At 43.5% G+C, this 144,179-nt stretch overlaps 1 protein-coding gene and 1 pseudogene across 2 annotated transcripts; both read right to left on the bottom strand.

Moving 5' to 3' along the window:
* Positions 1–45,217: 45,217 nt before the first annotated feature.
* Positions 45,218–50,088, bottom strand: LOC309564335 (annotated as a pseudogene). The gene is made up of 2 exons: positions 50,055–50,088; positions 45,218–45,911 (listed from the first exon to the last, which is right to left on the bottom strand). The product of its transcript is annotated as an uncharacterized misc_RNA (transcript).
* Positions 50,089–67,112: 17,024 nt separating this feature from the next.
* LOC309562481 (uncharacterized protein) lies at positions 67,113–142,806 on the bottom strand. The gene is made up of 9 exons (XM_082266711.1): positions 142,690–142,806; positions 90,014–91,823; positions 89,855–89,916; positions 84,362–84,514; positions 83,185–83,246; positions 77,896–77,997; positions 74,128–74,289; positions 69,496–69,585; positions 67,113–67,579 (listed from the first exon to the last, which is right to left on the bottom strand). The coding sequence occupies exons 2-9, from the start codon at positions 91,615–91,617 to the stop codon at positions 67,367–67,369; spliced, it is 2,448 nt and encodes an 815-aa protein (XP_082122837.1). The 5' UTR covers positions 91,618–91,823; positions 142,690–142,806; the 3' UTR covers positions 67,113–67,366.
* Positions 142,807–144,179: the final 1,373 nt, after the last annotated feature.

Raw genomic sequence — 144,179 nt, 5'->3', positions numbered from 1 at the left:
CACCATCCTCTGGACTCTCCCCTGGAGCCAGTTCTCTATCCAGGTACTCACCCTATGATCCATACCTACATACCTTAGTTTGTACAGTAAGCGTTTGTGGGGAACTGTGTCAAATGATTGGTCTGGCAAAAATGATTTTTCATGAAACCATGCTGATTACTACTAATAATACCGATTTCATTACTAAAGTCTTGTATGTAGTCCCTTCACATCCTCTCCAAAATCTTGCAGACTACTGATGTTAGGCTGACTGGCCTATAGTTACACAGAATATATCTCGGTTCCTAAACCTAAGCTCTGACTTACCTGTATAGCAAAAACTAAACTTCATCACATAAATTTCAAGACATCCATTTAACATATTTTCTCTCCAGAAAGTGTGTTCATTTGTGAAACCTTGAAATTCAGTCCAGGAATGCTCTAGGTGGTTTGCAAAAGCTCATGCTTCTGATGACGGTTCGCAGCATTTAAAAGAACAACCTTTTCTATATTTTCATCACAAAATGTATTCATTTAAAACTTTACATTTAGAGGAATTCAAACCTTTAGAGGAAGGGTTGGATAATAACCACTCATGACTCATGCTTCTCATGGTTAACACACAGGGTGCCAGTAGTGTAGGGGTATCATGCAAGATACCCATTTTTGCGACCCGGGTTCGAATCCCGGCTGGTGCAAAGATGTGATTTTAAGCATTAGTTGCTCGAATTTAAAAACTTGAAGAACTTTTTAAAATTACAGAACTTGAAGAACCTTTCAAAATATATCCTACAAAGCGTTAATTGTGTTTGCTTATAATGTCCATTTCCAGTTCCTAAACCTTAGCTCTGAATTACCTCTATACCAAAAAATACACTTCATCACATAAACTGCAAGATATCCATTTAACATATTTTCTCTCCTGAAAGTGTGTTTGTTTGTGAAACCTTGAAATTCAGCATAACAATGCACTAGGTGGTTTGCAAAAGCCCATGCTTCTGATCACAGTTCGCAGCATTCAAAAGAGCAACTTTTTTGTTTTCATCACAAAATGTATTCAATTAAAACTTTACATTTAGTGGAATGCAACCTTATAGAAAAAGGTCTGGATATTCACCCATCATGACTTGAGCTTCCATATATTTTTTATCACAATATGTATTCAATTAAAACTTTACATTAAGGGGAAAGAAACCCTGTAGAGCAAGCACTGCATAATGACCACTCATGGCTCGAGCTTCTCTTTGTGAGCGTCCAGGTGCCAGTAGTGTAGGGGTATCATGCAAGATTCCCATTCTTGCGACCCGGGTTCGAGTCCCGGCTGGTGCAAAGATGCTCTTTTAAACATTAGTTGCTCAAATTCCAGAACTTAAAGAACCTTTCAAAAGGAATCCTACAAAGCGTTATTTGAGTTTGATTATAATGTCCATTTCCAGTTACATAGTTTGTGAGGTTGAAAAAAGACATCAGTCCATCCAGTTTAACCTATGATGTGTGTGTGTGTGTGTGTTTGCTCTTAACTGTACATTGTATACCACTGTATGTTGTGGTCTTTAAGGTGCCCATCTAATAGTTTTTTGAAACTATCGATGCTCCCTGCTAATACGACTGCTTGTGGAAGAGAATTCCACATCCTTACTGGTCTGACAGTGAAGAACCCCTTACGTATTTTAAGGGTAAACCGTTTTTCCTCTAGTTTTAGTGAGTGGCCACGTGTCTTATTGTATTCCCTTTCTCTGAAAAGTTTGTTCCTTATGTTAGGGTCATCACCAGTACAGTATTTTTACATTCATATCATATTCCCCCCCAAGCATCTCTTCTCCAGAGAGAATAAGTTCAGTGCTTGTAGTCTTTCCTCATAACTGATGTCCTCCTTTCTCCTAATTATTTTTGTTTCCCTTCTCTGGACTCTCTCCAGTTCCAGCACATCCATTCTGAAGACGGGTGCCCAGAACTGAACAACATACTCCAGATGTGGCCGGACCAGAGTCGTGTAGAGTGGGAGAATAATTCCTTTATTTCTGGAGTGAATCCCCTTTTTTATACATGCCAGTTTTTTGTTGACTTTGCTTGCAGCAGCTTGGCATTCCATGCCACTGTCAAGCCTGTTGTCCACTAGTACCCCGAGGTCCTTTTCCATCTTAGATTCACCCAGAGGTTTCCCCCTAGTGAGTAGCTTGCTTTCGTGTTTCTGATGCCCAAGTGCATTACTTTACATTTTTCAACATTAAACCTCATCTGCCATGTAGTTGCCAACCCCATTATTTTGTTCAGGTCTGCTTGTCAGGTTTCCACATCCTGCATAGAATATATTGGCATACTTAGTTTAGTATCATCCGCAAATACAGTGATTGTGCAAGATATCCCCTCCTCTAGATCATTTATGAATAAATTAAACAGGATTGGTCCCAGGAAAGAACCTTGGGGGACCCCACCTTCCACACCCACCCAATCTGAGTACTCCCCCTTTATCACCATCCTCTGGACTCTCCCCTGGAGCCAGTTCTCTATCCAGGTACTCACCTTATGATCCATACCTACATAACTTAGTTTGTACAGTAAGCGTTTGTGGGGAACTGTGTCAAATGATTGGTCTGGCAAAAATGATTTTTCATGAAACCATGCTGATTACTACTAATAATACCGATTTCATTACTAAAGTCTTGTATGTAGTCCCTTCACATCCTCTCCAAAATCTTGCAGACTACTGATGTTAGGCTGACTGGCCTATAGTTACACAGAATATATCTCGGTTCCTAAACCTAAGCTCTGACTTACCTGTATAGCAAAAACTAAACTTCATCACATAAATTTCAAGACATCCATTTAACATATTTTCTCTCCAGAAAGTGTGTTCATTTGTGAAACCTTGAAATTCAGTCCAGGAATGCTCTAGGTGGTTTGCAAAAGCTCATGCTTCTGATGACGGTTCGCAGCATTCAAAAGAACAACCTTTTCTATATTTTCATCACAAAATGTATTCATTTAAAACTTTACATTCAGGGGAATGCAAACCTTTAGAGGAAGGGTTGGATAATAACCACTCATGACTCATGCTTCTCATGGTTAACACACAGAGTGCCAGTAGTGTAGGGGTATCATGCAAGATTCCCATTCTTGCGACCAGGGTTCGAAACCCGGCTGGTGCAAAGTTTTGATTTTAAGCATTAGTTGCTCGAATTTAAAAACTTGAAGAACTTTTTAAAATTACAGAACTTTAAGAACCTTTCAAAATATATACTACAAAGCGTTTTTTGTGTTTGCTTATAATGTCCATTTCCAGTTCCTAAACCTTAGCTCTGAATTACCTCTATACCAAAAAATACACTTCATCACATAAACTGCAAGATATCCATTTAACATATTTTCTCTCCTGAAAGTGTGTTTGTTTGTGAAACCTTGAAATTCAGCATAACAATGCACTAGGTGGTTTGCAAAAGCCCATGCTTCTGATCACAGTTAGCAGCATTCAAAAGAGCAAATTTTTTGTTTTCATCACAAAATGTATTCAATTAAAACTTTACATTTAGTGGAATGCAACCTTATAGAAAAAGGTCTGGATATTCACCCATCATGACTTGAGCTTCCATATATTTTTTATCACAATATGTATTCAATTAAAACTTTACATTAAGGGGAAAGAAACCCTGTAGAGCAAGCACTGGATAATGACCACTCATGGCTCGAGCTTCTCTTTGTGAGCATCCAGGTGCCAGTAGTGTAGGGGTATCATGCAAGATTCCCATTCTTGCGACCCGGGTTCGAGTCCCGGCTGGTGCAAAGATGCTCTTTTAAACATTAGTTGCTCAAATTCTAGAACTTAAAGAACCTTTCAAAAGGAATCCTACAAAGCGTTATTTGAGTTTGATTATAATGTCCATTTCCAGTTACATAGTTTGTGAGGTTGAAAAAAGACATCAGTCCATCCAGTTTAACCTATGATGTGTGTGTGTGTGTTTGCTCTTAACCGTACATTGTATACCCCTGTATGTTGTGGTCTTTAAGGTGCCCATCTAATAGTTTTTTGAAACTATCGATGCTCCCTGCTAATACGACTGCTTGTGGAAGAGAATTCCACATCCTTACTGGTCTGACAGTGAAGAACCCCTTACGTATTTTAAGGGTAAACCGTTTTTCCTCTAGTTTTAGTGAGTGGCCATGTGTCTTATTGTATTCCTTTTCTCTGAAAAGTTTGTTCCTTATGTTAGGGTCATCACCAGTACAGTATTTTTACATTCATATCATATTCCCCCTCAAGCATCTCTTCTCCAGAGAGAATAAGTTCAGTGCTTGTAGTCTTTCCTCATAGCTGATGTCCTCCTTTCTCCTAATTATTTTTGTTTCCCTTCTCTGGACTCTCTCCAGTTCCAGCACATCCATTCTGAAGACGGGTGCCCAGAACTGAACAACATACTCCAGATGTGGCCGGACCAGAGTCGTGTAGAGTGGGAGAATAATTCCTTTATTTCTGGAGTGAATCCCCTTTTTTATACATGCCAGTTTTTTGTTGACTTTGCTTGCAGCAGCTTGGCATTCCATGCCACTGTCAAGCCTGTTGTCCACTAGTACCCCGAGGTCCTTTTCCATCTTAGATTCACCCAGAGGTTTCCCCCTAGTGAGTAGCTTGCTTTCGTGTTTCTGATGCCCAAGTGCATTACTTTACATTTTTCAACATTAAACCTCATCTGCCATGTAGTTGCCAACCCCATTATTTTGTTCAGGTCTGCTTGTAAGGTTTCCACATCCTGCATAGAAGATATTGGCATACTTAGTTTAGTATCATCCGCAAATACAGTGATTGTGCAAGATATCCCCTCCTCTAGATCATTTATGAATAAATTAAACAGGATTGGTCCCAGGAAAGAACCTTGGGGGACCCCACCTTCCACACCCACCCAATCTGAGTACTCCCCCTTTATCACCATCCTCTGGACTCTCCCCTGGAGCCAGTTCTCTATCCAGGTACTCACCCTATGATCCATACCTACATACCTTAGTTTGTACAGTAAGCGTTTGTGGGGAACTGTGTCAAATGATTGGTCTGGCAAAAATGATTTTTCATGAAACCATGCTGATTACTACTAATAATACCGATTTCATTACTAAAGTCTTGTATGTAGTCCCTTCACATCCTCTCCAAAATCTTGCAGACTACTGATGTTAGGCTGACTGGCCTATAGTTACACAGAATATATCTCGGTTCCTAAACCTAAGCTCTGACTTACCTGTATAGCAAAAACTAAACTTCATCACATAAATTTCAAGACATCCATTTAACATATTTTCTCTCCAGAAAGTGTGTTCATTTGTGAAACCTTGAAATTCAGTCCAGGAATGCTCTAGGTGGTTTGCAAAAGCTCATGCTTCTGATGACGGTTCGCAGCATTTAAAAGAACAACCTTTTCTATATTTTCATCACAAAATGTATTCATTTAAAACTTTACATTTAGAGGAATTCAAACCTTTAGAGGAAGGGTTGGATAATAACCACTCATGACTCATGCTTCTCATGGTTAACACACAGGGTGCCAGTAGTGTAGGGGTATCATGCAAGATACCCATTTTTGCGACCCGGGTTCGAATCCCGGCTGGTGCAAAGATGTGATTTTAAGCATTAGTTGCTCGAATTTAAAAACTTGAAGAACTTTTTAAAATTACAGAACTTGAAGAACCTTTCAAAATATATCCTACAAAGCGTTAATTGTGTTTGCTTATAATGTCCATTTCCAGTTCCTAAACCTTAGCTCTGAATTACCTCTATACCAAAAAATACACTTCATCACATAAACTGCAAGATATCCATTTAACATATTTTCTCTCCTGAAAGTGTGTTTGTTTGTGAAACCTTGAAATTCAGCATAACAATGCACTAGGTGGTTTGCAAAAGCCCATGCTTCTGATCACAGTTCGCAGCATTCAAAAGAGCAACTTTTTTGTTTTCATCACAAAATGTATTCAATTAAAACTTTACATTTAGTGGAATGCAACCTTATAGAAAAAGGTCTGGATATTCACCCATCATGACTTGAGCTTCCATATATTTTTTATCACAATATGTATTCAATTAAAACTTTACATTAAGGGGAAAGAAACCCTGTAGAGCAAGCACTGCATAATGACCACTCATGGCTCGAGCTTCTCTTTGTGAGCGTCCAGGTGCCAGTAGTGTAGGGGTATCATGCAAGATTCCCATTCTTGCGACCCGGGTTCGAGTCCCGGCTGGTGCAAAGATGCTCTTTTAAACATTAGTTGCTCAAATTCCAGAACTTAAAGAACCTTTCAAAAGGAATCCTACAAAGCGTTATTTGAGTTTGATTATAATGTCCATTTCCAGTTACATAGTTTGTGAGGTTGAAAAAAGACATCAGTCCATCCAGTTTAACCTATGATGTGTGTGTGTGTGTGTGTTTGCTCTTAACTGTACATTGTATACCACTGTATGTTGTGGTCTTTAAGGTGCCCATCTAATAGTTTTTTGAAACTATCGATGCTCCCTGCTAATACGACTGCTTGTGGAAGAGAATTCCACATCCTTACTGGTCTGACAGTGAAGAACCCCTTACGTATTTTAAGGGTAAACCGTTTTTCCTCTAGTTTTAGTGAGTGGCCACGTGTCTTATTGTATTCCCTTTCTCTGAAAAGTTTGTTCCTTATGTTAGGGTCATCACCAGTACAGTATTTTTACATTCATATCATATTCCCCCCCAAGCATCTCTTCTCCAGAGAGAATAAGTTCAGTGCTTGTAGTCTTTCCTCATAACTGATGTCCTCCTTTCTCCTAATTATTTTTGTTTCCCTTCTCTGGACTCTCTCCAGTTCCAGCACATCCATTCTGAAGACGGGTGCCCAGAACTGAACAACATACTCCAGATGTGGCCGGACCAGAGTCGTGTAGAGTGGGAGAATAATTCCTTTATTTCTGGAGTGAATCCCCTTTTTTATACATGCCAGTTTTTTGTTGACTTTGCTTGCAGCAGCTTGGCATTCCATGCCACTGTCAAGCCTGTTGTCCACTAGTACCCCGAGGTCCTTTTCCATCTTAGATTCACCCAGAGGTTTCCCCCTAGTGAGTAGCTTGCTTTCGTGTTTCTGATGCCCAAGTGCATTACTTTACATTTTTCAACATTAAACCTCATCTGCCATGTAGTTGCCAACCCCATTATTTTGTTCAGGTCTGCTTGTCAGGTTTCCACATCCTGCATAGAATATATTGGCATACTTAGTTTAGTATCATCCGCAAATACAGTGATTGTGCAAGATATCCCCTCCTCTAGATCATTTATGAATAAATTAAACAGGATTGGTCCCAGGAAAGAACCTTGGGGGACCCCACCTTCCACACCCACCCAATCTGAGTACTCCCCCTTTATCACCATCCTCTGGACTCTCCCCTGGAGCCAGTTCTCTATCCAGGTACTCACCCTATGATCCATACCTACATACCTTAGTTTGTACAGTAAGCGTTTGTGGGGAACTGTGTCAAATGATTGGTCTGGCAAAAATGATTTTTCATGAAACCATGCTGATTACTACTAATAATACCGATTTCATTACTAAAGTCTTGTATGTAGTCCCTTCACATCCTCTCCAAAATCTTGCAGACTACTGATGTTAGGCTGACTGGCCTATAGTTACACAGAATATATCTCGGTTCCTAAACCTAAGCTCTGACTTACCTGTATAGCAAAAACTAAACTTCATCACATAAATTTCAAGACATCCATTTAACATATTTTCTCTCCAGAAAGTGTGTTCATTTGTGAAACCTTGAAATTCAGTCCAGGAATGCTCTAGGTGGTTTGCAAAAGCTCATGCTTCTGATGACGGTTCGCAGCATTTAAAAGAACAACCTTTTCTATATTTTCATCACAAAATGTATTCATTTAAAACTTTACATTTAGAGGAATTCAAACCTTTAGAGGAAGGGTTGGATAATAACCACTCATGACTCATGCTTCTCATGGTTAACACACAGGGTGCCAGTAGTGTAGGGGTATCATGCAAGATACCCATTTTTGCGACCCGGGTTCGAATCCCGGCTGGTGCAAAGATGTGATTTTAAGCATTAGTTGCTCGAATTTAAAAACTTGAAGAACTTTTTAAAATTACAGAACTTGAAGAACCTTTCAAAATATATCCTACAAAGCGTTAATTGTGTTTGCTTATAATGTCCATTTCCAGTTCCTAAACCTTAGCTCTGAATTACCTCTATACCAAAAAATACACTTCATCACATAAACTGCAAGATATCCATTTAACATATTTTCTCTCCTGAAAGTGTGTTTGTTTGTGAAACCTTGAAATTCAGCATAACAATGCACTAGGTGGTTTGCAAAAGCCCATGCTTCTGATCACAGTTCGCAGCATTCAAAAGAGCAACTTTTTTGTTTTCATCACAAAATGTATTCAATTAAAACTTTACATTTAGTGGAATGCAACCTTATAGAAAAAGGTCTGGATATTCACCCATCATGACTTGAGCTTCCATATATTTTTTATCACAATATGTATTCAATTAAAACTTTACATTAAGGGGAAAGAAACCCTGTAGAGCAAGCACTGCATAATGACCACTCATGGCTCGAGCTTCTCTTTGTGAGCGTCCAGGTGCCAGTAGTGTAGGGGTATCATGCAAGATTCCCATTCTTGCGACCCGGGTTCGAGTCCCGGCTGGTGCAAAGATGCTCTTTTAAACATTAGTTGCTCAAATTCCAGAACTTAAAGAACCTTTCAAAAGGAATCCTACAAAGCGTTATTTGAGTTTGATTATAATGTCCATTTCCAGTTACATAGTTTGTGAGGTTGAAAAAAGACATCAGTCCATCCAGTTTAACCTATGATGTGTGTGTGTGTGTGTGTTTGCTCTTAACTGTACATTGTATACCACTGTATGTTGTGGTCTTTAAGGTGCCCATCTAATAGTTTTTTGAAACTATCGATGCTCCCTGCTAATACGACTGCTTGTGGAAGAGAATTCCACATCCTTACTGGTCTGACAGTGAAGAACCCCTTACGTATTTTAAGGGTAAACCGTTTTTCCTCTAGTTTTAGTGAGTGGCCACGTGTCTTATTGTATTCCCTTTCTCTGAAAAGTTTGTTCCTTATGTTAGGGTCATCACCAGTACAGTATTTTTACATTCATATCATATTCCCCCCCAAGCATCTCTTCTCCAGAGAGAATAAGTTCAGTGCTTGTAGTCTTTCCTCATAACTGATGTCCTCCTTTCTCCTAATTATTTTTGTTTCCCTTCTCTGGACTCTCTCCAGTTCCAGCACATCCATTCTGAAGACGGGTGCCCAGAACTGAACAACATACTCCAGATGTGGCCGGACCAGAGTCGTGTAGAGTGGGAGAATAATTCCTTTATTTCTGGAGTGAATCCCCTTTTTTATACATGCCAGTTTTTTGTTGACTTTGCTTGCAGCAGCTTGGCATTCCATGCCACTGTCAAGCCTGTTGTCCACTAGTACCCCGAGGTCCTTTTCCATCTTAGATTCACCCAGAGGTTTCCCCCTAGTGAGTAGCTTGCTTTCGTGTTTCTGATGCCCAAGTGCATTACTTTACATTTTTCAACATTAAACCTCATCTGCCATGTAGTTGCCAACCCCATTATTTTGTTCAGGTCTGCTTGTCAGGTTTCCACATCCTGCATAGAATATATTGGCATACTTAGTTTAGTATCATCCGCAAATACAGTGATTGTGCAAGATATCCCCTCCTCTAGATCATTTATGAATAAATTAAACAGGATTGGTCCCAGGAAAGAACCTTGGGGGACCCCACCTTCCACACCCACCCAATCTGAGTACTCCCCCTTTATCACCATCCTCTGGACTCTCCCCTGGAGCCAGTTCTCTATCCAGGTACTCACCTTATGATCCATACCTACATAACTTAGTTTGTACAGTAAGCGTTTGTGGGGAACTGTGTCAAATGATTGGTCTGGCAAAAATGATTTTTCATGAAACCATGCTGATTACTACTAATAATACCGATTTCATTACTAAAGTCTTGTATGTAGTCCCTTCACATCCTCTCCAAAATCTTGCAGACTACTGATGTTAGGCTGACTGGCCTATAGTTACACAGAATATATCTCGGTTCCTAAACCTAAGCTCTGACTTACCTGTATAGCAAAAACTAAACTTCATCACATAAATTTCAAGACATCCATTTAACATATTTTCTCTCCAGAAAGTGTGTTCATTTGTGAAACCTTGAAATTCAGTCCAGGAATGCTCTAGGTGGTTTGCAAAAGCTCATGCTTCTGATGACGGTTCGCAGCATTCAAAAGAACAACCTTTTCTATATTTTCATCACAAAATGTATTCATTTAAAACTTTACATTCAGGGGAATGCAAACCTTTAGAGGAAGGGTTGGATAATAACCACTCATGACTCATGCTTCTCATGGTTAACACACAGAGTGCCAGTAGTGTAGGGGTATCATGCAAGATTCCCATTCTTGCGACCAGGGTTCGAATCCCGGCTGGTGCAAAGTTTTGATTTTAAGCATTAGTTGCTCGAATTTAAAAACTTGAAGAACTTTTTAAAATTACAGAACTTTAAGAACCTTTCAAAATATATACTACAAAGCGTTTTTTGTGTTTGCTTATAATGTCCATTTCCAGTTCCTAAACCTTAGCTCTGAATTACCTCTATACCAAAAAATACACTTCATCACATAAACTGCAAGATATCCATTTAACATATTTTCTCTCCTGAAAGTGTGTTTGTTTGTGAAACCTTGAAATTCAGCATAACAATGCACTAGGTGGTTTGCAAAAGCCCATGCTTCTGATCACAGTTAGCAGCATTCAAAAGAGCAAATTTTTTGTTTTCATCACAAAATGTATTCAATTAAAACTTTACATTTAGTGGAATGCAACCTTATAGAAAAAGGTCTGGATATTCACCCATCATGACTTGAGCTTCCATATATTTTTTATCACAATATGTATTCAATTAAAACTTTACATTAAGGGGAAAGAAACCCTGTAGAGCAAGCACTGGATAATGACCACTCATGGCTCGAGCTTCTCTTTGTGAGCATCCAGGTGCCAGTAGTGTAGGGGTATCATGCAAGATTCCCATTCTTGCGACCCGGGTTCGAGTCCCGGCTGGTGCAAAGATGCTCTTTTAAACATTAGTTGCTCAAATTCTAGAACTTAAAGAACCTTTCAAAAGGAATCCTACAAAGCGTTATTTGAGTTTGATTATAATGTCCATTTCCAGTTACATAGTTTGTGAGGTTGAAAAAAGACATCAGTCCATCCAGTTTAACCTATGATGTGTGTGTGTGTGTTTGCTCTTAACCGTACATTGTATACCCCTGTATGTTGTGGTCTTTAAGGTGCCCATCTAATAGTTTTTTGAAACTATCGATGCTCCCTGCTAATACGACTGCTTGTGGAAGAGAATTCCACATCCTTACTGGTCTGACAGTGAAGAACCCCTTACGTATTTTAAGGGTAAACCGTTTTTCCTCTAGTTTTAGTGAGTGGCCATGTGTCTTATTGTATTCCTTTTCTCTGAAAAGTTTGTTCCTTATGTTAGGGTCATCACCAGTACAGTATTTTTACATTCATATCATATTCCCCCTCAAGCATCTCTTCTCCAGAGAGAATAAGTTCAGTGCTTGTAGTCTTTCCTCATAGCTGATGTCCTCCTTTCTCCTAATTATTTTTGTTTCCCTTCTCTGGACTCTCTCCAGTTCCAGCACATCCATTCTGAAGACGGGTGCCCAGAACTGAACAACATACTCCAGATGTGGCCGGACCAGAGTCGTGTAGAGTGGGAGAATAATTCCTTTATTTCTGGAGTGAATCCCCTTTTTTATACATGCCAGTTTTTTGTTGACTTTGCTTGCAGCAGCTTGGCATTCCATGCCACTGTCAAGCCTGTTGTCCACTAGTACCCCGAGGTCCTTTTCCATCTTAGATTCACCCAGAGGTTTCCCCCTAGTGAGTAGCTTGCTTTCGTGTTTCTGATGCCCAAGTGCATTACTTTACATTTTTCAACATTAAACCTCATCTGCCATGTAGTTGCCAACCCCATTATTTTGTTCAGGTCTGCTTGTAAGGTTTCCACATCCTGCATAGAAGATATTGGCATACTTAGTTTAGTATCATCCGCAAATACAGTGATTGTGCAAGATATCCCCTCCTCTAGATCATTTATGAATAAATTAAACAGGATTGGTCCCAGGAAAGAACCTTGGGGGACCCCACCTTCCACACCCACCCAATCTGAGTACTCCCCCTTTATCACCATCCTCTGGACTCTCCCCTGGAGCCAGTTCTCTATCCAGGTACTCACCCTATGATCCATACCTACATACCTTAGTTTGTACAGTAAGCGTTTGTGGGGAACTGTGTCAAATGATTGGTCTGGCAAAAATGATTTTTCATGAAACCATGCTGATTACTACTAATAATACCGATTTCATTACTAAAGTCTTGTATGTAGTCCCTTCACATCCTCTCCAAAATCTTGCAGACTACTGATGTTAGGCTGACTGGCCTATAGTTACACAGAATATATCTCGGTTCCTAAACCTAAGCTCTGACTTACCTGTATAGCAAAAACTAAACTTCATCACATAAATTTCAAGACATCCATTTAACATATTTTCTCTCCAGAAAGTGTGTTCATTTGTGAAACCTTGAAATTCAGTCCAGGAATGCTCTAGGTGGTTTGCAAAAGCTCATGCTTCTGATGACGGTTCGCAGCATTCAAAAGAACAACCTTTTCTATATTTTCATCACAAAATGTATTCATTTAAAACTTTACATTTAGGGGAATGCAAACCTTTAGAGGAAGGGTTGGATAATAACCACTCATGACACGTGCTTCTCATGGTTAACACATAGGGTGCCAGTAGTGTAGGGGTATCATGCAAGATACCCATTCTTGCGACCCGGGTTCGAATCCTGGCTGGTGCAAAGATGTGATTTTAAGCATTAGTTGCTCGAATTTAAAAACTTGAAGAACTTTTTAAAATTACAGAACTTTAAGAACCTTTCAAAATATATCCTACAAAGCGTTTTTTGTGTTTGCTTATAATGTCCATTTCCAGTTCCTAAACCTTAGCTCTGAATTACCTCTATACCAAAAAATACACTTCATCACATAAACTGCAAGATATCCATTTACTATATTTTCTCTCCTGAAAGTGTGTTTGTTTGTGAAACCTTGAAATTCAGCAAAACAATGCACTAGGTGGTTTGCAAAAGCCAATGCTTCTGATCACAGTTCGCAGCATTCAAAAGAGCAATTTTTTTGTTTTCATCACAAAATGTATTCAATTAAAACTTTACATTTAGTGGAATGCAACCTTATAGAAAAAGGTCTGGATATTCACCCATCATGACTTGAGCTTCCATATATTTTTTATCACAATATGTATTCAATTAAAACTTTACATTAAGGGGAAAGAAACCCTGTAGAGCAAGCACTGGATAATGACCACTCATGGCTCGAGCTTCTCTTTTTGTGAGCATCCAGGCGCCAGTAGTGTAGGGGTATCATGCAAGATTCCCATTCTTGCGACCCGTGTTCGAGTCCCGGCTGGTGCAAAGATGCTCTTTTAAACATTAGTTGCTCAAATTCCAGAACTTAAAGAACCTTTCAAAAGGAATCCTACAAAGCGTTACTTGAGTTTGATTATAATGTCCATTTCCAGTTACATAGTTTGTGAGGTTGAAAAAAGACATCAGTCCATCCAGTTCAACCTATGATGTGTGTGTGTGTGTGTGTGTTTGCTGTTAACCGTACATTGTATACCCATGTATGTTGTGGTCTTTAAGATGCCCATCTAATAGTTTTTTGAAACTATCGATGCTCCCTGCTAATACGACTGCTTGTGGAAGAGAATTCCACATCCTTACTGGTCTGACAGTGAAGAACCCCTTACGTATTTTAAGGGTAAACCGTTTTTCCTCTAGTTTTAGTGAGTGGCCACGTGTCTTATTGTATTCCCTTTCTCTGAAAAGTTTGTTCCTTATGTTAGGGTCATCACCAGTACAGTATTTTTACATTCATATCATATTCCCCCTCAAGCATCTCTTCTCCAGAGAGAATAAGTTCAGTGCTTGCAGCCTTTCCTCATAACTGATGTCCTCCTTTCTCCTAATTATTTTTGTTTCCCTTCTCTGGACTCTCTCCAGTTCCAGCACATCCATTCTGAAGACGGGTGCCCAGAACTGAACAACATACTCCAGATGTGGCCGGACCAGAGTCGTGTAGAGTGGGAGAATAATTCCTTTATTTCTGGAGTGAATCCCCTTTTTTATACATGCCAGTTTTTTGTTGACTTTGCTTGCAGCAGCTTGGCATTCCATGCCACTGTCAAGCCTGTTGTCCACTAGTACCCCGAGGTACTTTTCCATCTTAGATTCACCCAGAGGTTTCCCCCTAGTGAGTAGCTTGCTTTCGTGTTTCTGATGCCCAAGTGCATTACTTTACATTTTTCAACATTAAACCTCATCTGCCATGTAGTTGCCAACCCCATTATTTTGTTCAGGTCTGCTTGTAAGGTTTCCACATCCTGCATAGAAGATATTGGCATACTTAGTTTAGTATCATCCGCAAATACAGTGATTGTGCAAGATATCCCCTCCTCTAGATCATTTATGAATAAATTAAACAGGATTGGTCCCAGGAAAGAACCTTGGGTAACCCCACCTTCCACACCCACCCAATCTGAGTACTCCCCCTTTATCACCATCCTCTGGACTCTCCCCTGGAGCCAGTTCTCTATCCAGGTACTCACCCTATGATCCATACCTACATACCTTAGTTTGTACAGTAAGCGTTTGTGGGGAACTGTGTCAAATGATTGGTCTGGCAAAAATGATTTTTCATGAAGCCATGCTGATTACTACTAATAATACCGATTTCATTACTAAAGTCTTGTATGTAGTCCCTTCACATCCCCTCCAAAATCTTGCAGACTACTGATGTTAGGCTGACTGGCCTATAGTTACACAGAATATATCTCGGTTCCAAAACCTAAGCTCTGACTTACCTGTATAGCAAAAACTAAACTTCATCACATAAATTTCAAGACATCCATTTAACATATTTTCTCTCCAGAAAGTGTGTTCATTTGTGAAACCTTGAAATTCAGTCCAGGAATGCTCTAGGTGGTTTGCAAAAGCTCATGCTTCTGATGACGGTTCGCAGCATTCAAAAGAACAACCTTTTCTATATTTTCATCACAAAATGTATTCATTTAAAACTTTACATTTAGGGGAATGCAAACCTTTAGAGGAAGGGTTGGATAATAACCTCTCATGACTCGTGCTTCTCATGGTAAACACACAGGGTGCCAGTAGTGTAGGGGTATCATGCAAGATTCCCATTCTTGTGACCCGGGTTCGAATCCCGGCTGGTGCAAAGATGTGATTTTAAGCATTAGTTGCTCGAATTTAAAAACTTGAAGAACTTTTTAAAATTACAGAACTTGAAGAACCTTTCAAAATATATCCTACAAAGCGTTATTTGTGTTTGCTTATAATGTCCATTTCCAGTTCCTAAACCTTAGCTCTGAATTACCTCTATACCAAAAAATACACTTCATCACATAAACTGCAAGATATCCATTTAACATATTTTCTCTCCTGAAAGTGTGTTTGTTTGTGATACCTTGAAATTCAGCATAACAATGCACTAGGTGGTTTGCAAAAGCCCATGCTTCTGATCACAGTTCGCAGCATTCAAAAGAGCAAATTTTTTGTTTTCATCACAAAATGTATTCAATTAAAACTTTACATTTAGTGGAATGCAACCTTATAGAAAAAGGTCTGGATATTCACCCATCATGACTTGAGCTTCCATATATTTTTTATCACAATATGTATTCAATTAAAACTTTACATTAAGGGGAAAGAAACCCTGTAGAGCAAGCACTGGATAATGACAACTCATGGCTCGAGCTTCTCTTTGTGAGCATCCAGGTGCCAGTAGTGTAGGGGTATCATGCAAGATTCCCATTCTTGCGACCCGGATTCGAGTCCCGGCTGGTGCAAAGATGCTCTTTTAAACATTAGTTGCTCAAATTCCAGAACTTAAAGAACCTTTCAAAAGGAATCCTACAAAGCGTTATTTGAGTTTGATTATAATGTCCATTTCCAGTTACATAGTTTGTGAGGTTGAAAAAAGACATCAGTCCATCCAGTTTAACCTATGATGTGTGTGTGTGTGTTTGCTCTTAACCGTACATTGTATACCCCTGTATGTTGTGGTCTTTAAGGTGCCCATCTAATAGTTTTTTGAAACTATCGATGCTCCCTGCTAATACGACTGCTTGTGGAAGAGAATTCCACATCCTTACTGGTCTGACAGTGAAGAACCCCTTACGTATTTTAAGGGTAAACCGTTTTTCCTCTAGTTTTAGTGAGTGGCCACGTGTCTTATTGTATTCCCTTTCTCTGAAAAGTTTGTTCCTTATGTTAGGGTCATCACCAGTACAGTATTTTTACATTCATATCATATTCCCCCTCAAGCATCTCTTCTCCAGAGAGAATAAGTTCAGTGCTTGTAGTCTTTCCTCATAACTGATGTCCTCCTTTCTCCTAATTATTTTTGTTTCCCTTCTCTGGACTCTCTCCAGTTCCAGCACATCCATTCTGAAGACGGGTGCCCAGAACTGAACAACATACTCCAGATGTGGCCGGACCAGAGTCGTGTAGAGTGGGAGAATAATTCCTTTATTTCTGGAGTGAATCCCCTTTTTTATACATGCCAGTTTTTTGTTGACTTTGCTTGCAGCAGCTTGGCATTCCATGCCACTGTCAAGCCTGTTGTCCACTAGTACCCCGAGGTCCTTTTCCATCTTAGATTCACCCAGAGGTTTCCCCCTAGTGAGTAGCTTGCTTTCGTGTTTCTGATGCCCAAGTGCATTACTTTACATTTTTCAACATTAAACCTCATCTGCCATGTAGTTGCCAACCCCATTATTTTGTTCAGGTCTGCTTGTAAGGTTTCCACATCCTGCATAGAAGATATTGGCATACTTAGTTTAGTATCATCCGCAAATACAGTGATTGTGCAAGATATCCCCTCCTCTAGATCATTTATGAATAAATTAAACAGGATTGGTCCCAGGAAAGAACCTTGGGTAACCCCACCTTCCACACCCACCCAATCTGAGTACTCCCCCTTTATCACCATCCTCTGGACTCTCCCCTGGAGCCAGTTCTCTATCCAGGTACTCACCCTATGATCCATACCTACATACCTTAGTTTGTACAGTAAGCGTTTGTGGGGAACTGTGTCAAATGATTGGTCTGGCAAAAATGATTTTTCATGAAGCCATGCTGATTACTACTAATAATACCGATTTCATTACTAAAGTCTTGTATGTAGTCCCTTCACATCCCCTCCAAAATCTTGCAGACTACTGATGTTAGGCTGACTGGCCTATAGTTACACAGAATATATCTCGGTTCCAAAACCTAAGCTCTGACTTACCTGTATAGCAAAAACTAAACTTCATCACATAAATTTCAAGACATCCATTTAACATTTTTTCTCTCCAGAAAGTGTGTTCATTTGTGAAACCTTGAAATTCAGTCCAGGAATGCTCTAGGTGGTTTGCAAAAGCTCATGCTTCTGATGACGGTTCGCAGCATTCAAAAGAACAACCTTTTCTATATTTTCATCACAAAATGTATTCATTTAAAACTTTACATTTAGGGGAATTCAAACCTTTAGAGGAAGGGTTGGATAATAACCACTCATGACTCATGCTTCTCATGGTTAACACACAGGGTGCCAGTAGTGTAGGGGTATCTTGCAAGATTCCCATTCTTGCGACCCGGGTTCGAATCCCGGCTGGTGCAAAGATGTGATTTTAAGCATTAGTTGCTCGAATTTAAAAACTTGAAGAACTTTTTAAAATTACAGAACTTGAAGAACCTTTCAAAATATATCCTACAAAGCGTTATTTGTGTTTGCTTATAATGTCCATTTCCAGTTCCTAAACCTTAGCTCTGAATTACCTCTATACCAAAAAATACACTTCATCACATAAACTGCAAGATATCCATTTAACATATTTTCTCTCCTGAAAGTGTGTTTGTTTGTGAAACCTTGAAATTCAGCATAACAATGCACTAGGTGGTTTGCAAAAGCCCATGCTTCTGATCACAGTTCGCAGCATTCAAAAGAGCAACTTTTTTGTTTTCATCACAAAATGTATTCAATTAAAACTTTACATTTAGTGGAATGCAACCTTATAGAAAAAGGTCTGGATATTCACCCATCATGACTTGAGCTTCCATATATTTTTATCACAATATGTATTCAATTAAAACTTTACATTAAGGGGAAAGAAACCCTGTAGAGCAAGCACTGGATAATGACCACTCATGGCTCGAGCTTCTCTTTGTGAGCGTCCAGGTGCCAGTAGTGTAGGGGTATCATGCAAGATTCCCATTCTTGCGACCCGGGTTCGAGTCCCGGCTGGTGCAAAGATGCTCTTTTAAACATTAGTTGCTCAAATTCCAGAACTTAAAGAACCTTTCAAAAGGAATCCTACAAAGCGTTATTTGAGTTTGATTATAATGTCCATTTCCAGTTACATAGTTTGTGAGGTTGAAAAAAGACATCAGTCCATCCAGTTTAACCTATGATGTGTGTGTGTGTGTGTGTGTGTTTGCTCTTAACCGTACATTGTATACCCCTGTATGTTGTGGTCTTTAAGGTGCCCATCTAATAGTTTTTTGAAACTATCGATGCTCCCTGCTAATACGACTGCTTGTGGAAGAGAATTCCACATCCTTACTGGTCTGACAGTGAAGAACCCCTTACGTATTTTAAGGGTAAACCGTTTTTCCTCTAGTTTTAGTGAGTGGCCACGTGTCTTATTGTCTTCCCTTTCTCTGAAAAGTTTGTTCCTTATGTTAGGGTCATCACCAGTACAGTATTTTTACATTCATATCATATTCCCCCTCAAGCATCTCTTCTCCAGAGAGAATAAGTTCAGTGCTTGTAGTCTTTCCTCATAACTGATGTCCTCCTTTCTCCTAATTATTTTTGTTTCCCTTCTCTGGACCCTCTCCAGTTCCAGCACATCCATTCTGAAGACGGGTGCCCAGAACTGAACAACATACTCCAGATGTGGCCGGACCAGAGTCGTGTAGAGTGGGAGAATAATTCCTTTATTTCTGGAGTGAATCCCCTTTTTTATACATGCCAGTTTTTTGTTGACTTTGCTTGCAGCAGCTTGCCATTCCATGCCACTGTCAAGCCTGTTGTCCACTAGTCCCCCGAGGTCCTTTTCCATCTTAGATTCACCCAGAGGTTTCCCCCTAGTGAGTAGCTTGCTTTCGTGTTTCTGATGCCCAAGTGCATTACTTTACATTTTTCAACATTAAACCTCGTCTGCCATGTAGTTGCCAACCCCATTATTTTGTTCAGGTCTGCTTGTAAGGTTTCCACATCCTGCATAGAAGATATTGGCATACTTAGTTTAGTATCATCCGCAAATACAGTGATTGTGCAAGATATCCCCTCCTCTAGATCATTTATGAATAAATTAAACAGGATTGGTCCCAGGAAAGAACCTTGGGGGACCCCACCTTCCACACCCACCCAATCTGAGTACTCCCCCTTCATCACCATCCTCTGGACTCTCCCCTGGAGCCAGTTCTCTATCCAGGTACTCACCCTATGATCCATACCTACATACCTTAGTTTGTACAGTAAGCGTTTGTGGGGAACTGTGTCAAATGATTGGTCTGGCAAAAATGATTTTTCATGAAACCATGCTGATTACTACTAATAATACCGATTTCATTACTAAAGTCTTGTATGTAGTCCCTTCACATTCTCTCCAAAATCTTGCAGACTACTGATGTTAGGCTGACTGGCCTATAGTTACACAGAATATATCTCGGTTCCTTAACCTAAGCTCTGACTTACCTGTATAGCAAAAACTAAACTTCATCACATAAATTTCAAGACATCCATTTAACATATTTTCTCTCCAGAAAGTGTGTTCATTTGTGAAACCTTGAAATTCAGTCCAGGAATGCTCTAGGTGGTTTGCAAAAGCTCATCCTTCTGATGACAGTTCGCAGCATTCAAAAGAACAACCTTTTCTATATTTTCATCACAAAATGTATTCATTTAAAACTTTACATTTAGGGGAATTCAAACCTTTAGAGGAAGGGTTTGGATAATAACCACTCATGACTCATGCTTCTCATGGTTAACACACAGAGTGCCAGTAGTGTAGGGGTATCATGCAAGATTCCCATTCTTGCGACCCGGGTTCGAATCCCGGCTGGTGCAAAGATGTGATTTTAAGCATTAGTTGCTCGAATTTAAAAACTTGAAGAACTTTTTAAAATTACAGAACTTGAAGAACCTTTCAAAATATATCCTACAAAGCGTTATTTGTGTTTGCTTATAATGTCCATTTCCAGTTCCTAAACCTTAGCTCTGAATTACCTCTACACCAAAAAATACACTTCATCACATAAACTGCAAGATATCCATTTAACATATTTTCTCTCCTGAAAGTGTGTTTGTTTGTGAAACCTTGAAATTCAGCATAACAATGCACTAGGTGGTTTGCAAAAGCCCATGCTTCTGATCACAGTTCGCAGCATTCAAAAGAGCAACTTTTTTGTTTTCATCACAAAATGTATTCAATTAAAACTTTACATTTAGTGGAATGCAACCTTATAGAAAAAGGTCTGGATATTCACCCATCATGACTTAAGCTTCCATATATTTTTTATCACAATATGTATTCAATTAAAACTTTACATTAAGGGGAAAGAAACCCTGTAGAGCAAGCACTGGATAATGACCACTCATGGCTCGAGCTTCTCTTTTTGTGAGCATCCAGGTGCCAGTAGTGTAGGGGTATCATGCAAGATTCCCATTCTTGCGACCCGGGTTCGAGTCCCGGCTGGTGCAAAGATGCTCTTTTAAACATTAGTTGCTCAAATTCCAGAATTTAAAGAACCTTTCAAAAGGAATCCTACAAAGCGTTATTTGAGTTTGATTATAATGTCCATTTCCAGTTACATAGTTTGTGAGGTTGAAAAAAGACATTAGTCCATCCAGTTGAACCTATGATGTGTGTGTGTGTTTGCTCTTAACCGTACATTGTATACCCCTGTATGTTGTGGTCTTTAAGGTGCCCATCTAATAGTTTTTTGAAACTATCGATGCTCCCTGCTAATACGACTGCTTGTGGAAGAGAATTCCACATCCTTACTGGTCTGACAGTGAAGAACCCCTTACGTATTTTAAGGGTAAACCGTTTTTCCTCTAGTTTTAGTGAGTGGCCACGTGTCTTATTGTATTCCCTTTCTCTAAAAAGTTTGTTCCTTATGTTAGGGTCATCACCAGTACAGTATTTTTACATTCATATCATATTCCCCCTCAAGCATTTCTTCTCCAGAGAGAATAAGTTCAGTGCTTGTAGTCTTTCCTCATAACTGATGTCCTCCTTTCTCCTAATTATTTTTGTTTCCCTTCTCTGGACTCTCTCCAGTTCCAGCACATCCATTCTGAAGACGGGTGCCCAGAACTGAACAACATACTCCAGATGTGGCCGGACCAGAGTCGTGTAGAGTGGGAGAATAATTCCTTTATTTCTGGAGTGAATCCCCTTTTTTATACATGCCAGTTTTTTGTTGACTTTGCTTGCAGCAGCTTGGCATTCCATGCCACTGTCAAGCCTGTTGTCCACTAGTACCCCGAGGTCCTTTTCCATCTTAGATTCACCCAGAGGTTTCCCCCTAGTGAGTAGCTTGCTTTCGTGTTTCTGATGCCCAAGTGCATTACTTTACATTTTTCAACATTAAACCTCATCTGCCATGTAGTTGCCAACCCCATTATTTTGTTCAGGTCTGCTTGTAAGGTTTCCACATCCTGCATAGAAGATATTGGCATACTTAGTTTAGTATCATCCGCAAATACAGTGATTGTGCAAGATATCCCCTCCTCTAGATCATTTATGAATAAATTAAACAGGATTGGTCCCAGGAAAGAACCTTGGGGGACCCCACCTTCCACACCCACCCAATCTGAGTACTCCCCCTTTATCACCATCCTCTGGACTCTCCCCTGGAGCCAGTTCTCTATCCAGGTACTCACCCTATGATCCATACCTACATACCTTAGTTTGTACAGTAAGCGTTTGTGGGGAACTGTGTCAAATGATTGGTCTGGCAAAAATGATTTTTCATGAAGCCATGCTGATTACTACTAATAATACCGATTTCATTACTAAAGTCTTGTATGTAGTCCCTTCACATCCCCTCCAAAATCTTGCAGTCTACTGATGTTAGGCTGACTGGCCTATAGTTACACAGAACATATCTCGGTTCCTAAACCTAAGCTCTGACTTACCTGTATAGCAAAAACTAAACTTCATCACATAAATTTCAAGACATCCATTTAACATATTTTCTCTCCAGAAAGTGTGTTCATTTGTGAAACCTTGAAATTCAGTCCAGGAATGCTCTAGGTGGTTTGCAAAAGATCATGCTTCTGATGACGGTTCGCAGCATTCAAAAGAACAACCTTTTCTATATTTTCATCACAAAATGTATTCATTTAAAACTTTACATTTAGGGGAATTCAAACCTTTAGAGGAAGGGTTGGATAATAACCACTCATGACTCATGTTTCTCATGGTTAACACACAGGGTGCCAGTAGTGTAGGGGTATCATGCAAGATTCCCATTCTTGCGACCTGGGTTCGAATCCCGGCTGGTGCAAAGATGTGATTTTAAGCATTAGTTGCTCGAATTTAAAAACTTGAAGAACTTTTTAAAATTACAGAACTTGAAGAACCTTTCAAAATATATCCTACAAAGCGTTATTTGTGTTTGCTTATAATGTCCATTTCCAGTTCCTAAACCTTAGCTCTGAATTACCTCTATACCAAAAAATACACTTCATCACATAAACTGCAAGATATCCATTTAACATATTTTCTCTCCTGAAAGTGTGTTTGTTTGTGAAACCTTGAAATTCAGCATAACAATGCACTAGGTGGTTTGCAAAAGCCCATGCTTCTGATCACAGTTCGCAGCATTCAAAAGAGCAAATTTTTTGTTTTCATCACAAAATGTATTCAATTAAAACTTTACATTTAGTGGAATGCAACCTTATAGAAAAAGGTCTGGATATTCACCCATCATGACTTGAGCTCCCATATATTTTTTATCACAATATGTATTCAATTAAAACTTTACATTAAGGGGAAAGAAACCCTGTAGAGCAAGCACTGGATAATGACCACTCATGGCTCGAGCTTCTCTTTGTGAGCGTCCAGGTGCCAGTAGTGTGGGGGTATCATGCAAGATTCCCATTCTTGCGACCCGGGTTCGAGTCCCGGCTGGTGCAAAGATGCTCTTTTAAAAATTAGTTGCTCAAATTCCAGAACTTAAATAACCTTTCAAAAGGAATCCTACAAAGCGTTATTTGAGTTTGATTATAATGTCCATTTCCAGTTACATAGTTTGTGAGGTTGAAAAAAGACATCAGTCCATCCAGTTTAACCTATGATGTGTGTGTGTTTGCTCTTAACCGTACATTGTATACCCCTGTATGTTGTGGTCTTTAAGGTGCCCATCTAATAGTTTTTTGAAACTATCGATGCTCCCTGCTAATACGACTGCTTGTGGAAGAGAATTCCACATCCTTACTGGTCTGACAGTGAAGAGCCCCTTACGTATTTTAAGGGTAAACCGTTTTTCCTCTAGTTTTAGTGAGTGGCCACGTGTCTTATTGTATTCCCTTTCTCTGAAAAGTTTGTTCCTTATGTTAGGGTCATCACCAGTACAGTATTTTTACATTCATATCATATTCCCCCTCAAGCATTTCTTCTCCAGAGAGAATAAGTTCAGTGCTTGTAGTCTTTCCTCATAACTGATGTCCTCCTTTCTCCTAATTATTTTTGTTTCCCTTCTCTGGACTCTCTCCAGTTCCAGCACATCCATTCTGAAGACGGGTGCCCAGAACTGAACAACTTACTCCAGATGTGGCCGGACCAGAGTCGTGTAGAGTGGGAGAATAATTCCTTTATTTCTGGAGTGAATCCCCTTTTTTATACATGCCAGTTTTTTGTTGACTTTGCTTGCAGCAGCTTGGCATTCCATGCCACTGTCAACCCTGTTGTCCACTAGTACCCCGAGGTCCTTTTCCATCTTAGATTCACCCAGAGGTTTCCCCCTAGTGAGTAGCTTGCTTTCGTGTTTCTGATGCCCAAGTGCATTACTTTACATTTTTCAACATTAAACCTCATCTGCCATGTAGTTGCCAACCCCATTATTTTGTTCAGGTCTGCTTGTAAGGTTTCCACATCCTGCATAGAAGATATTGGCATACTTAGTTTAGTATCATCCGCAAATACAGTGATTGTGCAAGATATCCCCTCCTCTAGATCATTTATGAATAAATTAAACAGGATTGGTCCCAGGAAAGAACCTTGGGGGACCCCACCTTCCACACCCACCCAATCTGAGTACTCCCCCTTTATCACCATCCTCGGGACTCTCCCCTGGAGCCAGTTCTCTATCCAGGTACTCACCCTCTGATCCATACCTACATACCTTAGTTTGTACAGTAAGCGTTTGTGGGGAACTGTGTCAAATGATTGGTCTGGCAAAAATGATTTTTCATGAAACCATGCTGATTACTACTAATAATACTGATTTCATTACTAAAGTCTTGTATGTAGTCCCTTCACATCCTCTCCAAAATCTTGCAGACTACTGATGTTAGGCTGACTGGCCTATAGTTACACAGAATATATCTCGGTTCCTAAACCTAAGCTCTGACTTACCTGTATAGCAAAAACTAAACTTCATCACATAAATTTCAAGACATCCATTTAACATATTTTCTCTCCAGAAAGTGTGTTCATTTGTGAAACCTTGAAATTCAGTCCAGGAATGCTCTAGGTGGTTTGCAAAAGCTCATGCTTCTGATGACGGTTCGCAGCATTCAAAAGAACAACCTTTTCTATATTTTCATCACAAAATGTATTCATTTAAAACTTTACATTTAGGGGAATGCAAACCTTTAGGGGAAGGGTTGAATAATAACCACTCATGACTCATGCTTCTCATGGTTAACACACGGGGTGCCAGTAGTGTAGGGGTATCATGCAAGATTCCCATTCTTGCGACCCGGGTTCGAATCCCGGCTGGTGCAAAGATGTGATTTTAAGCATTAGTTGCTCGAATTTAAAAACTTGAAGAACTTTTTAAAATTACAGAACTTTAAGAACCTTTCAAAATATATCCTACAAAGCGTTTTTTGTGTTTGCTTATAATGTCCATTTCCAGTTCCTAAACCTTAGCTCTGATTTACCTCTATACCAAAAAATACACTTCATCACATAAACTGCAAGATATCCATTTAACATATTTTCTCTCCTGAAAGTGTGTTTGTTTGTGAAACCTTGAAATTCAGCATAACAATGCACTAGGTGGTTTGCAAAAGCCCATGCTTCTGATCACAGTTCGCAGCATTCAAAAGAGCAACTTTTTTGTTTTCATCACAAAATGTATTCCATTAAAACTTTACATTTAGTGGAATGCAACCTTATAGAAAAAGGTCTGGATATTCACCCATCATGACTTGAGCTTCCATATATTTTTTATCACAATATGTATTCAATTAAAACTTTACATTAAGGGGAAAGAAACCCTGTAGAGCAAGCACTGCATAATGACCACTCATGGCTCGAGCTTCTCTTTGTGAGCATCCAGGTGCCAGTAGTGTAGGGGTATCATGCAAGATTCCCATTCTTGCGACCCGGGTTCGAGTCCCGGCTGGTGCAAAGATGCTCTTTTAAACATTAGTTGCTCAAATTCCAGAACTTAAAGAACCTTTCAAAAGGAATCCTACAAAGCGTTATTTGAGTTTGATTATAATGTCCATTTCCAGTTACATAGTTTGTGAGGTTGAAAAAAGATATCAGTCCATCCAGTTTAACCTATGATGTGTGTGTGTGTTTGCTCTTAACCGTACATTGTATACCCCTGTATGTTGTGGTCTTTAAGGTGCCCATCTAATAGTTTTTTGAAACTATCGATGCTCCCTGCTAATACGACTGCTTGTGGAAGAGAATTCCACATCCTTACTGGTCTGACAGTGAAGAACCCCTTACGTATTTTAAGGGTAAACCGTTTTTCCTCTAGTTTTAGTAAGTGGCCACGTGTCTTATTGTATTCCCTTTCTCTGAAAAGTTTGTTCCTTATGTTAGGGTCATCACCAGTACAGTATTTTTACATTCATATCATATTCCCCCTCAAGCATCTCTTCTCCAGAGAGAATAAGTTCAGTGCTTGTAGTCTTTCCTCATAACTGATGTCCTCCTTTCTCCTAATTATTTTTGTTTCCCTTCTCTGGACTCTCTCCAGTTCCAGCACATCCATTCTGAAGACGGGTGCCCAGAACTGAACAACATACTCCAGATGTGGCCGGACCAGAGTCGTGTAGAGTGGGAGAATAATTCCTTTATTTCTGGAGTGAATCCCCTTTTTTATACATGCCAGTTTTTTGTTGACTTTGCTTGCAGCAGCTTGGCATTCCATGCCACTGTCAACCCTGTTGTCCACTAGTACCCCGAGGTCCTTTTCCATCTTAGATTCACCCAGAGGTTTCCCCCTAGTGAGTAGCTTGCTTTCGTGTTTCTGATTAGAGATGTATAGAACTGTTCGCCGGCGAACAGTTCCCGGCGAACTTAGCATGTTCGCGTTCGCCGCTGCCGGCGAACATATGCGATGTTCGGTCCGCCCCCCATAAGACATCATTGAGGCAAACTTTGACCCTGAACTTTACAGTCAGCAGACACATTTCCAGCCAATCAGCATACCTCCCTCCCACACCCTCCCACCTCCTATAAATAAGCAAGGGCAGCATCCATCTTAGATCATTCTGAAGCAGTGTGTGTAGTGAGAGTAGGGAGAGAGCTGCTGCTGCTGCTGCTGCTGCTGCTGCTGTTAAGCTAGGGACAGTTAGTCAGTGTTCCTGGTCTTGCAGTGTTCTTGGTCCACTACTGCTGTAATATCAGCACCCCAAAAAGCCCTTCTAAGGGCTGGTATTTGTGGTTTTTTTTTTATATATATATATATATATATATATATATATATATATATATATATATATATATATACCTAGCGTCCCCAAAAGCCCTTTTAAGGGCTGGTAATTGAGTTGTTTCTTCATATATATATATATCTATATCTATCTAGTGTCCCCAAAAGCCCTTTTAAGGGCTGGTAATTGAGGATTTTTTTTATTTATATATATACATATATATATATATATATATAGTGTCCCCAAAAGCCCTTTTAAGGGCTGGTAAGGTAATAGAGTTTTTTCTTTATATATATATCTATATATATCTATTGTACACTGCAGTTGCCTGCCCGCTGTGTGTGAGAGGCCACAGACCTACCACAGACTGTACTGTGTGCACACCACACTCATTTCGGGTGGCACAGGCACAGTACCTGGCATTTTAAAAAATATTTTTTTTTTCCTCTGTCATAATTGCAGTGAGTGCTGTGTCAGGTCCACAGAGTGCACTGTACCCACTGCAGTGCACTGCCCACTACTGATATATATATGGTGGCACAGCATCTTGTTGCAATAAATTGAAAAAAAAAATATTTTTTATTATTGCAGTTGCCTGGGCTGCCAGTTACTGTCAGGTCCACAGAGTGTACTGTGCCCACTGCAGTGCCACTGTGTGCCCACCCACCACTGATATATAAGGTGGCACAGCAGCTTGCAAAGTAAAAAAAAATATATATATTTTTTAATTGCAGTTGCCTGGGTGCCAGTGACTGCTGTCAGGTCCACAGAGAGTGTACTGTGCCAGTGCCCACCCACCACTGATATATAAGGTGGCACAGCAGCTTGCAAAGTAAAAAAATATATATATATTTTTTAATTGCAGTTGCCTGGGTGCCAGTGACTGCTGTCAGGTCCACAGAGAGTGTACTGTGCCACTGCCCACCCACCACTGATATATAAGGTGGCACAGCAGCTTGCAAAGTAAAATAAAATATATTTTTTTAAAATTGCAGTTGCCTGGGTGCCAGTGACTGCTGTCAGGTCCACAGAGAGTGTACTGTGCCACTGCCCACCCACCACTGATAAATAAGGTGGCACAGCAGCTTGCAAAGTAAAATAAAATATATATTTTTTAAAATTGCAGTTGCCTGGGTGCCAGTGACTGCTGTCAGGTCCACAGAGAGTGTACTGTGCCACTGCCCACCCACCACTGATATATAAGGTGGCACAGCAGCTTGCAAAGTAAAATAAAATATATATTTTTTAAAATTGCAGTTGCCTGGGTGCCAGTGACTGCTGTCAGGTCCACAGAGAGTGTACTGTGCCACTGCCCACCCACCACTGATATATAAGGTGGCACAGCAGCTTGCAAAGTAAAATAAAATATATATTTTTTAAAATTGCAGTTGCCTGGGTGCCAGTGACTGCTGTCAGGTCCACAGAGAGTGTACTGTGCCACTGCCCACCCACCACTGATATATAAGGTGGCACAGCAGCTTGCAAAGTAAAATAAAATATATATTTTTTAAAATTGCAGTTGCCTGGGTGCCAGTGACTGCTGTCAGGTCCACAGAGAGTGTACTGTGCCACTGCCCACCCACCACTGATATATAAGGTGGCACAGCAGCTTGCCAAGTAAAAAAAATATATATATTTTTTAATTGCAGTTGCCTGAGTGCCAGTGACTGTCAGGTCCACAGAGTGTACTGTACCCACTGCCCAACACTCCTATAGGGTGGCACAGCACCTTGCACTCATAGTACACAACACATTAAAAAAGAAAATGACAGGCAGAGGCAGGCCACCCCGCAAGGGCCGTCGTGGTCGTGGTGCTGTGATTTCCTTAGGCCCTAGAATAATGCCCAGTGTTCAGAGGCCACCACAGACCCTGAACTCAAAAAATTCTGAGGCCATAGTTGACTGGCTTACACAAGACACCCAATCGTCTACAGCTTCCGCTCGGAACCCTAATGCACCATCCTCCTCCAGCTCAGCTTCGGGCACCTCTCAATTTACCACTCGCCAGCCCGCCGGCACCACCACCAACACTAGCACCACAGCCGCTTCACTTGATCCGTCAGAGGAGTTATTTTCACATCAGTTTGAAGAAATAAGTGATGCGCAACTATTAGTGCCAGAGGATGTAGATAACGGGGATATGTCTCAGTCAGGCAGCATTATACACATGGACGTACATTGTGATGATGATGATGTTGTACCTGCTGCTGCTGCCTTTGCTGAGTTGTCAAGTGAAGCGGCTGATGATGACGATGTGTCTGTGGATGTCACCTGGGTGCCTGCTCGAAGAGCAGAAGAAGAGGGGGAAAGTTCAGATGGGGAGACAGAGAGGAGGAGGAGACGAGTTGGAAGCAGGGGGAGGAGGTCACCGCAAGGAGCTAGTGGCGCAGTCAGACAGCATGTAGATTCGGCACCCGGGGTCAGCCAGACAGCACGCCAATCAACGCAAGCTGTTGCCACCACCAGAATGCCGTCCTTGCAAAGCTCAGCAGTGTGGCATTTTTTTTGTGTGTCTGCCTCTGATATCAGCGATGCCATTTGTAACCTGTGCCAAAAGAAACTGAGTCGTGGGAAGTCCAACACCCACCTAGGTACAACTGCTTTGCGAAGGCACATGATCTCACATCACAAACGCCTATGGGATCAACACATGAGTAAAAGCAGCACACAAACTGAAAGCCACCATCCTCCTCCTGGTCCAGCATCTTCAGCCACGTCAACCACTGCTGTCCTCCATGCCCCCTATCAACAACCCGCCCCTCCGCTTCTCACCTTCAGCAGTTCCTGCTCGTCACCTGCCCACAGTCAGGTGTCTGTCAAGGAAATGTTTGAGCGTAAAAAGCCAATCTCGCAGAGTCACCCCCTTGCCCGGCGTCTGACAGCTGGCTTGTCGGAACTCTTAGCCCGCCAGCTTTTACCATACAAGCTGGTGGAGTCTGAGGCCTTCAAAAAATTTGTCGCTATTGGGACACCGCAGTGGAAGGTACCCGGCCGAAATTATTTTTCACAAAAGGCAATCCCCAACCTGTACTCTATTGTGGAAAAGGAAATCATGTCACGTCTGGCACACAGTGTTGGGGCAAGGGTCCATCTGACCACTGATAGCTGGTCTGCAAAGCACGGTCAGGGCAGGTATATAACGTACACTGCGCATTGGGTAAACCTTCTGGCGGCTGCCAAGCATGGAATGCGTGGCTCTGCTGCAGAGGAGTTGGTGACACCGCCACGACTTGCAGGCAGGCCTGCTGCCACCTCCTCTACTCCTCCTACTCCATCCTCTTTGCTAACCTCCTCGGCTGAGTCCTCTTCTGCTGTTGCGTCTTGCTCCACACCAACTGCACCCCCCCAGCTCCCCAGGGGCTATTCCACATGCCGGATACGACAGTGTCACGCTGTCTTGGGGTTGACTTGCCTGAAAGCAGAGAGTCACACCGGACCAGCACTACTGTCCGCCCTGAATGCACAGATGGATCAGTGGCTGACCCCGCACCAACTGGAGATCGGCAAAGTGGTGTGTGACAACGGGAGCAATTTGTTGGCGGCATTGAATTTGGGCAAGTTGACACATGTGCCGTGCATGGCACATGTGTTGAATCTGATTGTGCAACGTTTTGTGCAGAAGTACCCAGGCTTACAGGACGTCCTCAAGCAGGCCAGGAAGGTGTGTGGCCATTTCAGGCGTTCCTACACGGCCATGGCGCACTTTGCAGATATTCAGCGGCGAAACAACATGCCAGTGAGGCGCTTGATTTGCGACAGCCCGACACGTTGGAATTCAACACTGCTAATGTTCGACCGCCTGCTCCAACAAGAAAAAGCGGTCAACGAGTATTTGTATGACCGGGGTGCTAGGACAGCCTCTGCGGAGCTGGGTATTTTTTTGCCACGCTACTGGACGCTCATGCGCAATGCCTGTAGGCTCATGCGTCCTTTTGAGGAGGTGACAAACCTAGTGAGTCGCACTGAAGGCACCATCAGCGACATCATCCCATATGTTTTTTTCCTGGAGCGTGCCCTGCGAAGAGTGCTGGATCAGGCCGTAGATGAGCGTGAAGAGGAAGAGGAAGAGTTGTGGTCACCATCACCACCACCAGAAACAGCCTTACCATCGATTGCTGGACCTGCGGCAACACTGGAAGAGGAGTGTGAGGAAGAGGAGTCAGAGGAGGAATGTGGCTTTGAGGAGGAGGAACACCAACCACAGTAGGCATCCCAGGGTGCTCGTTGTCACCTATCTGGTACCCGTGGTGTTGTACGTGGCTGGGGGGAAGAACACACCTTCAATGACATCAGTGAGGACGAGGAATTGGACATGAGTAGCTCGGCATCCAACCTTGTGCAAATGGGGTCTTTCATGCTGTCATGCCTGTTGAGAGACCCTCGTATAAAAAGGCTGAAGGAGAACGACCTGTACTGGGTGGCCACGCTACTAGACCCCCGGTATAAGCAGAAAGTCTGTGATATGTTACCCAATTACCGGCAGTCGCAAAGGATGCAGCAGCTACAAAATAAGTTAAAAACTATGCTTTACACAGCGTATAAGGGTGATGTCACAGCACAACGGGAATCCAACACGGGAAGAGGTGAAAGTAATCCTCCTCCTACCACCACAACCACGCCGGCAAGGACAGGACGCTTTACAGACGTCTTGTTGATGGAGGACATGCGGAGCTTTTTTAGTCCTATGCATCGCCACAGCCCTTCGGGGTCCACCCTCAGAGAACGACTCGACCGACAGGTAGCAGACTACTTTGCCTTAACTGCAGATATCGACACTCTGAGGAGCGATGAACCCCTTGACTACTGGGTGTGCAGGCTTGACCTGTGGCCTGAGCTATCCCAATTTGCCATTGAACTTCTGGCCTGCCCCGCTTCAAGTGTGCTGTCAGAAAGGACCTTCAGCGCAGCAGGAGGTATTGTCACTGAGAAGAGAAGTCGCCTAGGTCAAAAAAGTCTTGATTACCTCACGTTTATTAAGATGAATGAGGCATGGATCCCGAAGGGACTGACAGTGGGGGATGCATTTGACTAAAAAAGGCCTGGTGATGACTGAGATGCCTTGGCCTAAAAATGGTCCACACGCTGCTGTATATAATCATTCTCTGCATGCCGGATGACTTACGTGACGTCTCCGCCACCAACTACGGTTCAAGCCGCAATGTTTTAGTGCACTTTCTGCCTTAAAACCTCAATTTTTCAGGCCGCTGCTACAGCAGCGGCTGCAACAATACCTAATTTTTCATGCATGTGTACATGCCTAATTTTTCTGGCCTCTGGTGCTACACTGTGGCTGCAAAAAAACAAAAAACAAAAAAAAAAGCACATACATGTGTCAATTCCCCTTCGTGATCGTTACCTTGTCGTGGTGAAGGGGCTTGCGTATCACAATGAAGCGATCACCTCTAGGATTGTGTTGGCACACCCCAGATGATAAGGTCGTTGCTTCATTGTGTACAGACCAAAAGCGATCCGCAGGATAATTTTTCATAAAAAAAAACATTCATTTTCTTTCATTCTTTCTGCGGAGCTGGGTATTTTTTGGCCGCGTTACTGAATGCTCATGAACAATGGCTGTAGGCTCATGCGTCCTTTTGCGGAGATGACAACCCTGGTGGTCAGTCGAACCCAAGGCAACATCATCGACCTCATCCCATATGCGTTTTTTCTGGAGCGTGCCCTGCGAAGAGTACTGGATCAGGCTGTAGATGAGCATGAAGAAGAAGAGTTGTGGTCCTCATCACCACCAGAAGCAGCCTTGTCGTTGTCAATTGCTGGACCTGTGGCAACGCAGAGAGAGGAGTCTGAAGAAGAGAAGTCAGAGGAGGAAGGTGGCTTTGAGGAGGTGGAATACCAGCCACAGCAGGCGTCCCAGGGGGGCTTGTTCTCACCTTTCGGGGACCCTTGGTGTTGTATGTGGCTGGGTGGAGGAAGAGACCTTCAATGATGTCAGTGAGGACAAGGAACGGGACATGGCTAGCTTGGTATCCAACCTTGTGCAAATTGGGAGTTTGCGGTTGTGCAAATGGACTGACTGACTGTTAAACGGGGAGTTTGGTCTGTCAGAGTTTGGTCTGTCACTGTGAAGCGGGCGACGGCGTAACCCTTACACTACTTGACCGATAAAACATCATACCTGATCGTATTCACACACTGGATGTTTTAGTGCTGGTTTACACTGCCGCTACCACTAAAGTAGCGTCGCTTCCAGTGCGACTTTGGCGCGACTTAGCGCGACTTTGGCGCGACCTCATCGCGAGGCGACTTTTTATTTGGCCAATCACAATATCATGTTTTGTGACCGTCACCTAATTTCCTTTTCCTGTTTTTTGTTTTACATATTTCCCCATGTGTGCAGTGTTGTCTGTGTCATAGCTCAACTGATAGGCATGTTTGCCTTGGCATATCATATTTCAGCTTGCCAGAAAGAAAAAAAGACAGCTGGAAAGACACTGCATTAGTTTTCTACTAAAAATCATAAGAAAAAATCATAAGAGAAAAAGCCAGCCGCAGAGAAGCCGTATTCCTGAAAATATAAGAAAAATGCTGTTTTTAGGGGTTCTGGACATGCTACAGAGCTGAAACTTGACAGGTACACTTTTTAGACCCCCCAGACACTAAATACAAAAAATGACATGCCTGCCTAAAAAAATGCCCGATAAATGCCTGCAAGAGAAAAACCCAGCCGCAGAGAAGCCGTATTACTGAAAATATAATAAAAATGCTGTTTTTTAGGGGTTCTGGACATGCTACAGAGCTGAAACTTGACAGGTACACTTTTTAGACCCCCCAGACACTAAATACAAAAAATGACATGCCTGCCTAAAAAAATGCCCGATAAATGCCTGCAAGAGAAAAAGCCAGCCGCAGAGAAGCCGTATTACTGAAAATATAATAAAAATGCTGTTTTTTAGGGGTTCTGGACATGCTACAGAGCTTAAACTTGACAGGTACACTTTTTAGACCCCCCAGACACTAAATACAAAAAATGACATGCCTGCCTAAAAAAATGCCCGATAAATGCCTGCAAGAGAAAAAGCCAGGCGCAGAGAAGCCGTATTCCTGAAAATATAATAAAAATGCTGTTTTTTAGGGGTTCTGGACATGCTACAGAGCTGAAACTTGACAGGTACACTTTTTAGACCCCCCAGACACTAAATACAAAAAATGACATGCCTGCCTAAAAAAATGCCCGCTAAATGCCTGCAAGAGAAAAAGCCAGCCGCAGAGAAGCCGTATTCCTGAAAATATAATAAAAATGCTGTTTTTTAGGGGTTCTGGACATGCTACAGAGCTGAAACTTGACAGGTACACTTTTTAGACCCCCCAGACACTAAATACAAAAAATGACATGCCTGCCTAAAAAAATGCCCGCTAAATGCCTGCAAGAGAAAAAGCCAGCCGCAGAGAAGCCGTATTACTGAAAATATAATAAAAATGCTGTTTTTTAGGGGTTCTGGACATGCTACAGAGCTGAAACTTGACAGGTACACTTTTTAGACCCCCCAGACACTAAATACAAAAAATGACATGCCTGCCTAAAAAAATGCCCGCTAAATGCCTGCAAGAGAAAAAGCCAGCCGCAGAGAAGCCGTATTCCTGAAAATATAATAAAAATGCTGTTTTTTAGGGGTTCTGGACATGCTACAGAGCTGAAACTTGACAGGTACACTTTTTAGACCCCCCAGACACTAAATACAAAATATGACATGCCTGCCTAAAAAAATGCCCGCTAAATGCCTGCAAGAGAAAAAGCCAGCCGCAGAGAAGCCGTATTACTGAAAATATAATAAAAATGCTGTTTTTTAGGGGTTCTGGACATGCTACAGAGCTGAAACTTGACAGGTACACTTTTTAGACCCCCCAGACACTAAATACAAAAAATGACATGCCTGCCTAAAAAAATGCCCGCTAAATGCCTGCAAGAGAAAAAGCCAGCCGCAGAGAAGCCGTATTACTGAAAATATAATAAAAATGCTGTTTTTTAGGGGTTCTGGACATGCTACAGAGCTGAAACTTGACAGGTACACCTTTTAGACCCCCCAGACACTAAATACAAAAAATGACATGCCTGCCTAAAAAAATGCCCGCTAAATGCCTGCAAGAGAAAAAGCCAGCCGCAGAGAAGCCATATTCCTGAAAATATAAGAAAAATGCTGTTTTTTAGGGGTTCTGGACATGCTACAGAGCTGAAAATTGACAGGTACACTTTTTAGACCCCCCAGACACTAAATACAAAAAATGACATGCCTGCCTAAAAAAATGCCCGATAAATGCCTGCAAGAGAAAAAGCCAGCCGCAGAGAAGCCATATTCCTGAAAATATAAGACAAATGCTCTTTTTTAGGGGTTCTGGACATGCTACAGAGCTGAAACTTCACAGGTACACTTTTTAGACCCCCCAGATGCTAAATCCAAAGAAATTTTTATTTTTATTTTTTTTTAATTTTTCCAATAATTGGCTCTCTATCAAAAAATTATAATTTTTAAGAACTTTTTTTTGCGTGATCCCTCTCCGGCATGCCACAGTCCAGGTGTTAGTCCCCTTGAAACAACTTTTCCATCACTATTGTGGCCAGAAAGAGTCCCTGTGTGTTTTAAAATTCGCCTGCCTATTGAAGTCTATGGCGGTTCGCCCGGTTCGCCGGTTCGCGAACATTTGCCGATGTTCGCGTTCGCCGTTCGCGAACGGCGAATTTTAGGTTCGCGACATCACTATTTCTGATGCCCAAGTGCATTACTTTACATTTTTCAACATTAAACCTAATCTGCCATGTAGTTGCCAACCCCATCATTTTGTTCAGGTCTGCTTGTAAGGTTTCCACATCCTGCATAGAAGATATTGGCATACTTAGTTTAGTATCATCCGCAAATACAGTGATTGTGCAAGATATCCCCTCCTCTAGATCATTTATGAATAAATTAAACAGGATTGGTCCCAGGAAAGAACCTTGGGGGACCCCACCTTCCACACCCACCCAATCTGAGTACTCCCCCTTTATCACCATCCTCTGGACTCTCCCCTGGAGCCAGTTCTCTATCCAGGTACTCACCCTATGATCCATACCTACATACCTTAGTTTGTACAGTAAGCGTTTGTGGGGAACTGTGTCAAATGATTGGTCTGGCAAAAATGATTTTTCATGAAACCATGCTGATTACTAGTACTAATAATACCGATTTCATTACTAAAGTCTTGTATGTAGTCCCTTCACATCCTCTCCAAAATCTTGCAGACTACTGATGTTAGGCTGACTGGCCTATAGTTACACAGAATATATCTCGGTTCCTAAACCTAAGCTCTGACTTACCTGTATAGCAAAAACTAAACTTCATCACATAAATTTCAAGACATCCATTTAACATATTTTCTCTCCAGAAAGTGTGTTCATTTGTGAAACCTTGAAATTCAGTCCAGGAATGCTCTAGGTGGTTTGCAAAAGCTCATGCTTCTGATGACGGTTCGCAGCATTCAAAAGAACAACCTTTTCTATATTTTCATCACAAAATGTATTCATTTAAAACTTTACATTTAGGGGAATGCAAACCTTTAGAGGAAGGGTTGGATAATAACCACTCATGACACGTGCTTTTCATGGTTAACACATAGGGTGCCAGTAGTGTAGGGGTATCATGCAAGATACCCATTCTTGCGACCCGGGTTCGAATCCCGGCTGGTGCAAAAATGTGATTTTAAGCATTAGTTGCTCGAATTTAAAAACTTGAAGAACTTTTTAAAATTACAGAACTTTAAGAACCTTTCAAAATATATCCTACAAAGCGTTTTTTGTGTTTGCTTATAATGTCCATTTCCAGTTCCTAAACCTTAGCTCTGAATTACCTCTATACCAAAAAATACACTTCATCACATAAACTGCAAGATATCCATTTACTATATTTTCTCTCCTGAAAGTGTGTTTGTTTGTGAAACCTTGAAATTCAGCATAACAATGCACTAGGTGGTTTGCAAAAGCCAATGCTTCTGATCACAGTTCGCAGCATTCAAAAGAGCAAATTTTTTGTTTTCATCACAAAATGTATTCAATTAAAACTTTACATTTAGTGGAATGCAACCTTATAGAAAAAGGTCTGGATATTCACCCATCATGACTTGAGCTTCCATATATTTTTTATCACAATATGTATTCAATTAAAACTTTACATTAAGGGGAAAGAAACCCTATAGAGCAAGCACTGGATAATGACCACTCATGGCTCGAGCTTCTCTTTCTGTGAGCATCCAGGTGCCAGTAGTGTAGGGGTATCATGCAAGATTCCCATTCTTGCGACCCGGGTTCGAGTCCCGGCTGGTGCAAAGATGCTCTTTTAAACATTAGTTGCTCAAATTCCAGAACTTAAAGAACCTTTCAAAAGGAATCCTACAAAGCGTTATTTGAGTTTGATTATAATGTCCATTTCCAGTTACATAGTTTGTGAGGTTGAAAAAAGACATCAGTCCATCCAGTTCAACCTATGATGTGTGTGTGTGTGTGTGTGTTTGCTGTTAACCGTACATTGTATACCCCTGTATGTTGTGGTCTTTAAGATGCCCATCTAATAGTTTTTTGAAACTATCGATGCTCCCTGCTAATACGACTGCTTGTGGAAGAGAATTCCACATCCTTACTGGTCTGACAGTGAAGAACCCCTTACGTATTTTAAGGGTAAACCGTTTTTCCTCTAGTTTTAGTGAGTGGCCACGTGTCTTATTGTATTCCCTTTCTCTGAAAAGTTTGTTCCTTATGTTAGGGTCATCACCAGTACAGTATTTTTACATTCATATCATATTCCCCCTCAAGCATCTCTTCTCCAGAGAGAATAAGTTCAGTGCTTGTAGCCTTTCCTCATAACTGATGTCCTCCTTTCTCCTAATTATTTTTGTTTCCCTTCTCTGGACTCTCTCCAGTTCCAGCACATCCATTCTGAAGACGGGTGCCCAGAACTGAACAACATACTCCAGATGTGGCCGGACCAGAGTCGTGTAGAGTGGGAGAATAATTCCTTTATTTCTGGAGTGAATCCCCTTTTTTATACATGCCAGTTTTTTGTTGATTTTGCTTGCAGCAGCTTGGCATTCCATGCTTCTGTCAAGCCTGTTGTCCACTAGTACCCCGAGGTCCTTTTCCATCTTAGATTCACCCAGAGGTTTCCCCCTAGTGAGTAGCTTGCTTTCGTGTTTCTGATGCCCAAGTGCATTACTATTATTCAGTCCAGGAATGCTCTAGGTGGTTTGCAAAAGCTCATGCTTCTGATGACGGTTCGCAGTATTCAAAAGAACAACCTTTTCTATATTTTCATCACAAAATGTATTCATTTAAAACTTTACATTTAGGGGAATGCAAACCTTTAGAGGAAGGGTTGGATAATAACCACTCATGACTCGTGCTTCTCATGGTTAACACACAGGGTGCCAGTAGTGTAGGGGTATCATGCAAGATTCCCATTCTTGCGACCCGGGTTCGAATCCCGGCTGGTGCAAAGATGTGATTTTAAGCATTAATTGCTCGAATTTAAAAACTTGAAGAACTTTTTAAAATTACAGAACTTGAAGAACCTTTCAAAAGATATCCTACAAAGCGTTATTTGTGTTTGCTTATAATGTCCATTTCCAGTTCCTAAACCTTAGCTCTGAATTACCTCTATACCAAAAAATACACTTCATCACATAAACTGCAAGATATCCATTTAACATATTTTCTCTCCTGAAAGTGTGTTTGTTTGTGAAACCTTGAAATTCAGCATAACAATGCACTAGGTGGTTTGCAAAAGCCCATGCTTCTGATCACAGTTCGCAGCATTCAAAAGAGCAACTTTTTTGTTTTCATCACAAAATGTATTCAATTAAAACTTTACATTTAGTGGAATGAAACCTTATAGAAAAAGGTCTGGATATTCACCCATCATGACTTGAGCTTCCATATATTTTTTATCACAATATGTATTCAATTAAAACTTTACATTAAGGGGAAAGAAACCCTGTAGAGCAAGCACTGCATAATGATCACTCATGGCTCGAGCTTCTCTTTGTGAGCATCTCTTTGTGAGCATCCAGGTGCCAGTAGTGTAGGGGTATCATGCAAGATTCCCATTCTTGCGACCCGGGTTCGAGTCCCGGCTGGTGCAAAGATGCTCTTTTAAACATTAGTTGCTCAAATTCCAGAACTTAAAGAACCTTTCAAAAGGAATCCTACAAAGCGTTATTTGAGTTTGATTATAATGTCCATTTCCAGTTACATAGTTTGTGAGGTTGAAAAAAGACATCGGTCCATCCAGTTCAACCTATGATGTGTGTGTGTGTGTGTGTGTTTGCTGTTAACCGTACATTGTATACCCCTGTATGTTGTGGTCTTTAAGGTGCCCATCTAATGGTTTTTTGAAACTATCGATGCTCCCTGCTAATACGACTGCTTGTGGAAGAGAATTCCACATCCTTACTGGTCTGACAGTGAAGAACCCCTTACGTATTTTAAGGGTAAACCGTTTTTCCTCTAGTTTTAGTGAGTGGCCACGTGTCTTATTGTATTCCCTTTCTCTGAAAAGTTTGTTCCTTATGTTAGGGTCATCACCAGTACAGTATTTTTACATTCATATCATATTCCCCCTCAAGCATCTCTTCTCCAGAGAGAATAAGTTCAGTGCTTGTAGTCTTTCCTCATAACTGATGTCCTCCTTTCTCCTAATTATTTTTGTTTCCCTTCTCTGGACTCTCTCCAGTTCCAGCACATCCATTCTGAAGACGGGTGCCCAGAACTGAACATCATACTCCAGATGTGGCCGGACCAGAGTCGTGTAGAGTGGGAGAATAATTCCTTTATTTCTGGAGTGAATCCCCTTTTTTTATACATGCCAGTTTTTTGTTGACTTTGCTTGCAGCAGCTTGGCATTCCATGCCACTGTCAAGCCTGTTGTCCACTAGTACCCCGAGGTCCTTTTCCATCTTAGATTCACCCAGAGGTTTCCCCCTAGTGAGTAGCTTGCTTTCGTGTTTCTGATGCCCAAGTGCATTACTTTACATTTTTCAACATTAAACCTCATCTGCCATGTAGTTGCCAACCCCATTATTTTGTTCAGGTCTGCTTGTAAGGTTTCCACATCCTGCATAGAAGATATTGGCATACTTAGTTTAGTATCATCCGCAAATACAGTGATTGTGCAAGATATCCCCTCCTCTAGATCATTTATGAATAAATTAAACAGGATTGGTCCCAGGAAAGAACCTTGGGGGACCCCACCTTCCACACCCACCCAATCTGAGTTCTCCCCTGGAGCCAGTTCTCTATCCAGGTACTCACCCTATGATCCATACCTACATACCTTAGTTTGTACAGTAAGCGTTTGTGGGGAACTGTGTCAAATGATTGGTCTGGCAAAAATGATTTTTCATGAAACCATGCTGATTACTACTAATAATACTGATTTCATTACTAAAGTCTTGTATGTAGTCCCTTCACATCCTCTCCAAAATCTTGCAGACTACTGATGTTAGGCTGACTGGCCTATAGTTACACAGAATATATCTCGGTTCCTAAACCTAAGCTCTGACTTACCTGTATAGCAAAAACTAAACTTCATCACATAAATTTCAAGACATCCATTTAACATATTTTCTCTCCAGAAAGTGTGTTCATTTGTGAAACCTTGAAATTCAGTCCAGGAATGCTCTAGGTGGTTTGCAAAAGCTCATGCTTCTGATGACGGTTCGCAGCATTCAAAAGAACAACCTTTTCTATATTTTCATCACAAAATGTATTCATTTAAAACTTTACATTTAGGGGAATGCAAACCTTTAGAGGAAGGGTTGGATAATAACCACTCATGACAGGTGCTTCTCATGGTTAACACATAGGGTGCCAGTAGTGTAGGGGTATCATGCAAGATACCCATTCTTGCGACCCGGGATCGAATCCCGGCTGGTGCAAAGATGTGATTTTAAGCATTAGTTGCTCGAATTTAAAAACTTGAAGAACTTTTTAAAATTACAGAACTTTAAGAACCTTTCAAAATATATCCTACAAAGCGTTTTTTGTGTTTGCTTATAATGTCCATTTCCAGTTCCTAAACCTTAGCTCTGAATTACCTCTATACCAAAAAATACACTTCATCACATAAACTGCAAGATATCCATTTACTATATTTTCTCTCCTGAAAGTGTGTTTGTTTGTGAAACCTTGAAATTCAGCAAAACAATGCACTAGGTGGTTTGCAAAAGCCCATGCTTCTGATCACAGTTCGCAGCATTCAAAAGAGCAAATTTTTTGTTTTCATCACAAAATGTATTCAATTAAAACTTTACATTTAGTGGAATGCAACCTTATAGAAAAAGGTCTGGATATTCACCCATCATGACTTGAGCTTCCATATATTTTTTATCACAATATGTATTCAATTAAAACTTTACATTAAGGGGAAAGAAACCCTGTAGAGCAAGCACTGGATAATGACCACTCATGGCTCGAGCTTCTCTTTTTGTGAGCATCCAGGTGCCAGTAGTGTAGGGCTATCATGCAAGATTCCCATTCTTGCGACCCGGGTTCGAGTCCCGGCTGGTGCAAAGATGCTCTTTTAAACATTAGTTGCTCAAATTCCAGAACTTAAAGAACCTTTCAAAAGGAATCCTACAAAGCGTTATTTGAGTTTGATTATAATGTCCATTTCCAGTTACATAGTTTGTGAGGTTGAAAAAAGACATCAGTCCATCCAGTTCAACCTATGATGTGTGTGTGTGTGTGTGTGTGTGTGTGTGTGTGTGTGTTTGCTGTTAACCGTACATTGTATACCCCTGTATGTTGTGGTCTTTAAGATGCCCATCTAATAGTTTTTTGAAACTATCGATGCTCCCTGCTGATACGACTGCTTGTGGAAGAGAATTCAACATCCTTACTGCTCGGACAGTGAAGAACCCCTTACGTATTTTAAGGGTAAACCGTTTTTCCTCTAGTTTTAGTGAGTTGCCACGTGTCTTATTGTATTCCCTTTCTCTGAAAAGTTTGTTCATTATGTTAGGATCATCACTAGTACAGTATTTTTACATTCATATCATATTCCCCCTCAAGCATCTCTTCTCCAGAGAGAATAGGTTCAGTGCTTGTAGTCTTTCCTCATAGCTAATGTCCTCCATTCCCCTAATTATTTTTGTTGCCCTTCTCTGGACTCTCTCCAGTTCCAGCACATCCTTTCTGAGGACCGGTGCCCAGAACTGAACAGCATACTCCAGATGTGGCCGGACCAGAGTCTTGTAAAGTGGGAGAATAATTCCTTTATTTCTGGAGTGAATCCCCTTTTTTTATACATGCCAGTTTTTTGTTGACTTTGCTTGCAGTGGCTTCTAGCATTGGTATACAAACCTCGTAATTTTGTCCGGTTGCATACTACATCCTCGTTTGATGTTGCAATTTTTCCCCATACCCACCTTGGATTTAGGAAATCTGAACACCCTACCACTAATGTCCCCATTTTTGCCCAATGAACCTTGCTCCCGCTGGCTAATTCTACATCTGTACTCTCCCCCTCATCACCTAGTTTAAAGGCCCTCTAACTCATTGGCCATCTTCTCACCCAGTACGTTTGCACCCTCCCCATTTAGGTGCAATCCGTTCCTACTAAAGAGACTTTGACATGTACCATTACAGCTGGGTCTTCCCCAGCCCCACCCAGTAATCTGTCCACCCGATCCATGATGTGCCGAACCCGAGCACCCGGTAAACAGCAGGCAGTTCGACACATACGGTCTTTGTGACAGATTGCCCTTTCTGTCTTTCTAATAATTGAGTCCCCTACCACCAGAACCTGTCTTTCCTTTCCCTTTCTCCCAGCCTCACTGGAGGAGTTCTTCCCCTGGCAGCTAGGGGCGTCGCTCTGCTCCAGCAATTCTTGTCCCCGACTGGTTTTCCCAACACCACGCAATGGGCGTATTTATTGGGGTGCTCCAGCCCAGGACCGGCCTCCTTGCCTTGTTCTACTCCTCCTAACTGTCACCCATCTACTCTGCTCTAATGCCTGCACCCCTGTATCTCCGCCCTCCTCTGTGCAGGCCCCTGCCTGCACCTGACGGGTACGGACCCAGCTCTCCTTCAGTATGGACATTATTTTCAGTGCTGCCAGTTGCTTCCCTAGATTCAGGACCTGAGCTTCCAGGGATGCAGCGTGCTTACATTTTGTGCAGCTGTATTTGCCCTCGATCGCCTGATAGAGGAACGTATACATGCCACAAGATGTACACCGAATCGCATCTCCACACCTGCCGGGCATTGTACCCACTAATCTAATCTGATGGGGATTCAGTAGTTTAAGTCTGTCCTGTGTGGCTGTTTTCTAGCTTCCTAACTCTACTTTCTCACCCTCTGGTTCACCGTGACACTCACTGACACTCGCAGGCACACACAGACACACAGGCACTCACAGACACTCAGACACAGTAGTAATGGCGGCGATCTGCAATTTTTTGCGGGATTTTGACATTGCGGCGGATAGATCAGACCCCTAACTGACATTTTTGACACTTTTGGTGGGACCAGTGACATTACTACAGTAATCAGTGCTAAAAATATGCACTGTTACTGTAATAATGACAATGGCAGGGAAGGGGTTAACAATGTTGGTGATCAAGGGGTTAAATTTGTGCCTCAAGCTTACTGACGTGTGTGGGGGGAGGGGGTTCTGTGACAGAGACAGAGATTGCAGGTTCAGCTATGCTGAATCCTGTGATCTGTCCCTGTCTGTCACAGAGAAGATCCACCCGCTTGTGTAAACACATTTTGTTTACACAAGCGGGCGGATCTTCTCACTCTTTCCCCAACGATCGGGGAAGAGAGATGGTGATCACTGCCTCTCCTCCTCCGGCCCGACTCCCGCTGTGTCTAAACCGCCGAGCAGCCGAGACAGCTAGGAATCCAGCGACGTAGGTCTACGTCGCTGGACCCAGGGCTGCCACTGTGCCGCAGCAGCAGCACGGTGAGCAGTCATAAAGTGGTTAAAGCATTAACAAATTGCCTTTAATTCAAGTGGAACCAGCGAGAGTGGGCATAGTCTAACGAGCAGGGTCCTCTGATTCCTACTGTATTAAAGTGTATTGTATTTGTACTGTCTACCCTCAAGTTGTAAAGCGCTGCGTAAACTGTCGGCGCTATATAAATACTATATAATTATAATAATAATAATAGTTCTGGAGGACTTGAACCTGGCTGGAGACTTTTGGCCCTGTCTTCAAAAGAACTAATTTTAGGGCTGGCGCATTAAGTCAAAGCGATGAGAGCTTTATGGTTGTGCCACTCGAGGGTGTATGAAGCCTCCACACAAGCCCTTTGGAACATTCTCCATAATAGGAGGTTGTTATTTGGCAAAACACTGGACTAAGCGAGTGACAGACGAAATGTAAAGATTGTGGCCACGGTCTAATAAGAGAAAGCAGCTGTCTTTTTGCTCAGGTCGGTCGATCTATGGGTTCAGGAGGCCAAATCTTGAAGGCCAGGCTGAAATTTACCAGATCACAGTGAAGTGAAGTGAAAACTTCCTTTTTACTTGGAATCAAATTGAGAACAGACTGCTAGACATCTTTCCAGTGGGAGCCAGGATAGCATCCTTTTTGGAGGGTTTGGGCGACAAACATCAAAGACAGTTAGGTGGGAGCACAATCACCAAATACTTTCATTCATGATCAACAGATCTCAAGAAGAAAGATTTACTGCAAGATTATGTATAAGAATTACAGTGTATATACCTTTCTTGGGGACCAGGAAGAGGTTGCTTAGGAAACCTGGCGTGCAAGGGTGAATTGCTGAGATTGTGTCCTTGGAGGCTAAGGATTGTATTTCCTTTGTCACCACCAGGTATTGATTGTGTATGGAGAACACAATGCAGTTGGGGAATTGCGTTTGAACAGGGTGTTGCACAAAATCTATAGAGTAACCAAGGACTGTGTGGAGGGTCCAAGTATCTGCAGTGATCCTGCGCCAGGCAGAGACAAAATGACAGAGTCTGCCCCCCCACCATTGATAAAGAAGACAGGTGGTATGGAATGGAACTTACCATAAGGCTGTCGGCCATAGGAAGAACCTCTGGGTCCACGAGATTGCCAAGGTCTGCCCCTAACTGGGAAGAAAGGTGAGGGGGACTTGGACTCAGGCACTGGAAACCTGGAGTGGATGGAGCCTTGAGAAGATCAGTATGAACCCCGGCCAGGCAGGCGGCCCTGATATCTGCCTGCCCCACCACAAACTCTCTGTGAGAACACTTGTTTCATGCTGGCTTGTGCCTTATCAAGTGCCGTAAAGGTACCTACATATGTGCCCAACTCTTTTACAAAGTTATCTCGAAACAGGAGGCTTTTTACCAGCTTAGGCTCTATTTTCTAAAAATTGTCTTGCGTCTTCCGGTCGCTAATGCAATGTTGGCGTTGCCCTGCAAACATACTAAATGCAGTATCAACCCCCTGATTGCTATCAAATCTGCAGGTGTACCTCCTGCCAATGCTGTTTCGACAATGTCGAATATCTTTGCACTCTGTCCAAGGACATCTAGGATTTTATCCTGGCAGTTCCGCAAGGAAAAATCCAGGCCTTTCTTGGTCTTCCAACCTGATTTACCCAAAAATTGGGCAATTTTTTGATCCACATCAGGGGTATCACAAGCCATATCAGGAATTGTTGGGCGTGGGCATTCTGCCCGGAGCTTGTTCCGTGCCACCTTATCAAGTGGTTTCCGAATACGAGCGGCGATGTATTTTGCCACGTGATCTAGGGGGTACCACTCTGAGGATCTCGGATGTTGCAAGGTATCTGAAGCAAAGAGCGGTTCGTCCTGAGGGTCAAGAAGGGTGAAGCCATCTACTCCATCTTTGTGGTCATTGCCGATGACTGAGGGTAGGGGGGAGGGGGAGAAAAAACTGTGGAAACAAAATGCAGTAAAAATACTGGAAATAAATACAGTACTTAGAAATTGCCCAAATTAAGACAGAGATATGAAAATTGTACTTTTTTTGTTTAATATATTTTTATTGAAAATATAACAGTATGAACAAAGGAATTAGTACAAGGTGCATTAAAGCTCATAGAGCCTTACAAACATTGGAGCTAAGCGAAAACGTACCAGAAATTAGTACAAAAAACTTTGACAGCACCTTATAACATTGTCAAGGGCAAAGAATAGGAGAAAGAGAAGGGGGGGGGGAGCAAGAAAAGAGAAAAGGACATAGGTCGGAGCGGGGGGGGGGGATGGGGGGGAGGGGGAGAGAGAGAGGGGGGGACCCAGCTGAAGATACTTGAAGCAACCAACAGATATCACTTTACACTTAAAATAAATTACATGGTTAGAAAATGAAATAGGCAAAGAAGGCTTAGTTAAAGGTCATATGGATTATGTGGTGGGCATTGCCATCAAGGAGATGTAATCTGGTGATTGAGTGAAGCCCAACCAGCCAGACCAAGTGTCATTGGAGGCAGTGAGTGAGTCAGGTCTTCCATAAGGTATGTAAGTTCCATGCTTAACAACCATTTGCGGATGGTGGGGGGTTCAGATTGGGCCCATAAACGAGGAATGAGAGACTTGGCAGCATTCAGAAGGTGAGGGGTGATGGAGCGTTTATACAGGTGGTAGGGGACATCCAGGCAGTGAAAGAGAATTACCCATGGGTTCAGAGGAATCGGGTATCCTTGTATCTTACCAATCCAATGAATTACTTCCGACCAAAACTTTTGAATTTTTGGGCAAAACCACCATAATTGGGCATGGGGGCCCCTGTTCCCACAGCCTCTCCAGCATTTATCAGAGACGTTGGGAAAAATGCGGTGTAGAGTCACTGGAGCTAGGTGCCAACGTGTAAGCAGCTTATAGTTCATTTCTGCTGAGTTGGATGAAGTGGCAGATGTGTGGGTCATCTGGAGTATCCTAGATCGTAGCTCTTCTGATAGACCGTCCTGCAAGTCCCGCTCCCAGGCAGAAAGAAAGTGCGGGGTATCCGTGGCATGTACTTCCTGAGGAGCTTTATAAAAAGAGGAGAGGGGCCTGCTAGGGGGGATGACAATTGTACTTAGCTGAGGAGTAAAATGAATTAAGGAAAGTGTATGAGTGCGTTTGATATATATACACAAAAATCGTCACCGTGTGAATCTCAAAAGAAAAACCACTAAGTAGAAATAATGTATAAATGTGTTGGAACCAATAAAATAATGATTACATAAATAATGTGCAACAAAAATGCAATATATAAGTGAAAACACTCTCCAAACAGGTGTAAGGATGAATGGGTGATAAATAAACAGTCCCAATAAAGTCCATAAACTGTGCAAATTAATCTTCTTGGTGTTAAAGTGCAAATGGAGAAAGGTGCAGGTTTCACATACTCATATCCCCCACGGCACCACGTGATGTGGATAAGGTAAAGGTACCCTTACCAACTGAAAAATTGGCATGCACTATAAAGATGACACAGACCAGTATGGTACAGCAAAATTCTTCCCACGGCCCAATCTTTCACCTCGTGTAAAAGTGTATTTGAGACTCTTACCAGATGTAAGAATATCACAGATCAGGTTGGGGAATTTGCAACGGTTTCCACACTCTCTGCTGTCCAAGCAAACGCTCTTTAAATAATCCTACTATGGCTCCTTTACAATAAAGATGTAAACTTCCTCCTTGGGTCACTTCCGGTGTGTGTCCGCAGTGATGCTCCCCATATGAGAAAGTAAAGGCAGGCAATAGTGCATTATCTCAATGGTAGGATTTTACCAGTGGACGCCTTCTTAGGGGAAACGCGTCGTCATTACTTGCGGTCCGCGCTGCAGAGCGGCCACAAACATCTGATCTATTCATTCGCCCTTCATTTTCAGCCCACATGTAAGTGCTTTACTTTTAATAAAAACCTACCATTGAGATAATGCACTATTGCCTGCCTTTACTTTCTCATATGGGGAGCATCCCTGCGGACTCACACCGGTGTAGCCACCATTATTTGCCAGCACTGCTTTAACCTTCTTGGGCATGGAGTTCACCAGAGCCACTGGAGTCCTTTTCCACTCAATGATGACATCACGGAGCTGGTGGATGTTAGAGACCTTGCGCTCCTCCACCTTCCATGTGAAAATGCCCCATAGTTGCTCAATGGGGTTTAGGTCTGGAGACATGCTTGGCCAGTCCATTACCTTTACCCTCAGCTTCTTTAACAAGGCAGTGGTCGTCTTGGTGGTGTGTTGGAATCGTTATCGTTTTGGAATAATGCCCTGCGGCACAGTCTCCAAAGGGAGGGGATCATGCTCTGCTTCACTATGTCACAGTACATGTTGGCATTCATGGTTCCCTCAATGAACTGTAGCTTCCCAGTGTTGGCAGCACTCATGCAGCCCCAGACCATGACACTCCCACCACCATGCTTGACTGTAGGCAAGACACACTTGTCTTTGTACTCCTCACCTGGTTGCCGCCACACACGCTTGACACGATCTGAACCAAATACGTTTATCTTGGTCTCATCAGACCACAGGACATGGTTCCAGTAATCTATGTCCTTAGTCTGCTTGTCTTCAGCAAACTGTTGGCGGCCTTTCTTGTGCTTCATCTTTAGAAGAGGCTTCCTTCTGGGATGACAGCCATGCAGAGCAATTTGATGCAGTGTGCGATGTATGGTCTGAGCACTGTCAGGCTGACACCCCCCCCCCCCCCCCTTCAACCTCTGCAGAAATGCTGGCAGCACTCATATGTCTATTTCTCAAAGACAACCTCTGGATATGGTGCTTAGCATGTGCACTCAACTCCTTTGGTCGACCATGGCGAGGCCTGTTCTGAGTGGAACCTGTCCTGTTAAACTGCTGTATGGGCTTGACCACTATGCTGCAGCTCAGTTTCAGGGTCTTGGCAATCTTCTTCTAGACTAGGCCATTTTTATGTAGAGCAACAATTCTTATTTTCAGATCCTCAGAGAGTTCTTTGGCATGAGGTGCCATGTTCCAGTGACCAGTATGAGAGAGTGAGAGCGTCAAATTTAACACACCTGCTCCCCATTCACAGCTGAGACCTTGTAGCACTAACGAGTCAAATGACACCGGGGAGGGAAAATTGCTAATTGGGCCCAATTTGGACATTTTCACTTAGGGGTGTAATCACATTTGTTTCCGGCTCTTTAGACATTAATGGCTGTGTGTTGAGTTATTTTGAGGGGACAGCAAATTTACACTGTTATACAAGCTGTACACTCACTACTTTACATTGTAGCAAAGTGTCATTTCTTCAGTGTTGTCACATGAAAAGATATAATAAAATATTTTCAAAAATGTGAGGGGTGTACTCACTTTTGTGAGATACTGTATATACTGGAAGCTATATGCTGCAGCTATAATGCTATACTAGTAATGGTGGTGATCAGCGACTAATAGTAGGACAATGATAGTGTGGCGGGGAATCTGATGCTAGCTAACGCTGGCTGGGAAGAGCACTAATTAAAACTGACATCAATAGTGACACTAATACAATGATCAGTGCCAATACTGTACTTTGTCACTGTACTAATGACACTGGCTGGAAAGGGGTTAACATCTTGGGGTGATTAAAGGGTTAACTGTGCCTAACAATGTGTAATGTGTGTAACGTGCTGCTTTGCAGGGAGAAGAAAAATTCTCTGTGCTGGGAACGCAGAGTTCCATGTTAATGGAAAAAAAAAAAAAAGATAAAGGAATGTCCACACACAGAATGTATTTTCTGCACTTTATTAGAACTTTGTAGGATTTTCGTGACATCGGACATCACATTGGCACATCAGAATGCTTCGGCATGGAACGTCATACACAGGAGCAGAAATTCCGTAGTTGTCATTTAGGAGCAGAACATCAACTCACAATTTTGTAAGCCATCTTCTCTTATCACCTCCTCTCCTTGGGAGCACCACGGAGTTGGGAGCACTTCCAGTTCAGAACTTTAAAGCGTATCTCCACAGCCAAATTGGAATAACGCCTACTTTATATTTGTTACCCATTCATTTAGCAAAAAATAAAATAAAAATTGTAGCTTACCTTTTCTTAGATGTTCTATTTTGGACCCCTCCATCGAGGAAAAGCAGTCAGTTGTTTGAACATGTTTTAGTGGGACTCAGTACATATATTCATTGCACGTGGTGCAGGGTTCATCCTAAAGTCGGGGGCCTGCCTTAAGGTTGATTTCACCTGAACACCGCCTATGCCTTTTCCCTTTACGTTGATGAGCGCACGCATGGGAAAGGTACCCCATGCGCAGGGTGTGTGACACCAGTTACATAGTTACATAGTTAGTGAGGTTAAAAAAAGACATCCGTCCATCCAGTTCAACCTATGATGTGTGTGTGTGTTTGCTGTTAACCGTACATTGTATACCCCTCTATGTTGTGGTCTTTAAGGTGCCCATCTAACAGTTTTTTGAAACTATCAATGCTCCCTGCTGATACGACTGCTTGTGGAAGAGAATTTCACATCCTTACTGCTCTTACAGTGAAGAACCCCCTACGTATTTTAAGGTTAAACTGCCTTTCCTCTAGTTTTAGTGAGTGGCCAAGTGTCTTATTGTTCCTTATGCTAGGGTCGCCAGTAAGGTATTTGAACATTGATATCATATCCCTCCTCAATCGTCTCTTCTCCAGAGAGAATAAGTCCAGTGCTTGTAGTCTTTCCTCATAGCCGATGCCCTACATTCCCCTAATTATTTTTGTTGCTCTTCTCTGGACTCTCTCCAGTTCCAGCACATCCTTCCTGATGACCGGTGCCCAGAACTGGACAGCATACTCCAGATGTGGCCGGACCAGAGTCTTGTAGAGAGGGAGAATAATCTCTTTATTTCTGGAGTGAATCCCCTTTTTTATACATCCCAGTATTCTGTTGGCTTTGCTTGCAGCAGCTTGGCATTGCATGCCACTGCCAAGCCTGTTGTCTACCAGTACCCCCAGGTCCTATTCCATCCAAGACCAGAGGTTTTCCCCCTAGTGAGTAGCTTGCTTTCTGGTTTCTGGCACCCAAGTGCATTACTTTACATTTTTCAACATTAAACCTCATCTCCCATGTAGTTGCCCACCCTGTTATTTTGTTCAGGTCCACTTGTAAGGTTTCCACATCCTGCATAGAAGATATTGGCATGCTTAGTTTAGTATCATCCGCAAATACTGAGATTGTGCTAGATATCCCTCCTCTAGATCATTTATGAATAAATTAAACAGGATTGGTTCAAGGATAGAACCCTGGGGGACCCCACTTTCCACACCCGCCCAATCCGAGTACTCCCCATTAATCACCACCCTCTGGACTCTCCCCTGGAGCCAGTTCTCTATTCAGGTACTCACCTTATGGTCCATACCTACCTTCCTCAGTTTGAACAGTAAGCGTTTGTGGGGAACGGTGTCAAAGGCCTTTGCAAAGTCCAGATACACCACATCCACAGGCTTACCTTTATCTAGGTGGCAGCTCACTTCATCATAGAAGGTTAATAGATTGGTTTGGCAAGAACGATTTTTCATGAATCTATGCTGATTACTACCAATAATACCATTTTCATTACTAAAGTCTTGTATGTGGTCCCTTAACATCCCCTCCAAAATCTTGCAGACTATTGATGTTAGGCTGACCGGCCTATAGTTACCCGGGATATATCTCTGCCCTTTTTTAAATATTGGTACCACGTTGGCTTTTTTCCAATCAGCTGGCACCATACCCGTCCGTAAACTATCCTTAAAGATCAAGAATAATGGTCTGGCAATCACCTGGCTGAGCTCTTTAAGAACTCTCGGGTGCAATCTATCCGGTCCCGGTAATTTATTTATGTTGAGTTTCTTTAGTTTAGTTCTAAGTCTATCTACTGTTAGCCATGGCGGTACTTCCTGAGGTGTATTATTTAGTTTAGCCTTACAAGCTGGGTTAGTGTAGCCCCCCGATTCTTTTGTGAAGACTGAAGAGAAGAAATTATTTAACACTTCCGCCTTTTCTCTGTCCTCAGTGGCCATATTTCCTTTGTCATCTTTTATGGGGCCAATGTGTTCTGGCCTTGCTTTCTTACTGTTTATATACTTAAAGAATTTTTTGGGGTTCTTTTTACTCTCTTCTGCTATATATCTCTCGTGTTCTATTTTAGCCGCCTTGATTTCGTCTTTACATTTCTTATTACACTCTTTGTAATGCTTGAATGCTGACAATGACCCCTCAGCCTTGTATTTTTGAAGGCCTTTTCTTTAGTATTAATATGCATTTTTATGTTGGAGTTTAGCCACCCAGGGTTTAGTTTTGCTCTTTTAAATTTATTTCCCTTTGGAATGCACTGGCCAATCCCTTTGTTTAGTATGCCCTTGAAGCACTCCCATTTTTTCTCTGTGTTCTTTGTTCCAAGGGTTCTATCCCATTTGATATTTTCAAGCAGTGAGCGCAGTTTTGGGAAATTGGCTCTTTTGAAATTCAGTGTTCTTATATTACCCTTGTGTTTCCTATTACTATGATTAATACTGAAACTAATTGACCTATGGTCACTGTTTCCTAAGTTGCCCCGTATTTCTATATCCGTAAGCAGGTCTGTATTGTTGGTAATCAGTAGTTCAAGTACCGAATTGTTTATTGTCGGTGCATTCACCATCTGACCCATGAAATTGTCCTGCAAAACATTTAGGAACTGCCGAGCCTTGGCTGAATGCGCCGTTCCTTCTGCCCAGTCTATATCTGGATAATTAAAGTCCCCCATTATAATGACATTTCCCATCCTTGCTGCTAATCATATCTGTAAAAGGAGGTCCTCCTCTCCCTCCTCCCTCTGGTTGGGGGGGCCTATAGCATACGCCCAATATTACCTTCCCCACAGTGCCTTCCCTTTGAAGTTCTACCCATAGGGATTCTACCTCGTCCATAGCTCCATTATTTATATCATCCTTCATATTTACCTGTATACTGTTCTTAATATACAGACATACCCCTCCCCTTTTTTACCTTCTCTATTTCTGCGATAAAGGGAGTACCCCTGAATGGTCGCCATCCAGTCATGAGAGCTGTCAAACCAAGTCTTTGTTATCCCCACAAAATCTAAGTCCTCCTCAAACATCAGTAGCTCCAGCTCTCCCATCTTGTTGGCCAGGCTTCTGGCATTGGTATATAAACCTCTTAATTTTGACCGGTTGTATATATCCTCATTTGATGTTTTTAGGCTGCTCTTGAGATTTTTCCCCATACCCACCCTGGGTTTAGGAGCTCTGAACACTCTACCGCTAATGTCCCCATTTGTGCCCTCTGAATCTTGCTTTCCACTGGATAATTCTACATCTGTACCCTCCCCCCATCACCTAGTTTAAATGCCCCTCTAACTTTTCGGCCATCTTCTCACCCAGTATGGCTGCACCCTCCCCATTTAGGTGCAATCCGTCCCTACCAAAGAGCCGGTGGATGACTGAGAAGTCGGCCCAGTTCTCCAGGAACCCAAAACCTTCCTTCCTACACCGACTCCTCAGCCACTTGTTAACTTCCCTAATCTCCTGCTGCCTCTCTGGTGTGGCTCGAGGTATAGGTAGTATTTCTGAAAATACTACCTTGGAGGTCCTACTCCTCAACTTAGCGCCTAAGTCCCTGAAATCGTTTAGGACTCTCCATCTCCCTCTGCCTATGTCATTGGTACCCACGTGTACCAAGACAGCTGGGTCTTCCCCAGCCCCACCCAGTAATCTGTCCACCCGATCCGCGATGTGCCGAACCGGAGCGCACGGTAAACAACAGACTGTTCGGCGCTCACGGTCTTTGTGGCAGATTGCACTGTCTGTCCTTCTACTGATTGAGTCTCCTACCACCAGCACCTGTCTTTCCTTTCCCTTTCTCCCGGTCTCACTGCCTCACTGGAGGAGTTCTTCCCCTGGCAGCTAGGGGCGTCACTCTGCTCCAGTAATGCTGGTCCCTGACTGGTTTCCCCAACATCACGCAAAGGGGCGTATTTATTGGGGTGCTTCAGCCCAGGATCGGCCTGCTTGCCTTGTTCCCTTCTACCCCTCCTAACTGTCACCCCTCTACTTTGCTCTGATGCCTCCAATACTCCGCCCACCTCTGTGCAGGCCCCTGCCTGCGCCTGACGGGTACGATCCCGTCTCTCCTTCGGTATGGACATTCATCTCAGTGTTGCCAGCTGCTTCCCTAGATTCAGGACCTGAGCTTCCAGGGAAGCAACGTGCTTACATTTTGCGCATTTGTATTTGCCCTCGATCGCATGATCGAGGAACGCATACATATTACAAGATGTACACCGAGTCGCATCTCCACACCTGCCGGGCATTGTACCTACTAATCTAATCTAGCTCAAGAACCTGGGGGACTTAGAGTCACATAAGCTGTAACAAGAACCACCCTCCCCACAGCCCCCCACAGCCCCTAGATGTTCGATAGAAATAGCCATGTTAACACAGTCTGTTCTAAGAAGTCTCCACTCTGCTACCCAATTGGATTGTCCATTTGGTTACTTTGATTTCTTCCCACCATAAACTTCTGGATTATACAGTATGTTCTCCTAGAACCCTGAGCCCTACTCCAAAGAAGCCATTATTTCCATACATTGCACTGATAAGAGAAAACAACCCTGAACAGCTGTATGCTGGTTGGAATAAATTGCTCTATAATATTAGGCTGTATCTATACTATACACCAGTGGTACTGGATGTACAGTTGCCCATGTGGTGTAAAGAAATAACCCCCCCTTATTTTTGAGATACTGAGATCAGTAGTGGAATGAAACGTGAACATTTTTTATTCTGAGAAGGCTCTACTTTGCCATTTGTCTTGTAGAAATCAGTTTCTCACAAACCCCACCCCTTTTGCTTGCCATACACCAGTAGTGTTTTGCATTGTATGAGCTTTGTTCCTTGTTTATTGACTTGACTTACTAATAAAAATCTTTTGTAAACAAAAAGAAGTTCAAACTTTCATACAAACATTAGTAAGATAATTTGCACAAAACTTCTTAGTACATTCGATACCCTAACCAGTGGCGGATCCAAGGGGGGGGGGCATCGGGTCAATTGCCCCCCCCGAAAAAATATTACTTACTCTGTCTCCAGTCTACCAGCCCAGACACAGTACCGCCCGCAGCCGAGTTCACAACTTCCGTTCCTTTCTCCCCAGCAGGCAAGCAGCGCGGCAGAGCTGAAAGCTTCTCTTGTAGTCCCGCCGCCGCGCCGCTGGCCTATACAGCAGCCGCTGCCCGTAGTGAGTGTACTGGTTGCTATGCCAATCGCCGATTGGCATCTAGCAACCAGTGACGTCACCGGTCCTAAGGAGTGGAGGAGGAGGAGAACGAAGCCCCAGCATCCACAGCGGAGCCTCCATCCTCGCGCGCATAGAGTGCTGGCTCCACCCACCTCCTCCCTCCAGGCTCCAAGCAGGCAGCTTCTCCAACTAAGCCAGGCAGCCAGCACCTACCGAGGAGAGGAATCTGCCAGTGAGTGACAGTGACGGTGTGACTGAGGACTGGATTAACAGTAAGACAAACCACTCCCATATTAGTACTTTTAGTGGTACATCTCATCGCTTACCTGACGTTCAGTAAGAAAGAGCAGATGAAGCTAAACTCCTAGCCTTTTCTTGAGGTTATCCCCACCCCCCTCAAAATCCCATGTGCAGCCACACTCAGACTGGGAGAGGGAGTAGCATCACTGAGCCAATCAGGGCTCTCCTGCACAGTGCAGTCAAGATTCTGACAGGAGGAGAGAATAGAGTGGTAACCTAATAAGTGCTCTGCTCCTATTATCATCCAACTGAAGGCTGGGGTAAGAAACTGGACAAAGCTGCATGCCCTAACTACACAAAGTAAGGCCATCAACCTGGTAATTTTGTCCAGTAGAAGTGCCTGGACCAGAAAGAAATTCTTTAATGGTATTACACATTTCTTGTATTCACATGCGTTTCCTCTGGGAAATTTCTAACCTGTATTTGGATAACAGTGACAGAGAGGGTCAAGTACAAAAGTAAGTACAATTTAATGTATGTATTAAAGAAAAAAAAAAGTGCCATGCCCTTTGCCAATTGCCATTAATGTTAAAGCTGAGTTCAACCCATTTATTATGAGATGCACTGACTGAATCCCCTTTAAAAATGCTTTTACCAATGCAAACTATTTTTTATTTTTTTTTGTAAGGAAATACTATTTTTCTTCCGCACTTCCGGGTCCTGCTGCCCATAGGCGATTACGTCACTCGGCGATTCGCAAGGGCTCCTGGGATAGCGGCATCATGTATCCCAGCAGCCCTTGCGAATCGCCTAGTAACGAAATCTCGCGTTATTTCCAGACCGGCACCAGCTGTTCTCAGGGATGTATTGCTTTCAGTCCCCGCTCCGCCCCGCCTCCTCTAAGTGAGCTCTATGGGATGTAATGCTTTCAGTCCGCGCTCACTTAGAGGAGGCAGGGCGGAGCGCGGACTGAATGCAATACATCCCTGAGAACAGCTGGTGCCGGTCTGGAAATAACGCAAGATTTCGTTACGAGCAGAGAGGGAGCTGTCATCCGTCTGCTCAGCGGGGACCCAGCTGAGCAGAACGGACCTCTTTGGACGGTGCGCCGTGTGAAAGGACCCTCACTCTAAAGAATAAAATGGAGATTGTTGCAATTTTTTTGTCACATCGTATTTTTTGGGAAAAAATACACTTAAAAAAAAAAGAAAACTGTAAAGTTAGCCCATTTTTTTTTCTCTAATGTGAAAGATAATATAACGCGGAGTAAATAGATACCCAACATGTCATGCTTCAAAACTGAGCACGCCACGGAATGGCAACAACCAACTTTGGTACTTAAAAATCCCCATAGGCTTCGTTTTAAAAATTTCTACAGGTTAGCAGTTTAGAGTTACAGAGGGGGTCTAGGGCTTCAATTGTTGCTCTTGCTCTAACGATCGCGGCGATACCCCACATGTGTGGTTGCATATGCGGACGCGACTTGTGTATGCGTTCGCTTCTACACGCGCGCCTCAGAGAGACGAGATGCTTAAATCTTTTTTTTTCTTTTTTATTTATTTTTTTTTTTTAACACTGTCCCTTTTAAAAATATTTTTTTTTGATCACTTTATTACAAGGAATGTAAACATCCCTTGTAATAGAAATAAGCAGGGCAGGTCCTCCTCGATGTGAGATCTGGGGTCAAAAAGACCTCACACCTTACATTAAGTGCCGGTTCACATTTCTGCGATCACACAGATCGCATGTAATTCGGAACGCACTGTTATTAATACCCTAGTATTAATAAAGTTATATGTGGTTAAACGTATCCTTGTCTGTTTGTAATGTAATATTCTAATCTGGAATGATAAACGTGTCACTGTTTTAACCACTTTACCACCGGAGGATTTTGCTGTCTTCCGTCCAGGCCACTTTTTGCGATTCGGCGCTGTGCGACTTTAACTGACAATTGCGCGGTCGTGCGACGCCGTACCCAAACGAAATTTACGTCCTTTTTTCCCCACAAACAGAGCTTTCTTTTGGTGGTATTTGATCACCAGTGCGATTTTTACTTTTTGCGCTATAAACAAAAAAAGAGCGTTTATTTTGAAAAAATAACAATATTTTTCACATTTTTTTATATGAAATTCCCCCCCAAAAAAATGTAAAAATCTAATTTTTTTTTAAATTTTTGGCCAATTTGTTTTCTGCTACCTATGTTTAGTAAAAAAAATCGCAATAAGCGTATTTTGATTGGTTTGCACAAAAGTTATTGCGTTTACTAACTAAGGGAAAGATTTCTGTCATTTTTGGTGTTTTTTTTTTAACGCGTAATGGCGTTGATCTGCGATTTTTTTTGCGGGACTGCGACATTGCGGCGGACAGATCGGACCCTTGACTGACATTTTTGACACTTTTGGGGGTACCAGTGACATTTCTACAGTAATCAGTGCTATATATATGCACTGTTACTGTAAAAATGACACTGGCAGGGAAGGGGTTAATTTTATTGGAGAGGGAGGGGTTAATGTATGCCTGGTGCTTACTGACGTGTGGGGGGGGGGGAGGTGACTGTGTGACAGAAGGACAGATCGGATGTCCAGCTATGCTGAACACTCCGATCTGTCACTCCCTGTCACTATGGAGATCCGCCCGCTGTGTTTACACACAGCGGGCGGATCTCCAGACTCGATCCCCGACGATCGGGGCAGAGCAGCGGCAATCGCCGCTGCTCCTCCGCTGGCCCGACTCCCGCTGTGAATGAACACAGCGGGAGCGAGCCTCCAGCGGCGCGCGAGCGCCGCCCACAAGGGGCGGAGTCGCTGGACGGAATCGCGGCACTTTGCCGCAGTAGCCTCCATGTGAGCGGAGGTAAAGTGGTTAAACAAGGTTAGGACCGCATAATACGTTAAAAACAGTTCTGTAAGCAACACCTTTTCTTCTGGCAGTGCCCCTCCCGAAACTAGACTCTGGATCCGCCCCTGACCCTAACAAATGTCGTTCAAAGGTACTTCAAAATGTATTTTTCTTTTAACATTCCATTTTGGAACAAACTGACTTTACTGAACGAAAATCTTATACACTGTTAGAAATTTGTTCATTCAAGAAAAAATTCCCATCTTGACCTTTTTAATTTTTCTTTTCACTATGGTTAAAACAAACATAAATTTGATCCCACTAATAATAGGAAAATTGAATGAATCATTCTTAAAATGAACATTTTCAAACAAAATTCTACTAGTATACAGTATGGCCAGCTTTAAAACCAATCCACCCCTCTTTTCCACTACTGCAAGAAACCGCACAAGAGTACTCAGAGTACATAGGAATGGTTGTTAATAGATAAGTCAGGATATTTTTATAGTGGCAAGTTGATTTTGATGATTACATACAGTGGGTACGAAAAGTATTCAGACCCCCTTCAATTTTTCACTCTTTGTTATATTGCAGCCATTTGCTAAAATCATTTAGGTTCATTCTTCTTCCTCATGAATGTACACATAGCACCCCATACTGACAGAAAAACACAGAATTGTTGACATTGTTGCAGATTTATTAAAAAAGAAAAACTGAAATATCACATGGTCCTAAGTATTCAGACCCTTTGCTCAGTATTTAGTAGAAGCCCCCTTTTGATCTAATACAGCCAGGAGTCTTTTTGGGAAAGATGCAACAAGTCTTTCACACCTGGATTTGGGGATCCTCTGCCATTCCTCCTTGCAGATCCTCTCCAGTTCTGTCAGGTTGGATGGTAAACGTTGGTGGACAGCCATTTTTAGGTCTCTCCAGAGATGCTCAATTGGGTTTAAGTCAGGGCTCTGGCTGGGCCATTCAAGAACAGTCACGGAGTTGTTGTGAAGCCACTCCTTCGTTATTTTAGCTGTGTGCTTAGGGTCATTGTCTTGTTGGAAGGTAAACCTTCGGCCCAGTCTGAGGTCCAGAGCACTCTGGAGAAGGTTTTTGTCCAGGATATCCCTGTACTTGGCCGCATTCATCTTTCCCTCGATTGCAACCAGTCGTCCTGTCCCTGCAGCTGAAAAACACCCCCACAGCATGATGCTGCCACCACCATGCTTCACTGTTGGGACTGTATTGGAAAGGTGATGAGCAGTGCCTGGTTTTCTCCACACATACCGCTTAGAATTAAGGCCAAAAAGTTCTATTTTGGTCTCATCAGACCAGAGAATCTTATTTCTCACCATCTTGGAGTCCTTCAGGTGTTTTTTTAGCAAACTCCATGCGGGCTTTCATGCGTCTTACACTGAGGAGAGGCTTCCGTCGGGCCACTCTGCCATAAAGCCCCGACTGGTGGAGGGCTGCAGTGATGGTTGACTTTCTACAACTTTCTCCCATCTCCTGACTGCATCTCTGGAGCTCAGCCACAGTGATCTTTGGGTTCTTCTTTACCTCTCTCACCAAGGCTCTTCTCCCCCGATAGCTCAGTTTGGCCGGACGGCCAGCTCTAGGAAGGGTTCTGGTCCTCCCAAACGTCTTCCATTTGAGGATTATGGAGGCCACTGTGCTCTTAGGAACCTTAAGTGCAGCAGAAATCTTTTTGTAACCTTGGCCAGATCTATGCCTTGCCACAATTCTGTCTCTGAGCTCTTCAGGCAGTTCCTTTGACCTCATGATTCTCATTTGCTCTGACATGCATTGTGATCTGGAAGGTCTTATATAGACAGGTGTGTGGCTTTCCTAATCAAGTCCAATCAGTATAATCAACACAGCTGGACTCAAATGAAGGTGTAGAACCATCTCAAGGATGATCAGAAGAAATGGAAAGCACCTGAGTTAAATATATGAGTGTCACAGCAAAGGGTCTGAATACTTAGGACCATGTGATATTTCAGTTTTTCTTTTTTAATAAATCTGCAACAATGTCAACAATTCTGTGTTTTTCCGTCAATATGGGGAGCTGTGTGTACATTCATGAGGAAGAAGAATGAACTTAAATGATTTTAGCAAATGGCTGCAATATAACAAAGAGTGAAAAATTTAAGGGGGTCTGAATACTTTTCGTACCCACTGTACATAGTTAGTAAGGTTGAAAAAAGATACATGTCCATCTAGTTCAACCAATAAAAGGAAAAAATATATGCAATCCTCTATACACAATCCTATAACCACAGTTGATCCAGAGGAAGGCAAAAAAAAAAAAAAAACCAGCAAAGCATGATCCAATTTTCTCCAGCAGGGAAAGAAAATCCTTCCTGATCCCCCAAGAGACAACTGGATATTCTCTGGAACAACTTTACATATAACTGCTAGTATCCAGTTATATTATATACATTTGGGAAAAAATCTAGGTCTTTTTTAAAGCAATCTACTGAGCTGGACAGAACCAGTTCTTGAGAGAGTTTATTCCCCATTTTCACAGCTCTTACTGTGAAGAAACCCTTCCATATTTGGAGAATTAATCTATTTTCCTCCAGACATAGAGTGCCCCCTCGCCCTCTGTAGACAGTAGACACAGATAGAAAAAACTTTGCACTTTGCTATTTTATTAATGAATAATGTGTTTTGCCAGGAGTACAAACAATTTACAAATTTTGTATCCTAGATTTCCCCACTTGATAACATTTTGTGTAAAATATCAATATTTTTTTTTCATAGGAAAGTTATATAAAAATATAAAAAAAAACACACATAGTAACAAAATAAAAGATTAACTTGCAATACAACTCTGGCAGCCAATGCAAAAGTTCTCTAATATAGCCTCTCTTAATAGCCTTTGAACCAAAGGATTTATAGGGAAATAACCTCCTTTTGTGAAACGAGGAGAGACTACCAACAGGACCTAAAAGATGAAAAGTGGAGGCAACGATACAATGTTCTTAAAATCAGTACCAAATCCATCTTTTCATGCTCTTACCTGCTCTGGAAAAAAAATAAACATTTGGAAGTCAATTGGTTGTTATGAGCAAGCAGGGACAGTATGCATATTATAACTGATGCCCAGAAAACCTGGATGTAAAATATAAAGTTCCAATGGTTACCAATGGCGCTTTTCCACTGCATGGAACCGAATGGTTCGGCTCGCTTTTGTGCTTTTCCACTGCTGGTACCGCATGGTACGGTGTAGGGACGGTTTGGTACGGTATGGCGGCGCTTTTCCACTGCATGGAACCGAACGGTACGGCTCTCAAAAACAGTACCACCTTGATTGTGGTTCCAAGAGGTACCATACCGGTACCATATCCCACAATCCTTTGCATGCAGTCACTACTAGCCACTGATTGGTCAGAGAATCGTTGTTATCCAACCCACTTAACTTTAGTATTACTTTAGTGGAAAAGCAAACCATACCGTACTGTACTGAACCGTTCCAACACCGTACCATGCGGTACCAGCAGTGGAAAAGCAAACCGGGCCAAGCAGGGCCGAGTAGAGCCGAGCCGGTACTTGCAGTGGAAAAGTGCCATAACCCCGCTCAAAGACTTACATTTGGACAAAACTGTAGTGGCCAACAGGTTACACTATGCGGACATATTTATGTGGACACCCCTCAAAATTTTTTAGTTCAGTTGTATTTAGTGAAGGGTACTGTTAATGCTACATTATACAAAGACATTTTACACAACTGTGCATTTCCAACCTTGTAGTAACAGTTTGGTGGGAGGCCCCTCTGTTCCAGAATGACTTTGTGTACAAGACAACTTCATAAACACTTGGTTTTGACCAGTTCCATGAGGAGGAACTTCAATGGCCTTCACAAAGCCCTGTCCCAAACCCTACTGAACACTTTTGAGAAGAATTGAAATACTGAAGGTAAGAATAATGGGGGCTGTTATAGAAACAAATAAGGGGGCAACACCATATCAATGTCTATAAGTTTTGTAGGGTTTTGTAGGGTATGTCCTAGAAGATTATAGAGGTGGGATGGTCTAGTGTTCAAACTTTTTCCACATAGTATATTTAGTTTAATATTCTTAAGCTGGCTCTACATGCAATTATTAAGTACCGGTAACAGCACAAATTAGATGTTTGTTAATAAGAATTTAGACAACTTGTTGAGTCCTTGTCTGTCAAAGCCAGCAGAATATTAGCATGCATAAAGAAAGGGATGTATTCCAGAGATAAGACTATAATCCTTCCACTTTATAAAACTCTGGTCCGACCACATCTGGAGTATTCTGTCCAGTTCTGGTCACCAGTCCTCAGGAGGGATGTGTTGGAGCTGGAGAGAGTCCAGAGAAGGGCAACTAAACTAATTAGGGGATTGGAGGACCTTAACTATGAAGAGCGTCTGCAATCGCTTGATTTATTCTCCCTGGAAAAGAGACGCCTGAGAGGGGACATGATAGCAATTTATGAATATCTCAATGGTGATCTTGGCATAGAAAAACAGCTATTCAGTCGAAGGGATTGCATGAGGACTCGAGGACATACAATGCAATTAGAGGAGAAGCGTTTTAACCTCAGGCAACGTGGGGGGTTCTTTACTGTTAGGGCTACAAGATTGTGGAATTCTCTACCACAAGAGGTGGTTTCTGCTGGAAGTATGGTGGCTTTCAAAAGACTCTTAGAGGTACATCTCAAGGATCAGAACATTCAGGGGTATGTGAGATGATTACGGCCACACACACCTACACAGGTTGAACTGGATGGACTATTGTCTTTATTCAACCTCACCTACTATGTAACTATGTAACAAGCCTACAGACTGGAAAGTCATTATGCAGTCAGATTGTTGTTTCAGATCAGTTTCTCAAAAAGTATTGAAGCAATTGTAAGAGAATGACAGCCAGGCTACTACAGGCATTTTCAGAACGTTCACCAGTTGGGTAAATCCGGAAAAATCATACGGTGCCTTATTACAGAAATGAAGGAAAAGGCTATTTTTACCACTCAGAACTCTCTGTGCCTGAAGGAAAAATGGACCCCATGCCTAGCTTTTGAGAAAAGGACTGAAGGGAGGATGGAGCATTTTCTCCTGGAAGGGGAAGTCCTTCTGTCTGTTAGTCCTTATCCATACCAGCAGAACTGTTGCATAGCTTTATGCTAACATTTGAGCAAGGGTCCACTTTATGGTTGACAAAAGCAGAACCTGATTGAATACCATAGACATTGCTACCTGTACCTAAAACACTGTGATAAGTACCTAAATACATTTTTTGTTGATAGCACAAATACATAATGCATGTAACCATGTCAGAGTCATGGCCAAATTTGTCAAAACGCCGATCCGTCCATTTACAATGTTCAGTCCAGAAAAGGATTTTGTACACAAATTGGTAAAGAATAGTATGCAGTGAACCAAGTCTGGTGCATATCAGGCTGCTAAGAGACATTGTTTTATTGGTTACTCTAAACCCCTGTATATTTTAATTCTTTTCCACCATGTTTTAGGTTCCTTTGCGGATTTCTGTCCAAATTGCAATCAGAAGAATAATCTATTACCTTAGGTTCAAACCTGCCACATGTTTATTAAAGGTTTTATCGCTGGAGCAGCCACACCAAATAAAATCTGATTGCTTAACCAATTTTACCATCATCCGTGTAATAGAAAGGGTCAACCTGAAAGAGTCTGTAAACCTTAAGGGGTAGAGGCCCGTACACACGTACGGATTGTCGGCCGTAAATATTCGGCCAACGTCCGATCGGCCGATTGTCGGCTTGTTAGTATGATGCTTCCAACAACCGACTGCGACTTTTCGGCCGAACAAAATCTGGTGTGCAGGCTATAAAATTTTTGTAGGCCAACAAAGAACGGCCGATTGTTCGTCAGTCAGTACAGATTTCGGCTGACAAAAAGCAGACGAGCAAGACTGCGCATGCTCAGAGAAGAAAAAACACACGGAAAGTTAACCATCACATGACATCACTTCTGCAGTCGGTTGTTGTTGGCCGACAAAATTCATGTGCAGTCTTTAGCACTTTTTAACCTACACGACAGCACCGGACAAAAGACGGCCGATCGTTCGTGTGCGTGTGCACGGGGCTTAAGTCCACCGAAAAAAGGTATTTTATTTATAGGCGGAGCCTGTTCCACTAAGCCAGTCCCTGGTTTCTTATATATCTTAGCTCCTTCAACACATGATCTCCCTGACATACTTCGGACTCTATTCCTGTTCTCTTGATAGTTTTGGGTATTCCTGCCCACCTATTAGGAGGGAAATATATCTTCAAATACAATATGTTACTTATGAACTTTTGAATACCAGGTTGTTTTCCATTGTCATTGGTTTGCCATTTACAGAGTTGGCCCAGCCCAAAACTGATATATCAGCCTGATGTAAATGCCTTTGCATTGATTGACCCAAAAATTCAAAAACCTGGCAGCAAATGTATTCTACTGAAGTTTCTAATTCTGTCCACCTGCCGTAGCCATTACGAGAGGATGTCAATCAAGATCTCAGCACTGGGGTTCTCAGCTCCACCCACCAGCCATGGTCGTTTTGAGGGGTGCCCATAAAAATATGACTTAAGTTCCCAGCTATGCCCACCTGCCACGGGCAGCGGTGTCGCTCTTTTATTTTGATTCTTCAAGTTACATTACATAGAATGTAGAAGAATAAAGGGAACTGACTTTATTGCCAACAAGCCTGTCACTGAGTGATGTACAACTGGAAACTCTAAAGATGAGACCTCACTGCTTCAAATTTTCAAGAGATTAAGGAGGCTGTAGAGTTCAAGAGCAAATGGATGGGGTAATGGGACTTTAAAGGTGCCAATAAATATATAGTGATGGAGAAAAAGTAATTTTTTGTAAAAAGTACAAATAATTTTTATTGAAAAATGCACAAACAATACTTTTAAAACATTTAAAAGCAATAAGAAAGCACTTGATTATGTCTGCTCAACATATTTCACCATCTTCAAATGGCTTCTTCAGGAGTCTGACGAACATCTTTCACAAGTGAACATTCTACATACAATGAAAAATATTATGAAAGTATCAAGGAAGCATACACATGTAATTATATTATATTTGAAGAACAATTAATGAATATACACTATGGTAGAATCCATGAGATTTGGATTCTACCATAGTGTATATTCATTAATTGTTCATCAGACTCCTGAAGAAGCCATTTGAAGATGGTGAAACATGTTGAGCAGACATAATCAAGTGCTTTCTTATTGCTTTTAAATGTTTTAAAAGTATTGTTTGTGTATTTTTCAATAAAAATTATTTGTACTTCTTACAAAAAAATGACTTTTTCTCCATCACTATATATTTATTGGCACCTTTAAAGTCCCATTACCCCATCCATTTGCTCTTGATTACTACTTAGGGATGTAGTGCATTTAACAATATTTACTCTCTAGCAATACATTCTATATGAGGCTGTAGAGTTGTTCTAACTCACTATTATTCATCAGCACCAGTTCTGGCAGGACTGGCCCACTATTTAATTTTATTTTTTACTGCGTATAGCCAACTTCAAATTATGATGTCACTAGCATATATTGTTTGGTTCTAAACAAATAAACCAATTGCAGTAGTGAAAGATTCATCTCCTAGAGACGGGTTTATAGCTAGCAGACGGACATCAGGTGCAAATTCTTTGCAGGTTTCTAGGCATGCTCAAAATACTGCTCACAGTAAACGCAGGGGCAAATGCAACCAAGCGACCGGCCTCTGTCCTCTGCTACACTCTGCAGCTAAAGGAGAAAAAACTCTAGAGGGGTCTTCTATGGGTTCAGTGCTGAGATCGACCTCATCCCTTCAGCTGGAATATGAGTATTTATTGACAGTTATGAAGAAGATGAGGAGGCACAGTAGCAATCCAGCTAATAAGAGTCTCGTGGTAGAGTGTTGGGGAGGCCACAAAGAGTGTCTGAGCCAGTGGCGCACATAGACCGGGTCCCTGTTCAGCACCAGTCACATTTGTCTCACACATACCATCACCCACTATCCAGGGCACCGCCTTACAAGGTTCCTTCAACAGGAGCTTCTAAGGAGCCTCCATTTCGTTTTTTAACTTTTCTTAGGCGCATTTGCCCACATCCCTCTATTAAGTGCCCTGTTTACACCAGCCATGTGCTATCTGATGTCACGACTTCTGAATCCTTCACCATCTGTGATGTAACCAGTGCTGACAGACCCATCACTTCTGTGCCCTGAACCATCAAAGTGTCTTTAGTAGGGTTTGGACTCAATTCCGTCATTTTCTTTTGCTGTCTTTGTCTCCATTTTGGAGATTTTTGCCTCACTTCCTGTGTTTTTGATGGGTATAAGACAGAACAGGAAGTGAAATGAAATCTCAATTACAGAATGAAAAACTCCAGTGCAAGAAGAGGATGAGTTATAACTTTTTTTCTGGCCATCGATGTTCCCACTCGGAAGGTTTCCCTTCACTTCCTCTTCAGGTGATGGGTGTCACAACAGAAAATGTGGTAAAACCTCTACAGTGCCGAAGATATTAAAAATCGAAAAGAGATTCTGACCTCTGCTCATATCTCATACTAAAAAAGGGTTTTGCTGGAGTCAGACTGTTGATGGCCATCTTGGCTTTGTTGCCTCTGTGCTGTAATCGAGGGGGAACTGATGGGGTAACCAGCCATAGTAAGTCTATGCAACCAGCGCTAGAGAGTAGGCATAGTAATCAGTGGTTCCTCTGCCCCTGAGTAGGGGGTATGCCTAATCCCCATGGAGCCAGCCCTGGGGAGTAGGAATAACACATCTGTGGTTCTTCTGCCCCTGGGTAGATGATTTAAAAAAAAAATAGATTAGGCCTTTAACTAGTGAGCTAATGCACCATAAAATTGCTTTAAGTGATCAAAGAACCTGCAAAGAACCTGTACTCTGATTAGAAAAAAATATGTACAAACACAGAAATATATATACAAATGTAAATACTTTTTTTCTGCACTAAAAGCAGAGAACAGAATATGTGAGAAGTGACTGGTTAATGTAACCATTGCAACAACTTTGAGCAAACTATGCTGGTATGTCAAGAGTCAATAGTCACTTTGGATCAGTTACTTGAAACCCCCCAGTCCCGTAGCTGCCGCAAGACACTGTCCAGATAATGAGAGTCGGGGAAGCCCTTGCCAGTGACGTTAGAGCCAAACTCGGTCTTTAGTGGAATCCGGGAGATTGAGACAGAATCCAGGACACCAGGGACTCGGGATGGGAGGATAGGGAAGAGGAGGCGTCGCTCCCAGGCCTTTATTAGGAGGAGCAGTATCTGAAATGAAAAAAGAAAGGATTTTACCAAACAGCAAAGTTTCCTATTGGTGTAAAATAATGGATTACAGAAAAATATCTGGTAAACTTGACACATTCAAAATCAAATGGCCTGTGGGTCAGGGAAAGGTCTGTTGGACTGTTCAAACTTAAGCAACCCTGTGTATATACAACAGTAAAACTCACTGCAACCTACAGTATGTTTCCATACCTAAACATTGTTCTTTTACGTTGGGAGCTCTACATCATTGGTCATGTGAACAAGACCAAGGCCTTGGTAACAACTTTTCTTTTGTAGGGGTTTGGTGGACTTTGACTAAGCAGGTCAACTTAGTGGTTGTGGCTGCACATTGATCCTCCCCTTTGACAGGGACCATGTGTCCAATGCCTAGTATTTCATATGACAGTGTTAGTTGTGTGCTTCTAACTGTGCAGGGATGTGGCTGTGTGTGTAACAGCACAGATCAACGGTCCTACATAGCAGGACCGTTAGATCAGTGCTTTTACACAGGGAAGAATGACAGGCGGCTTTGCTTACATTAGCCGCCTGCCTTTCTCCCTTCACAGCGGACGATCGCGAGTGACCGGCGGACATCGGGTCCGCCGGTCACACGCACGGAGGTGTCCGTGAACGAGCCGAGGCGGGATCGCGCCTCCGGTGGCGCGCGCTCGGCCGCTATTGGCTCCCAGGCTAGTGACGTATATATATATCACTTTGCCTGGCCGGTGCTGACTGCCGCAGTAAATAGTCGTGCGGCGGTCGGCAACCAGTTAAGGTATACAGAAATTTTGCTTTAAAAGCATGTAGGCAGGTTTAGGTTGGCCTCCCTACACATTTAGCACAGTATGCAACCACCATGCAGGGGGAGTGGAGGACAGAAGGAACTCACATTCCTCTTAGGCCTCTGTACATGTCATCAGGTGAGCAGCAATCCTATTGGATGCTGCTGCCCCAGATCTGTTAGTTGCTGAGTGTAAATAGTATACTGTTTGTGTTGGTTGTTCTTTAGAGATGTTAATTATATTTCTGTATACAAATTCATCTGCATAGGATAATGTAATCAGGCACCTGACCTGATGGGGTAAGTTGATCAGGAGGGGGATGTCCATGCTGTATATAAATTCTGTGTGACTGTTCAATAAAGGAGAAGGTTCCAGAACAAGCTAAGTGTCAGCTAGCTTTTTATGGGGGGCGGCTGGAAAATCTGATATCTATGTTCAAGACTGAAGGAAGCCGTATACTGCCTGAAGCCCACAAACACATTGTGGGTTGCGAGTTCTGTTACACTCTGTATGTCATTCCCTCCCTCTTGGGTGCCTACCACCCGGCCTTACTCCTACCTACAAGCATACTCCAGTCAAACATGAATATTTGTATTTTACCCATCTGATGCTGGTAGCACACATTACAACCTGACAATACAAACTTCCTTAAATTTACTGACACATACTGTATGTAGTGTAAGAATCTAATTGAATATAAATTGAATAGCTTGTTTAGGAAGGCTCTTGCAGGTCATAAATGTTTTAAGTGTAAAAGAGGCTGCATAGAAATTCTACATCAAAATTGTATTGTGTGTGGCCATCTTATGGAGGCATTCCTTCCTGGTAAGTGCTGCTAAGGTTCAACCCGCTATATATATTGTACAACTGACTGTCCTTATCACTGCAATTCCTATATTTGCTCATTTCTTCATTTCCAGAAAAGTCCAAAATTGGAACATATGAAAATGCATTGTAGAGGTTCCTAGTTTCTAAGTACCACCATTTGTAGTTTTTTGCATAGCATGTTTGCTGAATCTAGCTACACTGTATTATAAAAACCTAAGATCAGAGTTAAAGGTGAAAAACCATTCTGACACTTGTTGACCAAAGTCACTCTTAAAAACAGCATTTTGCATGTACTTTTGCACTTACCTCTCTTCCTTTCTTTGTATTAGGGAGGTAACAGTGAAGAGGGAAGTCTGGAGCAGTAAACTTCATCCCTGGATGGGGCTGACCTGGACCCTAAGTAGTGAATAAATGACACCATGAATGACAAGACAGTGCTCTACAGACCTATCACAGATCTTGTGCAAACACTCCATATTCCATAAACAGTTGCAGGTTTCCTGCTAGAAAGTAATTTTTTCAAAAAATTTACATCCTAAAACAGTTTAATTACGATTTTTGTGCGGGCTAGCTGGAGAACTAGTAATGCTCGTTTCAAATGCTGTTTTATGTCTAAGGCTGGCCATACATTGATCAGATTCCCCCATTCACACATACTAGGCAGATCGGGGAATCCTCCCCACTGCCCCATTGCAGGACTCCTTGGCTGTCAGAATACACCAATCAGTGCTTCAGCAGATTGGCTGTAGGTGCTGATTGAATAACAATTTACCAAAAATGCAGCTTGGGAGGAGTAGATAATTTGATCAACTTCACTCGAATGGTCATAGATGAATCAAATTGTAGGGGTATCAGTGATTAAACTCCATAGTGTGCTACAACCCTGAATTAGAACATAGAATTGGAGGTTTCCCTAATATGGGACTTTTTAGGCAGATGACTAATGTCACAAATGTATTCGTAAAATCAATTTTTATGAATATTTCGTCAATAAAAGCAATTTTTGCCAAAAATACATGGAATACAGAGCTGAAATTAAACCAAAGTACAATGATACTTAAAACTGATGTCCTCCACCCGACACGTTTCAGAGGGCATGCAACTCCTTCATCAGGGGTATAAGAGGTATCAATTGTAAATATTCATATGGTGCAAAAAAATAGGATTTTTGACTTACCGTAAAATCCATTTCTCTGATGTTCATTGACGGACACAGCTCTTCATCTTCATGATTGTAGGGTTATGCTGCCCCCTACAAGAGTAGGACACTAGGCAGAGAAAAGCTTGAGCATGCCTATGGGGCAGTCCCTGGGGGTATACTCCCACTTCCTGCTATAGGTATTCCGTTTTCTAACAAGCAGTGTCAGAAGAAAAAACAACCCAACTCCAGAGAAATGGATTTTACGGTAAGTCAAAAATCCCATTTTCTCTTTAGTTCATTGACGGACACAGCTCTTCATCTTCATGACCGTAGGGACGTCCCAACATGAGGGGTGGGAACAGCAGAAAAACTTCCCAAAAGCTAGACCTAGCCAACCAGGTAACATGGAGCTCAACTTAGAACAATTGGAGCCCACCTAAAAAAAACACCTTAAAAGAGGTCAAGTCCTCTAAACAGCAGCCAGCAACACTTTGCGGCCAAAAGAAGCACCTGCAGATGCCAATACATCCAATTTATAAAACTTTGTGAATGTGTGCACAGACGACCAAGTGGCCGCTTTGCAAATTTGCACTACTGATGCCTGATGACAGAAAGCCCAGGAGACACTAAGCGCCCGAGTAGAATGTGCCCTGACAGGGAAAGGAGGAACCTGATCCTTAATAGAATAAGTCTGAACAACAGCCTGCCTGATCCATCTGGAATTTGGTCGCAGCAGAAGCAGCCAGCCCCTTGAGAGGTCCATTCGTGAGGACAAACTGAGTCTGACTTCCTAAACGACTCCCTATCTGCCAGATACATCCTGATTGCCCATACCACATCCAGGGAATGCAAAGCAACTTCCTTAGGATGCTTAGGCTTAGGACACCGGGAACGCAACACAATGTCTTCATTCAGATGAAAATCGGAGATGACCTTTGGAAGGAACGATGGACATGGTCAAAGAACCACCTTATCCCTTTGAACCACTAGATAAGGTGACCAACAAGACAAGGCTGCCAGCTCAGACACCCTGCGCGCCGAAGTAAGAACCAACAAAAAGGCTACCTTCTGGGAAAACGCAAGCAGAGGAATTTCCCGAATATTTTCAAAGGGAGGTTTCTGAAGAACTGACAACACCAAACTGGGGTCCCACGGCGGCAAAGGAGAACGCACCGGGGGAGTGTCTCACTCCCTAGAGAGAGGTACACACCAAGGAGTAGGAGGCCAACGGACATTGAAAGAAAATCGCCAAGGCCGAGACCTGGCTCTTGATGGTACTCAAGGCCAAACGTTGCTCGACTTCCCCCCCGCTGGAGGAAAGCCAAGATCAGAGTCACCAAAAAGGAGCGAGGGTGAACCCCAAGAGACTCACACCATGCAATGTACGTCCTCCAAGTACGATTTTAAACCTTCCTGGAAGTAGATTTTCTAGCTTTAAAAAGCATAGGAATCACCGATTCAGACAACCCTCTATCCTTCAGCACCTGGCTTTCAATAGCCAGGCCATCAATGCCAGCGACTGTAAAGCAGGATGAAAGATCAGTCTTTAGAACATCAGATCTTTCCTGAGAGGAAGTCGCCAAGGAACATCAGCGACCAGCCGTACCAAATCGGTGTACCTGACGAGGCAAGTCTGGAGCCACTAGAATGATCGGAATCCCTTCTGCCTCAATCCTGCATAGGAGTCGGGGCAGAAGCTTGAGAGGAGGAAAGGCGTATATCAGATGATAATGACTCCAGGGAGCCACTAAGGCATCTGTGGCGTCAGCTAGAGGGTCCTGAGACCATGCCACAAACCTCTGAACTTTCCTGTTGAGGCGAGAGGCCAACAGATTCACCTTGGGAGTCCCCCACCAGAGACACAACTGACCGAACACCTCCAGATGACGCCTGTCGACACTCCTCGTGCCCCTTTGGTGATTGACATAGGCCACGGCGTGGCATTGTCCGATTGATTTCATACTGGACATCCCATGGAGACGATTTGTCCAATGATCCAGGCAAAGCCTGATTGCTCGGAGCTCCAGTACATTGATGGTAGCCTGGACTCTTCCAGAGTCCAAACCCCTTGAGTACAATCTGTGCTGAGGACGCCTCCCCATCCGGATAGGCTGGCATCCGCTGTGACAACCGTCCAGTACAGGGGAAGAAAGAATTTTCCCCGTAGAAGTGCCAGAGAGAGTGAAGCCACCAAACCAGGGACCCCCTCGTGCTTCGGCTCAACACGATCAGATCGTCCAGAGACTGATGATCCTTGTTCCATTTCCCCAGAATCTCCTTTTGCTAAAATCTTGTGTAACTGTGAAAACGGAACCCCCTCTAAAAGGTAGACACCATCAGACCCAGCACCTGCATGCAAGTCCGAAGAGATGACCATCGGCTGGACAGCAGAAGCCGAATAACCTCCTGCAACTTCTGTAGTTTTGCCAGAGGGAGAAATACTCTGGCCAAGGCCGAGTTCAGAGTCAGTCCCAAATAATCCAGGCTCGTGGACGAGACCAGAGCAGACTTCTGAAGATTCATAATCCAACTGAACTCCCTCAGCGTTTGCAGAGTGATCTCCAAGTTGGCCAACAGGGCAGTCGAAGACTCTGCTCGCAAAAGCAGATCGTCCAGGTACCCCAGTATCGCAATCCCCCGCTGACGCAGTAATGCTAGAATCTGGGCCAACACTTTTGTGAATACCCAAGGAGCAGAGGCGAGACCAAAGGTTAACGCCACAAATTGATAATGCTCCTCACCCACGGAAAAGACGAGGAAGCGTTGATGGCGATACAAATGGGAATCTGAGGGTAAGCGTCCTTGATGTCGATGGATGCGAGAAAGTCCCCCTGATGTAGGGATGCCACCACTGTGTGAATGGATTCCATTCAGAACTTCTGTACCCATACAAAGAAGTTCAGTGCCTTGAGGTCCAGAATTGCAAAACGCACCTTGCCCTCCTTCCTGGGAACCGTAAAAAGGTTTGAATAGAAACCTTGACAATGTTCTGACATCGGAACTGGAACAATCACTCCTTGAAGTAACAAGTCTTGCACTGCCCCATAGAGATCTGCCCCTATAGGTGTGCTCAGGCTTTTCTCTGCCTAGTGTCCTACTCCTGTAGGGGGCAGCATAACCCTAGGGTCATGAAGATAAAGAGAGCTGTGTCTGTCAATGAACGAAAGAGAAATGAAGATTCCATGTATCAATAAAAACACGGTCTCAAAAAGTTCTGTCTATTCTACCCAACCATAAGAGTGGTATACATACTGTCATGAATGCAGATCATTATCAAAGAATGAATAATGGTGAGGATACTGTACCAAGCCCGGACAATCAGAACCACTGAGGCCTAGCAGACAAGGTCCTGCAATGGTGGGCCGGCTATATTGGGGCAAGACCCCACAGTAGATGTTAAAGATGTGTAAATAGACTGTCTAGTAGTAGCATAGTGTGAGCAGAGTGTCCTTAACAGGGCATACAGCAGGTTTGATGGGTCGAAACTTGGCCGGTCCCTGCTGAACTGGCCAAATTTCAATTCACCTTTAGCTAACTTTAGAAGGAAACAAACCCTTCATATGTAATCAAATTCTAGTTGTAGAGAGTCTATTGTTTTCTGCCATGTCACATTCTGAATTATACACTTTTACTAAGTGAGAGGAGCAGTAGGCACACTCATAGTATAGCACTCCTAAACAGGACGACTAGGCTGCATACAGCTGTTGATATCAGGGACTAGGTGCTGGCTTTTGCACAGTGACAGTGTTTCCTGATTGGCATTAGCAGTCTTTTGACTGGTAGGGTGGCCGACTTACCTGTACTCCAGGAGGAACATGGTAGATGATACGTATGGTCTCAAACTCAGAGTACCCAGGCAAGGAATGAGGAATGATGTGGAAAGACATCTTCCCTGGAGGCTGAGATCCAATCTTCACACCGTACAATGTTTGACATGTTGGGCAGCGCAAAGTGCCATCCTGGTAAGAGGCAGGAGACCAATGTTATGGTTTGCAACATTTTCTTAGCCATAGGCAAGCCTAAATTAGTCAATTACAAGGCAAGGCCACCCAAAACCAGTAATTTAGTTTTGGGTGGAAGAAGATGACTATTGACCAGCTTCTTAAATAAAAAACAAAAAAACTTTTCCTCTAAAATAACCATTTGCCTAACTTTGGTGTTTACCTTCTTGTTTCAATACCTTCAGTTTCTGACCAGGAACAAGTATGCAGATCTTTCTGCTCAGTAACGTTAAAGGTGAGCAATGAAATGATTACTGTATATTTGCACTGACAGAATGCTCATCTACTGGGATAGACTGGGATGACTGTGGAAATGACAACAGACCCACAGACAATACACAAGAACAACACAATGTCAATAAAAAATATTAATGAACAGAACAGTTTAACAATACAATGTTGTAAATATATATATATATATATATATACACATACACACACATATATACATACATATATACATATATATATATATATATATATATATATATATATATATATATATATATATGTGTGTGTGTGTGTGTGTATGTATATATACATACATACATACATACATATATATATATATATATATATATATATATATATATATATATATATATACTCATACATATACATACACACATATGTATATATATATATATATATATAGACATACATACATACACACACACACACTACATATATATATACATAAATATATATACTGTATATATATATATATATATATATATATATATATACACACACATATATATATATATATTTTTTTTTTAATCAGTTGAATTGCATATAAATAACAAATATGTTAAATTATCTACTGAAAAGCTCCAGGCATACGACTAAATGCACAGATTAATTGGAACTATTTTTCCAACCAAAGTATTTGTATTTGTCCATCTAGTCTTGAGATTTACACTGCTCTGCTTGAAGGCACAGCCCTGTCTGGGAGAACAGAAGACCTAATTTTTCTATGCTGCAGTTATATAACACTTACAAGTCTTAACCCTTCACAGCCTGTAACTGGACAGTAAAAAGGAAGATCGATGAGCTCATCTCTAGGTTACTCTGCTCTCTGCTTCTTTCAGCAAGTTCCTTGTAAACACATACTGGGAGCACTGCAGTGCTGGGGATTGGCTCCTTGGGCTGCTTCTCCCTCTCGCAATGCGAGCTCTGCTGTACATGGATTGCATGAGCCAGATATCAAGGCAGGTACTTATGTTGCTTGCATTTAGCAGAATACATGTATTAAAGAGGAAGTAAACCCTCCTCTGACACTTTTACCTATAGGTACTGTAAATATCTCCTAAACATGCACCGTTTAGGAGATATTTACCTTACATGCAGCCAGTGACGTCCCTGGCGCATGCGCTCTGAAGGAACGGCCGCTGGTGCCGTTTCTTCAGAGCCCCGTGCCGTGACTGTCGGCTCCCGTGCGCGTGCGCAGGAGTGACGTCACCGCAGCTCCGGCCAATCAGATGGCCGGATGCCGCGATCCCGGGAAGACGGGCGACTGGACATGTTGCCCCTCATAGAGGTAAGCGGACGGCACGGCGGGGGCTCGTTCTAAGGTAAGTATTGTATAATGAGCTAGTATGCGATGCATAGCTCATTATGTGTTTCTCTTACAGGTTGCAAAAAAAAAAAAAAGTTGTATGGGTTTACAACCTCTTTAATGTATTATCTACTTAGAGCTTCAATAATCTGTGTATTTTATATCTGCACAGAGTTTGGCCTAAAGTAGTTCCAAAGGCAGAAGGCTTTTTTTATCTTGATGCATTCTATGCATTAAGATAAAAAACCTTCAGTGTGCAGCAGCCCCCCTCATACTTACATGAGCCCCATCTCGATCCAGTGATGTTGCACGAGAGCCTCGGCTGCCCGAGACTCTTCCTCCTGATTGGCTGAGACACAGCAGTGGGCGCGTCTGGCTCCCACTGCTGTCAAGCAAAGTCAGTGAGCCAATAAGGAGGGAGAGGGGCGGGGCCAAACTGCGGCTCTGTATCTGAAATGACACACAGAGCAGTGGCTCAGCTCAGGTGCCCCATAGCAAGCTGCTTGCTGTAGGGGCACTCAGCAGAAAGGAGGGGCCAGAAGCGCCACGAAGGACCAGAGAAGAGGAGGATTTGGGCTGCTCTGTGCAAAACCACTGCACAGAGCAGGAAAGTATAACATGTTTGTTATTAAAAAAAATCACCTTATCAAGCAGGTAAAGTATCAGTCTTCTTTTCATATTTTACCAGGCAAACCTTAGCTGCTCTACTGAAAAAAGTCCAGTGTACTGACTTACAAAAGCTTATATTACACACACAGAGCTGAATGAGTTGGAGGAGTGACTTATCCCCAATGTCCCTAGCCCCCTGCTCTGTACAATTCTGTGCACGGACTATAATCAGAGAGGCTCAGCTTTGCTTCTAAATGTGGGTTGCACTTTTTAGAATACATATCTATTAGGGATCGACTGATATTGTTTTTTCACTGCCGATACCGATATTTTGGCCAATGCACATCCGTATCAGCCAATATTGGCTGATATTTTCATACATTTAAAAAAATTGTATTTTTTATTTTTATCACTTGACAGGAACTCTTGTGGAGGGATCTGGGGATCTAAAAGACCCCAAACCCCTCCTCTGCACTTAAAAGAATTCAAAATGCCAAGTTTGGCTGTTTTGAATGCGATCATTTAATCTGGCGCTAGCAGAGATGTATAGTAACTAAGTAGAACTACTTCACTACTGTACTTAAGTACCGAAAGGCGGTATCTGTACTTTCCTAGAGTAGAATTTTTTTCTCCTACTTCCACTTTTACTTCACTACATTTTTTCAATGATTTCAATACTTCTACTCCGATATTTTTTTTTTGTGCTGCATAGTTACTCGTTACTATTATAAAAATTACCACTGCCAGAACAGTAGATGGCAGGTTTCATGAAGCTCAAAACATGTGTATTATCAGCGCATACGAAAATAAATGCTACTGTATGTATAAATAAAAGCTGCATTTGAAATAATAAAAAACAATATGATGTTCAAACTTTTGACTTCTTTCTTTAATAACTACATAACGCAGTACTTGTACTTTTACTTTCAGTACTTGAGTAGCAATTTTTTTTCAAAACTACTGGTACTTTTACTTTCAGTACTTGAGTAGCAACATTTTTAAAAAAACTACTTGCAATACTTAAGTACAAAAAATGATGAATACTTTAGTACTTCTACTCAAGTCACTTTTTGATCGAGCACTTCCACTTCAACTCAAGTCACTTTTTGATCGAGCACTTGTACTTTTACTCAAGTATGGGTTTCGAGTACTTTATACAACTCTGGGCGCTAGTACCCGTAATGCGGTCATTATATCTTTAGTTTGTACATATGTGAGTGGCATATTTAATAACATTTGTAACCGGAATTATGCTATGTGACATCATTTTACCCTCAAATGAGCAATATTTGGGGCCGATACAGATATATCGGCAAAAGTCGATTTTGGCCCTCAATATATTGGCCTTGCTGATAATTGCTCGATCCCTAATATACTGTATACAAAGATTTATTTACCTTGTACAGAGGTGCCAGGCAGCGAACATGATAGGCATGGCTGCAGCGGTATAATCTGCCCACTTCTCCATCTGTCATTGGCTGATTGCACAGGGCACAGTCCTAGCAGTAAAAAGATGAAAGATATGCTATAGTTACACAATAAAAGAGAAGTGAAAAAAGAGAACGTTGTAAAATGCTGCCATTGTAGCACTGCCAAGGGTTATCCAAGGTGGACTTTGTGCAACTACAACCAATGCCAATCCAAATTCATAATGGTCCTGACTAGAGGATAGCCATCATATATTTGAAGTCTGTCCGTATATCTTTTTTCGTTTTGGTTAGAGTAGGGGAAAATTAAAAACTCTGTCCCATAAGTCATATTTCCCTTCACGTCCCGATATGGAGACACACCAGGAAGTGGGAAGAAATCTCTCAGAAGAGATCTTGGATAGTTGGAACAGGTGTCCCTATTGGAAGATTTCTCCTCGCCTCCTGTTTTGCTAATAAATGTAACATTTTGGATTTCCTCTCACTTTCTGAAAATGGTTACTAGGACAGTAAGGATGACTCTTGCTAGCCACTAAATAAAAACCTAACCATTTCCAACTCTAATTTGAGTAAGCAACAATGTCCCACTGGGGCGGTAGCCATGGACATCTAAAGTATACAGAGCCTCAATCTAATTGAATTGTCAAGGAAGAATTGGGTTGATTTGGACTTTACTGGCACGTAATGAAAAGGCTTTTCATTACGTGCCAGTAAAGTCCAAGTCAACCCAGTTCTTCCTTGACATTTCCAACTCTATCCAAAACTTCAAAGAAAGGGTTGGCTTTGAGAGCCGGTTCACACTAGCGCGACTTGTCAGGCTGACAAGTCGCGCTCCCTCGCGGTCCATTGACCGCTACAGGACCCGTTCTAATAGGAGCGACACAAGGTTTACTTTAACAACAGGAACCCCATTGGATTGTGCCAAGTGACTGGAGGTCACTCAAGGGGCACGAAATACATCGGCTTACTGTTAGGGTCACTCCACACAGCTCTGTGCAGTGAAATAGTAAATACGTTTTAGCTCTATAGCATAATGAATGCATAAAAAGAACACATTAAGAGCCGGTTCACACTGATCCGACTTGGACCGCGACTTGTCAGCCTGACAAGTCGCGCTCCCTCGCGCTCCCATTGTTCGGTACGGGAACCGTTTTAATAGGAGCGACACAAGTCGCTCCGACTTAGAAAAAGGGTCCTGTACTACTTCGGGGGACCTCGGAGCGACTTGCATAGACTTCCATTATGTGAAGTCCCTGCAAGTCGCTCCGAAGTCGTGGTGGATGGTAATGCACAAGTCGCCCCCAAAGTAGTAAGGACTCGTGTCGCCTCAGTGTGAACCGGCTCTGAATGTACTTCAGAGGTTAACTACAAAGTAACATTCTGGCTTTGTGTAGATTCTTGCAAGCTGCATCCGATGCGGTCTTTTTATATTCTAGGGGAGTTTCCATTGCTAAGCTAGCCCAACCCTTATCATGTGTGACAGCCACGGCCTTTACAAGGCCAGCCAATGGTGTCACAATTTTCCAGTCCACAGTCCACAATAGGCACTTTTCCACTGCAAGTACCGTCTCGGCTCTACTCGGCCCTGCTTGGCCCGGTTTGCTTTTCCACTGCTGGTACCGCATGGTACGGTGTTGGAACGGTTCGGTACGGTTTGGTATGGTTTGCTTTTCCACTAAAGTAGTACTAAAGTTAAGTGGGTGGGATAACAACGATTCTCTGACCAATCAGTGGCTAGTAGTGACTGCATGCAAAGGATTTTGGCATATGGTACCGGGTATGGTACCTCTTGGAACCACAATCGAGGTGGTACTGTTTTTGAGAGCCGTACCGTTCGGTTCCATGCAGTGGAAAAGCGCCGCCGTACCGCACCGTACCGAACTGTTCCTACACCGTACCATGCGGTACCAGCAGTGGAAAAGCACAAAAGCGAGCCGAACCGTTCAGTTCCATGCAGTGGAAAAGCGCCAAATGTAGTACAAACAGATACATGGGAGCAGATCCACCCACTATAGCAGCATTTCTCAACTAATTTTACCCCAAAGGAACCCTTGAAATAATTTCACAATTTCCGGGAACTCCTGGTAAAATTAATTAAACTGGGTTCAGTGGAAACAATGCCCCTTGCATTGGTGATCAGTGGGATGTACAGTATAACCCCCCATACTTTGGTGGTCAGAATGTCTCCTGAAGCTCCAAAATATTCAGGGAGAAAAAAATCAATTATTCTCTACAGAGATGGTTCCCATCGCCAAACAACCAATTTAGTCAAGCGCTCACTCCAATGGGGATGACAGGCGTGCCGCTGTCCTCAGGTAGGGAACTCCAAACATTGGCACATGAAAGAAAGAAAGAAGGCGCAAACACCTAGTGTATTGATGGCGAACCTTGGCATCCCAGATGTTTTGGAACTACATCTCCCATGATGCTCATGCACTCTGCATTGTAGGTGAGCATTATGGGAAATGTAGTTCCAAAACATCTGGGGTGCCAAGGTTCGCCATCACTGACCTAGTGCATTACCCGTGAACACCTTAAAATTTTTTTAATAAAATGCCAAAAACATACACACAGACATGAAGGATAAAATCGCATTTCAAGAATCCACCACATGTGGAATGGAACATTTCCTATTTACAGGGACATGTTCCATTCCACATGTGGTGGATTCTTGAATTTTATTCTTCATGTCTGTGAGTATGTTTTTGGCATTTTATTAAAACATTTTTAAGGTGTTCATGGGTAATGCACTAGGTGTTTGCGCCTCCTTTCTTTCTTTCATGGTTCACATCTCCACTTCAAGCTGCCTGAAGCCAAAGGCCTGAAGCTCAAAAAGGTTTTAGAGCTACTTTTGTAGCTCTATTTGAGCAGATTGGGGATTTTTTAACCACTTAACCCCCGGAAGATTTTACCCCCATTCCGACCAGGGTTTTTTTTTGCGATTTTTTACTGCGTGATTTTAACGGACAATTGCGCGGTCGTGCGACGCTGTACCTAAACTAATTTGACTTCCTTTTTTTCCCACAAACAGAGCTTTCTTTTGGTGGTATTTTATCACCTGTGCGATTTTTACTTTTTGCGCTATAAACAAAAAAAGAGCGTAAATTTTGAAAAAATAACAATATTTTTATATGAAATTCCCCCCCCAAAAATGTAAAAATCAACATTTTTTAACATTTTTGGCCAATTTGTTTTCTGCTACCTATGTTTGGTAAAAGAAAAAAAATCGCAAAAAGCGTATTTTTATTGGTTTGCGCAAAAGTTATTGCGCTTACTAACTAAGGGAAAGATTTCTGTCATTTTTGGTGTTTTTTTTTTTTAACGCGTAATGGCGGCGATCTGCAATTGTTTTTTGCGGTACTGCAACATTGCGGCGGACAGATCGGACCCTTGACTGACATTTTTGACACTTTTGGGGTTACCAGTGACATTTATACAGTAATCAGTGCTATACATATGCACTGTTACTGTAAAATTACACTGGCAGTGAAGGGGTTAACTTTATTTGAGAGGGAGGGGCTGTGTGTGTCCCTAGGGGCGTGCTTTCTACTGTGATTGGCTGTGGCTTGAGGTGTAGGAACAGTGATCAACGGTCCTACATAGTAGAACTGTCTGATCACTGTTTCTACACAGGGGAGAATGACAGGCGGCTTGTTTACAGACTTTCTCCCTCTGTACCGATGATCGGCGAGTGACCGGCGAGTGACCAGCGGACATCGGGTCCGCACTAACTTCCCTGTGGCACGCGCTCGCCCGCTATTGGCTCACAAGGAATTGACAGGCAAGTGACGTACCGATACGTCACTCTGCCTGGCCAGGACTGACCGCCGCAGTATATAGTCGTGCGGTGGTCGGCAACTGGTTAAAATTATTTTTTTTTCCCGATAGAAATTCATTGAAACGTGTGATTAACATGTTCAAGTGTTTTGTGCTGGTTGTTAAGAGCCGGCACCAGTGACTCATTCCTGCTCGCGGGAGCTCCCTAGAGCCTCACAGGCTAGCAACGTAGCCCTAGGTATGAATGCAGCTAAAAGATCATTGCGTTCAATGCCGCTGGCTCTGCAAGGTGGTGTTGTGCCTCCCTCAAATCAGAGGTCAATCAGCCACTGCTCCAGGAACCCCTAGCAACCTCTGGATGAACCCTAGGGTTCCAGAGAACCCTGGCTGAGAATGGCTGAACTACAGGGTGCCTACAGTAAACTAGAAGAGGTAGACTGATACAAGACCAATCATCCTGTACAAGGAGACAAAGCAGCAGTGGCAGTTCTTCATTACAGGAAGCTCCTGCAAAAAGTCTTAGTCTCCATTCACACTACCGCGACTTGTCAGGCGACTTGTTAGCCTGACAAGTCGCGGTCCGTCGCGGTCCATGCAGTGCTACAGGACCCGTTCTAATAGGAGCGACACAAGTCGCTCCGACTTAGAAAAAGGGTCCTGTACTACTTCGGGGCGACCTCGGAGCAACTTGCATAGACATTCATTATATGAAGTCCGTGCAAGTCGCGTCGAAGACTTCACAGGTCGCCCCCGAAGTCGTGCCGCTTCAGTGTGAATGCGGTCTTACAGTAGATTACTGTACAGCTCTAGAAAAAAAATACACAAAGCACGCCTAGATTCAAGTAAGAATACACATGCTTCTTGTATTTAGACAATATTTTCTTATTTGGGAAATCAGCTCTACACACAACAATAAGAACTTGTGTTAGCCCCTAGGCTAGTTCTTATCATCCTGATTCTCATCTGGGCATAGCATTGGCAACAAAGTCAGGCTTTGAATTTCGGAGGCATTCCCATAGTTGCCAACATTTAAAAACAATTTCCAGGGACACTTTGCAGCACAGCTATCAATTACCACACCCACTTCTCTGAAGCTCCGCCCACTCTGCATAAATGATCTTGTCTACTTATCAGATTATAGAGTCTACTCAATATAAAGAGAATTACAGGAAACTAAAAAGGGAATTTCAAACTTAAGGCCAAAGTAGCAGAGTTGGAATAATTCTCCCATTCATCTGCACTACTTCTGTGTAACATTTATGGGCAGCCGGATTAACAGGCGCTTCCAGGGACAATATAAATTACCTGGGACAGGCTCCTATTTGCAGGGACTGTCCCAGGAAAAAAGGGACAGTTGGCAAGTATGCATTCCATATAAGAATTCAGCAAATAATGCAAACACAGATGCCCAGCCACTAAAACATGAGCATTGAGAGAACTTAGACTAAATAAAAATGATGCGATTAGATAATACACTGATACCTCTGCCAATGGAGTCTTCTCTCTTTGCAGGAATTGCTTGATCATCTCCTCTGGCTTTTTACCTATTAAAAAAACAAAGGTCAGCGTTTAAGGATGGGAGAGGAAAACATATCTAATAACCAATACTGCACGAGAAGAAAAGCCCTGAGATTTGGCAGAGGAATTAGAGATGCCATTGTACTTCCTCTGGAGGTCCAACAGGTGGCAGTAGTGGATTATATAGCGCTCCCAATATTGTAAAATGAAGTTTACGGTTACCGGCTTGGGGATGCTCAAAAAAATCCCTTGTTATGCCTCGTACACACGCATCGATAGTTGCCCGTTAATTTTCGGCCAACGTCCGATCGGCCGATTTTCGGCTTATTAGTATGATGCTTTCGACAACTTTTCGGCCAAACAAAATCTGGTGTGCAGGCTATAAAATTTTTGTTGGCCGTCAACAGAACGGCCGATTTTTCGTCAGTCAGTACAGATTTCGGCAGACAAAAATCTGATGAGCAAGACTGGGCATGCTCAGAGAAGAAAAAACACACGGAAAGTAAACCATCACATGACATCACTTCTGAAGTTGGTTTTTGTTGGCCGAGAAAATTAGTGTGCAGTCTAGAGCACATTTCAACCAACACAACAACACTGGACAAAAGACGGCCGATCGGTCGGCCGATAATCGTTGCGTGTGTACGAGGTATAAGATGCACTGTATGTAATAATGAGCAATAAAGCATGTACAATTTTGCACCACGAAGATGTACGTGTGCATCACATGCACCATCCAATCCGACATATCGTGGGTAAATAGTGATCATTCTAAATTTAAAAAATGCTTTTTATTCTTCTTTGGTAAGCCAGGGTCAGATGTATCTTCCTCCCCTTGTAGTGGCTTTTCTCTCCTATGCCATAGCATAAACATTATTGCCCAACTTTGCCAAGATGCACACCCATGGACCCACCAGTTGAGAAACAACTTATGGCACCCAACTTTCCTGTTGCTTTATGTCAACAAAGGACAAGACTATCACTATAACAAAGTGTATTGGGGAAGATCCCTATTTCCTCATGACTACCTTGTAAGATAGTGTTCTCTGCATGGCTAAGTTTTTCAAATAAGTATCTTTTAAATAGTAACTATAAAAAATGATGCAAAAGTCATGTTTATAGCGTAGCGTATAACACATACTCTTTTTGTTGCTTATCTTCCGACTGCTCCCTTTGATTCCAGGTACTGGTCGGACATCCCTTTTCTTTACTGGTGGTGGCTGAAATATTGGTGTAGCAGGGATAGATAGACAAACAGGAAGACCTGCTGCACTCATTAGAAGTCCACTAATACCTAAAAAAAATAAAAGCAGTGGATTAGTTTGTGTGAAGTTAGGGGCATCAGAGCAAATCTCAACTCTGAGCTCCCATGGTGAAGTTAAGGCAGGTCCATGAAAAACAATTATTTTATTGAGTGAAAAAAGTAAATGAATACTGGTGAGTCCCAAGTGTTGAAAATTGAAGCAAAAATGTGAAACCATTTAACCACTTGCCGACCGCCGCACGACTATTTACTGCGGCGGTCAGCCCCTCACAGGCAAAGCGACGTAGTACTACGTTGCTAGCCTATAAGGGTTTTGGGAGCGAGCGCACGCCCTCGGAGGCGCGCTCCCGCTCCCACTCGATCACGGACCCCCCCGCGCGTGTGCCCGGCGGACCCGATGTCCGCCGGGCACTCGCGATCGTCCGTTACACCAGGAGAAAGGCAGGCGGCTAAAATAAACAAAGCCGCCTTACATAGTTACATAGTTAGTGAGGCTGAAAAAAGACACAAGTCCATCCAGTTCAACCTATGATGCGTGTCATTCTTCCCTGTGTAAGAATGGAGATCATACGGTTCTGCTATGTAGGACCGTTGATCTCTGTTCTTACACCAGTAGCCACATCCAATCACAGTTTGAATCACACCCCTAGGGACACACTTAACCCCTCCCTCTCAAAAAAAGTTAACCCCTTCACTGCCCGTGTGTCATTTTTACAGTAACCGTGCATATGTAGCACTGATTACTGTAGTAATGTCACTGGTACCCCCAAAGTGTCAAAAATGTCAGTCAAGAGTCCGATGTGTCTGCCGCAATGTCGCAGTCCCGCAAAAAAAAATTGCAGATCGTCGCCATTACTCGTTAAAAAAAAAAAAAACAACAAAAATGACAAAAGTCTTTCCCTTAGTAAACGCAATAACTTTTGCGCAAACCAATCAAAATATGCTTTTCGCGATTTTTTTTACCAAACATAGGTAGCATAAAACAAATTGGCCTAAAATGTTAAAAAATTTTGATTTTTACATTTTTTTGGGGGAATTTCATATAAAAAAATTTGAAAAATATTGTTATTTTTGCAAAATTGACGCTCTTTTTTTGTTTATAGCGCATGATAAAAAAAAAATCGCACAGATGATCAAATACCACCAAAAGAAAGCTCTGTTTGTGGGAAAAAAAGGACGTCAAATTTGTTTAGGTACAGCGTCGCACGATCGCGCAATCGTCCGTTAAAATCACGCAGTGCCGAATCGCAAAATAGGCCCTGGCCAGGAAGGGGGTAAAATCTTCCGGGGCTTAAGTGGCACACAAGATCATATAAGAGAAAATTCCCACACCAACAAAGTGAATATTGGATGCGCTCACTGGAGGATATGGACAGGGGTACCATATAGCAAATGGGTCAATAAAGCTCGAAATTATCCATGGATCTCCCAAGGAGTGGCTGTTCCCATGGATGTTTTCAAAGGATGGCTGTATCCTCTTGAAAAGGGATGGCTATGACTACCAGTATGGTATCCGTATGTGGAAGTAAGTCAAACAACACAACATCGTGTAATACGGTTTACAATAAAATTTATTAAAAACAGGGGATCAAAAAAAATTTTAGAAATATCCATGTATGAAAAGGATGTAAAGATAGAAATGATGACGGGTGACCGATAATGTGGTCTGACGCGTTTCATCATATATGACTTCCTCAAAGGTTATTGCCATAACCTTTGAGGAAGTCCTATATGACGAAACGTGTCAGTGGCAATAACCTTTGAGGAAGCCATATGTGACGAAACGAGTCAACACCACGTTATTTGTCACCTGTTATTCCTATGTTTACATGCTGTTCATACATGGATGTTTATAAGTTTTTTTGATTCCCTTTTTTTTAATAAATTTTATTTTAAGCGATATTACACTATGTTGTGTTGTTTGGCTTACTTCCACATACGGATACCATACTGGGAGTCATAGCCATCCCTTTTCAAGAGGATACAGCCATCCTTTGAAAACATCCGTGGAAACAGCCGATCCTTGGGAGATCCATGGATAATTTCAAGCTTGATTGACCCATTTGCTATATGGTACTTGGGTCCATATCCTCCGGTGAGTGCATTCAATATTCACTTTGTTGGTGTGGGAATTTTCTCCTTTACGATTACGTGTGCAAGTTTTAATGGTTCCACATTTTTGCTTAAATTTTCAACACTTGGGGCTCACCAGTATTCATTTACTTTTTCAATTTTTCAATATTTTTAATACACTATCATTGGACTGTATCAGTCATTATAGCACTGCACTTTTTTTGTATAAAAAGTTTGGACAACTTTATGTCGGTTGAGGTGCTGGCAGCTTTGGTTAGATGTCAGTTTGCGCAGTATGATTATATACAATTATTTTGTTGAACCCCTCTTCTTTCTGTATTGTTCTACATAATTAGGGTCCCCACTAAAGCCACCCAAAGATACTTCTCCAAGGAAAAGTGAATAAATGAGCAGTGGCAATATAAAGGAAACCTGTCATAGGAGAAACACGAGGAATGTAATTTCCGACTTCTGTTTCTGAAAATGCCAGCTGCATGGCAATCATAATAAATGTCTTGGTTCAGTACTTGGAAGCAGAAATCTGAAACAAGTATACAGGCAAGGAATGCTGATATGCAGACCTCTTCAAGGTCAGTGATTCAAAATTCTTAAGCCAGTGTATACCCAAGACAGCCAACATTTTCAGAGAACGAGGTCAGTATTTATTTTATGACCCGTTTGCTTTAAAGAATGCATGTCTATGCACCTTTGGAGTGCAAAATACATGGAATTCTATTTTGCAAATGTCAACCAGCTCTTAAAGCGGAGTTCCGGCCTATTTTGCAACTTTAGTGATTCCTGGAGTACTCGCTATGCTGATCAACAATTGGGCATTTCAATTTTTTTCGGGGGTCCCTTAACTTATTTTCAGGGCATTTTTGATTGTACTTCCTCCTTCTCCCCCCTCTGTGGCCACGGCCACCGACATCACTTCCGCCTTTGCATTGCATCCTGGGAGCGGTTTGTCATCACTCCCAGGAGGCTGGAATCAAGAAGAACTCCCAGAATACTCCCTGGAATCAGGAAGAAGGACACAGCAGATTACACTGCAGCTTCAGATGCCCACATCTAAGATGGCCGCGCCCAGACAGCGTTTTAAAAGTAAGATTTTGACTAAAATCCAATACCGTACACCTTGTAAGTATGAGAATAGCGGTTCTGTAAAGGGCGATGGATTAGTATTATAGGGGTATTTTTAGTAAAAATGGGTATTTGAGGCCGGAGCTCCGCTTTAACTTTGGTGCAATTTACTTATTGGTCAGTGAGATCTTCCATCATAATTACAAGCCATTTTGAGTCTGGGGATGCTAAAAGAGGAAGTGCAAGTATAGTAGTTGCTCGACTATAGCGTAACAATCTCAGGTTTTTGGCCAACAGTATTTTTTACAAGATACGAATGCAGGCACCTATGATATTTCAAAAGGTGACTGCAGCTGTTTTTGCTTTTATAAAGTAACCAAAGGGCTCTCCAATAACTAAAATTTTGATGTTTGGTAGATGGGTGTTAGACTTGGCCGTTTTTTAACTCTTTGAGAGTGGTGAGAACTTTGAGTTCTTGGGTCTGCACACCTGCTGTGCCCATTATGAGGGGATACCACTCTCCCTTTTGGATCTGTACTTTTTTTTTTACTATGGAGACTGTAACAGGGGGAGCTGAAAGACAAAAGGACCTACGTCGCTGGTCCTCTCCCCTTGTGGGTTGAGCGCGCGCGCCGCCGGAGGCTCACTCCCGCTGTGTTCAGTTACAGCGGGAGTCGGGCCAGGGGAGGAGCAGTGGCGATCGCCGCTGCTCTTCCCCGATCGTCGGGGAATCGAGTGTGGAGATCCGCCCACTTGTGTAAACAAAGCGGGCGGATCTCCTAAGTGACAGGCAGGGTCAGATTGCAGGGTTCAGCATAGCTGAACATGCGATCTGTCCCTGTGTCACATAGTCACCTCCCCCCACACACGTCAGTAAGCACCAGGCATACATTAACCCCTCCCTCTCCAATAAAATTAAAACCTTCCCTGCCAGTGTCATTTTTACAGTAACAGTGCATATTTATAGCACTGATTACTGTAGTAATGTCACTGGTACCCCCAAAAGTGTCAAAAATGTCAGTCAAGGGTCCGATCTGTACGCCGCAATGTCGCAGTCCCGCAAAAAAAAAAATCGCAGATCGCTGCCATTACTCGTTAAAAAAAAAAAAACACCAAAAATTACAGAAATTTTTCCCTTAGTTAGTAAACGCAATAAATTTTGCGCAAACCAATCAAAATACGCTTATTGCAATTTTTTTTACTAAAAATATGTAGCAGAAAACAAATTGGCCAAAAATGATAAAAATTTTTGATTTTTACATTTTTTTGGGGGGAATTTCATATAAAAAATGTGAAAAATATTGTTATTTTTTTAAAATTGTCCCTATTTTTTTGTTTATAGCGCAAAAAGTAAAAATCACAGAGGTGATCAAATACCACTAAAAGAAAGCTCTATTTGTGGGGAAAAAAGGACGTAAATTTCGTTTGGGTACAGCGTTGCTCGACCGCACAATTGTCAGTTAAATTTGCACAGTGCCGAATCGCAAAAAGTGGCCTGGACGTAAGACAGCAAAATCCTCCGGTGGTAAAGTGGTTAAAGCGGAGTTCCGGGCACAGAATCGTGCCTGTAGATTTCAAGGCATCCGCTTCCTTATCCTTTCCTGTGCCCGAATTGGATATTCCCGGACCTTTTTTTTTTTTTCATTACCTTTTTAGAGAGGATAATATACTCACCTTTCCATCGACTTCCTCCTTCCTCGGCCGCGGCCCGCGCAGTCACTTCCTGTCCCGCAATGCGTCCTGGGAGCTCTTACTCGTGGCTCTCAGGATGCAATGGGCAGTGACGAAGGCGGCCGGCCGCTCCTCTCATCGCGTTATTTCAAAACAGGAAATGACGCAATGTTAGGAGGAGCACAGTGCGGACGGCGATGCCTATCGTATAGTACTGGGCATGCGCAGGATTTCGCGCTGGATTCACCAGCCTCCGCTTACTAGAACCAGGAAGAAGGGAAGACATTTCCCCACAACGGACTCGGCGATCCAGGACAAAGATGGCGGCGCTCATCACAAATTTTATAAAGTAAGATTTTATGCTTGCAAACCGATTATTTCAATGTATGAAACAGGATTAGCGGATGTATAGAGGTCTAAGGGTCACTGTTTGGGGGACATTAAAAAAAAAAAAACGATTCTGTGCCCGGAACTCCACTTTAATGATTTTGGCTGTATGCGTATCATAGCTCACTTTTAGTATACAGTATAGCATAGTATTTATACCTGCTAGGGCTGGTGGGATCATCCCTGAGCCTTCCATGTTACTAAGAGGCACTGGAGGCACCCTACAAAATGCAAAAAATAAATAAATAAATAAATAATAGTTTAAAGGCATTTTGTATGTAACATGTATCAAACAATGTAGTAGGCTTCAGAACTTACCTAGTGAGAACTTTACTTTTCTCACATCGCTGGCTGTCATGATGCTGAGCTTTGGCTGGTCTGCTGTCCAATTGGCGCCCTGGCCAGCTAGCAGACTTCACACTCTGCACAAGAAGACACTGTGGGCAAGCACAGGGAGGAGGGCTCCTACTCCCTCTAAGTGAAGCTGAACGGGAAAGACTTCTGCCAACTAAATTAGGCTTTGCATGGCTGATTCTATGGTTAGGGCTAGCTGAACTTGGCTTGGAGTCAGTGGAAGTGGACCTTGATTGAGACCTAACTAGTTCAGGCCTACTATCTTCAGGTCTAGATATAGACCTTACATATCCTGGCCTAGAAGCTACATTTCTATAGTCCGTTTTCACTGGGGCAGGCCTGATCTCATTGTATCTGGAGTTTGATCTAGATAGTGAAGGTCTAAAGTCAGCAGGTCTAATTTCAGATGCAGAAAATTCATACTTAGAGTCAGACCTTACTAATCCAGGTTTAGGCTCACCGGGTCTAGAATTTGACCTCACAAATCCAGATTTGTAGTCATTAGGCCCAGAGTTCGATCTCATAAGTACAGGCCTACTTTCTGCAGGCCTAGATTCTGACCTGTGTATCACAACTTGGTGTTCTTCCGGTCTTGAGTTAGCCCTACTTAATGCTGGCCTGTAATCTCCGGGCCTGGATTCGGATCTTGCTAGCTCAGGTCTTGAGTCTCTGCATCTTGATTCAGACCTTGCTAGCCCATTTCTTGAATTTGACTGCCTAGAATTAGACCTAGCTAATGCAGGGCTAGAATTATAAATGTTACAGTCATGTTGTACAGCGGTCCATTGTGGGCCGATATCCGAGTCAAGCAACATTGAGTTTGGACTCCCCGATTCAGGACTAGAATCATTGGAAGTAGTTTCACAGTAAGAAGGTGGTCCATAGTTTGGCAAAATCACATTAGCATCAAAATTAATAAGTTCCTGGCTGCTATCTTCTAGGTCTTGGTTATAGTTTACTAATCCATCATTAGAATTTACAATCCCACGATTAGAAGGTATAGGACCAGCACTGTAATTCACTGCTCCAGAATTAAAGTTCACTGAGATCTGATTGGCATTGAAAAGCTCATGACTTGAATTTTGCAGCATGAGGCGAGAATCAACCATCCCATAACTGGAGAACAATGGCTCTTGTCTAGAGTTTATTGTCCTCTGGTGACTGTTCATGGGTACATGATTGGAGTTGACTAAAAAATGGTTTGAGTTCATTAGTCCGTGGTTTGAGTTTGGCAGTCCTCGGTTGACATTGACAAGTCCTTGATTGGCATTTGTCAGTCCTTGGTTCATTTTGTCCTGATTGGTGCTTATGGTTCTTCGTCTGGAGTTTATTAATCCATGATTACCATTAACAAGCTCTTGGTTAAAATTGACTAGTCCATGACTTGTGCCAACAGGTTGTTGTTGAGCTGTTAAGGACCCATGTTTGGAATTTGAACAGGCGTTAATAAATTGGGGTAAGGCAACGTGGTACGCTGGAGGACATTTTTTGCCAGCTTTTGGGAAAGGCATCTGGGCTCGAGCTCTGACCCTAATCCTCTTCTGAGAAGGAAATTCAATTTGGGTCATGGTCTGAAAGCAAATATGAGAGCCACTGCAGGGTTCCCCAAGGCGCACACCCGTTTGCTGCCTCTCCAGAGCATCCTGGATCAAGATTGAAAGTCTTGTTTCAAATGGGATCCACTGGCGTGGAAGCTCCTCCCATTCCCACACTATGCCCCTCCCAGGAGCACTTGAAAGGGGGAAATTCACTCTTCTGACTGGATATAGGGTACCTGTATAAAGAAATAAAGGAAAAGTTAGATGGATTCGCCAAAACAACAAACTGCTGTCAATTTTATTATTAATTATAAGGACGAAAAGGTGCCCAAGAAGTAGCAAGGATAGAGAAACATATTGACATAGAGACATATTCTCATGTATCTAACTATTTGCATACTTTTGTATCTAACTCTTTGCATTCTAGTATGTGCTTTGGTGTGGTGTCACTGACCTAATAACAGCACCTAATATGGAAGTAGACCAGTGTTTCTCAACCTTTTTTTTTAGTTGCGGCACCCTTTAACCATTTAAGCCCCGGAATATTTTACCCCCTTCCTGACCAGGGGGTATTTTGCGATTCGGCACTGCGTGACTTAAATGGACAATTGCGCGGACGTGCGACGCTGTACCCAAACGAATTTGACGTCCTTTTTTTCCCACAAACAGAGCTTTCTTTTGGTGGTATTTGATCACCTGTGCGATTTTTTGATCATACGCTATAAACAAAAAAAGAGTGACAATTTTGCAAAAATAACAATATTTTTCACATTTTTTTTTTATATGAAATTCCCCCCCAAAAAAATTTAAAAATCAAAATTTTTTAACATTTTCGGCCAATTTGTTTTATGCTACATATGTTTGGTAAAAAAAAAAATTGCAAAAAGCGTATTTTGATTGGTTTGCGCAAAAGTTATCGCGTTTACTAACTAAGGGAAAGATTTTTGTCATTTTTGTTGTTTTTTTTTTTAACGCGTAATGGCGGCGATCTGCGATTTTTTTTTGCGGTACTGCGACATTGCGGCGGACAGATCGGACCCTTGACTGACATTTTTGACACTTTTGGGGTTACCAGTGACATTTCTACAGTAATCAGTAATCATATATATATGCACTGTTACTGTAAAATTACACTGGCAGTGAAGGGGTTAACTTTTTTTTGAGAGGGAGGGGCTATGTGTGTCCCTAGGGGCGTGATTCTAACTGTGATTGGCTGTGGCTTCAGATGTATGAACAGTGATCAACGGTTCTACATAGTAGAACCGTATGATCATCATTCATACACCGGGGAGAATGACAGGCGGCTTGTTTACATTAGCCGCCTGACTTTCTCCCTCTCCACCGACGATCGCGAGTGCGTCCGCCGGGTCCGCCGGTCACACGTGCGGGGGGGTCCGTGACCACTCGGGAGCGGGAGCGCGCCTCCGGGGGCGTGCTTTAGCTCCCTAGACCCTCACAGGCTAGCGACGTAGACCTATGTCACTCTGCCTGTGAGGGGCTGACCGCCGCAGTAAATAGTCGTGCGGCGGTCGGCAAGTGGTTAAAATTCTGCACAATCTTGAGGCACCCCATTCTAAAATGTAAAAAAAAAAAAAAAACGAAACTAATAGTTTTACATATAGCAGCAACATTCATACACATGGGCCATCCAACGTTACAAGTGATTTATTCCTCCACTATTGCAAACGGGCACTGACTAGTATTCTATCGTTTCTTTTCTCCCTTAGTTTCTCTTCTTCTACTTGCTAATGTGACCCCAGTGCTGATGGAGAGGGGAAGAGGAGGAGTAAACAAGGATTCTATGCAAGCACCTGTCATTCTCTTTATCAACCAGTGATGTCATTGGTTGTCAGGATGCCAGTGGATTGACCCGAATGGTGCACAGGATTGTAATGCTGCAATGTAACCTCTTTCAATTTGTTGCAATTTTTAGGCATTTTGTCAGAGGTGTAACTAGAACCTTCAGGGCCCTGGTGCAAGAAACCATGAAGGGCCCCCCGGACCCCTGGCCGGAGCCCTTCCCTTCAAGATTGGGGCTCTTCTCACTGATTCTGGGGCCCTTTACTCTAGTTGAGGGGCCCTTTATTACGGTCCCGCAGCGGGACCTTTTCACAAGTTCTGCAGTGGGCCCTCTTCCTGCCATCTTGGGGCCTCCCCACAGTGGTGGAATGCCAGGGCCCGGTCGCAAATGTGACCTTTGCAATTCTGAAAGTTCACCAGCTGGTGTCAGTAGTTTTTAAATTTTGGTATTTTAATTGTAAAAAATAAAATAAAATGATAAAAAATAATACAATGTCACTGACTATGACTCTGTCCATTCAGAAAAGGAATGTAAATTACATATTTACTGACCCCTTCTTGGTTCTCTATTGTGACACATCCCCTGCAGCAGTTGGCAGGAGAGGGGAGGGAGCACAGTGGGGGGGGGGCAGCACAATGGGGGGGACCAGGTGAGCACACAGGGGCCCAGAGACAGCAGAACACAAGTGAACTGGATAGGAGGAGTGGCAGAGGCAGCATACAGAGGAACCAATCTCCTCCATTTTCCTCCTGCAGCTACAGGAGGAAAAAGGAGGATTGCTCTACATGCTGCCCTCCTCCCCTATCCAGGTGTACAGGGGAGCCGCACAGGCCCCCTGGAGCATGGGGCTTGGTTGCAGTTTCAACCCCTGCATCCCCTGTAGTTACGCCCCTGCATTTTGCCAAGGCACCCCTGAAGAACCCAGGAGGCACGCCAGGGTGCCCCAGCACCCTGGTTGAAAAAGGCAGAAGTAGACTATATACATACAGGTTGTAGACATCACTTAGAGTAGTCGAATCTTGCCTTATATGCCCTGGCAGCCTAAAGTGAATCTGTGCTACGCCCACTTTAATGCAGACCTTCACAGATGCATTTACTTTCAGCTCTGTCAAAATTGGTATTTCCTTCAGCTGAATAGAGCAGCAGAAGAGCAATGGAAAGGTGAGTATATGGTGCTGGGGATGGGAATTATAGCAAAACTCTGGTTTTCCCCAAATGGGCATAGCACTGGTTTACTTTAACAACAGGATCCCCATTGGATTGTGCAAAGTGACTGGAGGTCACTCAAGGGGCACGAAATACATTGGCTTAGTCCCCGTTCACACTGGGGTGACCTGTCAGGCGACCTGGTCGCCTGACAGGTCGCCTTCCATAGAGAAGCTGCGGACCCATTCTAATAGGAGCGACACAAGTCGCTCCGACTTAGAAAAAGGGTCCGGAGCTTCTTTGGGGCGACCCGGAGCGATCGTCATAGACCGTCATAGACTTCAATGTTATGAAGTCCGTGCCGGCCGCTCCGAGGTAGCGGTGCGAGCCGCGAACTGTGAGGGAAGTCGGATCGCCCCAGTGTGAACGGGGCCTTACTGTTAGGGCCACTGCACACAGCTCTGTGTAGTGAAACAGTAAATATTTTTTAGCTCTATAGCATAATGAATGCATAAAAAGAACACATTAAAGGGGATGTGTAATGATTTTGTCCCCCAGCTGCTCTGATGCCCCTTAAAAAGGCTGCCTTGCTTCGGCCACAGACATGCCTAAAGGATTCCTGGTGAAGGGATGTAAAAAGTCCCCGCCGCTGACCTATTAAGTGTGGGATGAAGACAAGGACAGAGCGCAGGCCTCCCCCCGAGCATGGATGGTGTAAACTGTGTCTGAGCAGAAGCCAGTTTCATGCCCCACTGGAGACTCTCGTCCCTGGCCAGCCCCGACCGAGCTTTCCCAGCTCCCCTCAACCAGCCTCTGCTGACCAGGCTGGGAACCCGGATTTGGCTGGTGAGTAAAGAGTATCTGGAGCAGAGCTACAGCATGGAATGGGGGTCAGGAGGAGGCCGGGAAGGAGGAGAGTGGGAGGGGGGCAGAGTCACTGCACCATGGGCCTTTGGTTTGTACTTGCCTCCTGGGTCGAAAGCTGCCAGTCAGCCCCTGATGGCCTTTTCCCCACTGGTCCCTGATAGCAGGTCTTTTTTGCCCCGACTGATACAAGGACATTTTTTTACTTCCCACTAACCATCGCTGCCGAGGCATTTTTCTGTTCACTGATGCTGAGGCATTTTTTCCTCCCACTGACCAGCAATGTAAATGTCTATGATACATACTCCCAGGGTTACTGGGCCAGAGGGCAGGGGGGCAATTGCCCCCCTGGGCTGCTCTGATTCCCCGTAAAAAGGCTGCACCGCTTCTGCCACAGACATGCCTAAAGGATTCCTGGTGAAAAGAAGCAAAGAGACCCCACCGCTGACCTACTGAGTGCGGGTTGAAGACAAGGACATAGCGCAGGCCTCCCCCCCCCAGCATTCATGGTGTAAACTGTGTCTGAGCAGAGGCTGCTTCCATGACTTGTGACTCTCTTGCCCTGGCCAGCCCCAACCGAGCTGTCCCAGCTTCCCCCCCAACCGCCCCCTGCTGGCCAGGTCAGGAACCCGTATTCAGCCGGTAAGTAGAGAGTATCTGGAGCAGGGCTTCAGCTTATAATGGGGGTCATAAGGAGGATTGGGAGAGTGGGAGGGGGGTTGAGGGAAAGTGGGAGAGGGGCTGAGTCGCTGCTCCATGGGCCTCTGGTTTGTACTTGCCCCCTGGGCCGAAAGTTACCAGTCTGCCCCTGCATACTCCTGACTGCTGTTCTCTGTACCCTACGCTATATATTGCAAAGTCCTGACCACTACACTTTATGCACGGTAGTGACTTTTTTGTGTAGTACATTCTCCCGACCAAAGTGTTTATTGTCTTAACAGTTACTTGTTGCTGTGCAGTTTTCAACACTTTAATGAGGTTCTTCTTTAGTTTGGCTCTGATGAAGTTTTGTCTCTCTGTCTACTGTGGACGGTGTACAGTGTATACTATAGTTAGGCTCAGACTTTATTTAACTATGCCCCCAATATTTAGTGCAAGGCAGCCATGCCCACTTTTCACATGTTGTTTTTACCCCACAGTGTCCCTTCCTGGGTTAAAATCCTATTCACACTTTGCATTGAGGTATTGTTCATTACCGCAACAGATAGGTGTATACTGCATAGGCCTTTGGAGCATTATAAACTTAAAATCAGTCAAATAAAATGTATCCAAGGCCATTAAAGTTAAAAACACAATATCTTGATCCCAAAGGAATGTCGGATGTGTCAAAAGGACCCCGGAACCCTTCTGCATATCTTCCGTTAATGTCTGGTATTAGAGACTTTTTGGATGGAGGCCCACAAAATATTCCCCCAGCCAACTTCGGGGGACCCTGGTACAGATCCTACTGGATATTTGTTACATGTCAACCAGGTTTCTATGAAACAATATAAGTCTTCCCGGACAGTCCACTTTCTGAATGCATTCTGGATCTTTGTAAGCAAATTACGTCCCCCCCACGCTAGGCCAGTGGTTTTCCAAGGTGAATGAGATGGAAAAGCTAAAGGAAACGTCACATCAGTGGTGTATTTTGGTTTTGTGCTGCCCTAGGCAAGACTAAAATAGGGTGCCCCCACCCCCTCCTATGTAAATTTGCCCCACTCCTTTTTTTTAACAGATGTGACTTCCTCCAAAATTGAAGGACTACAAGTCCCAGCATGAACCCCTGAGATCTCACAAGAGGGGGGTGAGAGCGGGTGGGGGAGAGAGAGGGTGGTGGGTGAGGGAGGGGGGATGCGAGAGAGAGAGAGAGAGGGATGAGAGAGAGAGGGATGAGAGAGAGGGGGGATGAAAGAGAGAGAGAGGGGGCTGAGAGAGAGGGGGGGAGAGAGTGGGGGGATGAGAGAGAGAGGGGGGTGAGAGAGAGCGAGAGAGAGGCTGGAATAGAGAGGGAGGATGAGAGAAGGGGATGAGAGAGAAAGAGAGGGAGGGGGGATAGAGAGAGAGAGGGGATGAGAGAGAGGGGAGATAAGCGAGAGAGGGGGGTAAGAGAGGGGGCTGAGAGAGAGGGGGGATGAGAGAGAGAGAGGGGGCTGAGAGAGAGGGGGGATGAGAGAGAGAGAGAGAGGGGGCTGAGAGAGAAAGAGAGAGGTGAGAGAGGTGAGAGAGAGGGTAAGAGAGAGGGAGAGAGAGAGGAGGGGTGATAGAGGGATGGGGGAGAGAGAGGGGGGGTGGGTGACAGGGGGTGAGTGAGAGAGAGAGGGGGGGGTGAGAGAGGCGGCTCTAGCAACCAATGGACAATATAGTCTCAGGTGGAAGGGGGGGCAGCTTTTTTGCTGCCCCCCTGCAAAGTGCCGCCCTAGACCTTGGCCTTGTTGGCCTAGGCCAAAATACAGCACTGCGTCACATAACAGAGTCTAAAGTTAATGAAATCTGGCTTTCGTGGATGGTGTTTACCTGTTCTGCCCAATATGCTTCTATTTGGCATCCGACACCAACAACCTTATTGAATAGTAATTGTTTATTTATCATCTTTAGAATGGGTGATGGTGCTTTGAAGCATGGGGAACCGGTGCTGACTCTGTAGCTCTTGCCGTGTATTTTCATTTACGGCATAATAATTCCTCTCCCACATCCTTCCCCTTACCCTCCATCTCTTTTTTTTCTCCTTCTTTTCTTTCCATAACTTTCCATTACTTACGAAAATGTTCAGCTCATCGCAAGAATTTTCCCCCCGTTCTGCCCTTTTGGGTTTCTCTCTCAAACCTATTCGTCCAATGCAGTGACTCAATAGTAAAACAGAGATGGTGTAAACCAAAACGTATTCTTATGTTTCTTGTCATATTATCAATAGCCTTTTTTAAGTGACATCCTAGGTTGGCCATACACTTTACAATTTTCTTATTCAGATTTATTTAGTTTTACCTTCAACTATGTAGTGCAAGGGCCTGCCTGATTGCATACACATTGAAAGTGTTTAGGTTTGACCTCATATTATATGGTTTTGGTAAATGTAAAGGAAAATTGGATAAGAAAATTGTATAATGTATGGCCAGCCTTATACACTAACATGTTCCAATGTGTGTGTATATGTTTTCCAACCTTTATGGGTCAGCTGTGTTGAGATTTATTGTTGCTCCTCCTTTGGCTAACCTATAAAAGTCTACAGAAGTGTATTGGCTGTAATTATATCTGACCGGATTGTATTCATATTAAATGTATACTCAGGGCCGGTGCTAGACTAATTTGCATCCTAGGCAAGACCAGCTACTTGCACCCCCCCCCCCCCAAAAAAAAAAAGCTGTACACATTGCCCCTTTCCTGTACATAATGCCCCCCTTTTAATGCTACACCCCCTTCCTGCACACTCTGCCACTCTTTAACCCTTCATATACACACTGCCCCATTTAACCCTACACCCAGTGGTGTATTTAGGATATGTGCTGCCCTAGTCCTGTCTAAACTAGAGGATCCCCTAATTTAAATATGACCCACTCCTTCCTGCCAAGGCCCCACCCCTTCCTTTTAAGACCCCCCCCCCCCCTGCCATCTGCAAACCCCACCACTTCCTCTTTAGGCTTCACCAGTGCAGCAGCTGGTGCGAATTGACCCTAAGCTATGTTGAGAGGCTTTTGCTTGCTTCAAGTAGGTTTTCCATACCTACGCAAATCTATTGGATGCTTATGGTGGCGCCAGACCGATTTGCTTCAAAGGCCCTGCCACCCGGCCCATAAGAATGGCGCTACACTAAAAGCCGGGAGGAGGCTGTATTTTTCATGCGGGGAAGGCTTTTTTGTCGCCCCCCCCCTGCAAAGTGCCGCCCTAGGCCTGGGCCTTGTTGGCCTAGGCCAAGATACAGCATTGAAGCAATGAGAAGGGGGAAGCCGCTCAGGTGTGTGTTCCAAGCCTGGTGCAGGTCAGATCCGTCATCCGAGAACTAAAGAAATCCAAAATTTGAGATCGCACTCAAGGTATATGCTGAAATCAAAAAAGTTTATTTTATTCCTCATGAATAAAGTAGACAGACAGTGTGCAAACAGATGTGTCGGGTTGACGCGTTTCACAACGCTGTAGGTCGCTTACTCATAACCACATATGAGTAAGTGACCTACAGCGTCGTGAAACGCGTCAACCCGACACGTCTGTTTGCACACTGTCTGTCTACTTTATTCAAGAGGAATAAAAGAAACCTTTTTGATTTCACCGTATACCTTGAGTGCGGTCTCAAATTTTGGATTTCTTCAAGATACAGCATTGCCTACACCCACCCCCCTTCTTATAAACACTGCCCCCCTTCAACCCTACACAACCCTTCATAAACAAATCACCCCCTCTCTAGAGGTGACATCCACCAGGCACGAGGAGGTGACAGGAGAGGAATGTGGCCCTGGCCATGGCTGCGTCCTAGGTGGTAATGTGCCCTAGGTGGCTGCCTAGTTTGCCTAGTGGTAGCACCGGTCCTGTGTATACTGGCTCTGGCTTTATATGTATACACCCTGTCCAAAATAAAGAATAAAAAAACACAATTACATTCCCATAAATACACGCAAATAATACGATTAAGTTACACAAAGCTGATACTTCTCATACATACAGCTAACAGTAATAATAAAAGTGGTAATAATAAAAAAAAAAAAGTAATAATTCTATTAAAGACACCTGTTTAAACTTTTAAAGCAATGTTTCCTTTAAAATTCCCCAGCTATGAATGGCACTGAGAATTCTAGTTGAAGACCCTTCTGTTTGCAAATCATGAAAAGAACTGATAGCTCTTTGTTTAAAGTAGGTGCAGCTCTACGAGAAAAAGAGTCCCATGGTGCAGCCTGCAGGCCATGGGAAGCCTTTCATAAGGGACTTCAGAGGGAAAAATGACATTCCTGAAAGACCATGTAAAAACCCCCATTGTCATTTACCGATCAATGCGACAATTATCTGATATATGGCAGCATTTAAAGAGATGTTCCCTTGTGTGACTAGGGTAGAAGGCTGACAGCCCTTTGTTTGGGAAAATGTTAAGTGTCATGCACGGTTTCATTTTTTTTTGTGTTTCTCTGAATTAGTAACTTTAAATTGCCTTACATGCACCAGTCATTCAATGCAGTCATCCACTCACAACAAACATTTCATCTAGTTCAGTGTTTCTCAACTTTTTTTCAGTCAAGGAACCCTTTAAAGTTATAGACAATCTCAAGGCACCCTTTAACCACTTCTGGACCAGAAGGATTTGCCCTCTTAATGACCAGGCCTTATTTTGCAATTCGGCACTGCGTTACTTTAATGGACAATTGCATGGTCGTGCGACGCTGTACCTAAATAAAATTGATGTCCTTTTTTCCCACAAATAGAGCTTTCTTTTGGTGGTACAGTGCCTTGCGAAAGTATTCGGCCCCCTTGAACTTTGCGACCCTTTGCCACGTTTCAGGCTTCAAACATAAAGATATAAAACTGTAATTTTTTGTGAAGAATCAACAACAAGTGGGACACAATCATGAAGTTGAACGAAATTTATTGGATATTTCAAACTTTGTTAACAAATAAAAAACTGAAAAATTGGGCGTGCAAAATTATTCAGCCCCTTTACTTTCAGTGCAGCAAACTCTCTCCAGAAGTTCAGTGAGGATCTCTGAATGATCCAATGTTGACCTAAATGACTAATGATGATAAATAGAATCCACCTGTGTGTAATCAAGTCTCCATATAAATGCACCTGCACTGTGATAGTCTCAGAGGTCCGTTTAAAGCGCAGAGAGCACCATGAAGAACAAGGAACACACCAGGCAGGTCCGAGATACTGTTGTGGAGAAGTTTAAAGCCGTATTTGGATACAAAAAGATTTCCCAAGCTTTAAACATCCCAAGGAGCACTGTGCAAGCGATATTATTGAAACGGAAGGAGTATCAGACCACTGCAAATCTACGAAGACCTGGCCGTCCCTCTAAACTTTCAGCTCATACAAGGAGAAGACTGATCAGAGATGCAGCCAAGAGGCCCATGATCACTCTGGATGAACTGCAGAGATCTACAGCTGAGGTGGGAGACTCTGTCCATAGGACAACAATCAGTCGTATACTGCACAAATCTGGCCTTTATGGAAGAGTGGCAAGAAGAAAGCCATTTCTTAAAGATATCCATAAAAAGTGTCGTTTAAAGTTTGGCACAAGTCACCTGGGAGACACACCAAACGTGTGGAAGAAGGTGCTCTGGTCAGATGAAACCAAAATCAAACTTTTTGGCAACAATGCAAAACGTTATGTTTGGCGTAAAAGCAACACAGCTCATCACTATGAACACACCATCCCCACTGTCAAACATGGTGGTGGCAGCATCATGGTTTGGGCCTGCTTTTCTTCAGCAGGGGCAGGGAAGATGGTTAAAATTGATGGGAAGATGGATGGAGCCAAATACAGGACCATTCTGGAAGAAAACCTGATGGAGTCTGCAAAAGACCTGAGACTGGGACGGAGATTTGTCTTCCAACAAGACAATGATCCAAAACATAAAGCAAAATCTACAATGGAATGGTTCACAAATAAACATATCCAGGTGTTAGAATGGCCAAGTCAAAGTCCAGACCTGAATCCAATCGAGAATCTGTGGAAAGAACTGAATACTGCTGTTCACAAACGCTCTCCATTGAGCTCGCGCTGTTTTGCAAGGAGGAATGGGCAAAAATGTCAGTCTCTCGATGTGCAAAACTGATAGAGACATACCCCAAGCAATTTACAGCTGTAATCGCAGCAAAAGGTGGCGCTACAAAATGTTAACCTAAGGGGGCTGAATAATTTTGCATGCCCAATTTTTCAGTTTTTTATTTGTTAAAAAAGTTTGAAATATCTAATAAATTTCGTTCCACTTCATGATTGTGTCCCACTTGTTGTTGATTCTTCACAAAATATTACAGTTTTATATCTTTATGTTTGAAGCCTGAAATGTGGCAAAAGGTCGCAAAGTTCAAGGGGGCCGAATACTTTCGCAAGGCACTGTATTTGATCACCTCTGCGATTTTTATTTTTTGCGCTATAAACATAAAAAGAGCGACAATTTTGAAAAAAAAAAACAATATTTTTCACATTCTGCTATATAACATTCCCCCCCCCAAAAATGGTAAAAATCAAAATTTTTTAACATTTTAGGCCAATTTGTTTTCTGCTACATATTTTTTGTAAAAAAAAAAAAAGTAAAAAATCGCAGCAAGCGTATTTTGATTGGTTTGCGCAAAAGTTATTGTGTCTACTAACTACAAGAAAGATTTATGTCATTTTTATTGTTTTTTTACTAGTAATGGCCGCGATCTGCGATTTTTTGCAAGACTGCGACAGATCGGACCCCTAACTGACATTTTTGACACTTTTGGGGGTACCAGTGACATTACTACAGTAATCAGTGCTAAAAATATGCACTGTTACTGTACTAATGACACTGGCAGGGAAGGGGTAACACCAGGGGCGATCAAAGGGTTAAATGTGCCCTTAGGGGGTGCTTTCTAACTGTGGGCTTGCTGCATGAAAATAGGGACCTGTGTTCCTAAATAAGAGGAACACAGGATCCCTGTGTTCATAAGTGGCAGAACAGCGGTTTTCTGTGTTTACAACGGCAGACCGCAATTCTGTCTCCATGGGGAGCGATCGCGGGTGCCTGGTGGCAATTCCAGCCGCCTGAACCCGCTGATGGGCTCCCCCTGTGGTCAATTGGCACGTGTGCACACCCCCACTAGTGGTTCTGCTAAGCGACGTACATGTACGTTGTTTTGAGGGACAGAGCTGACCTACCACAGTAAGACTACGGCGGCTGGTCGGCAAGTTCTTAAATATGGATATGTCATGCTGGCTGGGGCTTAGGTGGAAGGTGGGTATGGAGTGCTGAGGGGACTTTTGGTGGCCGTTGAGGTGAACCCCTGCCAGGGGGGCTCTACCGCAGGCCAGGGCTTGGGCTGGCTCAGGAGGATCCTGATAACAGAAGCAGTTTGGAGGGAGTCTTTCCTGAGAGGCTCCAGGTGCGAGAAGGTCCGTGTGAGTAATACAGCTTGGTTAGGGACTTACAAGGGGAGAGAATGCCGCACATAGCAGGTCTCTCTCGAAGATAGCGGTGTGCTTAAATTTTTCTTAACCTTGCCCTGGAAGATCTCTAGAGCAGTCAAGCGGGCTGGTGGAGAGACAGCCGGGTGGACTGGTGCTGGTTCCCTGTGAGAGCCCTGTGTGAAATCCCCTGCTCACCCCCCTCCCTCCTGGCAGGAGCTGTGAGCCCCTGAGAAGGAGACTTGTTGATGCTACAGTAAGGAGGGTCATGGAACATGTAGTCCCCAAGGAGCACAATACAATGCAAATGGATAAGGCTGTGGGCTTCGCTACCCAGACTGCCATGTACATAGGGAAAAAGTGGTTAGTGACTCCGCCCATACCTTCTCATTAGATGATCCAAGAATAGCACAAATGACACTGGGAACTGTAGTCTGTAAGGAGCGCTGTGCAATGCAATGGAATAGGCTGCAAGCTACAAGGGATTACAACACCCAAATATCTCTTAAAACAGAGGAGGAGAGATCCGTTGCATGCCAGGAGGGGGGAATGACTGAGCTTAACCCTTTACTGCCCACAATTAATGCCAATAGAGGCTGCCCCTTACTTATCAAACCATCAGCCATCTATTGCGGACAGCCTTAAAGGGACAGCATCACGTGCACCACCTTATAAATGGGCCCCAACGATAGCCAGCTCAGTACTGCTAAATAGGCCTTCTCAAGGGGTACCCCTTGTCAGGAATGCATACATCCACCCACTAATAGGGCTATTAGGGCTGTATACACTCGAGGACATTTCTTTGGGTTGCTTGTTATATAGCCCACTGTTTATACCAGCTGAATCTGGGTTTAACATTGTTGCAGTTAGCTAATTGCCATAGTGTTCACCTTACTCAGTACTTTAACTTTAAAAGTGTTCAATTGCCTCTTTACTGATTTGACTATTATCTAACTTGCCTTGCCATAATACATCTAATTAATCTACTACCAAGTTGTTTGTGGGCTATTTTCGGTGTATTATTATAGAGTGGTAGCATACTAACGCACCGGTGTGTCAGTGTGGACTGAGCAGCTTTAAGAGTTGTGGCAGAACAAAGACTCCATGATATCACGAGGCTCCCACGGTGGTAGTGCTACATGAATAACATTGATTATCTTGCGGCAACAGCAAAAAAGCACCCACAATGGGCACATGAGCATCAGAACTGGACCACAGAGCAATGGGAGAAGGAAGCCTGGTCCGATGAATCACATTTTCTTTTACATCATGTGGATAGCCAGGTGCATGTGCACCACTTATCTGGGGAACAAAAATGCCACCAGGATGCACTATGGGAAGAAGGCAAGCCAGCAGAGGCTAAAAAGATCTGCTACTGACAGCTTGGTGCCAGAATACACAGCATACCTTCAGAGGTCTAGTGGGGTCCAAACCACGATAGGTCAGGTGTTTTGGGGACAAAAGGGGGGCCTACTCAATATTAGGTGGGTGGTTTGTTATGGCAATTCTTATGGTATTCTTATTGAGGGACCCATGAATGGTACTGTGACATACTGAAGCAGAGCATGATCCCCTCCCTTCGGTGACTTGGCCGCAGGGCAGTATTCCAACATGATAAAAACCCCAAACACACCTCCAAGACGACCACTGTCTTGCTAAAGAAGCCGATGGACTGGCTAAGCATGTCTCCAGACCTAAACCCTATTGAGCATCTGTGGGGCAGACGGAAGGTGGAGGAGCGCAAGGTATCCAACATCCACCAGCTCTATTATGTCATCATGGAGGAGTGGAAGAGGACTCCAGTGGCAACCTGGGAAGCTCTGCTGAACTCCATGCCCAAGAGGGTAAAGGCAGTGCTGGAAAATAATGGTGGCCACACAAAATATTGACAGTTTGGGCCCAATTTTGATATTTTCACTTAGAGGAGTACTAACATTTATTGCCAGCGGTTTAGACACTAACCACTTAAGCCCCGGAAGATTTTACCCCCTTCCTGACCAGGGTTTTTTTTGTGATTCGGCACTGCGTGACTTTAACAGACATTTGCGCGGTTGTGCGACGCTGTACCTAAACGAATTTGATGTCCTTTTTTTCCCACAAACAGAGCTTTCTTTTGGTGGTATTTGATCACCTGTACGATTTTTTGATCATGCGCTATAATAAAAAAAAAGCGACAATTTTGCAAAAATAATAATATTTTTCACATTTTTTTATATGAAATTCCCCTCAAAAAAAATGTAAAAATCAAAATTTTTTAACATTTTTGGCCAATTTGTTTTCGGCTACATATGCTTGGTAAAAAAAAAAATCACAATAAGCGTATTTTGATTGGTTTGCGCAAAAGTTATTGCGTTTACTAACTAAGGGAAAGATTTTTGTCATTTTTGTTGTTTTTTTTTTAACGAGTAATGGCGGCGATCTACGATTTTTTTTGCGGGACTGCGACATTGCGGCGGACAGATCGGACCCCTGACTGACATTTTTGACACTTTTGGGGGTACCAGTGAAATTACTACAGTAATCAGTGCTATAAATATGCACTGTTACTGTAAAAATGACACTGTCAGGGAAGGGGTTAACTTTATTGGGGAAGGAGGGGTTAAGTGTGTCCCTAGGGGCGTGTTTCTAACTGTGATTGGACATGGCTACTGGTGTAAGAACAGAGATCAACGGTCCTACATAGTAGAACCGTATGATCTCCATTTTTACACAGGGGAGAATGACAGGCGGCTTTGTTTACATTAGCCGCCTGCCTTTCTCCCTTCACGGCGAACGATCGCAAGTGACCGGCGGACATCGGGTCCGCCGGTCACATGCATTGACTTGTTAGGGAACGAGCCAGGGCTTTGTTTACATTAGCCGCCTGCCTTTCTCCCTTCACGGCGAACGATCGCAAGTGACCGGCGGACATCGGGTCCGCCGGTCACATGCACTGACTTGTTAGGGAACGAGCCAGGGCGGGCGGGCGGGCGCACGCTCGCCCGCTATTGGCTCACAAGCAAGTGACAGGCTAGTGACGTACCCATACGTCACTTTGCCTGACCGGGGCTGACCGCTGCAGTATATGTACTTGCGGCGGTCGTCAACCAGTTAATGGCTGTGTGTTGAGTTATTTTAAGGGGACAGCAAATGTACACTGTTCTACAAGCTGTACACTCACTACTTTATATTGTAGCAAAGTGTCATTTCTTCAGTGAGGGGTGTACTCACTTTTGTGAGATCCTATATATGATTTTCAATGCATTCAAGATAAGGCCTGCCATGGAGCTGGTGTATATTCCAGTACAAAAATTCCCATTCTTTTAGTTAAACCACAACAGGTGCCAAGGCACAATGGCAGTTGTCCACAATGAGGGTAATGAAAGTTAGAGCTTATTAACATTTACGTAAGGTGGTCAGCGGACAGGGCCATTTTATACGAGGAGGTGTCATGTCTGATCCAAAAAAGAGGTGTGTCTGTGTGACGAGGGGGGCAACAGTTAGGGGCAGTTGAGGGCTGTGAGAAAAGTGGCTTTTCCCAGGACATTATTAATTCTCTTTCTTATTGTCTGTGAATAAATCTCCCAGCCCCCTCCTCGGCTATCTTTTCTCTCTTGGGGCATCTGTCTTTCTCCTATTCAAGGCCCAGCTGCTCCCCCCCCCTCCCCGTCAAGATGCCATTGTATCGTCCCAGCGACCACAGCCTGAGGGTCAATGTACCCCCCACCTCCTAATTAATGTCTCATGAGCTAGAGACCTGGGTGAGGGGCTCTGTCAATACAGACTGACACATATTTGCATAGCTAACAGCTGCAGATGGCTTTACAGCGTTATGTAAAAGATGGAAGTCAGCAAGTAACTAAAATAATTTCCGGGAACAGAAGCGGTGAATCAGAAATCTGCAATATCTAAGAAACAATTTCACACTCGATTTGAGGAACACGACTATAATATAGTCAAAGAACCAGTTAAACCTCCTTTGACAGAAATACGGGAAAACATTGGTCAATATTTGCCATCGCGGTGGAAATTGTTTCTCAGTTTATAATCACTTTGTGTAATTTTAATACAATGTTTTATGGGAATTCACAAAAAGTAATAAAAAGCAAGCTACAGCAAGCAAGGCTAGCAGATTACTAGCATGCAATAAAAAGGTTATTTACTCAATTAACAGGACTATAACGTAGCAATGCTCCCTGATTGAAGTGAGTTCCCCTGGGTTACCCATAGCAACAACTTATGAATCCTTAAAACTTTAGTTTCTTGGCTCAGTCATTAAACAGTCCAGGGGATTTGTTTTTTTTGTTGTTTTATTTTATGATGGGAGAAGGGATGAGTGGGATACTCCAACTGGTTAACTATGCACAAACTCAAGGACTTCTAGCTATGTTGAATCCGGCAAGGCCACTGCTTCACCTTGCCACTGAAGTGAAGTATTTGATAGGCGAACTACTTGGTAGGTTACTCTTCAGGGTTCTACTTAGCACCCCCTTTATTCTCACTCTTCAGGGTTCTACTTGGCACCCCCTTTACTCACTGTCTGTGTGCGCTGACCTTCTGTCCACTGACCTCACTGGAGTGGTCCCCCTTCCTGGGCAGACCCCTTGGCAAAGTGTTTAAAGCGGAGTTCCAGCCTCAAAATCGAAAAAATCGATTTTGGGCCATCCGCTTGCTGAGTGCAACCTAAAAAATAAATGGATACTGCCGTTTTTTTTTTTTGGTCACTTACCTTATTATAGAAGAAAATATACTCACCTTCCTTCCACTTCCTCCCTCTGCGGCCACGGCCCGCGCCGTCTCTTCTGGTTTACGATGACTCCTGGGAGCTGAACGTCATCGCTCCCAGGAGTCAGTGCGCCTGCACTGGCCCCGCTCGTCACTTCCGGTGCAGGCGTGGCATTCCCTGCTAAACAGCTTCTGCGCATGCCCAGAAGCTGTGCAGGGATGCCGCGCCTGCACCGGAAGTGACGAGCGGGGCCGGTGCAGTGCATTGTGGGACTCCGACGTCACGGAAGAGGACACAAAGAGGGATGCTGCGGCTTCAGCTGCCCACACCTAAGATGGCAGCGCTGGAGAAGAACTTTTCAAGATAAGTATTTCTTCTTAGAGGTATGTGCGACCCGGGCAGAGATGTATAGTAACTAAGTAGAACTACTTCACTACTGTACTTAAGTACCGAAATGCGGTATCTGTACTTTCCTAGAGTAGAATTTTTTTCTCCTACTTCCACTTTTACTTCACTACATTTTTTCAATGATTTCAATACTTCTACTCTGATATTTTTTTTTTTTTGTGCTGCATAGTTACTCGTTACAATTATAAAAATTACCACTGCCAGAACAGTAGATGGCAGGTTTCATGAAGCTCAAAACATGTGTATTATCAGCGCATACGAAAATAAATGCTACTGTATGTATAAATAAAAGCTGCATTTGAAATAATAAAAAACAATATGATGTTCAAACTTTTGACTTCTTTCTTTAATAACTACATAACACAGTACTTGTACTTTTACTTTTAGTACTTGAGTAGCAATTTTTTTTTTTCAAAACTACTGGTACTTTTACTTTGAGTACTTGAGTAGCAAAATTAAAAAAAAAACTACTTGCAATACTTAAGTACAAAATGTTGAATACTTTAGTACTTCTACTCAAGTCACTCTTTGATCGAGCACTTCCACTTCTACTCAAGTCACTCTTTGATCAAGCACTTCCACTTCTACTCAAGTCACTTTTTGATCGAGCACTTGTACTTTTACTCAAGTATGGGTTTCGAGTACTTTATACAACTCTGGACCGGGGCCAGTTCAGAGGCTATCCATTATGGAATGTACTAGCCCTGACTGTCCCGGGGGTATTTTTAGCTAAAATTGACCCCGAGGCCGGAACTCCACTTTAAGGAAAAAGTAGTGTTGCGCTATTCTAGATAGATGGCGACAGAGCCTAGGTCTGAGTCTACAGAAATGCGAAAATTCAGTTCGCTACAATAGGTAGATCAGGCAAGAGAGTAAATTTCTGTTGAGTATCAAATTAAAATTAATCAAATGTGTACAATTATCTTGATTAGAGGAAAAAATTCTGGTTCATACCAAAATGCAAATTAAATTAAAAATGATCAAAAGTGCACGGTTGTCTTGATTGAAGGGGAAGGTATAACGTGAGTGTTAAAAACAGTGAGATACCAAATTAACACATTGATAAAATCACTGAATGGTCAACTAAGAATAATAAATTAAAGCTTCTAGTAGTATTTAAGAAAGAAGTGCATATAAAACCAGTATATTTGGCTAGAGTAAGCAGAAATAAATCAAAAACTGTGATTATACAGTAAATGTTCTACAAATTAAAACAAAGGTAGGACATCAATGTAGAAAATATAGACGCAGGAATGTGAGCCAGCAGGCTCCACTTAGCACAAATGTTAAATTACATGATGTGGTTTTCAGTGTTTAAAGCAGTCTACGGATATAATAAGCGGATAGTCCAGTACTGCAGCCTGCAGCAATTAATTTCCATTGGGGAACTTCCCTCAGTAACCGATGGTAAGTTGTTGCAAGAGGCAAATCCCAGGTATATATGGCTGTAAAGAAATGTATGGATCAGAGGCGTAACTAGAACCTTCAGGGCCCCGATGCAAGAAACCATGAAGGGCCCCCCAGACCCCTGGCCGGGGCCCTTCCCTTCAAGCCCGGGGCTCTTCCCACTAATCCTGGGGCTCTTTACTCTCATTGCATGGCCTTTTATTATGGTCCCGCATCAGGATCCTTTCACAAGTTCTGCAGTGGGCCCCCATCCTGCAATCTTGGGGCCTCCCCACAGTGGTGAAATGCCAGGGCCCGGTCGCAAGTGTGACCTTTGAGATCCTAGAAGTTCACCCACTGGTTTGCTACCGGGCCCCCTGGAGCATGGGGCCCGGTAGCGATTGCAACCCCTGCAACCCCTGTAGTTACGCCCCTGGTATGGATGTACACAGCGCTAAATCCTCCCACCTACTGTAAACATATCACTATGTATAAATACTAACCGTGCAAATATTCCAATATTCTATATTTACTACATTGACGTCTTACCTTTGTTTTAATTTTTAGAACATTTACTGTATAATCACAGTTTTTGATTTATTTCTGCTAACTCTAGCCAAATATACTGGTTTTATATGCACTTCCTTTCTTAAATACTACTAGAAGCTTTCATTTATTATTCTTAGTTGACTATTCAGTGATTCAGTGACTGTGGAAGGGGTGGGTGAGAAGCTGATCCAGCTACCGGTCAGGAAATATGGGCAGATACGGACATTATTGTAGAGCCTTGCAGATCCTGTAAGGACTCTCCGACGTCAGCTGACAGCGGACTTTAGCCCGCTGTTGGCTGAATCTGGGTCACAGGAGTGCAATCCTCTGGCCAATAAGAGAAGTATAACCAAAATAGCTTTAAGTGCTCTACATGGGACGATCAGGGTGTGCTATTCTCAGCATGTTAATGGGACAGTATTAGATTGACCATGAAACACTATGGAGGATGACTATAGAGCAGTAATCCAAGCATGATTAGCAGGATAACCATGGAACAGTATTCTCAGGATAACCACGGAGAAGTATTGTTAGTGTGACTGTGGAGCTTTTATATGCAGAATGGCCCAGGGAGTACTATAGAAGATCACTAGCAAGATTTTAGCAAGGACATGGAGCACTATCAATAGGAAAACAACAGCAAACAGGCCACAGTATACAAAGGCTTCGAACAGAATTACTATGGGCACAATCAACAGGTTGAGTATTGAATATCTATGGGATGACCACTGAGCACCATTCATGAGCTACCTATTGAGCACTCTTCCCTGGCTGACCATTGAGCACTATCCACAGAATGACCATTCAGCTCTATCCACAAACTGACTATTGAGCATTATCAACAGGATGACTATTGAGTACCAACCACAGGCTGACCACCGAGCATTAATCATGGGATAACTATTGACTGCGGACTGACTATAAGCAATATAAATGAGATGATCATGGAGCATTTTCCAATGACTGACCATGGGGCACTATCCATGGCATTGCAAAGAAATCCACTACTACCACGTCCTACCATGCTAGAGCCTGCAAAGAAAAAAAAAAACAGAACAACATATCCCCTACAGGAAATCTTATGACTACTCTATAGAGCTCTCGCAGTTCTCCTGCAGTTACAGAAAAGTATCCAAAAAAGACAAAATCCATAAATAAAGCTACCATTGATCTATCTTCCTTTTCACATCTAGGGGCATGCCATGTGAGCTCCTAAGGCAGGGGTGTATCAGCAAATCAGTAGGCCTGTGTGCAAAATAAAGCATGGGCCCCAGGAAAAAAAAAAAAGAAGCGTGTGTAGCAAAGAAATGTGGTCATGGCTTAAATGTTGCTAAATTTTTGGGTGTGGCTTAAAGGGGTGTGGTTTAATAGAGTCTGAGATGCCTTACATAGTGCAGAATGCAGTAATGTTAAATAGGGAATGTACAGTACGGAGTGTATGGCAGTGGGTAGTACATAAGTGCAGGAGAGGGGTGTGAAGTGTATGGAGGTGGGTAGTATGTGCAGTAGAGGAGTATGGAGTGTATGGTGGTGGGTATTATGTGCTTGAGAGAAGTGTGGAGTGTATGGAGATGAGTAGTATGTGCAGGAGAGGAGTGCGGAGTGTTTGGTGGTGGGTAGTATGTGCCGGGGATAAGTACGGGGAATATGGAGGTGGGTTGGATGTGCAGGAGAGGAGTGTGAAGTGTATGGAGGTGGTTAGTATGTACAGGAGAGGAGTGTGAAGTGTATGGAGGTGGGTAGTATGTACAGGAGAGGAGTGTGAAGTGTATGGAGGTGGGTAGTATGTACAGGAGAGGAGTGTGAAGTGTATGGAGGTGGGTAGTATGTACAGGAGAGGAGTGTGGAGGGTATGGAGGTGGGTAGTATGTACAGGAGAGGAATGTGAAGTGTATGGAGGTGGGTAGTGTGTACAGGAGAGGAGTGTGAAGTGTATGGAGGTGGGTAGTATGTACAGGAGAGGAGTGTGAAGTGTATGGAGGTGGGGAGTATGTACAGGAGAGGAATGTGAAGTGTATGGAGGTGGGTAGTATGTACAGGAGAGGAGTGTGAAGTGTATGGAGGTGGGTAGTATGTACAGGAGAGGAGTTTGGAGTGTATGGAGGTGGGGAGTATGTACAGGAGAGGAGTGTGAAGTGTATGGAGGTGGGTAGTATGTACAGGAGAGGAGTTTGGAGTGTATGGAGGTGGGGAGTATGTACAGGAGAGGAGTGTGAAGTGTATGGAGGTGGGTAGTATGTACAGGAGAGGAGTTTGGAGTGTATGGAGGTGGGGAGTATGTACAGGAGAGGAATGTGAAGTGTATGGAGGTGGGTAGTATGTACAGGAGAGGAGTTTGGAGTGTATGGAGGTGGGTAGTATGTACAGGAGAGGAGTGTGAAGTGTATGGAGGTGGGTAGTATGTACAGGAGAGGAGTGTGAAGTGTATGGAGGTGGGTAGTATGTACAGGAGAGGAATGTGAAGTGTATGGAGGTGGGTAGTATGTACAGGAGAGGAGTGTGAAGTGTATGGAGGTGGGTAGTATGTACAGGAGAGGAGTTTGGAGTGTATGGAGGTGGGGAGTATGTGCAAGTAAGGAGTGCAGAGTGTATAGAGGTGGATAGATTGTGCAGGTGAGGAGTGTGGAGTGTACGGCAGTGGGTAGTATGTGCAGGATGGTGTCAGTAGGGCAGTGGATGGTGTCAGTAGGTCTTTATTTATTTATTTTTTTATTATTTTTTACAATTACATTTTTTTGCATTTCCTAAATATGCTTTTTCGCGGCCAGTGGATGGGGTTTGAAGGGCAGTGGACTGTGTAGGTGGAGCAATGGACAGTTTCAATGTTTCTGTTTTTATTATCTATTATTTTTTACAATTTGTTTTTTTATTATTTCTTTTTAAAATTTTGAAATATTTTTTTCACAGTGCTTCTGGGGAAGGGGGTGGTGGTGGTGGTGGGGGGGGGGGTATAAGGCAGTAGACAGTGTCAGTAGAGCAGTGTATGGTGTCAGTAGTTTTTTATTTTTATGTATTTTATTTTTTTACAATTTAATTTGTTTTTCATTTTTTTCACAATGCTTTTTGGGGGGAGGGGGTTGGGCAGTGGACAGTGTCGGTAGGGCGGGGGGAGGGGGGGGGAGATTGTTGTCAATAGTTTTTTAATTTACTTTTTTACACTTTTATTCTTTATAATTTTTTACAATTTAATTTTTTTTATATTTGTTTTCGTTTTTTTTTTAATCAGCCCTGTTGGTGGGTTTAGTGAGATATCAGGGGTCTAAACAGACCCCTGACATCTCCCCTTTGGGACAGAGAGAGGGACTGAGGACACAGATTCCCAAGTCCATTTCTCAGCAGCCTTGGCATTGAACATGAATGAACGGGAGACAGAGTCTGCCGTTCATGCATAAACTGAAGCATAGTAAGCATTGCTTACTCTGCTCAGTTAATATAGGAGCGATCAGTAGCGATCGCTCACTGCCTCAAATTGAGAAAAGGAAGGGGTCGGTAAATAGCATGTTTACCGGCCCCTTCCTCCGCTCTCCCTCCTGACACATCCCCCCACAGCTGGTGGGAGAGGATAGGAGGGGAGCTGGCTGCTTCGGATGAGGGGGGACAGAGGAGGAAGACAGGGGGAAGAGGAGCGGCCAGAGGAGGAAGTGGAGGACATGGAGGGGGCGTACACGAGGGGTGGAGGAGGAGGACACAGGGATCAGCCAGGGAGCGCTGTGGCGGGAGGGACAGATGTGAGCACCGATCTTCTGGCATGGCTTTTCAGCTGACAGCCATGGGAGGGAGAGTAAGAGAAGCAGCAGGGAGAGTCATGTAGGGAGATCGGTGTGCACAGCTGTCCCTCCTGCCACACTGGCTATGAACCAGGGGACCATCCATATGTGAAGGGTGGGTCACAGTGGGCCCCCCCCCCCCCCGGGCCCCGTGTGCAATGAACCCCCTGAACACATGGATGATACGCCACTGTCCTCAGGCCTTATGCACACTGGATGTTATAAAAACACCAGTAGCGTTAGCTGTATAAAGCTGTAGCTGTAGAATGAGTTTTTCAGCATTTTTACAGTAGCCTTTTTCTGTGTTTGCATTCGTTAGGTTTTTTTTAGCAAAACTCTACTCTCACGAAAGCTTATGGCTGGAAAATGCTCATATCAGCATTTTTTTGATTTTTCAGAGTTAAAGCGTTTTCACAGCTGAAAAACTTTAAAACCTCTTGTTCTAGGTTTTTTTCCACCCGGAAAATGCCCCTGTCCAAAAATCCTGATAACAGCCTATGTTGCTCCAGCTATCAGTTTATTTCTTTTCTGTGTATTTGTTAAGAAAGAAATACATTTTCAAAGAAGACAGTATACCGTATATACTCGAGTATAAGCCGACCCGAATATAAGCCGAGGTACCTAATTTTACCAAAAAAAAAACAGTGAAAACGTATTGACTCGATTATAAGCCTAGGGTGGGAAATGCAGCAGCTACTGGACCCAACTGAACCAACACAAGACCCAAAAAAGGGGCTGCGGGCATGGTGCAGGCGCTGCGGACATGGTACAGGGGCTGCAGATATGGTACAGGAGATGCAGGGCTGTGGGCATGGTACGGGAGAGATGGTATAGGCATGGCACAGGAGATGGTGCAGGCATGGCACAGGAGATGCAGTAATGCGGGCATGGTACAGGTGAATCTCCTGTACCATGCCCGCAGTACTGCATCTCCTGAGGAGATGCAGGGGCTGCGGAGGAGTCTCACTTACCTTTCAAAGAGGCGCCTTACAATTAAAAATGGCACTGCCCGACGCCAACACGTCACCGCGCATGCGCCGTCTGCCTGGGAATAGCCGAACCTCTATGGGCTTTCCCAAGTGGCTGTGGAGGTGGCACATGCGCACTGACCGGGAGAAAGGTAAGTGAGACTGTGACTCAAGTATAAGCCGAGGGGGCTTTTTCAGCATAAAAAAACATGCTGAAAAAGTCGGCTTATACTCGAGTATATTTTTTAAAGTGTTGTCCATTTGTTAGCCTATAATAATACATATGAAAAGGGTAACAAAACCTGAAAAGAGTATTTATTGTTGAAAAATAAATAAAAGCCTACAGTATATGTCCATAAAAAATAAGGTTAAAACTATTTAGGTAGTGAAGTTTGCCACAGAGTTAGGTTGGTCATAAATGATTGTTTCTTTCTTGCTGAACAAGAAAAACAAAAGGGATTTCTTCACCTACGCGAGTGAGATGGATGGAGGAATCCTTCCCGCTGGGACATTGTATTTTGACAGCAGGACTCTCCGATGTTAAAATACTCTGATCAGCAGCTGCAGCCGAACGTTTTTCCAACAAGGCCGTTCAACAAAAGTTGATCTAAGAATTTACTTTTCTCAAAAAGGCATGGCCACATATGGATCAAAAATTTGTCTGGTTCAGCAGGATTTCGATCCATCTATGGCTAGCTTTGCTGTCAAGTTAACCAACACATACTGACACTGCTGAATATGGTTTTGGCGTCCCCATGTCAATGACCTCTGGTTACAAAAGGGTTAAAGCAGTGGTCCTCATGTCCTATCTGTAAAGCAGTGGTCTTCAACTCCTGTCCTCAGGACCCACTAATGGCGCTTTTCCACTGCATGGAACCGAATGGTTCGGCTCGCTTTTGTGCTTTTCCACTGCTGGTACCGCATGGTATAGAGTAGGAACGGCTCGGTACGGTACGGCACGGCGGCGCTTTTCCACTACATGGAACCGAACGGTACGGCTCTCAAAAACAGGACCTACTCGATTGTGGTTCCAAGAGGTACCATACCCGGTACCATATCCCACAATCCTTTGCATGCAGTCACTACTAGCCACTGATTGGTCAGAGAATCCCACCCACCCCGTTGTTATCCCACCCACTTAACTTTAGTACTACTTTAGTGGAAAAGCAAACCATACCGTACCGTACCGAACCGTTCCAACACCGTACCATGCGGTACCAGCAGTGGAAAAGCAAACCAGGCCAAGCAGGGCCGAGTAGAGCCGAGCCGGTACTTGCAGTGGAAAAGTGCCATAACAGGCCAGATTTTAAGTACTGTATTTTCTGGCGTATAAGACTACTTTTGAACCTCAAAAAAATCCCACCAAAATGGGGGGTCGTCTTATACGCCAAGTATAATATCTCCAAGGTAACCTAAGTATAAGTATTACCGGTAGATGAAAATTGGGGGGGTCATCTTATACGCCCAGTCGTCTTATACGCCTGAAAATACGGTATTACTTTGGGGAGATGCAGACTAGAATACTGCAATCTCTGAGCAGCAAATTATATCATATCACCTGGGATGTATTTCAGTTATCATGCAAACCTGCCCTGTTGCTGGGCCCTGAGGACAGGAGTGAAGAACCACTGGGTTAAAGGAAGCTTGTATTGAGAAAAATATGAAGCATGCCATTTCTGACTTTCTGAAAATTACTCATGCCTTATGGGAAATATAGCCCTAGAAAGGGAGTATTTGTGGTCCACAAAGTTTAGGTGTCTCTATTTCCCATCTCAGGAAATGGGAGGTAAGCATTCCAAGTACAAATTTTTGGTTCTGCTCAAATTAAATATCAGATAATGCTCCTCATCTGGCCACCGCGTGCCCTCGAGGTGTACCTTGATTCATAATAGGAAAAAAATTCAATATTCTCAAGAGCGGAGATCTTTTATTTAAAAATAATATAAATTCCTAGGAACTACGAAGAATGTAATTAATGCCGTAAACCAATACCTTCATACCAAGTCTCGTGTGAAATAGAAAAAAAATCCTACCGTGTGAAAATTTTTTCTGATTGCCTGTAATAAGTCACTGCACACCTATGCAAAACACAGCACTCTTACATGACATCATCACAAACTATGTGCCAGTATCATTCTTTGTTGCTGCATAGCGCGGATGGCTCTAGAGGAGTAGAGCAAAACATCATGAGAGACCTTAGGGACCGTGGTGTTTAAGCCATTTCATTGGTTGAATCATCAATTTTACTAACACCATATATGTCAGTGGCTATAACAGCATCTGTGAAGGCTTTCCACAAGAGCTGGAGAGGATTTGAGGTTTGTCTGTGCGAATTTTGGCCCATTAAGTCAAAAGCACATTTATGAGACCAGGAACGGATGTCCTCCCTTATAGCCTAATGTGCTCTGCTACCTTCTGTATTCTTCCTTATATCCTAATAAACTATAAGCTCTTCCAATTTCTGCATCCTTCCCTATACTCTAATACAGAGGTTGACAAACTTTCTAAAGGGCCAGTTTACTGTCCTTCAGACCTCGGGGGGGGGGGGGGGGGGCTGAATTGTGGCTAGTGGAAGCAGAAAATGCTCCAGGATCAATGGGAGCAAACAAAAATGTGGGCTATGTGGTCCATGGTAATAAAAAAAAATTACATAATGCCTGTGGTCAGTAGGAGGAGAAATAGTGCCCTATCATTTACATTAGTGGAAGGAAGAATGTTTTACCATTGATATTAGTCGAAGGAATAGTGCCCCATCATTGGTATCAGTGGAAGGAATTATGCGCCATAGTTGGTGTCAATAGGAGAATTAGTGCCCCATCATTGGTATCAGTGGAAGGAATTATGCGCCATAGTTGGTGTCAATAGGAGGAATAGTGCCCCATCATTGGTATCAGTGGAAGGAATTATGCGCCATAGTTGGTGTCAATAGGAGGAATAGTGCCCCATCATTGGTATCAGTGGAAGGAATTATGCGCCATAGTTGGTGTCAATAGGAGGAATAGTGCCCCATCATTGGTATCAGTGGAAGGAATTATGCGCCATAGTTGGTGTCAAAAGGAGGAATAGTGCCCCATCATTGGTATCAATGGAAGGAATTATGCGCCATAGTTGGTGTCAATAGGAGGAATAGTGCCCCATCATTGGTATCAGTGGAAGGAATTATGCGCCATAGTTGGTGTCAATAGGAGGAATAGTGCCCCATCATTGGTATCAGTGGAAGGAATAATGCGCCATAGTTGGTGTCAATAGGAGGAATAGTGCCCCATCATTGGTATCAGTGGAAGGAATTATGCGCCATAGTTGGTGTCAATAGGAGGAATAGTGCCCCAACATTGGTATCAGTGGAAGGAATTATGCGCCATAGTTGGTGTCAATAGGAGGAATAGTGCCCCATCATTGGTATCAGTGGAAGGAATTATGCACCATAGTTGGTGTCAATAGGAGGAATAGTGCCCCAACATTGGTATCAGTGGAAAGAATTATGCGCCATAGTTGGCGTCAATAGGAGGAATAGTGCCCCAACATTGGTGTCAGTGGAAGGAATTATGCGCCATAGTTGGTGTCAATAGGAGGAATAGTGCCCCATCATTGGTATCAGTGGAAGGAATTATGCACCATAGTTGGTGTCAATAGGAGGAATAGTGCCCCATCATTGGTATCAGTGGAAGGAATTATGCGCCATAGTTGAATAGTGCCCAAAGGGCTAGATTAAGGTGAGCAAAGAGCCGCATGTAGCTCGAAGGTCACAGTTTGGAGATCACTGCCTTAATATATTGTAAGCTCTTTCACCTTCTGTATCCTCACTTTTACTTAAAGAGGAAGTAAAGTCATTTTTTATTCCTTTTCTTTTTTGTTACCTGAAAAGTAAAGGCATAGTGTGCTAGTATAACACCTCCAAACAAAGCCCTCATCGTCGTCCTCTGGAGGCTGCACCATCTCCACCCGTCTTCCTTCTGGGCCGTGGACTCCGGCTGTGCTACAGGCCGGAGCCACGTGACGTCACTCCCACGCAAGAAATAGCCCGGGAGGGCGTTCCTTCAGAGCGCATGTGCCAATGACATCATCGGCGCAGGATATACAGTAAATATCTCCTAAACTGTGCAAGTTTAGGAGATATTTACAGTACCTATAAGTAAGCCTTATTATAGGTTTACCTATGGGTACAAAAACACAAGGGGGTTTACAACCACATTAATTGTAAGCCCATCCACCTTCTGTATCCCCCTTTATAATCTAGTAGGTTGTAGGTATACTACCCCCTTTATCTACCTTAGATAGATTGAATAGATAGATTGTAGGCTTGTCCAATGTCTGCATCCTTCCTTATATTCTAATAGATTGGAAGATCTTTCACCATTTGTAATCATCTTTATACCAAAATACAGTGGGTTCCAACCTCCCAATGGCTTGGCATTTATGCCAGAAATGTTAATCCCAAAACATTTCCTTTTGTTGGTACTTGAGGAATGAGGTTGGGAAACACTGCCCTAATAGATTGTAATCTCTTACACCTTCTATATCCTTCCTAATACCACAATAAATTGTAAGCTTTTCCATGTTCTGTATCCTCTCTTACACGATACTAGATTGTATGCTAGTCCACATTCAGTACCCTCCATTTGTAAGCTCTTCCACCTTGTGTATCCTCCCCTATACCCTAATAAATTGTAAGCTTCTCCACCTTTTGTATCATTGCTTTTATTTGATACAATATAAGCTCTTCCACACTCTGTACCATTCTATGTACCCTAATTGATAAGCTCTTCCATCTTCTGTATCCTCACTCATACCACGTAAGCTCTTCCACTTCCTGTACAATTTCTTACCCTAAAAAATTGTAAGCTTCACCACCTTTTGCATTCTCCCTTATATTCCAATAGACCAGTGGTGTCCAAACTGTTACCTGGGGGCGGGGATGCGGCCCTTTGCTTGCCTTTACATGGTCCTTGGGGGACTTTTCTTCCCATTGATGCAGGACACTATTCCTCCCACTGACACCAACAATGGGGCTGGATTCCTGTACTGAAACCAATGATGGGGCACTATTCCTCCCACTGCCACAAACGATGGGGCACTATTTTTCCTCCTAATGCCAAAGATGCATTCTTTACTCCCACCAACTCCAGGATAATTTCTACTCCCAATGGCCACAGTCCGGCCCCCCCTAAACTCTAAAGGACCGTAAACTGACCCTTTGTTTAGAAAGTTTGGAGACCCTTGCAATAGACTGTAAGTTCTTCCACCTTCTGTATCCTCCTATTTATTGTAATTGTTTGTTGCACATCCACCTTATGTGTGTTCTGTAATACCAAGCCATATTGGTAAAAGCATATGGTCCTTTTATATTTCAAAATCAAAATAAAACAAAGGCAAACAGAAAATAGCTTATCCTCAGAGCCGGTTCACATAGGCGCGACCCGACTTTGCCGGGCGACCTGTGAAGTCTCGGAGCGGCATGCACGGACTTCATATCAATAAAGTCAATGCAGGTCGCTCCAGGTCGCCCCAAAGTAGCTCAGGACCCTTTTTCTAAGTCGGAGCGACTTGTGTCGCTCCTATTAGAACGGGTCCTGTGCTAATCTATGGTAGGCGACCCACGGCGACTTGTCAGGCGACCAGGTCGCCTGACAAGTCGCCCCAGTGTGAACCGGCTCTCAGAAAGGAAACTAAACAAAAAAAAACAGTCCATCAATATGTTGTACAAAAAAAAAAAAGACTGCTCACCGCCAGTAACACAAATTTCTTGCCTGCCTTAGGGGTCCAAAAGAGGAGGTCTCTACAATTCAGCAACTGTGCCTTAGCCACAAGCTAGTCCACACACTGCTCACTCAGCTGTGTTCTACCCGACTCCATCTTACAGACACCTGCTAACAACCTCCGGTTTCTCTTTAGTCCCGACAGGGGTTAACCCACCTGCATGAGAGGCCTAAAGTTCCTGTAATAAGGGCTTGGATACTCTTTCCCACCCAAAGTCTCTCCAAGCCTCCAAATTCTGGGTTCCAAATGAGGATTTAGCATTCCTGAGAGAACTTCCAACCAGTCCTCTTCTCTCTACCTGAAATACCCCTGAACACCCACCATGCATGTCTCTTGAACTCTCCCTTAAAGGGACCATAACCCAAAGAGTGGGGAAATATGTACCATATCCAAGACCCATCCCTGGCGTCCTGTACACCTCCTTATAAACTAATAATTTGTTTCTCTTCCACCTTCTGTATCCTCCTTATGCCCTTATAATTTGTAGTTCTTCCACCTTCTGTATCCTCCCTTATAGCTCAATAGATTGTAAGCTCTGCCACCTTCTGTATCTTCTCTGAAACAAGCTTGCATACCTAAATGCAAAATATACAGTAACATAAAAGATGGCACATACAGTGCTTTGCGAAAGTATTCGGCCCCCTTGAACTTTGCGACCTTTTGCCACATTTCAGGCTTCAAACATAAAGATATAAAACTGTAATTTTTTGTGAAGAATCAACAACAAGTGGGACACAATCATGAAGTGTAACGAAATTTATTGGATATTTCAAACTTTGTTAACAAATAAACTGAAAAATTGGGCGTGCAAAATTATTCAGCCCCTTTACTTTCAGTGCAGCAAACTCTCTCCAGAAGTTCAGTGAGGATCTCTGAGCCCCCGTTCACACTGGGGCGACGCTACTTCGGACCGCGACCTCCGAGGTCGCGGTGCGAGCAGCGCGCCGCGACCTCGGAGCGGCCGCCACGGACTTCATAACATTGAAGTCTATGGCGGTCGCCTCCTGGTCGCCTCAAAGAAGCTCCGGACCCTTTTTCTGAGTCGGAGCGACTTGTGTCGCTCCTATCAGAACGGGTCTGCAGCTTCCCTATGGGAGGCGACCTGCGGCGACCTGTGAGGCGACCAGGTCGCCTCACAGGTCGCCCCAGTGTAAACGGGGGCTGAATGATCCAATGTTGACCTAAATGACTAATGATGATAAATAGAATCCACCTGTGTGTAATCAAGTCTCTGTACCTGCACTGTGATAGTCTCAGAGGTCCGTTTAAAGCGCAGAGAGCATCATGAAGAACAAGGAACACACCAGGCAGGTCCGATATTCTGTTGTGGAGAGGTTTAAAGCTGGATTTGGATACAAAAAGATTTCCCAAGCTTTAAACATCCCAAGGAGCACTGTGCAAGCGATAATTTTGAAATGGAAGGAGTATCAGACCACTGCAAATCTATGAAGACCTGGCCGTCCCTCTAAACTTTCAGCTCATACAAGGAGAAGACTGATCAGAGATGCAGCCAAGAGGCCCATGATCACTCTGGATGAACTGCAGAGATCTACAGCTGAGGTGGGAGACTCTGTCCATAGGACAACAATCAGTCGTATACTGCACAAATCTGGCCTTTATGGAAGAGTGGCAAGAAGAAAGCCATTTCTTAAAGATATCCATAAAAGTGTTGTTTAAAGTTTGCCACAAGCCACCTGGGAGACACACCAAACATGTGGAAGAAGGGGCTCTGGTCAGATGAAACCAAAATCGAACTTTTTGGCAACAATGCAAAACGTTATGTTTGGCGTAAAAGCAACACAGCTCATCACCCTGAACACACCATCCCCACTGTCAAACATGGTGGTGGCAGCATCATGGTTTTGGGCCAAATATAGGACCATTCTGGAAGAAAACCGGATGGAGTCTGCAAAAGACCAGAGACTGGGACGGAGATTTGTCTTCCAACAAGACAATGATCCAAAACATAAAGCAAAATCTACAATGGAATGGTTCACAAATAAACATATCCAGGTGTTAGAATGGCCAAGTCAAAGTCCAGACCTGAATCCAATTGAGAATCTGTGGAAAGAACTGAAAACTGCTGTTCACAAACGCTCTCCATCCAACCTCACTGAGCTCGAGCTGTTTTGCAAGGAGGAATGGGCAAAAATTTCAGTCTCTCGATGTGCAAAACTGATAGAGACATACCCCAAGCGACTTACAGCTGTAATCGCAGCAAAAGGTGGCGCTACAAAGTATTAACTTAAGGGGGCTGAATAATTTTGCACGCCCAATTTTTCAGTTTTTTATTTGTTAAAAAAGTTTGAAATATCCAATAAATTTCGTTCCACTTCATGATTGTGTCCCACTTGTTGTTTATTCTTCACAAAAAATTACAGTTTTATATCTTTATGTTTGAAGCCTGAAATCTGGCAAAAGGTCGCAAAGTTCAAGGGGGCCGAATACTTTGGCAAGGCACTGTATATAAGATGATGCTGATCACAGTCATGCTTATAGCTAAACATAAAAAAAAAGGTAGCTGTATGAAGAGATTGTCTGGAAAGTGATTAAAGAAAGAGAAGCATAGTGGGGGGAGGATCTAGAGTGGTCTACACACAGCTGGCCTCTAGGCTGTGGGAGCTTATAGCTGGAGGGGTAATAGGAGACAAAGGCACAGCTGTTCAGTCCAAGACCCCCAACATGACCTGCAGACACACAGAGACAGATAACTGCAGAGTTGGCCTTCCTGCTGCGTTGTGTGTCGGAGCATCCTGCACTAAACAATGACCTGCACTATATTGCTGTATAGACAATGTGCAGCCCTGCAATGTACAATCTGCTCATGGATGCTCACAGAGCCTACTTCTCTGTTGTTGGCTCTCACCGGCGGTGTTACAGGAACACTAGACTGGGTGTCATGTGGTGTGAAAGTGCCGATATCTGGTCGTAATCTGAGATCCACGCCAGGGGGCAAGATTTATCCAGCTAATGCGTTAAACAGATGATCCCCAAAGAGGGTGGGGGGGCTTGTTATGATAATCTAATACAGGGATATGCATGGCTGGCAACTGTCACTAATTTCTTGGGACTTGGAAATATTTGCCCTGAAAAGTTCCCTATCTTTTTATTTTCACCAACAATGTTCCCTAAAAATAAAAAAATTTCTGAGCGCAAACCTTTAGACTGAGCAATTCACGTCGTCTGCAGCTGCGCGGTCTGAATTTGTGCTTCACGTCTGTGAATCAAAGGCTATCAGCGCAAAAAATTGTGATTACTCCAAAAATCAATATAAAATACAAATGGTGCAATAAATCATATAGTGAATATAAATTGTGCCAAATCAATTGTTCAATATTGTGAAACTTCACTAAATAAGTGACCCGGCAGCACACACTGCCCACAGCATTCCCCCCAATCAATGCAGAGTGGCCAAAGCATTGCCCCCAATCAATGCAGAGTGCCCACAGCATTGCCCCCAATCAATGCAGAGTGCCCACAGCATTTCCCCCAATCAATGCAGAGTGCTCACAGCATTGCCTCCAATCAATGCAGAGTGCCCACAGCATTGCCCCCAATCAATGCAGAATGCTCACAGCATTGCCCCCAATCAATGCAGAGTGCCCACAGCATTGCCCCCAATTAATGCAGAGTGCCCACAGCATTGCCCCCAATCAATGCAGAGTGCCCACAGCATTGCCCCCAATCAATGCAGAGTGCCCACAGCATTGCCCCCAATCAATGCAGAGTGCCAGCTTTCCCCCCGCAAGACCCCCCCCTGCGAGACCCGTGCACTTACCTCACGGTCACGGCAGCTTCTCTTCAGTCCCCGACTCCCCGCGTCTCCTCAGTCCTCCCGTCTCCTCCTCGGCCAATGGCATGGGGTTTGCCTTTCGGCCAATCAGGAAGTGGGAGGACCCCCTCCCTGATTGGCCAGGAGGAGGATTTGTGTGACAATAGCAAATTTTCATTCGATATTGTCACACAATGGGCGGGCTCGGCTCGGGGCGCATTGCTCACTACCGTCGCTTCACGTCGTCTGCGGGTCTGCGGCTGCGGGGTCTGAATTTGTGCTGCGCGGGACCGTCAATTAGACTGCGCGTCCGCGCATGCGCGCACCTTAAAGGGAACATTGTTCACCAAGCATTTTATAGAGAGGCCTGTACTGAGAAAATACAGATTATACCATTGAGGAACTGTTAAATGAAAACAATAGTTGCTGGTTGTCATGTTGGTCTGGTGGCTTCCATACTATTGGAATTCACTGGCCCAGGACAAGAATGCAGACCAGGAGATGTGACTTTATTTGCTTGTTGCATGTTATAATTTAGAAAGAACTGGAGTCACAACATAGACAGATAGTTAGCCAGCAATTTCAGTAGGATGAGACTTTAGTGGAAATTATTAAAATAATACAGCCAACACGTATCGAGAGATTGGTCTTCCCCTTTTTCTAGGACTTGCGGTAATACGTCTGATGTGTATTGGGCCACTTGGAAAATGTCACATTTTTATAACTGATTACTATTTATTCATATTGAGAGCTGCCACAATTGATCACATCCCTTTGTCTTAGTACCCATCCGCCAAAGTAAAAACAAGGATTTTTGTCCAAAACAGAACAGTGAAGAATTTCAATTTTGGGGATATTTTCCAATTTTTTTTGCAATCAAGTCCTCCCCATATCCTCCCCTAAGAGGTCAAAAACCATCCAACTATCACAAACATTTGTAACAAAAATGCAACATGGCAGCCATACATGGATCAAAATTCAGCCAGCGCTGCAGGGACTGGATGAATTTCAGTCCTTATATGGGCAGGCTGGTTGCACAAAAGTCGATCTACCAATTGACTTCTGTACAGTAAGCCTCTGGGGGTTTCTCCCAAATGATCAGTGCCGCAGGCAGAAATCTACCAATTGACTTCTGTACAGTAAGCCTCTGGGGGTTTTTCCCGAATGATCAGTGCCACAGGCAGAAATCTACCAATTAACTTCTGTACAGTAAGCCTCTGGGGGTTTTTCCCGAATGATCAGTGCCGCAGGCAGAAATCTACCAATTGACTTCTGTACAGTAAGCCTCTGGGGGTTTCTCCCGAATGATCAGTGCCGCAGGCAGAAATCTACCAATTGACTTCTGTACAGTAAGCCTCTGGGGGTTTTTCCCGAATGATCAGTGCCGCAGGCAGAAATCTACCAATTGACTTCTGTGCAGTAAGCCTCTGGGGGTTTTTCCCGATCAGTGCCGCAGGCAGAAATCTATAATCTCTCTATCAGTGTCCCCTCGTTTCAAGGACTGCCCTACCTCTACAACTAATGCAATCTTGGAGCATGGGAAGAAGGTTGGACAGCACAAAGTCATAGGTCCTGAGGCTACAACCCCTTCTATATGCACCGTCAAAAGCCTGCATAATCTGGCTTTATTTGGATAAAGCTCAGGTCTTAAGACATACTGAGTGTTGCTTTATGACATTACATGATATACTAACAGTGCTTACTGGCTTACACATTAACCAGTTTATTATAATTCATACCCACAAAAACACTTGCTGACATGGAATACCCAGTTCTTGCCTGATCAAAGGTCATATTTTATAATTTACTATTGTTTATTTTACTGACATACCATACCATGTGAAGGTAAAGGAGACCTGTTACCTAATCGTAATCATAGCTGATTCCACTTTTTCAAATCCCTTTAGCCTAAATTTCTAGCAAAAGTGGTTTACATGGTATATACAGTAGTTACATAGTAAGCAAGGTTGAAAAAAGACACCAGAAAAAGTCCATCAGATTCATCCAATAGGCCCCTTTAACACAGGCAATCTGATCATGTCCGCTTGTCAATTTTTCAGGTGGACCTGACTGGAAGGTCCATGCATTCCTTTTGGACTTATGTCTGTTTACACCTGCCTACCTCCGGGTCTGATCCGGTCCAGTAAAAAAAATTAGAAGGGGATCAGTCCTCTACCATTTATGTCTTGTTTCCACTGAGTGGTACGGTACGGTACGGTTCGGTACGGTACGGTTTGGAACGGTACACATTGCGTTTCCACTGCCAATAGTACCCTTTCATGATAGGCGTGGTGTAGCAGGAAATCTGTGATAGACGATTCTCTGTCAACCAATCAAAGTTCTGCAGAGTGTAGCTCCACCCTGTTGGTACGGTACTAATGTGCTTGGTACCCCAACGAAAGGGTCCCAAAAAGTGGTACGGTACGGTTCGGAATTAGGGTACCAATTATAATGGAAACGGCATAAATAGCGTACCGTACCGAACCGTACCAGAAAGCTCAGTGGAAACGAGCCATTAGATGGATTGGAATGGAGGGTAGTCGGGTGTAATGGACAGTGGAAACCATTTACTCATGGCCAACCATAAAGCAGAGCGGGCTCCGTCTGTATACGATCTTCAGAAACTGAGCATTGACACGGATGTGTCACTGCCCGCTCTGCTCCAGTCAGCAGGGAATCTGTTAGCAAATCCCCTGTTGATCGTAACGGACAGGGGAGGACTGGGCCAGGGGGAAGGGGGGCAATCGCCCCCCGGGCCGCTCTGATGTCCCGTAAAAAAGGCTGCACTGCTTCTGCCACAGACATGCCTAAAGAATTCCTGGTGAAGAGAAGTAAAAAGGCCCCACCGCTGACCTACTGAGTGCGTGAGACAAGGACACAGCGCAGGCCTCCCCCCCTAGAATGGATGGTGTAAACTGTGTCTGAGCTGAGGCCGGTTCCATGCCCCACTGGAGACTCTCCCCCTCTGGCCACCCCAACCAAGCTGTCCCAGCTCCACCCTGGTGGCCAGGTCAGGAACCTGGATTCAGCCAGTGAGTAGAGAGTACTTGGAGTGGAGCTTTAACCTGGAATGTGGGTCAGAAGGAGGCCAGGAAGAGGGAAAGTGGGAAGAGGCACCATGGGCCTCTGGTTTGTACTTGCCCCCTGGGCCGAAAGTTGCCATTCAGCCCCTGGAAACGGAACCATTTGAAAAGGGCCCGAAAAAAGAAAAGTAAACACACACACAAATTAAAAACCTCCTTATACACAATCTTATACCCACAGTTAATCCAGGTTAGTACCCTCCCGTCAGTTGTCTTTTTTCTGTTCCTGGGACCAGACCATAGATGTGGCCGCTGTTCAGGCAGAGCCACTGATTGACCCTTTAGCGGAGACTGCACAGTTTTCCACTGCAAAAAAAAGCCAGCTGAAGCATTAGGACCAGAGCTTTTTTTCAGCTGGAACTTGGTGGAACTCAGTTCCACCACCTTTGGCTCTGTCCCTCGGCTCCCTGCTAACCACTAACATTCGTAAACACAGAGATCTGGCTTCCTGTGTTTTCCAAGTGCAGTATGAGGACAAAGGAGATGCCGGTGCCTGGGGTGCAGAGCAGATGCTGACTCCCCCACTGGATGATCTCCCTGCAAGTGAGAGAGGTGAAGCCACCTACAGTGTGAGGGGAGGTACTTGAGAAGAAGAGGGGTGAAAGTGAGCTGTGGACGGAGGATACAGCTGTGGAAGAAGTAGGAACTCTGCACTCTGTGTGTAGCCCACCCCGGAACTCTGTATGCAGTACACCCCTAAACTCTGCACTATGTATGTAGCACACTCCAAAACTCTGCATGTAGCCCACCCCTGAACTCTGCACTCTGTGCATAATGTACTCCTGGTATTTAACCACTTGCCGACCAGTCACATTGACTGTACTGCGGCAAAGTGGTTCGATTCCGTCCAGCGACGTAGACCTGCGTCGCTGGACTCCTCCCCTTGTGGGCGGCGCGCGCGCGCCGCCAGAGGCTCTCTCCCGCTGTATTCAGTCACAGCGGAGTCAGGCCAGGGGAGGAGCGGCGGTGATCATCGCCGCTCTTCCCCAATCGTCGGGGAATCGAGTGTGAACATCCGCCCGCTTGTGTAAACAAAGCGGGCGGATCTCCTAAGTGACAGGCAGGGTCAGATTGCAGGGTTCCGCATAGCTGAACCTGCGATCTGTCCCTGTGTCACTCAGTCACCTCCCCACACACACGTTAGTAAGCACCAGGCACACTTAACCCCTTGATCACCAATAAAAATTAACCCCTTCAATGCCAGTGTCATTTTTACAGTAACAGTGCATATAAATAGCACTGATTACTGCAGTAATGTCACTGGTACCCCCAAAAGTGACAAAAATGTCAGTCAAGGGTCTGGTCTGTCCGCCGCAATGTCACAGTCCCGCAAAAAAAAAAAAAAAAAAAAAAAAAATCGCAGATTGCCGCCATTACTCATTAAAATAAAAAACACCAAAAATGACAGAAATCTTTCCCTTAGTTAGTAAACACAATAACTTTTGCGCAAACCAATCAAAATATGCTTATTGTGATTTTTTTTACCAAAAATATGTAGCAGAAAACAAATTGGCCTAAAATGTTAAAAAATTTTGATTTTTACTTTTTTTTGGGGGGGAATTTCATATAAAAAAAATTTGAAAAATATTGTTATTTTTGCAAAATTGACGCTGTTTTTTTGTTTATAGCGCAAAAAGTGAAAATCGCACAGGTGATCAAATACCACCAAAAGAAAGCTCTGTTTGTGGGAAAAAAAGGACGTAAATTTAGTTTGGGTACAGCCTCGCACGACCGCGCAATTGTCAGTTAAAGTCGCACAGTGCCGAATCGCAAAAAGTGGCCTGGACGTAAGACAGCAAAATCCTCCGGTGGTAAAGTGGTTAAGAGCCTCCCACTGTTAGTGAAATTTTGACTAATTTGGGGGGTCGTGGTTGAGTTCCTGCACCTTTTTTTTTTTTTTTTAGTCCTAAGGTCTGTCCCCTTTACAGCTGCACCACAGAGACCTCTGCCTATTGCATATACTAAGAGGTACTTCTTAGGGGACATTACACCATATTCTAACCATTCTTCTAGACTGCACTCTGAACTGGTTATGCAGTTAACGCTTATATCACAATTACTCTAACATTGAGTTCATTTAACGTTACACAGTCTTGTGACTATTTCCTGCCACTAACTCACAGTCAAGTTAAAGGTACCCATACTTGTGTTCCTATAAGTGCTTGCAGTAGTTTTCCTTCAACCATGCGTGCCAGAAGGCCTGAGGGTTTTCAGTGAGTCAAGGCAAAGAACAGAGGACACAATCAACCAAGCAGCCTCGGGAGTAGTGCTACATCAGTAATAACACTTCTGAATCATTATTTCAAATTTTGACCAGAAAAACAAAGACTGCCCAGACATGGCCTGAAAGTGAGATGCTGTAAGCACATATGTGCTGCTCTACTTAGCAGGAAACAAGCATTGCATATGTAATGAACAAATATGGCCCCACGTATTTATACAACTAGTCTTCGAAAAGTTTGCACTTTTATATTTTGGTTGGAAACGGTGAGGGCAGGCGAGGAAGTAATTGGTTGTGTCTAAAACTGTTAAAGCGGTTGTAAACCTAAAAAAAAAAAAAAAAAATAAACCCTGCAAGACAAAGGCATAATGAGCTAGGGGCCCCGAAACGGATCCCCGGACACCGCTGTGGGAGCTGACATGATCCCTCGGCGTCTCTTCTGGGTTCGGCGGCTCCGGCGCTGTGATTGACCGGAGCCGCGATGACGTCACTCCTGCGCATGTGCTCGGGGTCCTTGGCTGGTGAGCAGAGTCCCAGGAGGAGGGTGGCGGCTGCCTCCTCTTTGGTAGCATTTGGTGTATGGTCACAGGCAGTCGGTCTGGTGACCCAGAAGGAAGGAGCTGAACCCAGAGGTCCAGGAGAGCTGACTAGAGGGGTTGAGACACTGGAGAACCTAGAAAAACAGTATCGGGAGTACAGGGGATCGTGTCTAGGGGCCTGACCAGGAAGGGGGCCACCCTGGAGCAGAGTAGTCAGAGAACGGGTATCAGCTGGTGGAGTGAAAGGGGGTGCTAGGCGAGTACTCTGAAGATAAGTGCTAAACAAGTGTTTATTCAGGAACTTTACCTCAGATTCATCTAGTGGCAAGGTGAAACTGCGGCCTAGCCACATCCTCAGATAGAAGTCCTCAGCATTGTGAATAGTTCAAGTTCTGGAATATCCCACTCATCCCTTCTCCCATCCCCATATAAAATAAAAACAACAAAAACAACAACCCCTAGACCAGGGATCCTCAAACTACGGCCCTCCAGCTGTTGCAGACCTACACATCCCATGGGGCATTGTAAAACTCTGACATTTACAAACATGACTAGGCATGATGGGAATTGTAGTTCCTGAACAACTGGAGGGCCATAGTTTGAAGACCCCTGCCCTAGTCCTGTGTAGCATGGACTGAGCCGGAAAGGAAAGTGTTAAGATTCTGCATGCAGTTGCTACCGGCAACCCAGAGGGACCCGAAAAGGTGAGAAATCCAGCAGCCCTCAAGGGGGCACTGTTACACTGTTCTGGTGACAGCCCAAAATTTGGGGTTCTCTTTCACTGTGATAACAGTAAATGGGTCAAATAGAAAGGGACAGATATCAATTAAACCTGGCAGGTATTCAATCCTTTTCCACTCTACCTAAAACTGAAAAAAACATTTTTTGCCTTTAATTTTATTTGAACACATTGGGTTGAATGAAATAAAAAAGATCAGATTTTCACATCCACGCACTCAACGCGGATGGGGAAAATCACTCCCGCTGTGCTAAAGTGTTCTGCCGACGGGGAGCCTTCTGAGCACACTGATCAGTGTTGCCGGCTATAGACATCAGCGCTGATTGTTCAGGAAAAACTTGCCAGGCTGGTTATACAGAAATTAATCTGTACAACCAGACTGCCCATACATGGATCGAAACATAGCCGGTCCCTGCTGTACCACTTGCATTTCCAGCCATGTATGGCCGTCTTTAGTTTATCTCCTTTACATGGGCTTGATGCCATTAGCAAGAAAGAAAACGGTTACGATAAACGATGAAGATCGTTTTCTGCCACCAGTTCATCTCACAACAAGTGACAAGGACACCACATTTCTGGTAAGATCAACGGGTATTTTCTGTGCCTAAAACATTCTTAACTGTGAAAAATGAAAACTAATGCAGCCACTATATCTAAGGACTGAGACGATGCAATATATTACATTGATATTCTTGGAGTTAGCTATCCTTTAAATTACATGTAAACCCAAACTAAAAGACAGTTGTTTTCTGAAAGTACTGTGCATTTTAATCATTTTTTTTTCATCCTTTCTTGCATCTCTCTTTGCATGCCATGTTCTATCTGCATACACTCCGGCGATGTCTCTGCATAGATTTCTCAGGAAAAGACTTCTGATGGTAACAGAACTGCACTATGCCCTTGCAATGTGTGTTGAAACAGCCACTTGTAAAAGCCAAAGTGACAGGGTGACAACTCTGGAGTGCATATGGGAGACAGGACAGGAGAGTGGTCACCCTATAACAGGAAGTGCCTGGTCAAGAACAGGGGAGGACTGGGCCAGGGGGCAGGGGGGCAATAGCACCCTGGGCCACTCTGATGCCCCGTAAAAGGCTGCACCCCTTCTGCCACAGACATGCCTGAAGGATTCCTGGCGAAGAAAAGTAAAAAGTCTCTCTCATTACCTACTGAGTGCTGGTTGAAGACAAGGACAGAATGCAGGGGCCGGTTCCTTGCCCCACTGGAGACTCGTCTCCCCCCGGCCAGCCCCAACCGAGCTGTCCCAGCTTCCCCCAAACACCCCCTGCTGGCCAAGTCGGGAACCTGGATTCAGCCAGTAGGTAGAGAGTGCCTGGAGCAAGGCTTCAGCTTGGAATGGGGGTCAGGAGGAGGACGGGAAGAGGGAAAGTGGGAGGGGGGGGGCCGAGTCGTTGCACCATGGGCCTCTGGTTTGTACTTGCCTCCTGGGCCGAAAGTTGCCAGTTTGCCCCTGGTCAAGAACCTTCATGGCAGGATCACCAGGTATTATAAACCCAGGAGCCTGCCATCACTATATCTGGTCTCAGTGGCGGCCCACCCATTGGGGGCGTAGGGGCACCGCTCCCCCCATCCATGCGTCCGGCCCTCTAATCTACATGCAGGGCACCGGATGCATGGATTCCAATGGGGTTTTTTTTTTTTTTATGAAGCACGTGATTAGAGCAAGAGGCTCTAATAGGCTTCAAAAAAGGGTTGGCTCGGGGCACAGACCACTGCGCCCCAAGCCCACCCAGTTGTTTGACAATAGCGAATGAATATTTGCTATTGCCACACTGATTCTCCTCCTGGCCAATCAGAAAGCGGACCCGTTTCCCGATTGGGCGAAAGGAGAAGCCATGCTATTGGCCAAGGAGGAGGAGGAGGGAGGAGAAGCAGGGGAAGCCCACGGAGGAGACTGAGGGGGATGCCGCTGCTGCCTGCCCAGGGTGAGTGAGCCGGCTACCGGGGGGGGGGGGTTTAGGTGTGTGGGCTGGTGTGGTCCGGGGGGGGTATGGTGTGGTCCATCTGACGCCCCCCCAATGGAACACCAGCCGCCCCTGTCTGGTCTCCCATAGTACACACAGAACATGGAAATGCAATCCTTTTAGTAAATATAAACTGCTAAACACCTTTTCTAATCAGCAGTATATAGCTATCTTGGGACTTCAATCAGTGTCTGGGTAAAGCTTGTAGGAAGAGTTTTCATTCTCCTCTGACTGTCCTATGAGGCTGCCGGACCCCTAACCCTCTGTCTGGACAGTGCTGATTGGCCCTGTGCTGATCACATGCACCCTCCCAAGAAAAAAAAAAACTCTTTAGCAATACACACGAAACTGAGAATGTGCAGAGTGACTCCAAGGCTCTGTTCTATCAGGAGATAAATTGGGGACAGTGGAAGAAGGGAAGGATCAGAGAAGACAGGATCAAACAGCCTTTTTTTTTTTTTTTTTACACAATGCGGAGGATTAACCCTTAGGTTCGACAAGGAGTATAACAAGCATGCTTTACTGCGTATACAGACTGATTTTACTGTTGTGGGTTTAGTAACACTTTATGTTAGCTGGTAAAGATATATTATTTACAGTTTAGCATGCATTGCTAATGCATGGGAAAGTGTTCTGCAAATAAGGAAGTTCTGTTTGCATTTCTGTTTTTCTTTTTGTTTTTTTGCATCAGCAATACACTGTCACATTGTTCTCTGCAATCCGTTGATTTTCCACACTACCCAAAATAAGTTTCCTGAAACAATTTCGCCACTATCAGCCCTGGTGATTCATGTCTGTGTGTCGAATTGGGAACAGTGTGAGATTCATCAGTCACGTATGCGATGGATCTGAAATTCCTTGCTGATGGGAAAACATGGGAAGTTTAGAACACTGATGATTTGCCCATCTGCTGCAGAACAAACTAGCTGACACACAGCTGCGAAAAGTCTTCCCTTCTAGAGAAGATCTCTATTTACACAAGTAATGGCCTTGTCAATTTTTTTAACAAGATAATCACCAATTACGCCCCTTTGGTGTGTGAGATGGTAAAGAGGACCTGTAAGATAAACAAGTCCCAAGGTGGCCTATTCATCAACAGCCTACTAATAGCAAGCATTGCCACTGTTCAGAGGTGCTTGATATGGCTGTTTTGATTAGTGTTGTCACCCTAGAAAGGGACTGTGTAAAGCCGGGGTGGGGAACCTTTTTTCTGCCAAGGGCCATTTGGGTATTTATAAAATCCTTCGGGGGCCGTACAAAATTATCAACTTAAAAATGTCCCTGTTATATTTGGTCAAACATTTATTTAACTCACCCGTAATGTGATGGCTGCAACTGCTTCTCTTTGGTGAGGTGTGTGATGTTAGCTGGTATTGATGATGTTGCTACTCACAACTGGCTTTCCAGGTTTGCATTGGTCAGTCTGGAGCGCAGTCGAGTCTTTGTGGTGGTAAGTTTTGAAAAAGAACTGCTGATGGGTACTGCTGGCTGGTACCGCTGGTGGGTATAGCTGGCTGGTACTGCTGGTGGGTACAGCTGGCTGGTACTGCTAGCTGGTACTGCTGGGCTTGTACTGTGCTGTGGGTACTGCTGGCTGGTACTGCTGTGGGTACTGCTAACTGGTACTGCTGGCTCAGGCTGGTACTGTTGTGGGTACTGCTGACTCAGGCTGGTACTTTGCTGTAGGTACGGCTGGCTGGTACTGCTGTGGGTACTGCTGGCACCATGCTGTGGATACTGCTGGCTGGTACGGCTGACTCAGGCTGGTACTACTGGCTAGTACTGCTGGCTCAGGCTGGTACTGCTGTGGGTACTGCTGGCTGGTATTGCTGTGAGTACGGCCGAGAGACACAGACTCAGCTGCACGGGGGGCCAGACCAGATGACTTAGTGGGCCGCATACGGCCCCCGAGCCGTAGGTTCCCCACCCCTGGTGTAAAGGCTTGTACACACGATAAGAAAATCTGTAGGGAATATTCGTCCGACGACCGATCTGCCGATTTTCGGATTGTTAGTATGGTGCTTTCGACAACCGACTCCGTCTTTTCGGCCAACAAAATCCTGATGTGCAGGCTATAAAATTTTTGTCGTCCGTCAAAACACATCCGATTTTCGTCTCATTAGTACAGATTTCGACAGAAAAAAATCTTAAGAGCAAGACTAGGCATGCTCAGAGATGAAAGAACACATACAAAGCAATCCAACACATGACATCACTTCTGAAGTAGAAGTGGTACGGGAAAATTCGTATGAAAATAACCTCTTCACTTTCCACATCAGACTAGCATGCCACAAAAAAACGGATGACAGATCGTTCAATAATCTGATCGTGTGTACGGGGCTTTAGGTCTACATAAAACTGTAGTAGGACTATATAACACCTCCATTTCTTCTTCATGAAAAGGGGGGGTGATTTGTAGTTGGGATCGACCGATTATCGGCACCACCGATATATCAGGGGCCTATATGCACTTTCCCCGATATATCGGAATCGGCCCCGGAGGTTACCGATATTGTCGATATTTCGGGAAAATGCTTGTACCGGAGTGATGCCTGCAGCTAGATGCATCACCCCGGTACCGGCGTCCATAGTTGACAGTCGGCTGTCTTGTAATGACAACCGATGTGGCTGAGAAGCCGCTCGGCTGTCATTAGAAGGAGCGGGAGGGGACGCCCTCCCGCTGCCTTCCGCAGATCCCCCGGGTCTCCCATCCCACCGGGGGACCCAGGCATCCTACCTGCATGGCCGCCGAACAGTAGACCCAGTCAAAGCCATATTCGGCTCTGATCGGGTCTCCATGTAAACAACCATGAAGTGATGTCATGACATCACTTCCAGCTACTCGGCGCCACATTAAAAAGACTGACAGTAGAGCTGCACGATTAATCGTAACAGAATTGAGATCGCGATTCACTCCCCCTGACGATCTTAACATGACACTTGCACGATTCTTTACATAGCTATGAGGGAGCAGCTGTCAAAAAAAAAAAGAGCCTCCCACAAAAGCCTATCATCATAGTCTCCCACTGAACTGTAAACACAAATAATTACATTGTATCTTTTCTTTCCCTCTGCCTGAGGAAGGAAGTTTAACCTCTTAAAGACTAAACCTTTTTCCTACACTTGTTGCTTGCAAGTTAAATCAGTTTATTTTTCCTAGAAAAGTAGTTAGAACCCCCAAACATTTATATATATTTTTTTTTTTTTAGCAGAGACCCTGCAGAATAAAATGGTGATTGTTGTAAATTTTTATGTCACACTGTATTTGCGCAGCAGTCTTTCAAACGCAATTAATACACTTTAATGAATAAAAAAAATAAAAAAATAAAAACCGTAAAGTTATCCCAATTTTTTTTATAATGTAAAAGATGTTACACAGAGAATCGTGATCTTTATTCCAAGCAAAAAAATTGTGATTCTCATTTTGGCCAGAATCGTGCAGCTCTAACTGACAGCATTCAAAACCGCCAAACTTGGCGTTTTGAATGCTTTTCAGTGCCAAGGAGGGGTTTGGGGTCTTTTAGACCCCCCAGACCCACTACAAGAGTACCTGGAACAAAATAAAAAAAATAAAAAATTTTACATGCCCGAAAATATCGGCCGATATCCGATGACCAAAATATCGGTATCAGCATTAAAAAAACGATATCCGTTAATCACTAATTTGTAGTCCACAGAGCTGACAGGGAACAATGATAACCGATAACAGCTCAGAGGTAGAGATCACAGCAAGTCGGCAACTCAAAAATTTTTCTGGCTGGGTGAACAGCTATTTTTTTTTTCTGCAGTTGTTGAGCGATCCAAAAAATTTATGCGAGGAAGGTGGTGATGACGGGGTCACCTACAGCTTAAATTTTGGAGGTTTCAGTAGGATCGAGCAGCGTACGGCAGCCTTTAGGCTAACATTGTATGTCAGCCTGTAGGCTAACATTAGGAAGCCATAGATATGGGAGGGTGGTCTAATGGGCAGATGGCAAGCATTCATGTTTATGTCAGGAGGGGGAGGAGGTGCACACAGACACTTTTGGGCTTCAATCTCTTTGAGGGGAACAATAGCTATTAGAAGAGGCAGGCCTGGATTTCCATCACGGTGGCATTTAGGCACACAATTTTGGGTCTAAAACGGTTCGCTGGGATAATTATTTCCTTGTTTTAATTTTCCGACATTGCTAAGATTATAGTCACAGTTTTTGAATGGGTTTATGCGTTATAAATTTATTTTTTCCTACATGGGAAAACATGTTGCTAATACAGGCGGTCTCCGGGTTACGAACACGATTGGGACTGTAGGTTTGTTCTTAAGTTGAGTTTGTTTGTAAGTCGAAACAGTGCCTTTTTAAGTGTAACTACAGCCTGTGCAGGGATCTGGGAAGTCCTGGGCACTTCTGGGCCCGTTCGTAAGTAGGAGTCGTTCGTAACTCGGATGTTCGTAACTCGGGGACTACCTGTACAAGAAAAATCTGCCCATTTGCCTCTACCACCTATAGGCAAGGATCTACTGATCCTCACTTTAAATCTGGCCTAAAATATTTTCTAATAGGCCCCCATGGACATCCGGCTGCCATCTACCTTGTCACAGAGACTCTCATCTCACGCATTTTGGTAACTTTAAACTATCTACAGACAGGACATTGAAGTTAAAAGAGATCATTGTACTTTTAGAGCCGGTTCACACTGGGGCGACTTGTCAGGCGACCTGGTCGCCTGACAAGTCGCCGCGGGTCGCCTGCCATAGATTAGCACAGGACCCGTTCTAATAGGAGCGACACAAGTCGCTCCGACTTAGAAAAAGGGTCCTGAGCTACTTTGGGGCGACCTGGAGCGACCTGCATTGACTTCAATGATATGAAGTCCGTGCATGCCGCTCCGAGGTCGCGGTGCGAGCTGCGCACCGCGACTTCACAGGTCGCCCCGGCAAGTCGGGTTGCGCCTATGTGAACCGGCTCTCAGTGTATGCCTCATTTATTATTTCCCTTCTCAACCCCCAAGGCTTTAGTCATAGTGCATACTTACCTGCAACTCCATGAGATCCCTGTGGCAAGGTCTACCTGGAGATATATACCTATTCTCCCAAACTCTTTAAATTCTGCACCGTACTACCTGCCTCACACCTTATTCCCGTTAATAGGAACATCACAAGGCTGATAGATTCTGATGAAGAAAATGGAGTATGTGGTGCACATTTGCAGGTGGCACTGTACAGAAGACACAGGAGAAAGGCAAAGGGGCTGTATGATTTTGTAGGATTGGGGTCACAGGTAAACTATGACCCAAGCACTGAGGAAGAGGACTGACACCAGAAAAGTGTAAGTGAAGTAAACGTTCATATACTCTTTAACTATGCATGTGCTCATCAGCCTAAGAAGAATCTAAGCTTTGGTAGATGGTGAGAAACATTTTTGAATAAAGAGGCAATTGCAAGGATTGCAAGTGTTAAGGCCCGTACACACGAGTCGAAATTTGGCCGGGAATTTTCGTCCGACAACCGATCTGCTGATTTTCGGCTTGTTAGTATGGTGCTCTCGACAACCGACTCTGACTTTTCGGCCGACAAAATTCTGGTGTGCAGGCTATAAAATTTTTGTCCACCGTCAATACACGTCCGATTTTCGTGCAGTCAGTACAGATTTCGACAGGGAAAAATCTTATGAGCAAGACTGGGCATGCTCAGAGAAGAAAGAACACAAAGAAAGCAAACCAACACATGACATCACTTCTGAAGTAGAATTCTGTCGGACGACAAAATTCGTGTGCAGTCTAGAGCACATTCCAACCAACAGACACCACTCTGGACAAAAGACGAACGACCGGTCGGCGGAAATTCGTTGCGTGTGTACGAGGCTTTAGAAAAATTGACCTGTATAACTGACAGTTTTCTTCTACAACATACTTTCTATCATATCCATTTTTTCCAATCCTTAGATAGAAAAATGTGATCAAACACAATACACCAGAGTTATTCTTGTATGTGGAAGCCTCAATGATATCTGGCACAGCAAGGAGCACAGTGACTACGATAGAACTTTCTAGGAAGAGACTGCACCGACATGGAGGCTCGCAAGGCCCATCTTGGTTATAAGTAGGATTGGAGGAGGTCAGAAAATTTCTGATACATCTAGAAGAGGCCATAAAGCTCTGGGAAGTCAAACACATAGGCACAGGCTTATTGACCTCAGCCTTCTTTTCCTCAAACATTAGATCAGTCTTGACCCTTGAAATAACTTTCTGGTCTCAGGGAACCCCTGCAGAAAATTACTGTATCTACAACTCATGATACAAAAGTGTGATGGTCAGTGGGAAGAATGCTCCTTATACTTGTGGATATTGGGAAGAATGACCCCCATACGAAAAGCTAAAAAGATCAATCGTGTCAGTGGTAACTTATGTGCGAGGTAGAAATTGCTCATGGCTCAAGGAACCCCTAGCAATCTCTGGAGGAACCCTAAAATTCCATGGAATGCCGGTTAAGAAACCATGCATTAGATCAGGGGTGTCCAAACTACGGCCCTCCAGCTGTTGTGGAACTACACGTCCCATGAGGCATTGTAAATCTCTGACATTCACAGACATAACTAGGCATGATGGGAATTGTAGTTCCCAAACAGCTGAAGGGCCATAGTTTGGACACCCCTGCATTAGATGGTCACCATATCCTGGGAATCTCTACATAGAATATCATAACAAAGAGCAACACAAATGCTTTAAGTAGTTAAGTAACACATTTATTCATACTGATTCATACATCAGACCTATATGAGGTAGAGTTGTGAAGAAACAAAGGTTTTAGATCCAAAAGGACATCAACTATTTTTTTCACCTAACACTGATATAGTAAACCTGCAACTTTATCAATGCATGGCCACTCCTTGTAAATCAGATTACAGCATTGTAATCCACACTCATTTGCAAACTCTCCGATTACTTTTCGCAAGCTTCCCAAAGAATATCTAAAACTGTCTATTAAAATGACAATCATATGTTTTGCACATTTTACAGGCACATACTAGAAATAGTCAGTCACACATGTATATGCTAGTTATGATGCCTTCTAATTAGCCTAATTTTCTGAACATTCATATATCATTGTATACCATATGGGGGGGAGATTTACTAAAACTGGTGCGCTCAGAATCTGGTGCAGCTGTGCGTGGTAGCCAATCAGCTTCTAACTTCAGCTTGATCAATTAGGCTTTGACAACAAAACCTGGAAGCTGATTATTTTCTATGCATAGCTACATTAAATGTTGCACTATGCTGTTTTAGTAGACAACCCCCACATATACACATATATCTGAGCATGCACAATATAACATACAATATGTCTGCAGATGCATTATTGAACATGTAGTTTAGATGTTGTAGGGTAGCCTTCTCCAAACCCTGATTAGATCTGCAGATGTCTGCTTCATATTGAAGAGTAATGAGACATCTGCCCTTTGTCAGTAGTCTTGGAGCCTGCTGTTGTTGCTTATACAAAGCACTGATAGATTGGAGCTGTTCAAGCAGGCCTGACCAAAGACCATACACCAGTACACCAGTAGAATTTTGTAAAAAAAAAAAAATAATTTTTGGAACGTTTCTATCAATTTTCCAGTTTATGGGTCAACCACAGGGATAAAAAAAAAAATAAAAAAATAAAAAAGGAGGAAAAACAAAGTGAATGTGGTTTTTGTAAGAAAAATTACATTCATTCCAAAATCAGGTTTTAAAATCACAATTTTGAAGTATTTTCCAATGACTTTGTCAAGCCTCTAATGGTGTTATTGATTGTACTGATGAGTTTTTTTGTACGAGCATTCATACCCAAATCTACAAGTGTAAGGCAAGCTTGAGAAACTAGCTTATCCCCCTCGATCATTACCAGTGTATGGCTAGCTTAAAAAACAGGCCTATCCCCCTCTATCAATACCATTGTATGGCTAGCTTAAGAAAACCACCTATCCCTCTCTATAACCTGGCCAACTTAAGAAACCTACCAGTGTATGGCCAACTTACGAAACCCACCTATCCCTCTCTATAACCTACCAGTGTATGGCCAACTTAAGAAAAACACCTATCCCTCTCTATAACCTACCATTGTATGGCCAACTTATGAAACCCACCTATCCCTCTCTATAACCTACCAGTGTATGGCCAACTTAAGAAACCCACCTATCCCTCTCTATAACCTACCAGTGTATGGCCAACTTAAGAAAAACACCTATCCCTCTCTATAACCTACCAGTGTATGGCCAACTTAAGAAAAACACCTATCCCTCTCTATAACCTACCAGTGTATGGCCAACGTAAGAAAAACACCTATCCCTCTCTATAACCTACCAGTGTATGGCCAACTTAAGAAACCCAACTATCCCTCTCTATAACCTACCAGTGTATGGCCAACTTACGAAAACCACCTATCCTGCTCTATAACCTACCAGTGTATGGCCAAACAGGCTTATTTCCCTCGATCTTTACCAGTATATGGCTAGCTTAAGAAACAGGCCTATCCCTCTCTATAACCTACCAGTATATGGCCAACTTAAGAAACCCAACTATCCCTCTCTATAACCTACCAGTGTATGGCCAACTTACGAAACCCACCTATCCCTCTCTATAACCTACCAGTGTATGGCCAACTTATGAAACCCACCTATCCTGCTCTATAACCTACCAGTGAATGGCCAAACAGGCTTATTCCCCTCGATCTTTACCAGTATATGGCTAGCTTAAGAAACAGGCCTATCCCCTCTATCAATACCATTGTATGGCTAGCTTAAGAAAACCACCTATCCCTCTCTATAACTTACCAGTGTATGGTGTATGGCCAACTTAAGAAACCCAACTATCCCTCTCTATAACCTATCAGTGTAGGGCCAACTTACGAAACCCACCTATCCCTCTCTAAAACCTACCAGTGTATGGCCAACTTATGAAACCCACCTATCCCTCTCTATAACCTACCAGTGTATAGCCAACTTATGAAACCCACCTATCCCTCTCTATAACCTACCAGTGTATGGCCAACTTAAGAAACCCACCTATCCCTCTCTATAACCTACCAGTGTATGGCCAACTTAAGAAACAGGCTTATTCCCCTCGATCATTACCAGTATATGGCTAGCTTAAGAAACAGGCCTATCCCCCTCTATCAATACCATTGTATGGCTAGCTTAAGAAAACCACCTCTCCCTCTCTATAACCTATCAGTGTATGGCCAACTTAAGAACCCCACCTATCCCTCTCTATAACCTACCAGTGTATGGCCAAATTAAGAAAACCACCTATCCCTCTCTATAACCTACCAGTGTATGGCCAACTTAAGAAAACCACCTATTCCCCTTTATAACATAAATGCAAAAATCACCCCTCTTACACTTACTTGACAGCCGATCCGAACTCCCTTTGTCTCTGGTCTAGGGGTTACATCCGAAGCTTGGTAGTAGCGTGGGGGGTGGTACCTCTGAGTCTAGGAGCAGACAGTGCCTACTGATTGGCTGCCGTTGCCAGAGCAGCTAATTAGTAGCACATCCTGGGAACAAATCCCACCCTGCGCCACAATATGTTTCCAAGACCCGAGTGGGATGGAGTCTAGAGCGATAGTCAGGTGATTTGTGCAGATTAGGTTAGGAGAGTAATAGGAATACGCTAGGGTACGGTTTGGTTGGACTTTAACATATTATATATCTCAAAGAGGGAAGGGTTAGCCAGGCTGAACAGAAATTTTCCAGCAAGCTGGAAAAATTAATTGTGAGATAACAAGTCAGAAGCAATCAATGTTGGTTGAACTAGATGGACTTGTGTTGTTTTTCAACCGGACTAAGAGCCGGTTCACATAGGAGCGACCCGACTTGCCGGGGCGACCTGTGAAGTCGTGGTGCACAGCGCGCACCGCGACCTCGGAGCGGCATGCACAGACTTCATATCATTGAAGTCAATGCAGGTCGCCCCAAAGTAGTACAGGACCCTTTTTCTAAGTCGGAGCGACTTGTGTCGCTCCTATTAGAACGGGTCCTGTGCTAATCTATGGCAGACGACCCACGGCGACTTGTCAGGCGACCAGGTCGCCTGAAAAGTCGCCCCAGTGTGAACCGGCTCTAACTGTGACTATCACCCCCTAGTAACCCTAAACAGTACAATCTCTGCAAAAGCATCTTGTTGGTGGTTGGCAAGTCATTCAACTCTTTGCTCCGGTTCACACTGATGCAGGAAACGCACAAGATTTGCTGCGTTTCCCCGCATCACACTGTATAGCAATGGCACGGCGTCCATGTGATCTGCTGCGGGAGTCAATGTTAAATTAACGACACCCCGAAACAGATTGCAAAGTGCAATATGATTACCAGAATCACGTTGCACCCATGCATTGCGATTCAGGGGCAGGGGAAAAAAAGTTTCTTGCACCATTTTGGTGCGGACGCAATGCGATTTGAGCCATACAAAATGTATGGCTCAAATCGCACTGCACAGAAACGACAAGTGATGTGCACAGGAATGCGGTGTTCCGCACACACCTGTGTGAACCCAGGCTTTATCTGAACAAACTGAATGTTATCTTTTTCTCATTCGCCTTTCATTCAAGCACTCATAAACAGGTAGATAGACATCTAAAAGGCACAGGATCATCCATATCTACTAACCTTTTACATAACTACATATGGGTGCTTGCAAACTCCCCGCATGCAACAGCATCATGTTTATGTTCCAATCAGACACTGCTAGGCAGGTGACATCTGCAGCAGTCACAATGTGCCCATAGATATGCAATCAACTCCTGATTGTCCATCTTGGGTGACTGAACACATTATGTATACATATATTACCTACACAAATTGAGATCTTGTAAAAGCTATATAGCATAAGGGTCTACCT

This window comes from Pelophylax lessonae, assembly GCF_965119305.1.
Source record: "Pelophylax lessonae genome assembly, chromosome: 9".
NCBI lineage: Eukaryota > Metazoa > Chordata > Amphibia > Anura > Ranidae > Pelophylax > Pelophylax lessonae.
Note: the sequence above shows the minus strand (reverse complement) of the source record. Positions and strands in the feature narration are given on the sequence as shown.

What these genes read in the sequence shown, in the direction of transcription:
- LOC309562481 (XM_082266711.1), bottom strand. Translation starts at nt 91,617, where the DNA reads ATGACCCAAATTGAATTTCCTTCTCAGAAGAGGATTAGGGTCAGAGCT. An exon ending in GAAGATAAGCAACAAAAAGA is followed by an intron (nt 83,247 to 84,361) that starts GTATGTGTTATA and finishes TTTTTTTAATAG; the next exon opens with GTAAAAAGCCAGAGGAGATG. An exon ending in GCCTGGCACCTCTGTACAAG is followed by an intron (nt 74,290 to 77,895) that starts GTAAATAAATCT and finishes GCCTCTTACCAG; the next exon opens with GATGGCACTTTGCGCTGCCC.